General features: G+C 43.8%; 1 protein-coding gene across 2 annotated transcripts; it reads right to left on the minus strand.

Annotated features, from left to right (window-relative positions):
• Positions 1-46,358: 46,358 nt before the first annotated feature.
• DUSP13 (dual specificity phosphatase 13) lies at positions 46,359-105,708 on the minus strand. Of its 2 annotated transcripts, none has more exons than XM_040436074.1 (3): positions 105,519-105,708; positions 48,120-48,337; positions 46,359-46,756 (listed from the first exon to the last, which is right to left on the minus strand). In XM_040436074.1, the coding sequence occupies exons 1-3, from the start codon at positions 105,671-105,673 to the stop codon at positions 46,608-46,610; spliced, it is 522 nt and encodes a 173-aa protein (XP_040292008.1). In that variant the 5' UTR covers positions 105,674-105,708; the 3' UTR covers positions 46,359-46,607. The 2 variants fall into 2 exon arrangements, with proteins under 2 accessions (XP_040292008.1, XP_040292007.1); XM_040436073.1 differs by having other exon boundaries at positions 46,359-46,852.
• Between the last annotated feature and the right edge of the window lie 38,471 nt (positions 105,709-144,179).

Here is a 144,179-nt window from a genome sequence, read left to right on the forward strand (position 1 = left end):
TTCTGTGATTAAACCTATACCTGTCACACAGCGCAAAAAAAAAACAGGTCTCACATCTCTATTCAACCAAATCTGCACTGTTTTAGCTGGTCAAGTTATTTGTAGTGACCGTAAAAGCACACTTTTTGTTCTGGGTTGAAAAAGCATTCCCAAATTTGCCATTCTCAAAATAACTAGTTTCTGGTATTTGAGGCCTACTTGAAATCTATCCCAAAAAGAAAATCTTACATTGAAGGTATTGATAGTGTCATTCAGAAAAACCTAAGACACACGCTAGCGTGCTGATAGAAGTGTGATTCTGTGATTAAACCTATACCTGTCACACAGCGCAAAAAAAAACAGGTCTCACATCTCTATTCAACCAAATCTGCACTGTTTTAGCTGGTCAAGTTATTTGTAGTGACCGTAAAAGCAGACTTTTTGTTCTGGGTTGAAAAAGCATTCCCAAATTTGCCATTCTCAAAATAACTAGTTTCTGGTATTTGAGGCCTACTTGAAATCTATCCCAAAAAGAAAATCTTACATTGAAGGTATTGATAGTGTCATTCAGAAAAACCTAAGACACACGCTAGCGTGCTGATAGAAGTGTGATTCTGTGATTAAACCTATACCTGTCACACAGCGCAAAAAAAAACAGGTCTCACATCTCTATTCAACCAAATCTGCACTGTTTTAGCTGGTCAAGTTATTTGTAGTGACCGTAAAAGCAGACTTTTTGTTCTGGGTTGAAAAAGCATTCCCAAATTTGCCATTCTCAAAATAACTAGTTTCTGGTATTTGAGGCCTACTTGAAATCTATCCCAAAAAGAAAATCTTACATTGAAGGTATTGATAGTGTCATTCAGAAAAACCTAAGACACACGCTAGCGTGCTGATAGAAGTGTGATTCTGTGATTAAACCTATACCTGTCACACAGCGCAAAAAAAAAACAGGTCTCACATCTCTATTCAACCAAATCTGCACTGTTTTAGCTGGTCAAGTTATTTGTAGTGACCGTAAAAGCAGACTTTTTGTTCTGGGTTGAAAAAGCATTCCCAAATTTGCCATTCTCAAAATAACTAGTTTCTGGTATTTGAGGCCTACTTGAAATCTATCCCAAAAAGAAAATCTTACATTGAAGGTATTGATAGTGTCATTCAGAAAAACCTAAGACACACGCTAGCGTGCTGATAGAAGTGTGATTCTGTGATTAAACCTATACCTGTCACACAGCGCAAAAAAAAAACAGGTCTCACATCTCTATTCAACCAAATCTGCACTGTTTTAGCTGGTCAAGTTATTTGTAGTGACCGTAAAAGCACACTTTTTGTTCTGGGTTGAAAAAGCATTCCCAAATTTGCCATTCTCAAAATAACTAGTTTCTGGTATTTGAGGCCTACTTGAAATCTATCCCAAAAAGAAAATCTTACATTGAAGGTATTGATAGTGTCATTCAGAAAAACCTAAGACACACGCTAGCGTGCTGATAGAAGTGTGATTCTGTGATTAAACCTATACCTGTCACACAGCGCAAAAAAAAACAGGTCTCACATCTCTATTCAACCAAATCTGCACTGTTTTAGCTGGTCAAGTTATTTGTAGTGACCGTAAAAGCAGACTTTTTGTTCTGGGTTGAAAAAGCATTCCCAAATTTGCCATTCTCAAAATAACTAGTTTCTGGTATTTGAGGCCTACTTGAAATCTATCCCAAAAAGAAAATCTTACATTGAAGGTATTGATAGTGTCATTCAGAAAAACCTAAGACACACGCTAGCGTGCTGATAGAAGTGTGATTCTGTGATTAAACCTATACCTGTCACACAGCGCAAAAAAAAAACAGGTCTCACATCTCTATTCAACCAAATCTGCACTGTTTTAGCTGGTCAAGTTATTTGTAGTGACCGTAAAAGCACACTTTTTGTTCTGGGTTGAAAAAGCATTCCCAAATTTGCCATTCTCAAAATAACTAGTTTCTGGTATTTGAGGCCTACTTGAAATCTATCCCAAAAAGAAAATCTTACATTGAAGGTATTGATAGTGTCATTCAGAAAAACCTAAGACACACGCTAGCGTGCTGATAGAAGTGTGATTCTGTGATTAAACCTATACCTGTCACACAGCGCAAAAAAAAAACAGGTCTCACATCTCTATTCAACCAAATCTGCACTGTTTTAGCTGGTCAAGTTATTTGTAGTGACCGTAAAAGCACACTTTTTGTTCTGGGTTGAAAAAGCATTCCCCAATTTGCCATTCTCAAAATAACTAGTTTCTGGTATTTGAGGCCTACTTGAAATCTATCCCAAAAAGAAAATCTTACATTGAAGGTATTGATAGTGTCATTCAGAAAAACCTAAGACACACGCTAGCGTGCTGATAGAAGTGTGATTCTGTGATTAAACCTATACCTGTCACACAGCGCAAAAAAAAACAGGTCTCACATCTCTATTCAACCAAATCTGCACTGTTTTAGCTGGTCAAGTTATTTGTAGTGACCGTAAAAGCAGACTTTTTGTTCTGGGTTGAAAAAGCATTCCCAAATTTGCCATTCTCAAAATAACTAGTTTCTGGTATTTGAGGCCTACTTGAAATCTATCCCAAAAAGAAAATCTTACATTGAAGGTATTGATAGTGTCATTCAGAAAAACCTAAGACACACGCTAGCGTGCTGATAGAAGTGTGATTCTGTGATTAAACCTATACCTGTCACACAGCGCAAAAAAAAAACAGGTCTCACATCTCTATTCAACCAAATCTGCACTGTTTTAGTTGGTCAAGTTATTTGTAGTGACCGTAAAAGCAGACTTTTTGTTCTGGGTTAAAAAAGCATTCCCAAATTTGCCATTCTCAAAATAACTAGTTTCTGGTATTTGAGGCCTACTTGAAATCTATCCCAAAAAGAAAATCTTACATTGAAGGTATTGATAGTGTCATTCAGAAAAACCTAAGACACACGCTAGCGTGCTGATAGAAGTGTGATTCTGTGATTAAACCTATACCTGTCACACAGCGCAAAAAAAAACAGGTCTCACATCTCTATTCAACCAAATCTGCACTGTTTTAGCTGGTCAAGTTATTTGTAGTGACCGTAAAAGCAGACTTTTTGTTCTGGGTTGAAAAAGCATTCCCAAATTTGCCATTCTCAAAATAACTAGTTTCTGGTATTTGAGGCCTGATAGGAATCTCTGACTGATAGGAATCTCTTAGTCCCACTTGGTACCCCTGGCACCAAAACTTCTAGTATCGGCTTGGTTTGAGTCCTTTCTGACGTCAGGAGAGCGCTTCACTCAGTAAGTAACGAAAGACACAACAGTGATGTACTGAATGAACACTCTGAGGTTTATTTTTAACGCACACAGGTTATATAGAGGGGGCTTTACCCTCTTTATTAGCATCATCGTATGTTATGTATTTAACCTATCATATTAACACGTTTCATTCTACGCTCAGAGAAATAGAAACAAAAACGGAACTTCCATATTAGGAATATTGTCCGGGAGTAGTGCCAAAGAGATAAGATTCAGGGTTACAGAGAATAGAAACCTTACAGTATATTAGTTTCACAGCAATCAGAGTTAGTACCTAACAGAGAAACAAAACTTCAGCAAAAAGCAGAATTGATTTTGACATAATAAAGAACATGGATTCCTTTCAAATCCCCTCTTAAGAACCTTTAGTGGATCACACTACATGGTTCTTTCCTTCCTTGTCCTTTTTCTCTCTATACGATATTAGGTAATTCTTATACCCATCTGGGCTTCGATCCTCCTGGGGTACAGTAGTCTGATATAATGACATATTAGAGAGCCCTTTTTCTAGCATTCGTCTCACACAGGGAATAACACATAATGCTACTACACCTATTACTACAATTACTATTAGTATGACAATCCCTAGTTGCATGAGACCTTGTTTCCAACTTGTGAACCATCCAAAGTATTGATCCCATGGATCATTTATACCTGAGTTCTTTTTCAGTTCTACTGACAGATCTTCAAGCTTCTTTATAGCTATTGTGACCTTACCAGTGGGGCCAGTATTATTTGGTATGTATGTGCAGCAGGAGGTTGGATCAGTCAATACTCGGCACACTCCGCCCTTCTCTGCGAGAATCATATCCAACACCATTCGATTCTGGAATGTCATGATTGAGTCTGCTTGTAGTTCTTCTGCTACCCCTAGAAATGCATCTCTGGTATAGTTTACAAACCTTTGCTGATTGTAGTATATGTCATTTATCCAATCCACATTTCTATTCACAGTAATGATGGGAAATATTGATTCAGATCCGGCGGCTACTTGATCTCTAGCTTTGAACTCATCTGGAACCCCTCTTGGAACACCTATTGCATCTATATACACATGGGGATCAAAACTTGAAAGGGGGCTGCTTCTTTTGTTTCTCTTTAGCACCCCTTTGTCTATAATATCTGATTCAGTGAAGATGTGCATGTTCATTATAGCTTTGGCAAGCGCACATTCACCTTTCCAGGCACCTTCCAATCTGGATCTTATCTTTCCATCTCCACAGATCCAGTACACATCTCCTATGGAGTACACTTGGTTCTGAGTGAGGGATATGTTCAGATTGCTGTATTTGTGACAATAACCTTTGGTGAAATTCTGTACATTCCTCCCATGTGTGCTCCCCTTGTAACATGTGTAGTTACCTGGATATACCTGGATACCTGCCCCTGGGCGAGGATTTTTTAACAAAAGAGGGTATTTTGATTTCCATTCTGTACATGCACTGTGGTTATAAGACATACTAACAAAAAGAGTCAAAAAACATTCTTCAACACTTTCTGGTAACACTAGGGGTATGGTACCCAGGTGTACACTTTCTGGTAACACTAGGGGTACGGTACCCAGGTGTACACTTTCTGGTAACACTAGGGGTACGGTACCTAGGTGTACACTTTCTGGTAACACTAGGGGTACGGTACCCAGGTGTACACTTTCTGGTAACACTAGGGGTACGGTACCTAGGTGTGGCTTGGCAGCACCGCATATGTAACAGTTACTTTTATTCACAGAGGCTGCACTATACTTCATCCACTCCAGCCACAAATTAACATCAGAAAAACCCGTCCCCATGGCCAAAGTATCCTCATATGTGGGATTAGATATGGCCCTTAGGTTTTTTAGAGAAACTATATGCGGGGCTAGTGGGTTTTTGGGGACACCTGTGATGGGCTGGTATTCCTTAGACTTATACATATCTCTAAGTTTGAACATTTGTGTTACCTGAGAAGTCTCAGCTCCCCACATGTTATGGAAGTACCATCCTAATACATAATCTCCTTCATCATATTTACCAGGGTTGTCTATTGTCAATACAATCTTCATTTCCGCTGACCTTTTTTTGCAATGATACACTGAAGAGGTGTCCACATAACACGTCCCTCTCTCAAGGAGTGTCATTCTAGTCAAAAGGGACTTAGAATTTTTATCCCTCCTTTTGAGGGCGCTTTCTGGCTTGTATCCCCATTCTGTCCCTGTATTCCATCCCACTGATCCCCAGTATCCACAACCTTTTCCCCAGTATGAGTCTGGTACACATATATAGGCCTGTCCTTCTACATAGTCGTTGGAACAATAGTTATAATATGAACATGTTTTCAATATATCACAAAGGCAAAAGGTGTAGGTAGCTACGTGAGTGTTAGATGAATTATACCAAAAGGTGATGACGCCGCCCTTGCTAGTTGCGGCTACTTCTCCCTTACTACTAATTGGTAAAATCAACAAGATTATTGAAGCAATCTTAGTCAGTACATTCAACCATTTCCCAGAAAGGGGTGAGGAGCTCATCATGTTGGAGGTCAGGGCTGTCTGCCCCCGTTAGTACCTCTGGGCCTTGTTGGAGGTCAGGGCTGTCTGCCCCCGTTAGTACCTCTTGTCCTTCTTCAAGGCCAAGGCTGTCTGCCTCCGTTCCTGCCTCCTCTCTTGTTCTCACAAGCTTCACTCGGGTGGCGTGGATCCAAGTTGGAGACTGTTCAGTCAGCACGGCTGTTCTGGTTACTGCAACCACGGTAGTGGGTTGGCCATATGCGAAGTCACCTTGGGATTTTCCTTTCTTCAGTGTTTTGATCATCCTCATCCCCCACCCTGTATGGGTGGGTGGGTTCCTGTGGAAGAGAGGGAGACTTACAAGCAACTTTTTCCTCAGTTTTATTAAGAACCTGTATCAATTTGGTGACATATTCTTCCCTTATTAAATCAAGATAACCTTCCTGCACTATCATTGGGCGTCTTGCCCAGGGGGTGGGGAAAGGCCTTCCCATGAGTATCTGTAAGGATTCTCAATACTGTTATATCCTACCCCCTCTTTGCAGACTAATCCCTTTCTTAGGATTTTTCTGCAATACTGGACAACACCAGTCTTGCTGTTCCTGTTCAGTGGAATATCTTTGAAGATCAGTAAGCATTTGTGACATCTCAGGGGTTGGAGGTGCCAAACATGGCATCTCCCAATGGTTACATGGACCTGTGGGGTTGCATTTGGGCACTCGTTTCGCCACCTTATCTGCCAACGCATTGCCCTGTGAGACATGATCCTTACCATCTGCTGCCGTGGATCCTCTCCTCAAATCATACCATGGTCCCACACTACCCCATGTGCGTACCTACTATCAGTATAAATGGTGACAGATCTATCAGTATGTAGAATACATGTCCTAGTGAGTGCAATAAGCTCAGCTGCCTGCTGTGTTGAGTGCGGATGTCCTTGAGTAGGCCTACAACATCATGTGTAGTGTGCAAAAATGGTGTAACGTCACATTGTGAAAGGAGTTGCCAACTCTACCATCATAGCACAGGCTGCAAGAGAACACAGACATGCCGGCATCCCTTGGACAGGGGTGGGCATTACCTTTGAGAAAAATACACAAGGACGCAACTTGCCTCCGTGTTCTTGTGTCAGTACACCCGCCATGGTTTTACAATTTTGTCGTGCAAACATGTGGAAGTTTGTAGTCAGGGAGGCCTAATCCTGGACTTGACATTAATGAACATTTCAGATAATCAAATGCATTGTACATTTCTGAAGACCATCTTATTAAATCAGGTTTGTCCTGCAGTGTTGCCTCAAGATATTATCATGGTAGGAACAGTCTGGGATCCATTGTCTGCAGTAGTTTATCATTCCAAGGAAGGATAGCATTTCCTTCTTGGAGTGCGGGGTGACCAATCCCGCTACAGACTGAACTCTCCCTGGACTGATCCTCCTTTCCCCCTTTTTCAGGACAAACCCCAAGTATTCGACTTGCTGTTTACACCATTGCATTTTCCCTAATGACACTTTGTGTCCACATTCAAACAACCATTGTAACAGTGATATACCATCCTCAATGTTGGCCTCCACTGACATACTGCACAACAGTAAATCATCCACGTATTGCAACAACACGGAACCTTGGGGGGGGTGCCATGGTTTTAACGTGGCTTGGAGGACTATGCTGTACACTACAGGTGAATCAGCACATCCCTAGGGCATTTCTGCCCCAGGTCAGTTGACATCTGTCAAAGGAAAAAGCAAAAAGTAGTCTGGTCTTCTTGTCAACTGGGATAGAAAAGAATGCATTTTTCAGATCTATCACACTGAACCAAACAGCGTCTGCTGGAATGGCAGATAGTAATTGAGTGATGTCAGGTACAACAGGGGCTATAGGCACAATGATGTTGTTGATGGCCCTTAAATCCTGTACAAAGCGGGCAGCACCATCTGCCTTTGTCACTGGATTCACGGGCGTGCTGTAGGGTGAAATCACCTCTTCCAGGATTCCCTTTTGTAGGAATTCTTTTATCATTGGCCTAAGTCCATTGAGTTTCTCTTTTGGCAGTAGGTATTGTTTCTGGAACACTGAAATGACACCTGGTTTTACAGTAGCTTTGTAGGGTGTGCAATCTATGAATCCTGTGTCATATTCATTTGAGGACCATAATGCAGGGTTAATGTTGTTAAGTTCTGGGTGGTTCTGTATGTTTGCAAGAATCTGTGGCACTGGTGTAGAGACTGGAATGAGATCTGAGTGTACTCTTATGCCCTGATTTTTGGCTGACACTTGTAAGTCAAGCTTAATGAACAAATCTTTACTTAACACACTTGAGGTTGCACTGCTATCTACCATGAATCCTACTCTCAGTCATCTAAGTCCACCCCTTTTAGTCGGACGCTGTGGTCCACCTTCTGTCCGTGAGAACAGAGCTCTGATGTGAAGCACAACACTTAACATGTAACACATAACTTCAAACATTGAAACAAACAGATCTGACAATACAGACATAAACGCACAAAAGGCCCATAAAAACTTTTCATTGACTTCAATAATAAAAAAAAATGTACAGCTTGATCAATGCTGTTGGCACCAATAAAAACCAAAAACTTCCAAGAAAAATAAAATAAAATTCTCAATGCGCATATTATATGAAAACAAATATCGTACTCCATACACATTCATATACATTTCATGTACTCATCTTCACAAAACAGCTCATAACCACGCTCTCCTAAAGCATCCAACTGAATTGCACACACAGCTCTCCTAAAGCATCCATTAGGGCTCTTTCACACTTTCAACTCCACTACAACTCAGAGCCATTCACATTCACATTCCACTGAATCATTTGTCTTCCATCCTAATCACACAATTGTCTTTGTTTCATCCCAAAACTTGCAGCACAGACAAACACAGCTTTCCGGGAAACACCACACACAGAATTGCTGATGGTCTGTCGCTGTAAGACAATAAACATGTTATAATCATAAAGTCATTTTGTTAAACCCAAATCATTTTATATGCCAGGTGTTCTTAGTTAATGTTGTACATATATAATAATTCTTGTTAAAAGCTGGATTCTCACATTACACTGCTGGGGAAAGAAAATTATTGAACAATTTTTGTCTTCTATAATAATATTACACATATAACATCACTTACTCTGCAGGATTCTCTACTCCTTTGTATCATGTAATCCATATCCTAGGACGGGTCATGGTCAAAATGTGGCCATGCTTCTTTGTCTCCCAGACAAAGACCCTTTATCATGTCCATGTGGTACGGGCTATTATCGCCGTCCCTGGGAAAAGGGGCTAGCAGCTTGCATGAACTCAGTCCATCCAGCTAAGTTATCCACCCATGGGTTAAATAGGAAGTAATTTGTGGGACTACACCGTGCAACATAAACTTTGCATGTTTCTCCCGTCTCAGGTTTGGGATGATTTCTTTTAGACCCTTGTGACCCCATTCCATCTGATATTTTAATGATGCTACTTTCCTAGGACTAGCTGTACTGAAGCGTTAAGGATTCGACAAATTAATGCTGTCAACTAGGCAAAGGACTCAGGTCTGATCAGAAAATATCAGAGTGTCTCATCAAACATATAATTTGTTGCTTTGGTCTGCCGCTTGTGTTCACCTATCTGCGGGTTAATGGATTGCTCCCAGCCGGGGGTGGGGCATATTGCAGACCTCCGCAACACAGTAAAACAACAATGCAATGTCCTTAAAACTCTATGCAAATAGTGAACTTCAGTCCATACACTTACCACCCGGACATCAGTATCCTTATATCAACTCTAATAATCTTATACTTTAAAACAACGTTAAAAGAGTCAAACCAAGCTCCATCCTTGTCTCCCTGAGACAATATTATGTAGTGCGCACTATATTTTCTCTGAGTGATCCTCACGGCGGACTCCCGGAGTCCCCGGGTCACTCCCCCAGACTCCCGGAGTCTGTACCCTGTATCCCTGATACAGTAATTATACTAGAAGTTGTAGGTTCCACTTACTAGATCGAGACGTGGTTCTCGGATCGGCTAGAGGACAATAACAGATGCCTTCCTTACCGAACACGAGGAAAACCTTCCCGATCCCGGAAACGAGCCCCCAACTGATAGGAATCTCTGACTGATAGGAATCTCTTAGTCCCACTTGGTACCCCTGGCACCAAAACTTCTAGTATCGGCTTGGTTTGAGTCCTTTCTGACGTCAGGAGAGCGCTTCACTCAGTAAGTAACGAAAGACACAACAGTGATGTACTGAATGAACACTCTGAGGTTTATTTTTAACGCACACAGGTTATATAGAGGGGGCTTTACCCTCTTTATTAGCATCATCGTATGTTATGTATTTAACCTATCATATTAACACGTTTCATTCTACGCTCAGAGAAATAGAAACAAAAACGGAACTTCCATATTAGGAATATTGTCCGGGAGTAGTGCCAAAGAGATAAGATTCAGGGTTACAGAGAATAGAAACCTTACAGTATATTAGTTTCACAGCAATCAGAGTTAGTACCTAACAGAGAAACAAAACTTCAGCAAAAAGCAGAATTGATTTTGACATAATAAAGAACATGGATTCCTTTCAAGGCCTACTTGAAATCTATCCCAAAAAGAAAATCTTACATTGAAGGTATTGATAGTGTCATTCAGAAAAACCTAAGACACACGCTAGCGTGCTGATAGAAGTGTGATTCTGTGATTAAACCTATACCTGTCACACAGCGCAAAAAAAAAACAGGTCTCACATCTCTATTCAACCAAATCTGCACTGTTTTAGCTGGTCAAGTTATTTGTAGTGACCGTAAAAGCACACTTTTTGTTCTGGGTTGAAAAAGCATTCCCAAATTTGCCATTCTCAAAATAACTAGTTTCTGGTATTTGAGGCCTACTTGAAATCTATCCCAAAAAGAAAATCTTACATTGAAGGTATTGATAGTGTCATTCAAAAAAACCTAAGACACACGCTAGCGTGCTGATAGAAGTGTGATTCTGTGATTAAACCTATACCTGTCACACAGCGCAAAAAAAAACAGGTCTCACATCTCTATTCAACCAAATCTGCACTGTTTTAGCTGGTCAAGTTATTTGTAGTGACCGTAAAAGCACACTTTTTGTTCTGGGTTGAAAAAGCATTCCCAAATTTGCCATTCTCAAAATAACTAGTTTCTGGTATTTGAGGCCTACTTGAAATCTATCCCAAAAAGAAAATTTTACATTGAAGGTATTGATAGTGTCATTCAAAAAAACCTAAGACACACGCTAGCGTGCTGATAGAAGTGTGATTCTGTGATTAAACCTATACCTGTCACACAGCGCAAAAAAAAACAGGTCTCACATCTCTATTCAACCAAATCTGCACTGTTTTAGCTGGTCAAGTTATTTGTAGTGACCGTAAAAGCACACTTTTTGTTCTGGGTTGAAAAAGCATTCCCAAATTTGCCATTCTCAAAATAACTAGTTTCTGGTATTTGAGGCCTACTTGAAATCTATCCCAAAAAGAAAATCTTACATTGAAGGTATTGATAGTGTCATTCAGAAAAACCTAAGACACACGCTAGCGTGCTGATAGAAGTGTGATTCTGTGATTAAACCTATACCTGTCACACAGCGCAAAAAAAAACAGGTCTCACATCTCTATTCAACCAAATCTGCACTGTTTTAGCTGGTCAAGTTATTTGTAGTGACCGTAAAAGCAGACTTTTTGTTCTGGGTTGAAAAAGCATTCCCAAATTTGCCATTCTCAAAATAACTAGTTTCTGGTATTTGAGGCCTACTTGAAATCTATCCCAAAAAGAAAATCTTACATTGAAGGTATTGATAGTGTCATTCAGAAAAACCTAAGACACACGCTAGCGTGCTGATAGAAGTGTGATTCTGTGATTAAACCTATACCTGTCACACAGCGCAAAAAAAAAACAGGTCTCACATCTCTATTCAACCAAATCTGCACTGTTTTAGCTGGTCAAGTTATTTGTAGTGACCGTAAAAGCACACTTTTTGTTCTGGGTTGAAAAAGCATTCCCAAATTTGCCATTCTCAAAATAACTAGTTTCTGGTATTTGAGGCCTACTTGAAATCTATCCCAAAAAGAAAATCTTACATTGAAGGTATTGATAGTGTCATTCAAAAAAACCTAAGACACACGCTAGCGTGCTGATAGAAGTGTGATTCTGTGATTAAACCTATACCTGTCACACAGCGCAAAAAAAAACAGGTCTCACATCTCTATTCAACCAAATCTGCACTGTTTTAGCTGGTCAAGTTATTTGTAGTGACCGTAAAAGCACACTTTTTGTTCTGGGTTGAAAAAGCATTCCCAAATTTGCCATTCTCAAAATAACTAGTTTCTGGTATTTGAGGCCTACTTGAAATCTATCCCAAAAAGAAAATCATACATTGAAGGTATTGATAGTGTCATTCAGAAAAACCTAAGACACACGCTAGCGTGCTGATAGAAGTGTGATTCTGTGATTAAACCTATACCTGTCACACAGCGCAAAAAAAAACAGGTCTCACATCTCTATTCAACCAAATCTGCACTGTTTTAGCTGGTCAAGTTATTTGTAGTGACCGTAAAAGCAGACTTTTTATTCTGGGTTGAAAAAGCATTCCCCAATTTGCCATTCTCAAAATAACTAGTTTCTGGTATTTGAGGCCTACTTGAAATCTATCCCAAAAAGAAAATCTTACATTGAAGGTATTGATAGTGTCATTCAGAAAAACCTAAGACACACGCTAGCGTGCTGATAGAAGTGTGATTCTGTGATTAAACCTATACCTGTCACACAGCGCAAAAAAAAACAGGTCTCACATCTCTATTCAACCAAATCTGCACTGTTTTAGCTGGTCAAGTTATTTGTAGTGACCGTAAAAGCAGACTTTTTGTTCTGGGTTGAAAAAGCATTCCCAAATTTGCCATTCTCAAAATAACTAGTTTCTGGTATTTGAGGCCTACTTGAAATCTATCCCAAAAAGAAAATCTTACATTGAAGGTATTGATAGTGTCATTCAGAAAAACCTAAGACACACGCTAGCGTGCTGATAGAAGTGTGATTCTGTGATTAAACCTATACCTGTCACACAGCGCAAAAAAAAAACAGGTCTCACATCTCTATTCAACCAAATCTGCACTGTTTTAGCTGGTCAAGTTATTTGTAGTGACCGTAAAAGCAGACTTTTTGTTCTGGGTTAAAAAAGCATTCCCAAATTTGCCATTCTCAAAATAACTAGTTTCTGGTATTTGAGGCCTACTTGAAATCTATCCCAAAAAGAAAATCTTACATTGAAGGTATTGATAGTGTCATTCAGAAAAACCTAAGACACACGCTAGCGTGCTGATAGAAGTGTGATTCTGTGATTAAACCTATACCTGTCACACAGCGCAAAAAAAAACAGGTCTCACATCTCTATTCAACCAAATCTGCACTGTTTTAGCTGGTCAAGTTATTTGTAGTGACCGTAAAAGCAGACTTTTTGTTCTGGGTTGAAAAAGCATTCCCAAATTTGCCATTCTCAAAATAACTAGTTTCTGGTATTTGAGGCCTACTTGAAATCTATCCCAAAAAGAAAATCTTACATTGAAGGTATTGATAGTGTCATTCAGAAAAACCTAAGACACACGCTAGCGTGCTGATAGAAGTGTGATTCTGTGATTAAACCTATACCTGTCACACAGCGCAAAAAAAAAACAGGTCTCACATCTCTATTCAACCAAATCTGCACTGTTTTAGCTGGTCAAGTTATTTGTAGTGACCGTAAAAGCACACTTTTTGTTCTGGGTTGAAAAAGCATTCCCAAATTTGCCATTCTCAAAATAACTAGTTTCTGGTATTTGAGGCCTACTTGAAATCTATCCCAAAAAGAAAATCTTACATTGAAGGTATTGATAGTGTCATTCAAAAAAACCTAAGACACACGCTAGCGTGCTGATAGAAGTGTGATTCTGTGATTAAACCTATACCTGTCACACAGCGCAAAAAAAAACAGGTCTCACATCTCTATTCAACCAAATCTGCACTGTTTTAGCTGGTCAAGTTATTTGTAGTGACCGTAAAAGCACACTTTTTGTTCTGGGTTGAAAAAGCATTCCCAAATTTGCCATTCTCAAAATAACTAGTTTCTGGTATTTGAGGCCTACTTGAAATCTATCCCAAAAATAAAATCTTACATTGAAGGTATTTATAGTGTCATTCAGAAAAACCTAAGACACACGCTAGCGTGCTGATAGAAGTGTGATTCTGTGATTAAACCTATACCTGTCACACAGCGCAAAAAAAAACAGGTCTCACATCTCTATTCAACCAAATCTGCACTGTTTTAGCTGGTCAAGTTATTTGTAGTGACCGTAAAAGCAGACTTTTTGTTCTGGGTTGAAAAAGCATTCCCAAATTTGCCATTCTCAAAATAACTAGTTTCTGGTATTTGAGGCCTACTTGAAATCTATCCCAAAAAGAAAATCTTACATTGAAGGTATTGATAGTGTCATTCAGAAAAACCTAAGACACACGCTAGCGTGCTGATAGAAGTGTGATTCTGTGATTAAACCTATACCTGTCACACAGCGCAAAAAAAAACAGGTCTCACATCTCTATTCAACCAAATCTGCACTGTTTTAGCTGGTCAAGTTATTTGTAGTGACCGTAAAAGCAGACTTTTTGTTCTGGGTTAAAAAAGCATTCCCAAATTTGCCATTCTCAAAATAACTAGTTTCTGGTATTTGAGGCCTACTTGAAATCTATCCCAAAAAGAAAATCTTACATTGAAGGTATTGATAGTGTCTTTCAGAAAAACCTAAGACACACGCTAGTGTGCTGATAGAAGTGTGATTCTGTGATTAAACCTATACCTGTCACACAGCGCAAAAAAAAACAGGTCTCACATCTCTATTCAACCAAATCTGCACTGTTTTAGCTGGTCAAGTTATTTGTAGTGACCGTAAAAGCACACTTTTTGTTCTGGGTTGAAAAAGCATTCCCAAATTTGCCATTCTCAAAATAACTAGTTTCTGGTATTTGAGGCCTACTTGAAATCTATCCCAAAAAGAAAATCTTACATTGAAGGTATTGATAGTGTCATTCAGAAAAACCTAAGACACACGCTAGCGTGCTGATAGAAGTGTGATTCTGTGATTAAACCTATACCTGTCACACAGCGCAAAAAAAAACAGGTCTCACATCTCTATTCAACCAAATCTGCACTGTTTTAGCTGGTCAAGTTATTTGTAGTGACCGTAAAAGCACACTTTTTGTTCTGGGTTGAAAAAGCATTCCCAAATTTGCCATTCTCAAAATAACTAGTTTCTGGTATTTGAGGCCTACTTGAAATCTATCCCAAAAAGAAAATCTTACATTGAAGGTATTGATAGTGTCATTCAGAAAAACCTAAGACACACGCTAGCGTGCTGATAGAAGTGTGATTCTGTGATTAAACCTATACCTGTCACACAGCGCAAAAAAAAACAGGTCTCACATCTCTATTCAACCAAATCTGCACTGTTTTAGCTGGTCAAGTTATTTGTAGTGACCGTAAAAGCACACTTTTTGTTCTGGGTTGAAAAAGCATTCCCAAATTTGCCATTCTCAAAATAACTAGTTTCTGGTATTTGAGGCCTACTTGAAATCTATCCCAAAAAGAAAATCTTACATTGAAGGTATTGATAGTGTCATTCAGAAAAACCTAAGACACACGCTAGCGTGCTGATAGAAGTGTGATTCTGTGATTAAACCTATACCTGTCACACAGCGCAAAAAAAAACAGGTCTCACATCTCTATTCAACCAAATCTGCACTGTTTTAGCTGGTCAAGTTATTTGTAGTGACCGTAAAAAGCACACTTTTTGTTCTGGGTTGAAAAAGCATTCCCAAATTTGCCATTCTCAAAATAACTAGTTTCTGGTATTTGAGGCCTACTTGAAATCTATCCCAAAAAGAAAATCTTACATTGAAGGTATTGATAGTGTCATTCAGAAAAACCTAAGACACACGCTAGCGTGCTGATAGAAGTGTGATTCTGTGATTAAACCTATACCTGTCACACAGCGCAAAAAAAAAACAGGTCTCACATCTCTATTCAACCAAATCTGCACTGTTTTAGCTGGTCAAGTTATTTGTAGTGACCGTAAAAGCAGACTTTTTGTTCTGGGTTAAAAAAGCATTCCCAAATTTGCCATTCTCAAAATAACTAGTTTCTGGTATTTGAGGCCTACTTGAAATCTATCCCAAAAAGAAAATCTTACATTGAAGGTATTGATAGTGTCATTCAGAAAAACCTAAGACACACGCTAGTGTGCTGATAGAAGTGTGATTCTGTGATTAAACCTATACCTGTCACACAGCGCAAAAAAAAAACAGGTCTCACATCTCTATTCAACCAAATCTGCACTGTTTTAGCTGGTCAAGTTATTTGTAGTGACCGTAAAAGCACACTTTTTGTTCTGGGTTGAAAAAGCATTCCCAAATTTGCCATTCTCAAAATAACTAGTTTCTGGTATTTGAGGCCTACTTGAAATCTATCCCAAAAAGAAAATCTTACATTGAAGGTATTGATAGTGTCATTCAGAAAAACCTAAGACACACGCTAGCGTGCTGATAGAAGTGTGATTCTGTGATTAAACCTATACCTGTCACACAGCGCAAAAAAAAACAGGTCTCACATCTCTATTCAACCAAATCTGCACTGTTTTAGCTGGTCAAGTTATTTGTAGTGACCGTAAAAGCACACTTTTTGTTCTGGGTTGAAAAAGCATTCCCAAATTTGCCATTCTCAAAATAACTAGTTTCTGGTATTTGAGGCCTACTTGAAATCTATCCCAAAAAGAAAATCTTACATTGAAGGTATTGATAGTGTCATTCAGAAAAACCTAAGACACACGCTAGCGTGCTGATAGAAGTGTGATTCTGTGATTAAACCTATACCTGTCACACAGCGCAAAAAAAAAACAGGTCTCACATCTCTATTCAACCAAATCTGCACTGTTTTAGCTGGTCAAGTTATTTGTAGTGACCGTAAAAGCACACTTTTTGTTCTGGGTTGAAAAAGCATTCCCAAATTTGCCATTCTCAAAATAACTAGTTTCTGGTATTGAGGCCTACTTGAAATCTATCCCAAAAAGAAAATCTTACATTGAAGGTATTGATAGTGTCATTCAGAAAAAACCTAAGACACACGCTAGCGTGCTGATAGAAGTGTGATTCTGTGATTAAACCTATACCTGTCACACAGCGCAAAAAAAAAACAGGTCTCACATCTCTATTCAACCAAATCTGCACTGTTTTAGCTGGTCAAGTTATTTGTAGTGACCGTAAAAGCAGACTTTTTGTTCTGGGTTGAAAAAGCATTCCCCAATTTGCCATTCTCAAAATAACTAGTTTCTGGTATTTGAGGCCTACTTGAAATCTATCCCAAAAAGAAAATCTTACATTGAAGGTATTGATAGTGTCATTCAGAAAAACCTAAGACACACGCTAGCGTGCTGATAGAAGTGTGATTCTGTGATTAAACCTATACCTGTCACACAGCGCAAAAAAAAAACAGGTCTCACATCTCTATTCAACCAAATCTGCACTGTTTTAGCTGGTCAAGTTATTTGTAGTGACCGTAAAAGCAGACTTTTTGTTCTGGGTTAAAAAGCATTCCCAAATTTGCCATTCTCAAAATAACTAGTTTCTGGTATTTGAGGCCTACTTGAAATCTATCCCAAAAAGAAAATCTTACATTGAAGGTATTGATAGTGTCATTCAGAAAAACCTAAGACACACGCTAGTGTGCTGATAGAAGTGTGATTCTGTGATTAAACCTATACCTGTCACACAGCGCAAAAAAAAACAGGTCTCACATCTCTATTCAACCAAATCTGCACTGTTTTAGCTGGTCAAGTTATTTGTAGTGACCGTAAAAGCACACTTTTTGTTCTGGGTTGAAAAAGCATTCCCAAATTTGCCATTCTCAAAATAACTAGTTTCTGGTATTTGAGGCCTACTTGAAATCTATCCCAAAAAGAAAATCTTACATTGAAGGTATTGATAGTGTCATTCAGAAAAACCTAAGACACACGCTAGCGTGCTGATAGAAGTGTGATTCTGTGATTAAACCTATACCTGTCACACAGCGCAAAAAAAAACAGGTCTCACATCTCTATTCAACCAAATCTGCACTGTTTTAGCTGGTCAAGTTATTTGTAGTGACCGTAAAAGCAGACTTTTTGTTCTGGGTTGAAAAAGCATTCCCAAATTTGCCATTCTCAAAATAACTAGTTTCTGGTATTTGAGGCCTACTTGAAATCTATCCCAAAAAGAAAATCTTACATTGAAGGTATTGATAGTGTCATTCAGAAAAACCTAAGACACACGCTAGCGTGCTGATAGAAGTGTGATTCTGTGATTAAACCTATACCTGTCACACAGCGCAAAAAAAAAAACAGGTCTCACATCTCTATTCAACCAAATCTGCACTGTTTTAGCTGGTCAAGTTATTTGTAGTGACCGTAAAAGCACACTTTTTGTTCTGGGTTGAAAAAGCATTCCGAAATTTGCCATTCTCAAAATAACTAGTTTCTGGTATTTGAGGCCTACTTGAAATCTATCCCAAAAAGAAAATCTTACATTGAAGGTATTGATAGTGTCATTCAAAAAAACCTAAGACACACGCTAGCGTGCTGATAGAAGTGTGATTCTGTGATTAAACCTATACCTGTCACACAGCGCAAAAAAAAACAGGTCTCACATCTCTATTCAACCAAATCTGCACTGTTTTAGCTGGTCAAGTTATTTGTAGTGACCGTAAAAGCACACTTTTTGTTCTGGGTTGAAAAAGCATTCCTAAATTTGCCATTCTCAAAATAACTAGTTTCTGGTATTTGAGGCCTACTTGAAATCTATCCCAAAAAGAAAATCTTACATTGAAGGTATTGATAGTGTCATTCAGAAAAACCTAAGACACACGCTAGCGTGCTGATAGAAGTGTGATTCTGTGATTAAACCTATACCTGTCACACAGCGCAAAAAAAAACAGGTCTCACATCTCTATTCAACCAAATCTGCACTGTTTTAGCTGGTCAAGTTATTTGTAGTGACCGTAAAAGCAGACTTTTTGTTCTGGGTTAAAAAAGCATTCCCAAATTTGCCATTCTGAAAATAACTAGTTTCTGGTATTTGAGGCCTACTTGAAATCTATCCCAAAAAGAAAATCTTACATTGAAGGTATTGATAGTGTCATTCAGAAAAACCTAAGACACACGCTAGTGTGCTGATAGAAGTGTGATTCTGTGATTAAACCTATACCTGTCACACAGCGCAAAAAAAAACAGGTCTCACATCTCTATTCAACCAAATCTGCACTGTTTTAGCTGGTCAAGTTATTTGTAGTGACCGTAAAAGCAGACTTTTTGTTCTGGGTTGAAAAAGCATTCCCAAATTTGCCATTCTCAAAATAACTAGTTTCTGGTATTTGAGGCCTACTTGAAATCTATCCCAAAAAGAAAATCTTACATTGAAGGTATTGATAGTGTCATTCAGAAAAACCTAAGACACACGCTAGCATGCTGATAGAAGTGTGATTCTGTGATTAAACCTATACCTGTCACACAGCGCAAAAAAAAACAGGTCTCACATCTCTATTCAACCAAATCTGCACTGTTTTAGCTGGTCAAGTTATTTGTAGTGACCGTAAAAGCAGACTTTTTGTTCTGGGTTGAAAAAGCATTCCCAAATTTGCCATTCTCAAAATAACTAGTTTCTGGTATTTGAGGCCTACTTGAAATCTATCCCAAAAAGAAAATCTTACATTGAAGGTATTGATAGTGTCATTCAGAAAAACCTAAGACACACGCTAGCGTGCTGATAGAAGTGTGATTCTGTGATTAAACCTATACCTGTCACACAGCGCAAAAAAAAAACAGGTCTCACATCTCTATTCAACCAAATCTGCACTGTTTTAGCTGGTCAAGTTATTTGTAGTGACCGTAAAAGCACACTTTTTGTTCTGGGTTGAAAAAGCATTCCCAAATTTGCCATTCTCAAAATAACTAGTTTCTGGTATTTGAGGCCTACTTGAAATCTATCCCAAAAAGAAAATCTTACATTGAAGGTATTGATAGTGTCATTCAAAAAAACCTAAGACACACGCTAGCGTGCTGATAGAAGTGTGATTCTGTGATTAAACCTATACCTGTCACACAGCGCAAAAAAAAACAGGTTTCACATCTCTATTCAACCAAATCTGCACTGTTTTAGCTGGTCAAGTTATTTGTAGTGACCGTAAAAGCACACTTTTTGTTCTGGGTTGAAAAAGCATTCCCAAATTTGCCATTCTCAAAATAACTAGTTTCTGGTATTTGAGGCCTACTTGAAATCTATCCCAAAAAGAAAATGTTACATTGAACGTATTGATAGTGTCATTCAGAAAAACCTAAGACACACGCTAGCGTGCTGATAGAAGTGTGATTCTGTGATTAAACCTATACCTGTCACACAGCGCAAAAAAAAACAGGTCTCACATCTCTATTCAACCAAATCTGCACTGTTTTAGCTGGTCAAGTTATTTGTAGTGACCGTAAAAGCACACTTTTTGTTCTGGGTTGAAAAAGCATTCCCAAATTTGCCATTCTCAAAATAACTAGTTTCTGGTATTTGAGGCCTACTTGAAATCTATCCCAAAAAGAAAATCTTACATTGAAGGTATTGATAGTGTCATTCAGAAAAACCTAAGACACACGCTAGCGTGCTGATAGAAGTGTGATTCTGTGATTAAACCTATACCTGTCACACAGTGCAAAAAAAAAACAGGTCTCACATCTCTATTCAACCAAATCTGCACTGTTTTAGCTGGTCAAGTTATTTGTAGTGACCGTAAAAGCACACTTTTTGTTCTGGGTTGAAAAAGCATTCCCAAATTTGCCATTCTCAAAATAACTAGTTTCTGGTATTTGAGGCCTACTTGAAATCTATCCCAAAAAGAAAATCTTACATTGAAGGTATTGATAGTGTCATTCAGAAAAACCTAAGACACACGCTAGCGTGCTGATAGAAATGTGATTCTGTGATTAAACCTATACCTGTCACACAGCGCAAAAAAAAACAGGTCTCACATCTCTATTCAACCAAATCTGCACTGTTTTAGCTGGTCAAGTTATTTGTAGTGACCGTAAAAGCACACTTTTTGTTCTGGGTTGAAAAAGCATTCCCAAATTTGCCATTCTCAAAATAACTAGTTTCTGGTATTTGAGGCCTACTTGAAATCTATCCCAAAAAGAAAATCTTACATTGAAGGTATTGATAGTGTCATTCAGAAAAACCTAAGACACACGCTAGCGTGCTGATAGAAGTGTGATTCTGTGATTAAACCTATACCTGTCACACAGCGCAAAAAAAAACAGGTCTCACATCTCTATTCAACTAAATCTGCACTGTTTTAGCTGGTCAAGTTATTTGTAGTGACCGTAAAAGCACACTTTTTGTTCTGGGTTGAAAAAGCATTCCCAAATTTGCCATTCTCAAAATAACTAGTTTCTGGTATTTGAGGCCTACTTGAAATCTATCCCAAAAAGAAAATCTTACATTGAAGGTATTGATAGTGTCATTCAGAAAAACCTAAGACACACGCTAGCGTGCTGATAGAAGTGTGATTCTGTGATTAAACCTATACCTGTCACACAGCGCAAAAAAAAACAGGTCTCACATCTCTATTCAACCAAATCTGCACTGTTTTAGCTGGTCAAGTTATTTGCAGTGACTGTAAAAGCACACTTTTTTTTCTGGGTTGAAAAAGCATTCCCAAATTTGCCATTCTCAAAATTGTGGTGAACGGGAACAATGAGGAAAACATCTAATAAGGGACGCGGACGTGGACATGGTCGTGGTGGTGTTAGTGGACCCTCTGGTGCTGGGAGAGGACGTGGCCGTTCTGCCACAGCCACACGTCCTAGTGAACCAACTACCTCAGGTCCCAGTAGCCAGCAGAATTTACAGCGATATTTGGTGGGGCCCAATGCCGTTCTAAGGATGGTAAGGCCTGAGCAGGTACAGGCATTAGTCAATTGGGTGGCCGACAGTGGATCCAGCACGTTCACATTATCTCCCACCCAGTCTTCTGCAGAAAGCGCACAGATGGCGCATGAAAACCAAGCCCATCGGTCTGTCACATCACCCCCATGCATATCAGGGAAACTGTCTGAGCCTCAAGTTATGCAGCAGTCTCTTATGCTGTTTGAAGATTCTGCTGCCAGGGTTTCCCAAGGGCATCAACCTAGCCCTTCCCCAGGGGTGGAAGAGATAGAATGCACTAACGCACAACCACTTATTTTTCCTGATGATGAGGACATGGGAATACCACCTCAGCACGTCTCTGATGATGACGAAACACAGGTGCCAACTGCTGCGTCTTTCTGCAGTGTGCAGACTGAACAGGAGGTCAGGGATCAAGACTGGGTGGAAGACGATGCAGGGGACGATGAGGTCCTAGACCCCACATGGAATGAAGGTCGTGCCACTGACTTTCACAGTTCGGAGGAAGAGGCAGTGGTGAGACCGAGCCAACAGCGTAGCAAAAGAGGGAGCAGTGGGCAAAATCAGAACACCCGCCGCCAAGAGACTCCGCCTGCTACTGACCGCCGCCATCTGGGACCGAGCACCCCAAAGGCAGCTTCAAGGAGTTCCCTGGCATGGCACTTCTTCAAACAATGTGCTGACGACAAGACCCGAGTGGTTTGCACGCTGTGCCATCAGAGCCTGAAGCGAGGCATTAACGTTCTGAACCTTAGCACAACCTGCATGACCAGGCACCTGCATGCAAAGCATGAACTGCAGTGGAGTAAACACCTTAAAAACAAGGAAGTCACTCAGGCTCCCCCTGCTACCTCTTCTGCTGCTGCCACCTCGGCCTCTTCTGCTGCTGCCGCCTCGGCCTCTTCTGCTGCTGCTGCTGCCTCGGCCTCTTCCTCCTTCTCTGGAGGAACGTTGGCACCTGCCGCCCAGCAAACATGGGATGTACCACCAACACCACCACCTGCGTCACCAAGCATCTCAACCATGTCACACGGCAGCGTTCAGCTCTCCATCTCATCAACATTTGAGAGAAAGCGTAAATTCCCACCTAGCCACCCTCGATCCCTGGCCCTGAATGCCAGCATTTCTAAACTACTGGCCTATGAAATGCTGTCATTTAGGCTGGTGGACACACACAGCTTCAAACAGCTCATGTCACTTGCTGTCCCACAGTATGTTGTTCCCAGCCGCCACTACTTCTCCAAAAGAGCCGTGCCTTCCCTGCATAAACAAGTGTCCGATAAAATCAAGTGTGCACTGCGCAACACCATCTGTGGCAAGGTCCACCTAACCACAGATACGTGGACCAGTAAGCACGGCCAGGGACGCTATATCTCCCTAACTGCACACTGGGTAAATGTAGTGGCGGCTGGGCCCCAGGCAGAGAGCTGTTTGGCGCACGTCCTTCCGCCGCCAAGGATCGCAGGGCAACATTCTTTGCCTCCTGTCTCCTCCTCCTCCTACTCAGCTTCCTCCTCCTCTTCTTCCACCTGCTCATCCAGTCAGCCACACACCTTTACCACAAACTTCAGCACAGCACGGGGTAAACGTCAGCAGGCCATTCTGAAACTCATATGTTTGGGGGACAGGCCCCACACCGCACAGGAGTTGTGGCGGGGTATAGAACAACAGACCGACGAGTGGTTGCTGCCGGTGAGCCTCAAGCCCGGCCTGGTGGTGTGCGATAATGGGCGAAATCTGGTTGCAGCTCTGGGACTAGCCGGTTTGACGCACATCCCTTGCCTGGCGCATGTGCTGAATTTGGTGGTGCAGAAGTTCATTCGCAACTACCCCGACATGTCAGAGCTGCTGCATAAAGTGCAGGCCGTCTGTTCGCGCTTCCGGCGTTCACACCCTGCCGCTGCTCGCCTGTCTGCGCTACAGCGTAACTTCGGCCTTCCCGCTCACCGCCTCATATGCAACGTGCCCACCAGGTGGAACTCCACCTTGCATATGCTGGACAGACTGTGCGAGCAGCAGCAGGCCATAGTGGAGTTTCAGCTGCAGCACGCACGGGTCAGTCGCACTGTGGATCAGACCCACTTCACCACCAATGACTGGGCCTCCATGCGAGACCTGTGTGCCCTGTTGCGCTGTTTCGAGTACTCCACCAACATGGCCAGTGGCGATGACGCCGTTATCAGCGTTACAATACCACTTCTATGTCTCCTTGAGAAAACACTTAGGGCGATGATGGAAGAGGAGGTGGCCCAGGAGGAAGAGGAGGAAGAGGGGTCATTTTTAGCACTTTCAGGCCAGTCTCTTCGAAGTGACTCAGAGGGAGGTTTTTTGCAACACCAGAGGCCAGGTACATATGTGGCCAGACAGGGCCCACTACTGGAGGACGAGGAGGACGAGGATGAGGAGGAGGTGGAGGAGGATGAGGATGAAGCATGTTCACAGCGGGGTGGCACCCAAAGCAGCTCGGGCCCATCACTGGTGCGTGGCTGGGGGGAAACACAGGACGATGACGATACGCCTCCCACAGAGGACAGCTTGTCCTTACCTCTGGGCAGCCTGGCACACATGAGCGACTACATGCTGCAGTGCCTGCGCAACGACAGCAGAGTTGCCCACATTTTAACGTGTGCGGACTACTGGGTTGCCACCCTGCTGGATCCCCGGTACAAAGACAATGTGCCCACCTTACTTCCTACACTGGAGCGTGATAGGAAGATGCGCGAGTACAAGCGCACGTTGGTAGACGCGCTACTGAGAGCATTCCCAAATGTCACAGGGGAACCAGTGGAAGCCCAAGGCGAAGGCAGAGGAGGAGCAAGAGGTCGCCAACGCAGCTGTGTCACGCCCAGCTCCTCTGAGGGCAGGGTTAGCATGGCAGAGATGTGGAAAAGTTTTGTCCACACTCCACAGCTAAGTGCACCACCACCTGATACGGAACGTGTTAGCAGGAGGCAACATTTCACTAACATGGTGGAACAGTACCTGTGCACACCCCTCCACGTACTGACTGATGGTTCGGCCCCATTCAACTTCTGGGTCTCCAAATTGTCCACGTGGCCAGAGCTAGCCTTTTATGCCTTGGAGGTGCTGGCCTGCCCGGCGGCCAGCGTTTTGTCTGAACGTGTATTCAGCACGGCAGGGGGCGTCATTACAGACAAACGCAGCCGCCTGTCTACAGCCAATGTGGACAAGCTGACGTTCATAAAAATGAACCAGGCATGGATCCCACAGGACCTGTCCATCCCTTGTGCAGATTAGATATTAACTACCTCCCCTTAACAATATATTATTCTACTCCAGGGCACTTCCTCATTCAATACTATTTTTAATTTCATTTTACCATTATATTGCGGGGCAACCCAAAGTTGAATGAACCTCTCCTCTGTCTGGGTGCCGGGGCCTAAATATGTGACAGTGGCCTGTTCCAGTGGTGGGTGACGTGAAGCCTGATTCTCTGCTATGACATGAAGACAGATTCTGCGCTGACATAAGGCCAGATTCTCTGTTACGGGACCTCTCTCCTCTGCCTGGGTGCCTGGGCCTAAATGTGTGACAGTGGCCTGTTCCAGTGGTGGGTGACGTGAAGCCTGATTCTCTGCTATGACATGAATACAGATTCTGCGCTGACATAAGGCCAGATTCTCTGTTACGGGACCTCTCTCCTCTGCCTGGGCCTAAATGTGTGACAGTGGCCTGTTCCAGTGGTGGGTGACGTAAAGCCTGATTCTCTGCTATGACATGAATACAGATTCTGCGCTGACATAAGGCCAGATTCTCTGTTACGGGACCTCTCTCCTCTGCCTGGGTGCCTGGGCCTAAATGTGTGACAGTGGCCTGTTCCAGTGGTGGGTGACGTGAAGCCTGATTCTCTGCTATGACATGAATACAGATTCTGCGCTGACATAAGGCCAGATTCTCTGTTACGGGACCTCTCTCCTCTGCCTGGGTGCCGGGGCCTAAATGTGTGACAGTGGCCTGTTCCAGTGGTGGGTGACGTGAAGCCTGATTCTCTGCTATGACATGAATACAGATTCTGCGCTGACATAAGGCCAGATTCTCTGTTACAGGACCTCTCTCCTCTGCCTGGGTGCCTGGGCCTAAATGTGTGACAGTGGCCTGTTCCAGTGGTGGGTGACGTGAAGCCTGATTCTCTGCTATGACATGAATACAGATTCTGCGCTGACATAAGGCCAGATTCTCTGTTACGGGACCTCTCTCCTCTGCCTGGGTGCCGGGGCCTAAATGTGTGACAGTGGCCTGTTCCAGTGGTGGGTGACGTGAAGCCTGATTCTCTGCTATGACATGAAGACAGATTCTGCGCTGACATAAGGCCAGATTCTCTGTTACGGGACCTCTCTCCTCTGCCTGGGTGCCTGGGCCTAAATGTCTGACAGTGGCCTGTTCTAGTGGTGGGTGACGTGAAGCCTGATTCTCTGCTATGACATGAAGACAGATTCTGCGCTGACATAAGGCCAGATTCTCTGTTACGGGACCGCTCTCCTCTGTCTGGGTGCCGGGGCCTAAATGTGTGACAGTGGCCTGGTCCAGTGGTGGGTGACGTGAAGCCTGATTCTCTGCTATGACATGAAGACAGATTCTGCGCTGACATAAGGCCAGATTCTCTGTTACGGGACCGCTCTCCTCTGTCTGGGTGCCGGGGCCTAAATGTGTGACAGTGGCCTGTTCCAGTGGTGGGTGACGTGAAGCCTGATTCTCTGCTATGACATGAATACAGATTCTGCGCTGACATAAGGCCAGATTCTCTGTTACGGGACCTCTCTCCTCTGCCTGGGTGCCTGGGCCTAAATGTGTGACAGTGGCCTGTTCCAGTGGTGGGTGACGTGAAGCCTGATTCTCTGCTATGACATGAAGACAGATTCAGCGCTGACATAAGGCCAGATTCTCTGTTACGGGACCGCTCTCCTCTGTCTGGGTGCCGGGGCCTAAATGTGTGACAGTGGCCTGTTCCAGTGGTGGGTGACGTGAAGCCTGATTCTCTGCTATGACATGAATACAGATTCTGCGCTGACATAAGGCCAGATTCTCTGTTACGGGACCTCTCTCCTCTGCCTGGGTGCCTGGGCCTAAATATGTGACAGTGGCCTGTTCCAGTGGTGGGTGACGTGAAGCCTGATTCTCTGCTATGACATGAATACAGATTCTGCGCTGATATAAGGCCAGATTCTCTGTTACGGGACCTCTCTCCTCTGCCTGGGTGCCTGGGCCTAAATATGTGACAGTGGCCTGTTCCAGTGGTGGGTGACGTGAAGCCTGATTCTCTGCTATGACATGAATACAGATTCTGCGCTGACATAAGGCCAGATTCTCTGTTACAGGACTTCTCTCCTCTGCCTGGGTGCCGGGGCCTAAATGTGTGACAGTGGCCTGTTCCAGTGGTGGGTGACGTGAAGCCTGATTCTCTGCTATGACATGAAGACAGATTCTGCACTGACATAAGGCCAGATTCTCTGTTACGGGACCTCTCTCCTCTGCCTGGGTGCCGGGGCCTAAATGTGTGACAGTGGCCTGTTCCAGTGGTGGGTGACGTGAAGCCTGATTCTCTGCTATGACATGAAGACAGATTCTGCGCTGACATAAGGCCAGATTCTCTGTTACGGGACCGCTCTCCTCTGTCTGGGTGCCGGGGCCTAAATGTGTGACAGTGGCCTGTTCCAGTGGTGGGTGACGTGAAGCCTGATTCTCTGCTATGACATGAAGACAGATTCTGCGCTGACATAAGGCCAGATTCTCTGTTACGGGACCTCTCCTCTGCCTGGGTGCCTGGGCCTAAATGTGTGACAGTGGCCTGTTCCAGTGGTGGGTGACGTGAAGCCTGATTATCTGCTATGACATGAAGACTGATTCTGCGCTGACATGAAGCCAGATTCTCTGCTATGGCATGAAGAGACTGATTCTCTGCTGACATGAAGCCAGATTCTTTGCTATGGCATGAAGAGACTGATTCTCTGCTGACGTGAAGCCAGATTCTCTGCTATGGGACCTCTGTCCTCTGCCTGGGTGCCTGGGCCTAAATATGTGACAGTGGCCTGTTCCAGTGGTGGGTGACGTGAAGCCTGATTCTCTGCTATGACATGAATACAGATTCTGCGCTGACATAAGGCCAGATTCTCTGTTACAGGACTTCTCTCCTCTGCCTGGGTGCCGGGGCCTAAATGTGTGACAGTGGCCTGTTCCAGTGGTGGGTGACGTGAAGCCTGATTCTCTGCTATGACATGAAGACAGATTCTGCGCTGACATAAGGCCAGATTCTCTGTTACGGGACTTCTCTCCTCTGCCTGGGTGCCGGGGCCTAAATGTGTGACAGTGGCCTGTTCCAGTGGTGGGTGACGTGAAGCCTGATTCTCTGCTATGACATGAAGACAGATTCTGCGCTGACATAAGGCCAGATTCTCTGTTACGGGACCTCTCTCCTCTGCCTGGGTGCCGGGGCCTAAATGTGTGACAGTGGCCTGTTCCAGTGGTGGGTGACGTGAAGCCTGATTCTCTGCTATGACATGAAGACAGATTCTGCGCTGACATAAGGCCAGATTCTCTGTTACGGGACTGCTCTCCTCTGTCTGGGTGCCGGGGCCTAAATGTGTGACAGTGGCCTGTTCCAGTGGTGGGTGACGTGAAGCCTGATTCTCTGCTATGACATGAAGACAGATTCTGCGCTGACATAAGGCCAGATTCTCTGTTACGGGACCTCTCCTCTGCCTGGGTGCCTGGGCCTAAATGTGTGACAGTGGCCTGTTCCAGTGGTGGGTGACGTGAAGCCTGATTATCTGCTATGACATGAAGACTGATTCTGCGCTGACATGAAGCCAGATTCTCTGCTATGGCATGAAGAGACTGATTCTCTGCTGACATGAAGCCAGATTCTTTGCTATGGCATGAAGAGACTGATTCTCTGCTGACGTGAAGCCAGATTCTCTGCTATGGGACCTCTGTCCAATTGATATTGGTTAATTTTTATTTTTTTAATTTTAATTTTAATTCATTTTCCTATCCACATTTGTTTGCAGGGGATTTACCTACATGTTGCTGCCTTTTGCAGCCCTCTAGCTCTTTCCTGGGCTGTTTTACAGCCTTTTTAGTGCCCAAAAGTTCGGGTCCCCATTGACTTCAATGGGGTTCGGGACGAAGTTCGGATCGGGTTCGGATCCCGAACCCGAACATTTACGGGAAGTTCGGCCGAACTTCTCGAACCCGAACATCCAGGTGTTCGCTCAACTCTAGTTTTAACCTATAGTATGAATACACATGAGCTCTGCTCATAGTAACAGCATTTGACCACTCAGGTATAGACACATACAGTATGTGCTTAGTATCGTTGAGCCAAGATGACCATATAAGGTAAGACTGTTCAAACTACAAACTAAGGAATGTATGGGTATCTTGAAACCACACAGGAAGTTTCTCACATTCCAAAGGGGGGAAGGGGGATCTTGGAACAGTGCATTGGCCAGATGTAATCGTAATACACGTTGCTGGAACAGACAAAATGGAGTTACTTATACCCCATCAGGTATATGTAAAAAGACACCCCAAAAAACATTGCCCAACTTCTCCTGAGTACGGCGATACCACATGTGTGACACTTTTTTTGCAGCCTAGGTGTGCAAAGGTGCCCAAATTCCAATGAGTATCTTTTAGGAGGGCATTTGGATTACAGACTTCTTCTCACGCTTTAGGGCCCCTAAAATGCCAGGGCAGTATAAATACCCCACATGTGACCCCATTTTGGAAAGAAGACACCCCAAGGTATTCCGTGAGGGGCATTTTGAGTTCATCGAATTTTTTTTTGTGGCACAAGTTAGCGGAAATTTATATTTTTTTTGTTTTTTCACACAGTCTCCCTTTCCGCTAACTTGTGACAAAAAAATAAAATTTTACATGTACTCGCCATGCCCCTCACAAAATACCTTGAGGTGTCTTCTTTACAAAATGGGGTCACATGTGGGGTATTTATACTGCCCTGGCATTTTAGGGGCCCTAAAGCGTGAGAAGAAGTATGGAATATAAATGTCTAAAAAATTTTACGCATTTGGATTCCGTGAGGGGTATGGTGAGTTCATGTGAGATTTTATTTTTTGTCACAAATTAGTGGAATATGAGACTTTGTAAGAAAAAATAAAAAAATATCAATTTCCGCTAACTTGTGCCCAAAAAAATTCTGAATGGAGCCTTACAGGGGGTGATCAATGACAGGGGGGTGATCAGGGAGTCTATATGGGGTGATCACCACCCTGTCATTGATCACCCCCCTGTCATTGATCACCCCCCTGTAAGGCTCCATTCAGAGGTCCGTATGTGTTTTGCGGATCCACGGATCCATGGATCAGATCCGCAAAACACAGACGGACGTCTGAATGGAGCCTTACAGGGGGGTGATCACCCCCCTGTCATTGATCACCCCCCTGTAAGGCTCCATTCAGATGTCCGTATGTGTTTTGCGGATATGGACCTCTGAATGGAGCCAGCCTTACAAGGGGGTGATCAATGACAGGGGGTGATCAGGGAGTCTATATGGGGTGATCACCCCCCTGTAAGGCTCCATTCAGACGTCCGTATGTGTTTTGCAGATCCGATCCATGGATCCGTAGATCCGCAAAACACATACGGACCTCTGAATGGAGCCAGCCTTACAGGGGGGTGATCAATGACAGGGGGGTGATGAGGGAGTCTATATGGGGTGATCACCACCCTGTCATTGATCACCCCCCTGTCATTGATCACCCCCCTGTAAGGCTCCATTCAGAGGTCTGTATGTGTTTTGCGGATCCGCGGATCCATGGATCGGATCCGCAAAACACATATGGCCGTCTGAATGGAGCCTTACAGGGGGGTGATCAATGACAGGGGGGTGATCAGGGAGTCTAATATGGGGTGATCAGGGGTTAATAAGGGGTTAATAAGTGACAGGGGGGGTGTAGTGTAGTGGTGTTTGGTGCTACTTATTACAGAGCTGCCTGTGTCCTCTGGTGGTCGATCCAAGCAAAAGGGACCACCAGAGGACCAGGTAGCAGGTATATTAGACGCTGTTATCAAAACCGCGTCTAATATACCTTTTAGGGGTTAAAAAAATCGCATCTACAGCCTGCCAGCGAACGATCGCCGCTGGCAGGCTGTAGATCAGCTAGTTTACCTCCGATTCCTGTGAACGCGCGCGCCTGCGTCCACCCAGAATAACAGGGCCGCCGCAAAGACGCAATCCTGCGTACGGCGGTCCTGTAGTTTTAAAGGGGTTCTGCAGTTTTTTTAAACTGATGATCTATCCTCTGGATAGATCATCAGCATCTGATCAGCGGGGGTCCGACACCCGAGACCCCTGCCGATCAGCTGTTTGAGAAGACAGCGGCGCTGGCAGTAGTGCCGCGGCCTTCTCGCTGTTTACCACAGGCCAAGTGACGTCGCGACTAGTATCAACTGGCCTGGGCGCAGCTAAGCTCTGTTCACTTGAATGGAGCTTAGCCCCGCCCAGGCCAGTTGATACTAGTCGCGACGTCACTGGGCCTGCCGTAAACAGCCATTGTTGTCAGAGGGAGTAGCTGCTGCTGTTCATTCAGCCATGCATGATTTATGTGTGGATTTCCAAGACATCCCTTCTTGGCATGGTATTTCTGTGTGCCCTCTAACGAAACCACACCTCTTGCTTTTCTCAGATAACAGAGTCTCCTTTTGCATGTTTTTCAATACTAATTCCAGTGGTCCTCCTTGTTTTTTTCTCATGCCATTATTTTTGATAAATTCAATTTAGAGGTGAGCGAACCACTCATGATTCATTTCAGGTCTGTTTTGCCAATTTTTTTTAAATGTTTGGGTCGGGACCAGTGGCGTAGCTAGAAATGACTGGGCCCCACAGCATATTTTTGAATGGGGGCCCCCTCCCCCAGTAATCTTTTCACAACCCCTTCCTTTCATGCCGCCCCCATTCCTGTAGCTAGTAAAGATCGCTCTCTCAGACCAGGCCCGGCAGCTGTTCCATCAGTTTCCTACACTGTCTATACTGTCACTGTATATCATTCCATTGTGTAATACTGTTGAGGGGGCCCTAACAAAATCTTTTAGTCCTCCTCCTCCTGGATGGGCCCCTTTGGGGTCAGGGCCCCAAAGCAGCCGCTTCCCCTGCTTCCCCTATAGTTACGCCCCTGGTCGGGACTCAATTGTTTCAGGCCAAACCGAAGTTGCTCCAGTTGCCCTGAAAGTTTGTATATAACCCCCTCTAGCCTCCTAGGACTCTGAATTTCTAGGAAAACTTGATATCTCTTTCTGTTTATTTTTTATGAAGTTTTTTCCTCCCCCTTTCTCCCACCTCCCCAATCTCTGGAAAGCAATGACAGCAATACAAAATGATGTCTGATTGACACTGACAATACATATCTGAAAATGCACATTTGATGGCATTAACTAGAGATGACGAAGTTTTCAAAAATTCGATTTGCGGCTTTGCTGAATTTCTCCAAGAAATTTTCTAAATTACAAATTAATTAATCACATAAAAAATTACAATTAAATTCATCACACAAATTATTAATCCATCACATTAATTCAGGTGTATGCCGGCCTTCAGTTAAACTGCAGGGAGAGTGTACATCACTGTGCATTGCAGTAACATGTATAGCTAGTCCTTTCTGGTAGAGAAACAGTTACTATGACAAGCGGGTCTCATATATGGAAGTGCGCATCATCGTGCAGGCCATCAAATGTCCTAGCTAATCCCAGGCTAAACCAAAGCAAAAGCATACAGCAGCCATCAGTAAAGCAAAAAATATATTTAAAAAATGCTGCATGCCCCTGCAGGAGCTGTGTCCCAATGACTCTTTAGTGGAACAAAAATAAGGACAATAAGGAGGGTTACTCACTTTAGAAAAAAGACAACTAAGGGGAGATCTAATAACTATGTATAAATACTTCAGGGGTCAGCACAGAGATCTCTCCCATCATCTATTTATCCCCAGGACTGTGACTGTGATGAGGGGACACTCTCTGCATCTAGAGGAAAGAAGGTTTATACACAAACATAGAAGAGGAATTTTTATGTTAAGAGCAGTGGAACTCTCTGCCTGAGGAGGTGGTGATGGTGAATTCAATAAAAGAGTTCAAGAGGGGCCTGGATGTATTTCTAGAGTGTAATAATATTACAGGTTATAGCTGCTAGATTTCTGGAGAAGGGCCGTGTGTAAGGAAAATTGGATTCTACCACACAGTTTTTTTTGCCTTCCTCTGAATCAACTTCTGGTCAGCTTCTGCACCGTTAGATGAATGCACCTATACTGTTAACTCTTTGCAATTGCCTCGGTGATCGATTGCTGGTGAAAAAAGGGACGAGGAGTAGGAGAAGCACCAGGAGCAATAGACGAAGGGAAGGAACGACAGGTTCCTTCTACTGAGGTTGAAGAGCCCTAACTGCTGGAGAAGGGGTGCGGTCTGCTGGAAGATGCAGCAGTTGCTGCATCAGGCTGTACCACTACATTAGTGCCTCGGTTTTCCCAGGCCACTTTATGGCGACGCTCCATGTGTTGACTCAGAGCAGTGGTGCCAACATTTGCATCCTGACTCTGCTTTACCTTCTGCCCACATATCCTGCATTCCGCCATGCTAATGTCTTTCAGAAAATTGATTCCTACACTGCCAAGTATTGTATTTTACCACCAACACTCCGTGCTGTCTGCCGTTGCCTTTATAAACCTGTGAACCACTAGTAGTTTCCTGACAGGTAGACTCCTGAATAGCAAACGGTCTACCCTGGGCGCGGTTGGCTTTAGATTTCCCACTGCTTCCACCCTGCTGGCTCATCGGCCCGCTGCCACCCTGCTGCTGTCTCACAGGCCTGCTGATGATAATGCCCCCTCTCCACCCGGCTCCCACATGCGATTGGCTACATCATCATCCACTACTGTCTGGTCGTCACTTATGTCAACCTCACCAGTCTCATGGCCACATACCTGAACACTTGCAACAGGTGCTCCCAGCCGACTGTCATCATCACTAGTTGCACGCCTAAAGGAGGACGCCACGGACCTCTCCACCAAGTCTGTCCTGGTCTGTAGCTGCTGACTCTCCTCACTAAGCTTGTCTTCGCTAAAAAGAGCAGAGCCGGCAGTATAAAAAAATTTCCCGAGCAGAAGAAGCAGCAAAAGAAAGACGCATTTACCAGACAGGTGACGGCACAGCCGATCAGGAAGGAGGGGTAGTGCGAGAGACCCTATGTCCTGCTGCTTTTGGGGATGGGAACACATCCATGGAGGAAGCGGATAAGTGCCTGGTGTGGGAGCCAGGTCGACACAATCATGGAGGGGTCAAAAGGACCTGGCCTTATTGTCGGGGTGCTGCCTTGCTGCTGTCGGAAAACATTGACCCAGTGGGCCATGAAAGACATGTAATGTCCCTGCCCATAAGAGCTGCCCCAGGTTTCCACTGTGGTGTGAACCTTGCCTCACAGTGAGAATTACAGGGAGCAGCCCACGTTGTCCGCCATGTAAGAGTACAAGGCAGGGATGGCTTTTTGAGAGAATAATGCCAACTAGGAATCTTCCAGTGAGGCTCAGCGCACACCATTAGCTCCCTAAAGGCAAAAGACCAGTAATAGCAGCAACTGCACCACCAGTAACTTTGCCAGGTAACATAGTAACATAGTAACATAGTACATAAGGCCGAAAAAAGACATTTGTCCATCTAGTTCGGCCTGTCATCCTGCAAGTTGATCCAGAGGAAGGCAAAAAAAAACTGTGAGGTAGAAGCCAATTTTCCTCACTTTAGGGGAATAAAAAATTCCTTCCCGACTCCAATCAGGCAATCAGAATAACTCCCTGGATCAACGACCCCTCTCTAGTAGCTATATCCTGTAATATTATTACGCTCCAGAAACACATCCAGGCCCCTCTTGAATTCCTTTATTGTACTCACCATCACCACCTCCTCAGGCAGAGAGTTCCATAGTCTCACTCCTCTTACCGTAAAGAATCCTTTTCTATGTTTGTGTACAAACCTTCTTTCCTCCAAACGCAGATGATGTCCCCTCGTCACAGTCACAGTCCTGGGGATAAATAGATGATGGGATAGATCTCTGTACTGCCCCCTGATATATTTATACATAGTAATTAGATCTCCCCTCAGTCGTCTTTTTTCTAACGTGAATAACCCTAATTTTGATAATCTTTCAGGGTACTGTAGTTGCCCCATTCCAGTTATTACTTTAGTTGCCCTCCTCTGGACCCTCTCCAGCTCTGCTATGTCTGCCTTGTTCACTGGAGCCCAGAACTGTACACAGTACTCCATGTGTGGTCTGACTAATGATTTGTAAAGTAGTAGGAATATGTTCTCATCACGGGCATCTATGCCCCTTTTGATGTAACCCATTATCTTATTGGCCTTGGCAGCAGCTGCCTGACACTGTTTTTTGCAGCTTAGTTTGCTGTTTATTAAAATTCCTAGATCCTTTTCCATGTCAGTGTTACCGAGTGTTTTACCATTTAGTATGTACGGGTGACTTGCATTATTCCTTCCCATGTGCATAACTTTACATTTGTCAGTGTTAAACCTCATCTGCCACTTATCTGCCCAAGCCTCCAATCTATCCAGATCCAGGTGGGAATTAAGCTTGAGCACCTATGGATTGCTGGTCGCGTACAGTTGTTTTCTGGCCATGTATAACACCCCAGAGTTACTACACACCTCTACCCCGCTACTGTCTTCTAAGAGCCTTTACCTTGTTATCTAATATGATTTTGCTCATGTTTTCACAACTGTGCATTTAGAACTATGTTAAATGTAAATTTCCTTTAGTTTAGTGTATCTAGGCTGTAATGGTTCATTCCAGCTTAACTCCCCCTCTGTGGAGGTGTGGACTGTTCCCATATCCTGCACCTTGGGTGGAGAAGTAAGTTAGGTTCAGTGTAGCCCACCCTCTGCTAGGGGTAGGGTGTGTGTAAGGAGATCCCCTGCATAGGGAAGAAAGCCAGAATCTTGTCACGGCTGAGGCATTGATCAAATTCCCAGTCTGAGCCCTGCAGCTCAACTTGATGAAAAGAAAGCAGAAAGTTACAGACAACCTCCAGTTCCAGGAAGAAAGCATCCCCTGAGAATATATCTGTGAGTCAAGTCCAGAGACCTAGGAGAAGCCATTCCTCCTCAGCTAGTCAGTCCCCACAAAGCAGAAGATAGAGAGAAGCGCAGAAGATAAATTCCTGCCACAGTTACAGAGCTACTAAGCAGCTCCTGCAAGCTCCAGATTTATAGTGCAGAAGATTTATTCCTGACAACCATTGCCAAAACCTGCTGTGACCAAAGACCAAAGCTGTATTCAGTTTGGATTCAAGTTATCATCAGTAAAGAAAAGTTTGAACTTCATCTAAAAAACCTTTAGATGAAGTTCAAACTTTTCTGTTGCAAATTTCCTCTATTACTCCTACTCCTACTATCACTACACTCAATTTATTGCAAGTGAGCCAGGAGTCCAGCCATACCCAGGTAGGAGACACTATTGACACAAATATCACCACCTATAGAGACATTATATGCCATTACACCACTCTGGCATTCCTAACCTGGCACGTGCGTTATAACACCTTGGGAGGGCCCTGTGATAGTACCCTGCGCATGCTGCAATTGGCGTCATGAACAAACTATAGACTATTAACCACCCATATCCTGACCTACTGCATAAGTTGCGTCAGCGTTCCCCGTTCCTGTTCACTGCACATGCATTCCATTATCGATGGCTGACAATGGGGCGGAGGAAGAGGAGTCTGAGCGGGAGAAGCTGAAAGGGATGATGATGTGAAAGACATCGTAGTGTCCATGGATGCGCCTGGCTGGCACAAGGGGGCCCGGGAGAAGGCGGGAACTATAGTCAATGGGGACGAAGCGGCAGTCCGGCGGCACAGCGAAATAGCGGCAGGACGGATCCGACAGGGTGAACAGCCTGTCGGATCCGTCCTGCCGCTAGTGTGAAAGTAGCCTTAGACTGAAATAAAGGGAAACGGATATAGGCCTAAATTTATCACTCCCAGATACTTTTGTGTACTACCTTGTCTATTGGTGTAGTAATCACATATATATGCTGGTTTGAATATAATCAACAATCCCAATAAAAAAAAAAAAATGTGTGAACACAGAAATATAAAAAAAAAAACATTTAGGCATAAATCACTCACAGATACTTTTGTGTGCTGGCCTGTGTATTGGTGTACTGATCACCTATATGCTGGTTTAATTAAATTGAATAAGTCCCAGAAAACTTAAAATTTCAACCGTGCAGAGAAATAAATTAATGTAAAGGGCCAGGCCTGACACTCGAATTCACATTAACACTCACAGGTAGATTACTGGACAACCCTGTGTTTCGCTGTAATAATCGCATAAGCTGGTTTAATTAAATTGAACAATCCCCCCCAAAAAAATATTAAAATAATTACATTCCAACCATGTTATAAAATAAACGGAAATGAAAAATTGATGCCTAACACTCAAATTCAGGTTGATACTCACAGGTAAATTGCTGCCCTAGGCTGTGTATTGTTGTAGTAATCACATATACTGTATATGCTAGTTTAATTAAATTACACAATCCCCCAAAAAATAAAAAATTCCAACAATGCAGAAATGGAATTCACGGAAACGGACGCTTGAGGCCTGGCGCTCACAGGTAGATTGCTGCACTACCGTGTGTTTTGCTGTAGTAATTATATATATATCTATATATATATATATATATATATATATATATACATACAAAGGAAAAATGGCGGCACTGGCTATAAATAAATAAAAAATAGGGTGCACGATCCTAGGGTATAGACTTCTCACCCCACAAATAGAATCCAGAAGAAGGACGGCACTCCAGGAGGGTGAAAAAAATTATGATGCCTTTATTCAACCATCCGGTGCAATGTTTCGGCTCTAAATGAACCTTTTTCAAGCAGCAACCTCGTGGAAAGTGAATATATGGAAACGGACTATTGAGGCCTGACCCTTAATATCGCTTTAACACTCACAAATAAATATTTAACCTATTGTGTAGTGGTGTACTGATAACTTTTATGCTGGTTTCATTAAATTCAATGTCCCCTGCCCCTAAAAAAAAAAAAAGAATTTGAACTGAACTGTGGGTATGTGTGTAGACAATAAGCGGATTTCGTTCTCAACCACTGATGTATACATTTTTTCAAACTAAAAATAAAAATCCTATTAAATACGTGTCACGGACCCACCTGTGAGAGAGGTGAGAAGATCGGATAGACTTGCTGCTCGTGAGGCTATCTGACAGGTCTCTCTGTTTTACTCTATGTATGTTGTTGTTTGGCAGGATCTCACCTCTCCTTAGGTGCTGCTCGTTATCAGTGATGAGGCTCTATTTAGGTCCGCCTTACACAGCTAACCATGCGGTTGATACTTTCTGCTTGGACTTGCTAGAGCTTGGTTGTATTGGATTTCCTGCTTCTCCATACTCCTCTAAGCTAAGTACTTGTTGCCTTCACTGTTTGTTATTCTCTGTTGTATGTTGTTTTTAGGCCTAAGGGAGACGCGGGTTCCTTCATCTGGGGAGGAACCAGCAGTCTTGTCTGCCTTAGTTTTAAAGGCCTAAATAGTTGTCCATACGTTGTGTGTATTTGGTGTTTTCCCCTCCCCATTACCGTGACAATATGTGAGATGACCTGACAGAGAGCTATCACTAGTATTCTATATGCTATGCTAGACTGATGGTAGAACACGTGTTGTACAGTTTTCACTTATTCCACCTCACCCCCCCCCCAAAAAATAAATAAATAAGAATTTCTGTGAAAATGGGGGTAAAAAATGAAATGATTTCCTTGTAGGTAGCTACTTTTGAGGTTTGCAGCAGCTAAAGTTCTGCTAGGAGGCACAGCAGCCACAGCTCCTCTGTTCTAACTCCTTGGCTGTCAGCTTCCCTGCTTGTTCCTATTCTGCACACACCATTCTTCTTCTTTTTTGTATTTCTAGCCTTTCCCTTCACCCTCCCTGGCAGTAGAATACAAGCTTAATTACAAACCGGATTCCAAAAAAGTTGGGACACTATACAAATCGTGAATAAAAACTGAATGCAATGTTGTGGAGGTGCCAACTTCTAATATTTTATTCAGAATAGAACATAAATCACGGAACAAAAGTTTAAACTGAGAAAATGTACCATTTTAAGGGAAAAATATGTTGAATCAGAATTTCATGGTGTCAACAAATCCCCCAAAAGTTGGGACAAGGCCATTTTTACCACTGTGGCATCTCCCCTTCTTCTTACAACACTCAACAGACGTCTGGGGACCGAGGAGACCAGTTTCTCAAGTTTAGAAATAGGAATGCTCTCCCATTCTTGTCTAATACAGGCCTCTAACTGTTCAATCGTCTTGGGCCTTCTTTGTTGCACCTTCCTCTTTATGATGCGCCAAATGTTCTCTATAGGTGAAAGATCTGGACTGCAGACTGGCCATTTCAGTACCCGGATCCTTCTCCTACGCAGCCATGATGTTGTGATTGATGCAGAATGTGGTCTGGCATTATCTTGTTGAAAAATGCAGGGTCTTCCCTGAAAGAGATGACGTCTGGATGGGAGCATATGTTGTTCTAGAACCTGAATATATTTTTCTGCATTGATGGTGCCTTTCCAGACATGCAAGCTGTCCATGCCACACGCACTCATGCAACCCCATACCATCAGAGATGCAGGCTTCTGAACTGAGCTTTGATAACAACTTGGGTTGTCCTTGTCCTCTTTGGTCCGGATGACATGGCGTCCCAGATTTCCAAAAAGAACTTCGAATCGTGACTCGTCTGACCACAGAACAGTCTTCCATTTTGCCACACTCCATTTTAAATGATCCCTGGCCCAGTCAAAACGCCTGAGCTTGTGGATCTTGCTTAGAAATGGCTTCTTCTTTGCACTGTAGAGTTTCAGCTGGCAACGGCGGATGGCACGGTGGATTGTGTTTACTGACAATGGTTTCTGGAAGTATTCCTGAGCCCATTCTGTGATTTCCTTTACAGTAGCATTACTGTTTGTGGTGCAGTGTCGTTTAAGGGTCCGGAGATCACGGGCATCCAGTATGGTTTTACGGCCTTGACCCTTACGCACAGAGATTGTTCCAGATTTTCTGAATCTTCGGATGATGTTATGCACAGTTGATGATGATAGATGCAAAGTCTTTGCAATTTTTCACTGGGTAACACCTTTCTGATATTGCTCCACTATCTTTCTGCGCAACATTGTGGGAATTGGTCATCCTCTACCCATCTTGGCTTCTGAGAGACACTGCCATTCTGAGAAGCTCTTTTTATACCCAATCATGTTGCCAATTGACGTAATTAGTGTTAATTGGTCTTCCAGCTCTTCGTTATGCTCAAATTTACTTTTTCCAGCCTCTTATTGCTACTTGCTCCAACTTTTTTGGGATTTGTTGACACTGTGAAATTTTGAATCAACGTATTTTTCCTTTAAAATGATACATTTACTCGGATTAAACGTTTGATCTGTCATCTACGTTCTATTATAAATAAAATATTGACATTTGCCATCTCCACATCATTGCATTCAGTTTTTATTCACAATTTGTTTAGTGTCCCAACTTTTTTGGAATCCGGTTTGTACTTTCTGAATGTCCCTGATTGTTTTTTCTCTCTCCCTTACTCCTTAAGGCCTCATGCACACGACCGTATTTTTTTGCGGTCCGCAAAAACGGGTTCCGTTTTTCCGTGATCCGTGACCGTTTTTTCATCCGTGGGTCTTTGGAGGATCCACGGACATGAAAAAAAGTCATTTTGGTGTCCGCCTGGCCGTGCGGAGCCAAGCGGATCCGTCCTGAATTACAATGCAAGTCAATGGGGACGGATCCGTTTGACATTGACACAATATGGTGCAATTTCAAACGGATCCGTCCCCAATTGAATTTCAATGTAAAGTCAGGAGTTAATATACCATAGGATCGGAGTTTTAACTTGAAGCGTCCCCATCACCATGGGAACGCCTCTATTTTAGAATATACCGTCGGATTTGAGTTACATTGTGAAACTCAAATCCGACAGTATATTCTAACACAGAGGCGTTCCCATGGTGATGGTGACGCTTCAGGTTAGAATATACTAAAAGAACTGTGTACATGACTGCCCCCTGCTGCCTGGCAGGTGCTGCCAGGCAGCAGGGGGCAGCCCCCCCCCCTGTAGTTAACACATTGGTGGCCAGTGCGGCCCCCCCTCCCCTGTAGTTAACTCATTGGTGGCCAGTGGGCCCCCCTCCCTCCCCTGTAGTTAACTCGTTCGTGGCCAGTGGCCCCCCCTCCCTCCCCTGTAGTTAACTCGTTGGTGGCCAGTGGCCCCCCCTCCCTCCCCTGTAGTTAACTCATTGGTGGCCAGTGGGCCCCCCTCCCTCCCCTGTAGTTAACTCGTTGGTGGCCAGTGGGCCCCCCCTCCCTCCCCCTCCTAATTAAAATCTCCCCCCCCCCCTATCATTGGTGGCAGCGGAGAGTACTGATCAGAGTCCCAGTTTAATCGCTGGGGCTCCGATCGGTAACCATGGCAACCAGGACGCTACTGCTGTCCCGGTTGCCATGGTTACTTAGCAATTTGTAGCAGCATTATACTTACCTGCGAGCTGCGATGTTTGCGTCCGGCCGGGAGCTCCTCCTACTGGTAAGTGACAGGTCTGTGCGGCGCATTGCTTAATGACCTGTCACTTACCAGTAGGAGGAGCTCCCGGCCGGACGCAGACATCGCAGCTCGCAGGTAAGTATAATGCTGCTACAAATTGCTAAGTACCCATGGCAACCGGGACAGCAGTAGCGTCCTGGTTGCCATGGTTACCGATCGGAGCCCCAGCGATTAAACTGGGACTCCGATCGGTACTCTCCGCTGCCACCAATGATAGGAGGGGGAGATTTTAATTAGGAGGGGGAGGGAGGGAAGAGGGCCCACTGGCCACCAACGAGTTAACTACATTGGAGGGAGGGGGGGGGGCCCACTGGCCACCAACGAGTTAACTACAGGGGAGGGAGGGGGGGCCCACTGGCCACCAACGAGTTAACTACAGGGGAGGGAGGGGGGGCCCACTGGCCACCAACGAGTTAACTACAGGAGAGGGAGCGGGGGGGCCCACTGGCCACCAACGAGTTAACTACAGGGGAGGGAGGGGGGGCCCACTGGCCACCAACGAGTTAACTACAGGGGAGGGAGGGGGGGCCCACTGGCCACCAACGAGTTAACTACAGGGGAGGGAGGGGGGCCCACTGGCCACCAATGAGTTAACTACAGGGGGGGGGCGGCCGCACTGGCCACCAATGTGTTAACTACAGGGGGGGGGCTGCCCCCTAGCACCTGCCAGGCAGCAGGGGGCAGTCATGTACACAGTTCTTTTAGTATACAGGGAGTGACGAATTATTAGGCAAGTTGTATTTTTAAGGATTAATTTTATTATTGAACAACAACCATGTTCTCAATGAACCCAAAAAACTCATTAATATCAAAGCTGAATATTTTTGGAAGTAGTTTTTAGTTTGTTTTTAGTTTTAGCTATTTTAGGGGGATATCTGTGTGTGCAGGTGACTATTACTGTGCATAATTATTAGGCAACTTAACAAAAAACAAATATATACCCATTTCAATTATTTATTTTTACCAGTGAAACCAATATAACATCTCAACATTCACAAATATACATTTCTGACATTCAAAAACAAAACAAAAACAAATCAGTGACCAATATAGCCACCTTTCTTTGCAAGGACACTCAAAAGCCTGCCATCCATGGATTCTGTCAGTGTTTTGATCTGTTCACCATCAACATTGCGTGCATCAGCAACCACAGCCTCCCAGACACTGTTCAGAGAGGTGTACTGTTTTCCCTCCTTGTAAATCTCACATTTGATGATGGACCACAGGTTCTCAATGGGGTTCAGATCAGGTGAACAAGGAGGCCATGTCATTAGATTTTCTTCTTTTATACCCTTTCTTGCCAGCCACGCTGTGGAGTACTTGGACGCGTGTGATGGAGCATTGTCCTGCATGAAAATCATGTTTTTCTTGAAGGATGCAGACTTCTTCCTGTACCACTGCTTGAAGAAGGTGTCTTCCAGAAACTGGCAGTAGGACTGGGAGTTGAGCTTGACTCCATCCTCAACCCGAAAAGGCCCCACAAGCTCATCTTTGATGATACCAGCCCAAACCAGTACTCCACCTCCACCTTGCTGGCGTCTGAGTCGGACTGGAGCTCTCTGCCCTTTACCAATCCAGCCACGGGCCCATCCATCTGGCCCATCAAGACTCACTCTCATTTCATCAGTCCATAAAACCTTAGAAAAATCAGTCTTGAGATATTTCTTGGCCCAGTCTTGACGTTTCAGCTTGTGTGTCTTGTTCAGTGGTGGTCGTCTTTCAGCCTTTCTTACCTTGGCCATGTCTCTGAGTATTGCACACCTTGTGCTTTTGGGCACTCCAGTGATGTTGCAGCTCTGAAATATGGCCAAACTGGTGGCAAGTGGCATCTTGGCAGCTGCACGCTTGACTTTTCTCAGTTCATGGGCAGTTATTTTGCGCCTTGGTTTTTCCACACGCTTCTTGCGACCCTGTTGACTATTTTGAATGAAACGCTTGATTGTTCGATGATCACGCTTCAAAAGCTTTGCAATTTTAAGAGTGCTGCATCCCTCTGCAAGATATCTCACTATTTTTGACTTTTCTGAGCCTGTCAAGTCCTTCTTTTGACCCATTTTGCCAAAGGAAAGGAAGTTGCCTAATAATTATGCACACCTAATATAGGGTGTTGATGTCATTAGACCACACCCCTTCTCATTACAGAGATGCACATCACCTAATATGCTTAATTGGTAGTAGGCTTTCGAGCCTATACAGCTTGGAGTAAGACAACATGCATAAAGAGGATGATGTGGTCAAAATACTCATTTGCCTAATAATTCTGCACTCCCTGTATTCTAACCTGAAGCGTCCCCATCACCATGGGAACGCCTCTGTGTTAGAATATACTGTCAGATCTGAGTTTTCACAAAGTGAAAACTCAGCTCTGAAAAAGCTTTTATGCAGACGGATCTTCGGATCCGTCTGTATTAAAGTAACCTACGGCCACGGATCACGGACACAGATGCCAATCTTGTGTGCATCCGTGTTCTTTCACGGACCCATTGACTTGAATGGGTCCGTGAACCGTTGTCCGTCAAAAAAATAGGACAGGTCATATTTTTTGGACGGACAGGATACACGGATCACGGTCTCGGCTGCAAAACGGTGCATTTTCAGATTTTTCCACGGACCCATTGAAAGTCAATGGGTCCGCGAAAAAAAAACGGAAAACGGCACAACGGCCGACATGTGCTATGTGCCATTTTGGATTCATCCAAAACCAACCTGAAAAGATTCGAGTTTGTCTGCTGTCCGAAAAATAGCCAAGTTCGGAACGAAGCTGAACTGGTTTGCTCATCCTTAATGCAAGTGGTTGTTAAATGCCATATACATTTTACCATAGGCCACATTGTAATTTCTTAATATGTATTATAGTTGGAAAAGTGATAGAAGTTTTTTTTTACACAAGTTGAAACATACTTATTGCAAGCAAATGTAAATAATGACATATAACAGCCATGGTCAACAATTAAAGGCTATGGACAGCTTTTGGAGCATTTTTTTTTTATTGTTAAATTCTAATAATCAGGTTACAAATTTTAAATTTCCAATTGGTCTGTGTTAAAAAAACATTCAACTGTTTGTCTTCTACAGACTTAAAGTGGTTGTCCCACAAATAATATTCTGCAGTTTTCAAACCAGGATCTGAATATTTCTGTAATAGCCTGTCATTAAACATTTAGTATAGCCAGTGGTTTAATTCAATAAAATGTATCTGTTTTGCATCATTTGCTGTTTTTTCTTTCTTATTTCTCTGTTCATCTCACTGAGGTGGACACTCATGCTCAGTTCCATCAGTTCCACCATGTGATAGGGAGACAGCTGCAGCAGAAAAGATAAACCCTCCTGAGCGGGACATGCCCCCTAAACTGCCAACTTGATATAAATCTACCATAGCAACTGGAACAATGAATGTGGAGAATTCTAAGTCCATGTGAGGTGAAGGGCTGGGTTTAGCTTTGTTAGAAACAGATTGTCATGTACTGTATAATGTCTGATTTTCTGACTCTGTAGCACTCATCTGTACTTTCCTAAGAGCCCATAAACTCTCATTTAAGCCACATTCAATTCAGTGTTAATGATGTGTCAGGTAATTAGAGATAAGATATGCAAATCTTGCCCTTACAGAAATTCTCTGATAGATCTGTGTTGTGAGGTATCACCCTTTGAAAAAGAAGCATCTTAATGGTGCCACCTTTTGAAAATGGCTTCCTATGAATCAAAGTCCAACTTTTTTAACAAGCCTGGAGGCATAACAAGGAAAATATCTACCCTTAGGCCCCTTTCACACGGGCGAGTTTTCCACGCGGGTGCAATGCGTGAGGTGAACGCATTGCACCCGCACTGAATCCGGACCCATACATTTCTATGGGGCTGTGCACACGAGTGGTGATTTTCACGCATCACTTGTGCGTTGCGGGAAAATCGCTGCAAGCTCTATTTTGTGTGTTTTTCACGCAACGCAGGCCCTATAGAAGTGAATGGGGCTGCGTGAAAATCGCAAGCATCCGCAAGCAAGTGCGGATGCGGTGCAAATTTATCGCACGGTTGCTAGGAGACGATCGGGATGGGGACCCGATCATTATTATTTTCCCTTATAACATGGTTATAAGGGAAAAATATAGCATTCTTAATACAGAAGGCATAGTACAATAGGGCTGGAGGGGTTAAAAAATAATTAAAATAATTTAACTCACCTTAATCCACTTGTTCGTGCAGCCCGGCTTCTCTTCTGCCTTCATCTGTGAGGAAAAGGACCTGTGGTGACGTCACTGCGCTCATCACATGGTCCATCACATGATCTGTGAAGAAGTTTGGGTTTGGGTACCAAACATGCCGATTTTTCTCACGATCGTGCAAAACGCATTAAAATGTTTTGCACTCGCGTGGAAAAATCACACGTTTTCCTGCGACGCATCCGCATCTTATCCGGGCCAAAAACATGACTCCCGTGTGAAAGAGGCCTTAGACATCTGTGCTTTACTATGTTCAGTACAGAGTAGGATTCTGGCTGGCCTAGTGCAATGCCTTGGATGCAACTTAGGCTACTTTTACATCAGTGTTTTTCCTTTCCGATATTAAGATCGGTCATAGGATCTCAATACCGGTGGAAAATGCATTCGTTTTGTCCCCATTCATTGTCAATGGGGACAAAACTTAAGTGAATGGATTGCACCAGAATGCATTCCGTTCCATTTGGTTGCGTTCCCATGCCAGACAGAAAAACGCTGCAAGCAACGTTTTTGAGTGTGTCATGGGATGCAGAGCAAAACAGATCTGGCATGAAACACAATGTAAGTTTTCTCGGAAACAAAAGAAAATGGATCCGGCACCTATTGACTTACAATGGTTTTAGTGCCAGATCCGGCATGGCTATTTTAGAGATAATACACCTACAACCAGATCCGTTCATTCGTATTATCCTAATGGAAGCATTTTTGCTGATCCATGACGGATCCAGCAAAAATGCAGGACAGGATACTGAATATAGATTTCAGTAAAAAGCGGTATGTAAAGGCAGTGAAAAATGAAAATTGTAGAAGACCAACGGTCACAAAAATAATAAGCACTAATTTGGAAAATAATTTTTTATCCACAAAAAAGTAGAATGTAATAATAAAAAAGCCCCTAAAGCTGTCCAGCATTTGAATAGAATAAATGTAATCATGCTAAAAAATGTAGGTTATGCTCTCTTCTGTTCACTTCTTCCCCTCCTCTTCATGCTGGTTTGTCTCTAATCTACTCTGGTTTTGTCTAATCTGACAGAGTTCTTCATCCAGGTGTAGAAGCTGCCGAAGAAAACCTTTGTTGGGGGATATCCAGCGGTTCTCCTGTACTGTGCGAATGGCTTCAACAAGGGAGAGATGATGATGGATCATTAGGTAAGCCAGAACCAGAGTTGCAGATCTACTGATACCAACAACACAATGTACCAGAAGCCTGGCTGCAAAAGAGTACATGTTATGGTTAAAAAGAGATTGTTTGTTTGTTTGTTTTTACTTTTAACAAAAATAAATTTTTCACTGTTACAAACTTTAGCCCGCTTCCTGACAGCCATTTTTTACCTTCCTGACAGAGCCTATCTGACATGTCATTTTATGTGCTAGTAATGTTGAAATGCTTTTACCTATCCAACCGATTCTGAGATTGTTTTCTCATGACAGATCAAACTTCATGTTAATGGTAAATTTGAGTCAATATGTTACCTTTATTTATAAAGAAAACCCCAAATCTACTGAAAATTTGTAAAAATGTACAATTTTTCGAAATCTGAATGTCTCTGCTTTTAAGATTGACAGTGACACTTCATAAAATGGGTATTACTTGTTATTTACCATATATCTACTTTATGTTGGCAATATTTAGTTTAGTTTTGGAATGTTAGAAAGCTTAGAATTTTGGAAGCAGTTTTACGAAAAGTTTTGAAATCACTTTGAGTCGCTCACATAATAGAAACCACACATAAATGACCACATTTCAGAATCCACACCCTCAAATTATTCAAAACTGATTTCACTCAATAAAAGCATTTAAAAAAAAAATCATGTTTTTGTGCTGCAATTTTCTGAGTTTTATTTTTCTGGCAACAGTTGTGTGAGGGTTTGCTTTTTTTTGTGGGAAAAGTTGATGATTTTCTTGGTACAATTTCAGGGTACATAGTACTCTTTTATTGCTCAATATTACTCTTTTTGTGAGGTGAGGTGACCAAAAAATGGCTTTGGCACTGTTAATTATTTATTTTTTACTTTTTAATTTTGTCCCACTATGGGACTTCAACATTTCAGGGTCTGTTCCCTGTTTTAATACTGTTAAACTGTCAGTATTACATTATGGGCCTCATGGGCTTACATAGCTGGTACACCCAGAAGCTTTTCTAAGGCTTCTGAGAGCCATATCAACAATCAGCACCCTGCCATCGCAGTGCTGGGTGCCACTTCCCTCTGCAAACCCGATAGATGCATTGACCCCAGCATCTGAGAGGTTAATCCACCAACAACTGTGTTTTCAGTGACGTTGGCAGATACAGCAGGGGCCTTGTACTGATCAGCAGATTGTACATATATGACACTTTGCTGGAAGTCACTTCCCTCTAGGCCGTACATGTCATTTGTCTAGACAGTAGCTGTATACACAAAACTATGAGATAATTTTCTTATAGGTGCATTGGAGAAATAAAATCAAAATTTAAAAAAATAGCTTTTTTTTTTTACCTCCTGGTGTGCTCAATGCTTTGTGAATGAATTCTGATGCCGAATAGAAATATTTACTCATATCAAACTCGGGAACATCATTAGCTGGCACACCATGATATATGATGCTTGCCCCATAAAAGTCAGAATTGCCTTCAGAATACCTTCGTCCATGAGCTGCATTTAGCACATGAGTGATGCCTAGCTTCCACAGTTCATACCTGTTATTGGCAGTGTTTCTGTGGATGCAAAGATTAAATAGATTATAATCAGACATTAAACAGGTTTTATAAGAGCTATATTTTACAGGTCAGCATTTCGGATGACCATAAAGGGATTGTCCGAGTTATGAAAAAAAATATATATAGCACTGTAAATCTGATGTGCAGCAATATACAACTAAGCTAAACAAGTTTTACGTAAAAAATATATATATTTCCTCATTTCCCTGGTTGTCTTCTGGCCCTTTGTTTACCTGCAATAACAATTTCTGCCCCTCCCCCTGCACTCCAAAAGATGTGAATACAAGTGCTGCCCTGAGTGACATGTCTGCCTGCTGGGATACTCAGCAGCATGTTATATGTGTAGGACTGCAAGTTCCAGCTCTACAATGACACTGCTAATAAACACAGTATCTTCCCCCTACCTGTTCTTGGGCAATGCTCTGCAGAACTCCTCTAGTCTGTCAGCTCCTGTGCCCAGCATTTGTCTCCTTACTGCCTGTAGCTACTCAGTAAAGCCTTCAGCCTTGAATCTGTGTTGCTGAAGGGGTTTATCTTTCCTGAATAATCCAATGAGAGGGAGACACAGGGCAGACAGCAGCAGCCAGCAGTGCAGGGGGCATCGATAGCACAGTGACGTCGTGTACAGGCACATATCTGCTCTCTCAGGCTTGTTCACGAAACATTATCAGAGCAGGAAGAGAAGCTGACATCACAGGTCATGTGACCCTCAGTGAAATCTCAGAAACCAGCAACTGGAGATGCAGTAAGTGCATGGTAAAGCTGTTACATTTGATTAGTTAGAAACATACAAAGAACAAAAAAAATAACTCGGACAACCCCTTTAAAGTCTATAGTGCATCATCAAATGCATTTTTGGAAGTTTTTCTTACAAAATGGAGCATGCTCTAGATGTCTATATAGCTGTTTGTGAGACTTTATTTTTAAAATAACGACATACAGAAACTTTTTTTTAATCAACAAAAAGAACAAAACACACAAAAAAAACATCTGTGTTAGGGTACTTTCACACTAACATTATTCTTTTCCGCTATTGAAATGCGGTAAATGGTCTCAATACCGGAAAAAAAAAACGCTTCAGTTTTGTCCCAATGCATTATGAAAGGAAAGCAATCCGTTCAGTATGCATCAGAATGTCTTACGTTCCGTTCCTTGTACGGAATTTGACCGGACAAAATACCGCAGCTTGCTGTAGTTTGCTAGTCTAAACAGATGAAAATAAGTCATACTTAAATCTTGGCTAATTAATTGACATATTGCAACAAATGTATACCTCCATATACCTTTCTTGATAAATTAATCATAACATATAAAGATGAATCAATAAATTAGAGTATAATAAAAAAACTTAATTTATTTCAGTAATTCAGTTCAAAAAATAAAACTCATATATGATATAGATTCATTACACACAGAGTGATCTATTTCAAGGGTTTATTTCTTTAAATGTTGATAATTATGGCTTACAGTTTATAAAAGCCCAAAAGTCAGTATCTTAGAAAATCTAAATATTACACTGAACAAAAATATAAATGCAACACTTTCGGTTTTGCTCCCATTTTGCATGAGCTGAACTCAAAGATCTGAAACCTTTTCTACATACACAAAAGACCCATCACTATCAAATATTGTTCACAAATCTGTCTAAATATGTGTTAGTGAGCACTTCTCCTTTGCCGAGAAAATCCATCCCACCTCATAGGTGTGGCATATCAAGGTGCTGATTAGACAGCATGAATATTGCACAGGTGTGCCTTAGACTGGCCTCAATAAAAGGCCACTCTGAAATGTGCACAGTTTTGCCTTACTGGCGGGGGGGGGGGGGGGGGGGGGTCAGAAAACCAGTCAGTATCTGGTGTGGCTACCATTTGCCTCACGCAGTGCAACACATCTCCGTCGCATAGAGTTGATCAGGTTGTTCATTGTGGCCTCTGGAATGTTCAATAGCTGTGAGAAGTTGCAGAATATTGGCAGGAACTGGAACACGCTGTCGTATACGCCGATCCAGAGCATCCCAAACATGCTCAATGGGTGACATGTCCGGTGAGTATGCTGGCCATGCAAGAACTGGCATGTTTTCAGCTTCCAGAAATTGTGTACAGATCCTTGCAATATGGGGCCGTGCATTATCATGCTGCAACATGAGGTGATAGTCGTTGATGAATGGCACAACAATGGGCCTCAGGATCTCGTCACGGTATCTCTGTGCATTCAAAATGCTATCAATAAAATGCACCTGTGTTCGTTGTCCATAACAGATGCCTGCATATACCATAAACCCACCACCACCATGGGCCAGTCGATCCACAACGTTGACGTCAGCAGAACGCTCAGCCACACTATGCCACACTACGTTCAGTGCCATCTGCCCTGAACAGTGCAAACTGGGACTCATCCGTGAACAGAACGCCTCTCCAACGTGCCAGACACCATCGAAAGTGAGCCTTTGTCCACTCAAGTCGGTTACGACGACAAACTGCAGTCAGGTCCAGACCCCGATGAGGATGACGAGCATGCAGATGAGCTTCCCTGAGACGGTTTCTGACAGTTTATGGAGAAATTCTTTGGTTATGCAAACCGATTGTTGCTGCAGCTGTCCGGGTGGCTGGTCTCAGACGATCATGGAGGTGATCATGCTGGATGTGGAGGTCCTGGGCTGGTGTAGTTACACATGGTCTGCGGTTGTGAGGCCGGTTGGATGTACTGCCAAATTCTCTGAAATGCCTTTGGAGACGGCTTATGGTAGAGAAATGAACATTCGTTGCATGGGCAACAGCTCTGGTAGACATTCCTGCAGTCAGCATGCTTATTGCACGCTCCCTCAAACGTTGTGACATCTGTGGCATTGTGCTGTGTGACCAAACTGCACATTTCAGAGTGGACTTTTATTGTGGGCAGTCTAAGGCACACCTGTGAGGTGGGATGGATTATCTCGGCAAAGGAGAAGTGCTCACTAACACAGATTTACACAGATTTGTGAGCAATATTTGAGAGTAATGGGTCTTTTGTGTATGTAGAAAATGAGATCTTTGAGTTCAGCTCATGCAAAATGGGAGCAAAACCAAAAGTGTTGCGTTTATATTATTGTTCAGTTTATATAGGACCAATCAAAAAATTATTTTTAATACAGAAATGTTGGCCAACTTAAAAGAATGTACAGTACTGTATATGCACTCAATACTTGGTCAGGGTTCCTTTTGCATGAATTACTGGATCAATTCAGCGTGCCATGGAGGCAATCACTATGTGTCACTGCTGAGGTGTTATGGAATCTCAGGTTGCTTTGATAGCAGCCTTCAATTATTCTGCATTGTTGGGTCTGGTGTCTCTCATCTCCCTTTTGACAATACTGCATAGTTTCTTTATGGGGTTTAGGTCAGGCGAGTTTCCTGGCCAATCAAGAACAGTGATAAACAGTTTTTAAACCAGCTATTAGTACATTTGGCAGTGTGGGCAGGTACCAAGTCCTGCTGGAACATGAAATCAGCATCTCCATAAAGCTGTTCAGCAGAGGGAAACATGAAATGCTCTAAAATTTCCTAGTAGACGCCTGCGCTTCATATAAGGCTACTTTCACCCTGGCGTTTTGGTTTTCGTTTGTGAGATCCGTTTCAGGGCTCTCACAAGCGGTCCAAAACAGATCAGTTTTGCACTAATGCATTCTGAATGGATAAGGATCCGTTCAGAATGCATCAGTTTGCTTCTGTTCTGCTCTGGAGGCGGACACCAAGGATAGGTCATCAGTATCTGATGGGTGGGGGTCTGACCCCCTGGACCCCCGCCAATCAGCTGTTCAAGAAAGCAGTGAGCGCTGCAGCCTCATGGCTTTTTCTAGGCCAGAGACGACACGTCAATTGATCACGTGGCCTAGGAGCAGCTCTGCCCCATAGAAGTGAATTGGACTGAGCTGCAATGCCTAGTACAGCCACTATACAATGTATGGAACTGTGCTTGGTGAGCGCTGCTGCCTTCTCAAAATAGCTGATCGGTGGGGGTCCCAGGTGTCGGACCCCCACCAATCAGATACTGATAACCTATCCAGAGGATAGGTCATCAGTATAAAAATCTCAGAAAACCCTTTTAACCCTATCCGTACCAGTGCCGTATATGAATGGCGCTGGAGCAATGTGTAAGCATGGCGCCAACTCACGCGTGCAGTGTAGGCCATGGCTAGCGGGTCTCTGCTGTTTCAAACAGCAGAGGCCTGCGCCTAATGAGCCGATTGTGGTCATCAAAGCCTTTAGATGCTTTAGTGTGATCACGGCATCTAAACAGTGAAATACCACTTATTACCAGCATCCCCATGCGGCCAAAAGGGATGCCGGCAATTCACTTTAATAAGTTGGGTCTCAGGTTGCAGGCCAACATAAGAAATCAGCAATTAACATATTACTATGCTCCTGTAGGGAGTATGGTAATATTGAATTTAAAAAAAATTGTGAATGTTTTAGCCTCCTACATTGGCTACAAAAACATATTTATTTAAAAAGGTTAAAAAATGTAAACAAATATATAAAAAAAAATTAAAGTATAAAAATTTTAATCAATTTCCTTAGAATAAAAAAATAAATACAAAAATATAAACATAATGGGCATCACCGCGTCCGAACATGCCCGTACTACATTTTTTTTTTCAAAACGGCGAATGACGTAAAGGAAAAAAATATCAAAATGGCTAATTTGCCAATTTTTCATCGCTTCTCTTACTCAAAAGTCAAACACACTTCAAAATGGTATCGTCCCGCAAAAAATGAGCCCGCACACAGCTCAGTAGACATAACTATAAAAAAGTATTTTTTTTTTTTAAGTTTTAATTTATTTTTACAGTATTAAGACCTATAAAACCTATATATATATATTGGTATTGTTGTAATAATACTGACCCAGAGAATAGAGGGCACAGGTCAGTTTTGGGGACAAAACCTGTAAAACGGTGCGTTTTTTTTCCAATTCCACCCCATTTGGAGTTATTCTCCTGTTTCCCACTACATTGTATGCCGTATTAAATGGTGGCATTAGAAAGTACAACTTGTCCAGGAAAAAACAAGCCCTTAAATCGATATGTGAATGGAAAAATAAAAAAGTTATGGCCCCAGGAATATAGGGAAGGAAAATAAAAAGCAAAAATAAACTATGGTATCCAAAGTAAGGTTCCAAAGTTTTTAGTTCATTTTTTTTTATCTGCGTATTTCAAAAGCTATATTTTTTTGGTTTTTCCATTGAAATAGCCCTGTAATGGCTTCTTTTTTTTTTGCAGAATGTGTATTTAAAAAAAAATAAAATGTAATGGCATAATTTTGGGGTACATCTAATGCAGAGGTAGGCAACCACCTACACTCCAGTGAGACTACAACTTCGAGCATGCATTCTTCTTCTGCACTTCTAAGAACTCTCACAGAAATGAATTGAGCATGCTGGGAATTGTAGTTAACAGCCGCCAAAATTCCCCCACCTGGAGGCAGAAGGTTGAGCAGATCCCGAGGACGGAACATGACTCACAATAAAGTGCTGACTGCGGCCGAGAAACTTTGAGAGTTTGCCTGCTCGGAATCCCAAGAACCTTACCATGCTCCCAATTTCACCATATCAATCGCATAGTTTCAGATCCACAAAGCCAACAGACACAACTCCAAACCATGGTCAGTAAACTCCTAATCAAAGAAATGTAAAATATCTCCCACTCCACTGAAAAGAACAAGGAAACAATGGAACGGGTCTCCTTTGTCCACACTTACCGTCCTCTCATGCCAAAAATTCAACAGACATTTAAGAAACTTTGGCCACTTCTAAAAAAACGCTTACCCAACTATCTAATCCTTTCAAGCCCCACCCCTCATATGTTTGAAAAGAGCAACTAACCTTAAAAACAAACTTGTCAAGGCTGACGTGGAAAGACACACATCAGCAGAGACAAACCTTCCTCAGGACAGAACGTCATGGCACCTTCTCTTGCCTCCACTGTTGTTGCTGCTCCAACATTATCAAAGGTGATCACATTACACATCCCCACACAGGCAAATCCTTTCCAGGAAGACTTCTTCACTTGCGACTCTTCATTTTTCATATATCTGATTAAATATCCATGTGGCCTTGTATATGTGGGCAAAACCACACAATGTGACTGCATAATCAGCCACAATTCAACCATCAGATGTAAAAAGAACTGGCTTCCAATTCCCGATCATTTCACCAAAGCTCAACACAACATTACCCAACTCAAATTCCAGGTCATCGAACGGGTACAACGCCCACGGAGCAGTGGCAACCATTCACTTTTGAAGGAACGTGAAGTGTATTAAAGGCCTTAACTGGGACTTTAATCCATATATTTAACTATTTAATGTCATATGTAGAGATGAGCGAATTTCTCAAAAATTTGATTCTGCTGGTTCGCCGAATTTTCAGAAAAAATTTGCTTCGATCAGAATATATTCGTGACGAATCGCAATAAAAAAACGTCTATTTCTGGGTTGCATAGAGCCTTTATATACAGTAAGTGTAGAACACTGTGCCTTGCAATAACACACATAGGGAGTTTTCTGGGGTAGTGAAATAATACTGTCAGTCAGACAGGAGTCGCTATTAGAATAACTGCACACTTCACTTATTTGGGCAGTCACAGGGCCAAAGCTGACCAAATAACTCAAGTATTAACTCAAGTATTAACTACAGAACTTGTTCTATCAAACGCTTATACAAGTAGAGCCCCCCCGACACAGTGGAGAGGGTGTCAGCAGTAAATTTGTGTTGAAGTCACTGATTATTTTTCCCTTCCTCTAATACGTCAGAACAATAACCCACAAAAAACTGATCCTGTCTGGGGGAGCATACGCCTTTACTCGGTCAACATTTGCTCAGTAATCCATGATTATTGGTAATGCCAAAAAAAACTGGAGTGGATCTAAAACAGAGATGACATGAATTCTGTGTTTTGTACCCACTCCTGCTTTTGGCTACCAAATCATAAGCCAATTCTGATGCAACCATACGGCTGCTACACAGACAGGATCCGTTGTGCATGTCATTTTTCCTTCTTTCTGACCGATCAGAAGAAACGTCAAATAAATGGTGATTTGCAGAAAGCTAAACAAGGACAATAGAGACCCCGTCATAGAGTGGAGAGGGTGGTAACAGCATGAGAAGTCCACAGAGTGGCCCTATGACATAGTGGTGAGGTGGAAGCAGCATGAGGAGACCACCAAGTGGCACAATGACAGGGTCTGGAGGTGGCGGCAGCATCAGGAGGCCACAGAGTGGCACAATGACAAAGTGTGGAGTGGAGGTGACAGCAGCAGTATGATTAGGTCACAGAGTGGCACGGTGACATAGTGTGGAGATGGCAGCAACAGCAGAAGCATGATACCACAGAGTGGCATGGTGACATAGTGTGGACATGGCTGCATCAGGAGGCCACAGAATGGCAAGGTGACATAGTGTGGAGATGGCAGCAACAGCAGCATGATACCACAGAGTGGCAAGGTGACATAGTGTGGACATGGCAGCATCAGGAGGCCACAAAGTGGCACAGTGACATAGTGTGGAAATGGCAGGAACAGCAGCAGCATGATACCACGGAGTGGCAAGGTGACATAGTGTGGACATGGCAGCATCAGGAGGCCACAAAGTGGCAGGGTGACATAGTGGGGAGATGGCAACAACAGCAGCAGCATGATACCATGAAGTGGCAAGGTGACATAGTGTGGACATGGCAGCATCAGGAGGCCACAAAGTGGCACGGTGACATAGTGTGGAGATGGCAGCATCAGGAGGCCACAGAGTGGCATGGTGACATAGTGTGGACATGGCAGCAACAGCAGCATGATACCACAGAGTGGCACGGTGACATAGTGTGGAGATGGATAATCTAATCTGATGCATCAGGCATTGGTGAGTGGAAATCCTGGCTGATCCACGCCTGATTCATCTTGACAAAAGTAAGTCTCTACACATTTTGGGTGGACAGGCGAGTTCTTCTTGGGGTAACTATGGCCCCCGCCGCACTGAACACCCACTCTGATGCCACACTACTGGCTGGGCAGGACAGCTTTTTCAGGGCAAACTCAGCCAGTTGCGGCCACAAATCCAGTTTGGCTGCCCAGTATTCCAGCGGATCTTCTATGATGGCTGGCAGGGTGTTGTCAAAGTATGCCACCACCTGCTGGTTCAGGTCCTGCTCCAGGTCTACCTGATGCTGCTGGTGAGTAGTTTCTTCACTATGCGGGTGAAGAAAGCTGCTCATCAGTGACTCTAGACTCAGGCTGCTGGTGCTGCTGTCAATTGCAATAAAGTCGAAGATCCAGTCAACCAATCAAGAACCGCTGGGTTGCTGCTGAAGACACAACCGCTAGCTGACATGTGGACCTGAGGCCTCGGGAAGTAACCCCTGCTGCCACGCCCCCTTATTCTGCTGCGACCTGTGCCTGCGGCAGAATCATTTACGCCTCTGACACTCCCCTGTGCAGGGCCTGGCACTTCTCTGTCGGACATACTTTTAGCTGAACTACGGTAAATAAATTAAAAGCTAATTAAAACACCCCTAAAAGCGCCAAATATATTTTTCTTTTTAAACTGAGATAGGCAACTAAAGGATTTAAAATTGGCAACTAAACTATTTCAGCGTAAATAACAGCAAAAGTGAACTGTGTATGTATTTCTCGTTTTTTTTAACTAAAATAGGCCACTAAACGATTTCTAAGTAAATAACTGAAAAAATGAACTACGAATATTTTTCTCTTTTTCTTGAGAAATATCACAATAAATGCTTTCAGCGCAAATAATACCAAATGTGAACTGCGTCTATTTTTCTCGTATTGTAGTGAAATATGACAATAAACGCTTTTAGTGCAAATAACACCAAATGTGAACTGCGTCTATTTTTCTCGTATTGTACTGAAATATGACAAGAAAAGCTTTCAGCGCAAATAACACCAAATGTGAACTGCACCTTTTTTTCTCTATTTCTGCATCTATTTTTCTCTTGAAATATGGTAATAAACGCTATTACTGCAAATAACACCAAATGTGAACTGCGTCTATTTTTCTCGTATTGTACTGAAATATGACAAGAAAAGCTTTCACCGCAAATAACACCAAATGTTAACTGTGTCTATTTTTCTCGTATTGTAGAGAAATATGACAAGAAAAGCTGTTAGCGTAAATAACAGAAAATACGAACTTTCTAAAAACGTCTATTTTTCTCAATTTCTGTAGAAATATGGCAATAAATGCTTTTAGCGCAAATAACAACAAAAGTGACCTGCGTAAATATTTCTCGTATTGTAAATATTATCAGTGCATTTAACAGCAAAAGTGACCTGCGTATATATTTATCTTTTTCCACAGATAAAAGCCACTAACGGCTTTTCAACATAGCACTTGCACCCCAATAACTAATTGCTGGAATGACAGAGCTGTATTATGAGACTATCTGGATCCCCAAGTAATGTTTCCCTGCACTTGTAAATCACTTTTTTTCACAATGAGGATTTTCCTATGACTCTCCCTATGCATACAACATATTCCACTTGCTCTCCATCACCCACATTTTTCATCAGCCCTTTATGCAATTTCTTCACACACAACCATTTGCATATACTATCTCAACACCAATACTCGTCGCATATGCACACTTTCACTCCCTCCTTATCTTACTACTCTTCCATCATCACAGTTCATTTTCATGTCACATTTCATTTTTACTTTTTTCATGCCTCATTTACTTCCTCTTCACCTTTGCTTTCCATCCTACACATTACTAGCCCAAACCCGATCGAAATTTCGCTCATGCGCTCGGATTTTTCATACAAGTCACCAGTATTCATTTCTGTCACGCCTGTTCATGCACAATTTGTTCACAACCGTACCACCATTCCGGTCAACAGCTCTGCAGCAGGCGGCCAATGGTTCCTGGGTTAATCCCCCATTTCTGTTTGTTCATCTCATACACGCTGCACCAATGTCACGCCTTTCTCGCATCAATCACCGGCATCTCATTTCTCTCATGTCTATTCTGGCGTCTTCCCACAGTACCAACACTCCGGTCAGCACCCTGGTGGTTCCGGGCTCATTCCCCATTTCTGGGTTAGTTCATATCACCCCACATCATCCACATTCATGCCCCCCCCCCTCCTCATGTTCATGTGCACGGCTACAGGTGCCAGCTTCGGTGCACCCGGTACACCCCCATTCATGTCCGCCTCCACTGGGCATACCGCTGCCACAAGCATCCCCTCCCCACCGCCTCCGGCCTGTTCCGCCGCTCCTCCTGCCGCGCGGCCGATGGCGCCCGGTCGCGTCCCGGTGCCTGGTCTGCGCATGCGCGGCCGGGGTACTGCGCATGCGCGGCGATTCGTCGGCGCATGCGCGGCGTCCCGGCGGCCGTTCGCGCCGCATCTGATGCGGGGGGGCCGCCGTCGGGCGGTCCGGCTCGGCTGGTCGGCGGAGCTCCGGGGGCGCCGGTCACACAGCAGGCCCCTCCTGCACAGGCTGCAGGGGGGCTTCCAGCACGCCCCACTAAAGCACCCTGCAGTTAAACATTACCCCAGCAGCCCCACACAAAAAAAAAGGAAAAAAAAAAAAAAGGGGGAAGAGATATCAACTGGTTGCTAATAAGAAAAAAAAAAAAAGGCGGGAAGAGATATCAACTGGTTGCTAATAAAGAAAAAAAAAAAAAGGCAGGAAGAGATATCAACTGGTTGCTAATAAAAAAATAAAAAAAAGACACAAACCAATACATACCATTGGATTGCAAACCGCACGTTCCCACTTGTGCATAGGCATGCGGCACGCGCTGGTCTCTTTTCACACCAGGCGCAAACTGTCATTTCATCAACAACCGTCATGATCCTCCGGGTCATGCATATGTACCATATACATTTCACATTTCATCACACTATTTTATGTCTACCCTCCCCCTTTTTCAGGCGGTCAACCTATATTGTATTTTGCACTACAGTGTATCCAGAGAATTTTTTCTTACTACCAGGTACGTTCACCTGCTCATTAACAAAGTCTTCCTTACATTTCAGATGGTCCCGTTAGGGTCAGCGTGCTGGCTTTAGGGGCACCATCATCCCACTAGGTTACCCCCTTCTTGGCTTCGCCAGCAGTTAGTGGTCCCGCGAGGCCGACACCCCGCCTCAAACGTACAGAGGCAACCGCCCAACGCGCCACCTCGTTAGTAAGCCGCCTCGCGTGTTGCATAGAGAGGGCCTCACCTGTCACTCCCTTCCCCTAGTCCTGTCTTACAGTCACCGAGAGGCCAACGCTCCTGCCACTACCACGAGTGGCCTCATTAACCCCTCGCGCCAAATCATAGGTAGAGCCTCTCAAGCCGCTTGGCAAATTAGCAGGGCCTCATCTGTCACCATGCAAGTGTAATTTTTTCGCCGTACGGCCTAGCTAGCTTGCCAGCACGATCCCGTGTGTCCTCAAGCTAATCAACTATTCTATTTTTAGTGTGTCTCTGGATGGGTTAGAAAACTTCTCCCTGCCTGGCACCCCTGCTAGATCCGTCACTGCTACCCTGGGAGACGATCTAGCCAGTCCAGCATCCATCCGGTCCTGGACAATTCCGCGCATCACGGCGGAGTTGAGGAAACGGCATGTTCCCTTCCCCGCCACGGCAAGGAAAGCGGAACTGTTTGGCTGCTGCGCGCATCAACCGATAATAGGGATGCGGGGGAAGGACCCAGCCAGTCCAGCACCGGGGAAATCCATGCCATGCTGGCCTCTCTGATGACATCCATGTCGACAGTCAACGCCAGGTTGGAGAGGCTAGAATCGGTCACCACGACCCTTTCCTTGGCAGGTCCGCCACCGGCGGCATCACTGGCACCGGCTGGATTACCGGTGATCACGCCGTCCATTAGTGTGGAGGACCAGGAAGTCAACCCGGCGCATATGATACCAGAGCACTTAAAACGGGATATCCTGGTAGGTAAGGATGTAAACCTGGCCTCCCTTCTGATTGCCTCCCAGGATGTGGTCGAGAACACGACTTATGCCTATGACGAGGTTTCAGTTGTGGTTAAGTCCAGGGATGCCCGGCTCAATAGGAAATTGACCATTCCCGAATTAATTTTGGCTTTCGGAATCTATAGAGAGGTCATCTGTGCGGTCTACCCCAACAGAAGGGAGGAATTTGACCTCTACATGCACAAACTGGTGGACCTGGGCAACAAATACGGAGGATCAGCATTTTACGACTATCACAGGTCTTTTTCGGCGAAAGTGGCGGGGGCTTTCTCCCAGTACGGAGTCCGCTCCAACTGGGCGAGGATCGACACGGTCATATTCTGTCGCCACTTCGCAGGCCTTAGGACCCCAGCCTGTGCGCACTGCTCCTCCACGGCCCACACCACCAATTTCTGCCCGAACACGTCGGACAGACAGGCCCTCTCACAAGCAGCTGGTCCCTCCGGGGTCCCGGAAAGGTTGGCCCGGGACAAGCTGGGTCGGCCGATCAAATTTCTAGGCAGATCCATGATTTGCAATAATTTCAATGAGGGGTCCTGTAATTACAGCGGGTGCAAGTTGCTACATATATGCACCAAATGTTTCCGGGCGCATGCCAAATCCATGTGTCCAAATAAAATGTTTGCAAAACCGTATCTAACAACCATCAACATGCCAGTTTTTACCGCGTTGATGTCACAACACCCATCCAGGCATCTCTCAGATTTCCTCGTTTCGGGGTTGACAGAAGGCTTCCACACGGGCATCCTGTATATGCCAACTGGCACCCTGGAATGTCCCAATCTTTTATCCGCTCTACACAACCCCACCGCCATTGACGCCCTCATAGCCCAAGAAGTAACAGAGGGCTTTGTGCTAGGTCCTTTCAAAACTCCCCCATTCGCCACCTGGCGCACCAACCCCATTGGCATCGTCACTGGAAAATCTTCCCAGAAACAGAGGCTCATCATCGACCTATCAGCGCCTCACGGGTCAGGCAACCCCAGTCTCAACTCCCTCATTCCCTCGGAGGAATTCTCTCTGCAATACACCACCATAGATCACGCCATCACAGCCATCATACAAGCAGGGGTGGGGGCATGGCTCAGCAATACCGACATCACCAACGCCTTCAAATTGCTACCGATTCACCCTACACTGTGGCACCTGCACGGCATCAAGTGGTCCGGGGATTATTATTTTTTCTCCCGGTTGACCTTCGGGTCCAAAAGTAGCCCGGCCATCTTCGACATATTTGCAGAAGCATTATGCTGGTTGCTTTTGAATGTAGCAAGGTGCCCGTTGGTATTACATTACCTTGATGATTTCCTATTGGTGGAAGAAAACACTTCCCCCCCTTCCAGCCTCAGAGCCACCATCGAGCTGTTCAAGGAACTGGGGGTACCCCTCTCCACCAAGAAGACAGAGGGGCCGGACACGATCATCACCTTCCTGGGTATCTAGTTGGATTCAGCCTCAATGCAAGCCAGTTTGCCATCCGGGAAGATCCAGGATATTCTCACCCACATAGACGGCTATCTTCAACTCGGCACCTGCAACCGCAAAGAACTACAGTCCCTGCTGGGCTCCCTGAACTTTGCCATGCGCATCATACCCCAGGGTCGCTCATTCATGTCACGGCTTCTGCACCTCTTCCCCTTGTTCCTACACGACTCGCACAGATTGTCCCTGGATGCCCACGCTGCGGCGGATCTGGGCATGTGGAGGAGATTTCTGTCCACCTGGAATGGCAGGAGCTTGTTTCTCCCTCAGCTGTCGGACTTTTCCCCCTCTATCTGGTCAGATGCGGCATATACCACAGGCTTTGCGGCCATATTTGGGAACGATTGGCTGTGGGGCAGCTGGCCTCCTGCGGTCCAGGGTCTGGAAGGATTCTCCACTACCTCAGCGCTGTTTGAGATCTATCCCATCGTAGCGGCTGCCGTGGCGTGGGGTCATTTATGGGCAAACATGTCGGTCCGGTGCTACTCAGACAACCAAGCAACCTGCCAGATCATCAACAAAGGTCGTTCTAAATCCCTCACAATCATGAGGTTCATGCAAAGACTTACTTGGATGGCCGCCTGCAATAATTTCTTCTTGCATTGTTTCCATGTCCCGGGGGTGTGCAATTCGGCAGCTGACAATTTGTCTCGCTTCAAATTTCAGGCATTTCATCAGGCTCTCCCATCAGCATCACCCACGGCCTCCAGCACCCCGTCATTTCAACAACTCATTCTGGACTAGAGGTCATCATGCGGCATAGCCAGTCTTTGTCCCACTTAGCGCTGTCAGTCAATACACAGAACGTACAACAGAGCATTCACACTATTCAACAGGTTCCTGTTGGAACACATCACGCACCCTTTCGTCATGACGTCTCTTTTGGGGTTTGCTTCTTTCTGCCACCTCAAACTCAAAATGTCATACAACACCATCAAACTATATCTTACTGGCATTCAACATCATATGCTAATCTTGCATCCCAACAACATCAGCTTCATGGCCTCACACCAAATCAAAACAATACTCAAAGGCATTCAGAAGACGGAACCCGCACGTCCAGCCCAGAGGCTGCCCATCAACAGTCATGTCTTCAAAGCATTATCCGACTTGCTGGACGCCACGCCTTTTGATACAGATACCAACGCCGTCATCAAAACTGCAATTTACTTAGCCTTCTACGGGTTCCTGAGGCCCGGTGAATTCACTACAACCTCCACGTCCCAAACCTCACCTTGTCTTCTTGTCTCCCACCTGTCGAAACACCTGGATCACTACATCCTGACCATACCTCACTCCAAGAGTAGTCAGCATTCACCCGTCAACATCTCATATTACCCCACGCACAACAAATGGTGTCCAGTCAGGGTTCTGGACACCTACAATCAGCTTCACAAGTTTCTACCCTCTCAACCGCTACTTCAACTTCATGGGTCGGTACTCACCCCTACCACCTTCATGATCCATGTCAGGTCATTTCTCACCCAACTGGGCCTCAACGCGGCCAACTACTCAGGGCACTCCTTTTGCATCGGAGCTGCATCCACGGCCTCCAGTGCCAACATCCCTACTCATGTCATCAAGAAATTGGGGCGCTGGAAGTCATCCGCTTACGCGCGATACATTCCCAATCCAGCGCAAGAGTTGAGAGTGGCTTTCCAAAGCATGACGGGTTGAGCTATTCATGTATTTATTGGCTACAAATAAACGGGTTTATTTCCATTTTTGCCCTCTTCTTTCTTAGGCCTACCTCATCCTCGGTTTCGGCACACCACAACCGACTGCATTTCTTTCCCTGCATTCCAGGGCTCTTCACTGTACTACCGTAAGCACCTAACACAAGTATTAAGGCATTTGCCTGGATTTGTGGGAGGGGCTGAGGTCCGCCTCCAGCCTATTTAGGGCACCCCCCTTACCTGGCTCCTGCACCGTCTGAGGTCTGAGCTTTGTCCCTCCCACCACTCCACTCATTTACAACTCATTTCTTTTATGTCTTTTCCTTGGGTGGGTCCTCTTCTTTCTTAGGCCTACCTCATCCTCGGTTTCGGCACACCACAACCGACTGCATTTCTTTCCCTGCATTCCAGGGCTCTTCACTGTACTACCGTAAGCACCTAACACAAGTATTAAGGCATTTGCCTGGATTTGTGGGAGGGGCTGAGGTCCGCCTCCAGCCTATTTAGGGCACCCCCCTTACCTGGCTCCTGCACCGTCTGAGGTCTGAGCTTTGTCCCTCCCACCACTCCACTCATTTACAACTCATTTCTTTTATGTCTTTTCCTTGGGTGGGTCCTCTTCTTTCTTAGGCTTACCTCATCCTCGGTTTCGGCACACCACAACGGACTGCATTTCTTTCCCTGCATTCCAGGGCTCTTCACTGTACTACCGTAAGCACCTAACACAAGTACAGGCTGTAACCTAGAATCCCCCTCTCCATTACCTCTCCCTATCTCCTAGCTCATATATCATGCCATATATAACTATTTAGTTTATTCATATTTTGTTCTTTTTTTCTCACTGGTGACTCTGTGACCAAGGTCTTGGAATTGACCAAAATGTCAGATACAATAGTCACATATACATGAAGGCATCTTGTCTTAATTTGCACAGCTTAATGCCTTAGAGAAGAAGGTAGATTTTTGGCAGCAGAAATGCAATGATTACAAAAACCTCCTCAGGCATAATAATCTGCGGATTGTCAGCCTACCAGAGCGGGCTCAAGGGAACAATCCATGTGAATCTATGCTAAGATGGATTAAATCCACTTTCCCTGATGCAAGCTTCTCATCTGCGTTTGCAATTGAGCGAGTGCACCATGTTCCCACCAAACCACCGCCACTAGGTGCTCTGCCTTGCCCTATGCTTGCCCTCCTTCTCAACTCCACAGACCGGGATCATGTTCTACAGATAGCTCTTCACAAGCCGAAGCTTTGATTTGAAAACACAACCATTATGGTGCTTCCCCACTTTTCGGCTGAATTACAAAAGAGGAGAGTGACATTCACAGTGGTGAAGAGGAGTCTTCGGGAGTTGAACCTACCATACTCAATGGCTTACCCCGCCAGGCTGAGAGTGGTCGACGGTGAAACATCAAGATTCTTCCCCACACCATCTGAGGCGAACATGTGTAATGATGGCAGGGAGAGACCAGCCAGGACACCGAGATAAGTGTATTCCCATCAACTGAGTATTTGATTCAACTACCAGTACATTCTACTGATTTGCTACAGTACTATTTCTATGACTTCCTCTGTTTCTCCTGTGCTCTTCTCTTCCAGTTTTCTCCTTTAATTTATTTTTCTAATTGCCTTTTGATTCACAGTTACCCTAATCCTAGTCACATATCTGACTGAAATGTCTGACATCTATTGAAGCCTGTATCTTAGGGGATTGTTTATTAATGTTGTGCTGGTGGAATGTTCTCTAGTAGACCCCTTCCACGCCATGGCGGCTATCAGCCTCTCATGTGGATCCGAGATTGGGTCTGTCTGCTTAGCTGCTCTTCGCGGCCTGTAATGTGCAGGTGGCAAACTTCTGCCATTGGCACACCCAGTAATATTTGCCATGAAAAGCTGCTAGACCATAGGTTAGATGTACATAACCTGCTACTTGCAAGAAACATTTTCTTTTTCTTTTAAAAGTTTCTCATTGTTGTTTGACGTTAAGTTTGGTGCTGACTATACTATCTGCACTGTTGTTTTGCACTATAGTAGTCCTTATGCTATATCTCACTGTTGACACATCCCTGTCAGTATATGACTTATGTGGGTATGATTATGTTTCAGCACTGGGTCCGTTCTCCTTACTATTTGTCGTGGTCTCACTGCCTTATTATGTACACAGGCTGTTTAAATGGCGAACTTAAGAATGATATCATGGAATGTTAGGGGCTTAGGGACTCAGCGGAAACGGGCTATGGTGTTCTCCATGATAAGAGGATTCAAACCCCATATTCTCTGCCTATAGGAGACTCATTTAATTCCTGACTCTACCAGACGGTTGAATAATGGGCACATCATTATTGCCACACAACCTACTCTAGCGGAGTCTCCATATTGGTTCATAAATCACTAGGATGGGAGGTGGAGAAATTGGTAGTTGACCCGGAGGGTCAATATATATCTTTGTAGCTGCACCCTGTATACTATCATGGGTATATACATTCCAACACCCCCCGGGCTCATTGCCGATATTACATCTGGCAATCTCTTTTGCTACTGCATTTCCGCATGCCAGGGCCCTGTGTCTGGGGGACTGTAACATGCTCTTAGATCCTTTAGTGGACAAGTTTTATCCAGAGGATAATTCTCCAGCGCACTAACCAGTAGTGACCCCCTTTGCTAAATTATTATAGGAAGTGGGGTGGGTGGATCTAAGGAGACACACAAATACGGGTACTGCACTATACTCTTGTCACTCCGGTGGCCACAACTCTCTCTCTCACATATTGACTATGTTTTAGGCAATGTTGCTCTATGCTCCAATGTTCAATCTTTAACTTATGAACAGCAAAGAGTGTCTGATCACTCTCCTGTACAGCTAAATATCAATGGGGGGATATGTACTAGGACAGTACAAAACTGTGATACCTCTTGGTGCAAACATGACTTCAGTAGATATTTGCTAAATCTTTTTTTTTTATTAGGTAATGAGCAACAACACGTTTCGGAGTAAGTGTACTCCTTTCTCAAGTCTAAAAAACATAATATTTGGCAAAAGGTAATATATAGTGATAAAAAGTGTATTGATACCAAGGCCATAACAGAATAAAAGATTATTCGATGAGAATAAATAAAGTGAATTGATAAAAACATTACTTGAACAATTTTGAGCCGGATAAAAGTTACATAAAATGCATAAAATATCATAGGTGTACCGTAAATAGTACGTAGGTCGACTTGTCAGAGATATAAAGCCCTCCTTTACTTACTAATTTTGTGGGTCGCTAAGTAGTAAGGTGATAAATAGTACAAGGTTTAAGTTGCATATATTGGGGGGATTTGCAGCAAGAAGAAAGGTGGAAAGCACAGGGTTAAATTGGTACACTGAATAACCTGCGTGATAAGAGTGGGGAAGATTGGTGGAATTACCTGTGAAGTCCGTGCTAATGCAGATAACGTGGCTTCTTACATGTGGATGGTCCAAGCTGTAGGGATAATTGAATACATTCAGAAAATTTATATAAGGGGTATATTGGTCAAGGGAATAAACAAGTAGCTATTCCACAAAGGGGGACCAGGGGTATAACGTCATGGTCATAGTGCATAGATGGAGGCTGGGTTAGGCTGTCATGATAATCGCACAAAAGGGAGGTTAAGGGTGGAGTGTCATGATGAGAATACTACAAGTGCTATGTTATACTGTCATGATAATAATATTCAGCGAGAAGCTAGGGTGTATTGACATGGGATTGGTGCAAGATAAAGGACTGGCGTAAACTATAATGGTATTTAGTACAATTGAATGCGTAAAAATAAACATAAACATAAAGGATGCTGGGTCAAAGTGGGATGATAATTCAACAGATGGTATTCAGAAGGCAATTTTACCTGAAGGGGACTGGGAAGGATGATCGGGTAATGGGAGAGTAACAAGAGGAGTGGTACCTGTAAGATCCAAGCAGCTGCAGGCAGCGCGGCCTCTCACGTGTGTGAGAAAGCGTGCGTTCAAGAGCCGGGGGAAAGGGGGTGGGGTCTTGGATTGACAGCCGGCTGATCCAGAGCTGTCTGAAGTTGTGCGTGTGCGCTGTGTGTGCGCACTGGATGTCCGAGCGCAGCAGCTCCGTTCAGTGTGAAGGGATGGAGGGGAAGAGTGAATGAATGGATGGAAATATAAGGGGAACGGCTGCATGTAGTGTGACCTGGGGAAGGAGTTAATGTATGGATATGGGAGGGACAGGCTAATAAGAGGATGATGGATCGGATTGAGATAGGGAAAAAGGACTGGATGAGGAAACCTAGGTGATGATGGGAGAGAGGAGGGCTGTAAGGGATAGGGGGGCGTTGGTGGGAACGGAAAACTGACTGGATGATGTGAGGGGGAATACTGGGGTAGGGGGGAGGGTGAGTACTGGGATTGTTGGGTGGGTGAAGAAGTACAGAACTGAATGGATGGTGGAAGGGAAATGGAAATGATGAGGGGTAGGGGAGTGACTGACTAGTGGGAAAATGACAAGGGGAAAGGTAATGGGCGACCAAAAGAGCTGGTAGGACCCAGTGTGATGATTAGGATGAGTGGACCAACCGGGAAGGGGAGGGGAGGAAATGCAGGTGGGGGAGGGAACGGGGGGTCGATTGGAAGGATGGATGGACTCAGGGCACGGGGCGGTCAGTTGTGCAGTAATAACACAATGCTGGGTGGAATTGATAGTGGTTGGGATAATCCCCAGGGGAATAAACTGTTGCGAAGAGGCTTAATGGAGTGGAAGGTCCGGAGTTATTCAGAAGCAGTTGCTCTCAAGAGTTTCATTCAGGCCATAGGGTTCTAATGTTTGCAACTTGAAGATCCAAAACATTTCCTTACGTCTCCTTAAGTTTCTGGTAACGATTGGCATGAGTCGCAGGGATGTGTTCAATAGGTGTTATAAAAACATTTGTAGGGTCCTTATTGTGAATTTGGAAGAAATGTCTGGATACGCCATGTTTCATGAAACCATTCGTTATGTTCCAACGATGTTTGTTGATTCTTTCCCTTAGAGTCAGGGCAGTGCGGCCTATGTACTGTAGTCCACATGTGCATTCCAATAAATAAATTACATACGTGGAGGAACAGTTCAAGAAGTATTTGATCTCGAATTGTTCTCCAGTGGTATTACTTGAAAATTTGGTGACTCTGGAAGAAATGTTGGAACAACATTTGCACCGACGGTGTCCACACTTGTACCTCCCGAGGACTTGGGGAAATAAGGTGGTAGTATGTGATCTGTTCTGTTTCTTGTCCTGTAGCCTACAAGGAGCAATGAGGTTTGGGCCCTCATAAAGGTAATCTGGGGTCTTGGTCGGATGTGTTTTTTCAGAAATGGATCTGCTTGTAGAATGGGCTAGTGCTTACTGAGGATGTTCTGCAGAATGTTGTGATTGATGTTATATTTGGTGATGAAAGTAGATCTGAAATTCTCAGTGGCATTTGGATCCACTTGTTCAATTTTTCTTGAGGAAAGGCAATCTTCCTGAGTATGTCCCTGTGCCCGTTAATAGGCTGCTTCTATGATTTTACTAGGGTATCCCTTGTTCTGGAATCTCCTTTTCTATGATCTGGCTCTGATGTTTAAAATCCAGATCGTTCGTACAATTTCTCCGGATACGCTTGAATTGGCTGAATGGAATATTATTTTTCCATTTTTTGTAGTGGGCACTTTGATAATCTAGATAGCTGTTGCCATCTACTTTCTTGAAGATAGTTCTGGTTTCTATGGATTTACCTTTAGAACAGAGGACCAAATCTAAGTATTCTATGGCTACTCTGGAGTGGTTTGCCGTGTAGGTGAGGTTAAAGGTATTGTTATTCAGATGAGAGGTGAAGTTGTTAACATCGTCCAGGCTTCCGTCCCAGATTATTAGCAGATCATCAATATATCGCCTATAAAATATAAATTTGTCGTGCCATGGGTGTTCGTTGTAAATGAATTGTTCCTCAAATGCTCCCATATATAAATTTGCGAAGCTCAGCGCAAAACCAGTACCCATTGCGGTGCCTTTCGTCTGCTTGAATATTTTGTTTTCAAAGGTAAAGATGTTATGATTTTGAATAAAGTCTATTGCATCCAATATAAATTGGCTCTGTGAGGCAGGTAGGGTGCTATCTTGCTCCAGAAAGTGCTGTATGGCATTTATTCCTGCTGTGTGTGGAATATTTGAATATAATGCCGAGACATCTAATGTTGTCCAAACATAGGAGTCTTTCCATTCAATTTCCTTGAGGAGGGAAATTAAACTAGCTGTTTCCTTTAGATATGAAGGTAACTCGATTACATACTTCTGTAGCAAAATGTCTATATAATGGGACAAATTGCAAGTTAAGGAGGATATGCCGGAGATAATTGGTCTCCCTGGTGGGTTAGTTATAGATTTATGCACCTTAGGTAGGTGATAGAATAGTGCTAGGTTCGGGTGGTTCACCGTGATATACTCCTTTTCTTTTTTCGATAGAATTTGTTGGTTTTCGGCCGCTTCAAGCAGTTGTGCCAGTTTTTTTGCATCCTCTTTGAGTAGATTTTCAAGATTTCATGATATTCTTCATCTTTCAAAATGTTGTATGCTTCGGCTAGATAATCACTTCTATCCTGTATCACAATGCCACCTCCTTTGTCTGCACTTCTTATGACGATGGACTCGTTAGTCACCAGATTCTTTAGGGCATTCTTTTCCTTTTTACTGAGATTTTTGGGAATGTTCACATCTTTATTGATAGTCCTAAGGTCTTTGGTGATGAGGGTGGCGAATGTTTCTATGTGGCTGCCTCTGTGGTGTAAAGGGTTAAATGTGGATTTTGATTTGAGTCCCGTGTTGATGGCTTTTGGTGTCCCGTCAGGAAATGTTGGGACATTCTCTGATATGGTTTGTGGTGCAATTTTTGTTTTTTGTGCTTGGATTTCAAAATGTCGGTTTAGTGTTAGTTTCCGAATAAATGTTGTGAGTCCCAAGAGAAACAAGAAGACACCCTAGTGCGAATTTTCAACTTATCCTCACACTCAATAAGTGACGCAGAGACCAACCTATTACAAAAAGGACTCTCCTTTTGCCCCACAGGTAAATTCAATGAATTTGAGCTAGTTGTAGACCTAAATACATTTATTCGGAATCTAACGCTAAACCAAAATTTGGAAATCCAAGCACAAAAAACAGAAATTGCACCACAAACCATATCAGAGAATGTCCCAACACTTCCTGACGGGACACCAAAAGCCATCAACACGGGACTCAAATCAAAATCCATATTTAACCCTTTACACCACAGAGGCAGCAACATAGAAACATTCGCCGCCCTCGTCACCAAAGACCTTAGGACTATCAATAAAGATGTGAACATTCCCAGCAATCGTAGTAAAAAGTAAAAAAATGCCCTAAAGAATCTGGTGACTAACGAGTCCATCATCAGAAGTGCAGACAAAGGAAGTGGCATTGTGATACACGATAGAAGTGATTACCTAGCCGAAGCATACAACATTTTGAAAGATGAAGAATATTATGAAATCTTGAAAGAGAATCCAAAGAGGATGCAAAAAAACTGGCACAACTGCTGGAAGCAGCCGAAAACCAACAAATACATGGTTCAATGGGAGTAATGACTGGGATATAACAATACCAGGGTTCTCTCTATATAGGAAAGACAGAGAAGGCAAGAAAGGGGGAGGGGAGGCCCTGTATGTGAAAGATAGCATAAAATCGAATTTAATACAAGTTAGAGAGACCAATTTAGAGTCAGTTTGGGTTACCTTGCAGCTTGATAATCATAAGGTAACTCGTGTAGGTGTGATATATAGACCACCTAGCCAAGTCAAAGAATTAGATGATCTACTAGTTGAGGAAATAGCTAAAATGACATTGAAAGGGGAAGTTATCATTATGGGAGACTTTAATTTTCCTGATGTAAACTGGAAAACCAAAATAGCTAGTTCTGCCAGGAGTACAGATATTATAAATTCCCTACTGGGATTATCTCTACAGCAAGTAGTTGAGGAGCCAACCCGGAAGGAGGCCATTTTAGATTTAGTATTCACAAATGGGAATTTGGTATCTGATATTACTGTAGGGGAAAGCATGAGATCTAGTGATCACCAGTCAGTGTTGTTTACTATAAGTACAGCGACTGAGTCACACCACACAAAAACAAAAGTTTTAGATTTTAGAAAAACTGACTTTTCTAAAATTAGATTAGTGGTATACGAGTCCCTATCAGATTGAAACAGTTTCAATGGAGTCCAGGAGAAATGGGACTACTTAAAAGTGGCACTATTGAAGGCAACAGATAATTGCATTAGGCTTGTCAGTAAAAGCAAAAAAAGGAAGAGACCACTGTGGTACTCAGCAGAAGTGGCCAAAATCATTAAAAACAAAAAGATAGCATTTAGTAATTATAAAAATAAAACGAGGATGACAGGCAAATTTATAAGATTAGGCAGAGAGAGGCCAAACAAGTTATAAGAGCTTCTAAAGCACAGGCAGAAGAGAAATTAGCTCAGTCAGTGAAAAAAGGCGATAAGACATTCTTCAGATACATAAATGAAAAAAGGAAACTAAAACAAGGAATTAACAAATTAAAAACAAAAGAAGGAAGGTATATGGAAGAAGATAAAGAACTAGCTGACTGTCTCAATGAATACATCTGTTTAGTTTTTGCAAAAGAAAATGAAGGAAAAGGACCTCAGTTAGGAAGGAAGACTAATGAATCTTTTGATGCATGTGTCTTTACAGAGGAAGAGGTTCTAAATCAGCTGTCTAAAATTAATACAAATAAGTCACAGGGGCCTGATGGGATACACCCAAAGCTATTAAAAGAGCTTAGCGGTGAACTAGCAAAACCATTAACAGATTTATTAAACCAATCACTGGTAACAGGAGTCGTCCCAGAAGATTGGAAATTAGCAAATATTGTGCCCATTCACAAGAAAGGTAGTAGGGAGGAATCTGGCAACTATAAGCCAGTAAGGCTGACATCAATAGTGGGGAAATTAATGGAAACCATACTTAAGGAGAGGATTGTGGAACATCTAAAATCCCATGGATTGAAAGAGGAAAAACAGCATGGGTTTACTTCAGGAAGATCATGTCAAACTAATCTTATAGATTTTTTTGATTGGGTGACTAAAATAATAGATGGCGGAGGTGCAGTAGACATCGCTTATCTAGACTTTAGTAAGGCTTTTGATACTGTCCCACATAGAAGGCTAATCAATAAATTAGAGTCTTTGGGCTTGGACTCCCATATTGTTGAATGGATTAGGCAGTGGCTGAGGGACAGACAACAGAGGGTTGTAGTCAGGGCCGGTGCAAGGATTTTTGCCAACACAAGCAAAGCTACATTTTGGCGCCCCCCTTCCTCCCGCAGCTCACCTGGCCCTGGTCCCATCTGCATCAGCTGGCTTCTCCTCTGTGTGGTACTGGTATCTTCGCTCTGCTTCAGACAATCGCTGGTTAAAGGGCCGTATTTTTCGCCCTATAAGACGCACCGGCTTATATATTACACCTCAGGTCAGATCAGCAGTCAGACCCCTAATGTTAATCAGACCTCAGATCAGCCCCCCAATGCCTCAGATCAGCCCCCCCCCATGTCAGCCATCAGGCCCCCATGTCAGCCATCAGGCCCCCATGTCAGCCATCATGCACCCATGTCAGCCATCATGCCCCCCATGTCATCCATTAGCCCCCCATGTAATCCATCAGCCCCCCATGTCACATTTCTCCCCCTCAAGACCTCCATGTCATAGTTCTCCCCCTCCATGTCATATTTCACCCCCTCAATGTCACATTTCTCACCCCTCCATGTCTAATCACCTATGTCACATCAGCCCTCCATGTAACACTTCTCCCCCTCCATGTCACATTTATCTCCCTCCATGTCACATTTATCCCCCTTCATGTCAAATCACCTATGTCACATCAGCCCCAACATTTCTCCCCCCTCCATCCATGTTGTCACATTTCTCCCCCCTCCATCCATGTTGTCACATTTCTCCCCCCTCCATCCATGTTGTCACATTTCTCCCCCCTCCATCCATGTTGTCACATTTCTCCCCCCTCCATCCATGTTGTCACATTTCTCCCCCTCCATCCATGTTGTCACATTTCTCCCCCCTCCATCCATGTTGTCACATTTCTCCCCCCTCCATCCATGTTGTCACATTTCTCCCCCCTCCATCCATGTTGTCACATTTCTCCCCCCTCCATCCATGTTGTCACATTTCTCCCCCCTCCATCCATGTTGTCACATTTCTCCCCCCTCCATCCATGTTGTCACATTTCTCCCCCCTCCATCCATGTTGTCACATTTCTCCCCCCTCCATTCATGTTGTCACATTTCTCCCCCCTCCATCCATGTTGTCACATTTCTCCCCCCTCCATCATGTCCATTTTACCCTCCCCCCATGGCACACACATTTCTCCCTGCGGGCCACACAGACAGACTACTCAAATGAATTTTCTGCCCTGGCATCCCCCCCCCCCCCCCCTCTCCCTTCTCTGCACCCTCAAGCAGCCGCTTGGTCTGCCTTATTATAGAACCGACCCTGGTTGTAGTCAATGGAGTATATTCAGACCATGGTCTTGTTACCAGTGGGATACCTCAGGGATCTGTTCTGGGACCCATATTGTTTAATATCTTTATCAGCGAAATTGCAGAAGGCCTCGATGGTAAGGTGTGTCTATTTGCTGATGACACAAAGATTTGTAACATGGTTGATGTTCCTGGAGGGATACACCAAATGGAAAAGGATTTAGGAAAACTAGAGGAATGGTCAAAAATCTGGCAACTAAAATGTAATGTTGATAAGTGCAAGATAATGCACCTGGGGCGTAAAAACCTAAGAGCAGAATATAAAATCAGTGATACAGTCCTAACCTCAGTATCTGAGGAAAGGGATTTAGGGGTCATTATTTCAGAAGACTTAAAGGTAGGCAGACAATATCATAGAGCAGCAGGAAATGCTAGCAGAATGCTTGGGTGTATAGGGAGAGGCATTACCAGTAGAAAGAGGGAGGTGCTCATGCCGCTCTACAGAGCACTAGTGAGACCTCATTTGGAGTATTGTGCTCAGTACTGGAGACCATATCTCCAGAAGGATATTGATACTTTGGAGAGAGTTGAGAGAAGAGCTACTAAACTAGTACATGGATTGCAGGATAAAACGTACCAGGAAAGATTAAAGGACCTTAACATGTATAGTTTGGAAGAAAGACGAGACAGAGGGGATATGAGAGAATATTTAAAAGAAGAAAAACTGCTACAAGAGGACATAGTTTTAAATTAGAGGGGCAAAGGTTTAAAAGTAATATCAGGAAGTATTACTTTACTGAGAGAGTAGTGGATGCATGGAATAGCCTTCCTGCAGAAGTGGTAGCTGCAAATACAGTGAAGGAGTTTAAGCATCTATGGGATAGGCATAAGGCCATACTTCATATAAGATAGGGCCAAGGGCTATTCATAGTATTCAGTATATTGGGCAGACTAGATGGGCCAAATGGTTCTTATCTGCCGACACATGTTTCTATGTAATCCCATGTCAATACACCCTAGTCTCTCGCTGCATATTATTATCATCATGACAGTATAACATAGCACTTGTAGTATTCTCATCATGACACTCCACCCTCAGCCTCCCTTTTGTGCGATTATCATGACAGCCTAACCCAGCCTCCTTCTATGCACTATGACCATGATGTTATACCTCTGGTCTCCCTTTGTGGAAACTTGTTTATTCCCTTGACCCATATACCCCTTATATTATTATATATATATATATATATATATATATATGCGACTTAAACCTTGTACTGTTTATCACCTTACTACTCAGCGACCGACAAAATTAGTAAGTCAAGGAGGGCTTTATATCTTTGACAAGTCGACCTACGTACTATTTACTGTAAACTATGATATTTTATGCATTTTATGTAACGTTTATCCGGCTCAAAATTATTCAAGTAATGTTTTTTATCAATTCACTTTATTTATTCTCATCAAATAATCTTTTATTCTGTTATGGCCTTGGTATCAATACACTTTTTATCGCTATATATTACCTTTTACCAAATATTATGTTTTTTAGACTAGGAGTACACTTACTCATAAACGCTTTGTCGCTCATTACCTAATAATAAAAAAAGATTTTGCAAATATCTACTGAAGTCGTGTTTGCGCCAAGAGGTATCACAGTTTTGTACTGTCCTAGTACATATCCCCCCATTGAATCTCACATCACTCCTCTGGAAAAATGGACACTCCACTCGCGAGGATTGAGACATACCGGCAGCTCACTGATCTCACGAGTGTTGTGCCACTGATGCACAACACATACAGGTGACCACAACAATTGGCACCTTTGTGTCTGAATAAACTCACAATTTCATACTATCATATGAGCGCCAGTCCCCTTTTTTTTGCCACATATACCGTACAGCTGAATATGTGCATGTCAGATAGACCTATGAGCAACTCTATGCGAATACATTCCTTCTGGTTATCCCTACTTACCAATAATGATTGGGTCCCGGACCAACTGTCATTTTTCATGTCTGAACACGAGCCTATTGGTGACCCGCTTCTCACATGAGAAACTCTGAAGGCCTATTTAAGGGGGCACCTGAAATCATCTATCTCATATATTAAGTGCATCTCTGCTAGGCAAGAGTCTAAATTGGCCTCTGAATGTACCCGTCTAGAAGCGCTATATATAGCAATCCCCACAGATATGCATAAGGATGCCTGGCTGAGTAAGGGGCATCAGAACCTTACCCTTCTAAAAGAGAAAGCTGTTGTTTACTAAGCAGTCTTATTGTGAATTGGGCAATCAGTCTAGTAAGCTATTGGTGCATCTAGTACACCAAAACCTGTCATCTTCTAAAGTGCTGAGAATTTAAGCTGAAGATGGCACTGTTCTACTGGAGACCATGGCCATTTCCCAGAGATTCCAGGAGTTTTATGAAGTACTGTATCAGTCTCAGGGAGCACAAAACCCATGGAGCAGCGAGCAATAATAACTCTGGTGTATGTTACAGAGTTGAATTAACCAGATAATGCCCTTATGTTAGCCTCCCCAATTACAAACGAGGAGAGTTCCACTGCCATCGCTGGCTAATGGCAAGTCCCCAAGCCCGGATGGTATTCCTCTGGAAGTCTATGCTAGGTACTCAGAAGCCCTTGTGGACCCTCAGAGAAAGAGAATGTATGATGCGGCTTTTCCCACTGTTTCCCTACCCCCATCACTATATGACACCACCATAGTAGTTATCCTTAAATCAGATAAAAATCCTGCCCATCTTACGGTCCTATCTCCCTGTTAAATCTAGACTATAAGATACTAGCTGAAATATTAGCGACTAGATTGAACAAGTGTATTCTTAGCATTATATACCCTGATCAATCAGGATTTATGCCTGGGAAGTCCACATCCAAAAATATCAGGCGAGTGCAGGTAGTAATTCGGATTTCGGCAGCAGCAACCATGGGCCTTGGCTTCTCTTGATACCGCCAAGGCCTTTGACTCCGTGGAGTGGCTGTATCTGTTAGCTGTTTTTATATGTTTTGGATTTGGGCCTGATTTTCTTAAATGGGTCTCGATACTATACAACAGTCCCAGATCTAATCTATCAGTAAATGGGGTTTGTTCTCCATATGTCAGACTAGGCAGGGGCACAAGACAGGGATGTCCCTTATCCCTTCTGCTATTTGCATCGGCCATTGAACCCCAGGCCATACGCTTTCGGCAAGACCTCATGTACTGTGGCATCAAAGTGGGAGATATATATAATGCCACAAAGGGCTTATACACCATGAAATCATTTTATTATTATTTTGGGCAAAAAACACACACACATGCCGCTCTGGATGCCGCACCTCACACAGGAGGAACGCCGGCATCACTCAGGGTCACATGATCGCATTTCCGACCATGTGACCTGAGCAAGCCGTTACCAAGCAATTGTGACGCTCCCCGGCCGGCATGAGGAAACGCTCGGCACACGTGGCCACCCAGGGGCTGCCTGCAGCGCTACAGAATAGCGTGCAGGAAGACACTAAGCAAGAAAAGACAGTGGGCAAGAGTCCGACAGTACAATAAAGAGGGGGACACAAAACAATAAAACTCAAAAGAGGAATACAAATTACAACTTTGGAAAAATAGAAAAGGCAAATAAATAAATAAATAAATTGCACACAGATAAAGGAATATGATGTGTACTGCATACAGAAAATTATTACTATGCATTAATATATATATATATTAATTAATTAATAAAAAGCATAATGTACCCCAAAGATTGTATATGTAAAAAAATATATATATATTTCACAATATCAAAGTGAATATATAAAAATGATTATATATTTAAAAATAATTATTAAAAAATGTTTTATTTTAAAAATAGATAATTGGAAAAGAAAGAAAAAAAATATAATAATAATTTGAGAATACAATAAATAATTTATATCTAAAAAAATATATGTATTGCATGATGTATTAGTTCCTATATATTATGTATAAAACCAATGATATGCCTAAGGCCTAAAAATGTATTTCGAACGCTTCATTCAAGCCGTTCGGGTTAAGACAAAGAAGTTTAAAAATCCAAAACATTTCACATTTCCTGAGGATCTGAATAACATTTGACAGTCTTTATTTATCTGTTCAATGGGTGTAATCTTAAAACCCGAGAAGCCCCCATCATGTTGCTCTGCCGCATGACGTGAAACACTATGCTGTAGAAATTTCCTTTTCACATTAAACCTATGTTTGTTGAGCCTATTTCGTAGCGTCACTCTCTTAATGTAACCCCCATTCTAAATAATTGTAGAAATAAGTTCTGCACATGGGGAACCCTACCTCTATCGGTAGCAGGCAGTATCAACTTAATTAAGACACACTTTTCCCCAAGTGGTGGGAAAATGGCAGTGCGTGTTATAAAGCAAATACTAATAAGCACTTCCATTATGGTAGAGCTCACTAGTTTGCAGAAGGCACAGGGAGCAGTGGTTGAAGTGTTGCTAGCACTGGCTGTACTCACTGCTCCCTGGTCTTCTTCCAGGACCTGCACTGCACTGTGTCCTGACTGCATATAGCGTCAGGAAGTAGTGCACATATGCGTGCACTATGACCTGATGCTGTGCGTTGTCAGGTCACAGTGCAGCGTGGGGCCCAGAAGACCAGGGTGTGGCCTGGAGCAGAAGAGATAAGTTCATGTATTTATTTTATGTCTGATCTGAGGTCTAATGAGGATTGTGGATCTGACTGGGAGGGTCTGATCTGAGGTCTAATACCAATTGAGGGTCTGATTAGGGGTGTGATCTGAGGACTTATTCCGATTGGGGGTCTGATCTGAGGTCTCATAAAGATTGGAGGTATGCTTAGGGGTTCTGATCTGAGGTCTGATAAAGTTTGGGGGTCTGATTGGAGAGTCTGATGCAGATTGGGGGTCTGATCTGAGGTCTAATAAAGATTGGGGTATGAGTAAGAAGTCTGATCTAAGGTCTGATAAAGTTTGGAGTTCTGATTAGGGATTCTGAAACAGATTGGGGGTCTGATTGGGGGGATCTGATAAAGATTATGGGAGATCTGATCTGAGGTCTTATGAAGATTGGGGGTCTTATGGGGGGTCTGATCTGAGATCTGATAAAGTTTGGTGGTCTGATTAAAAACTGGGGCTCTGATTTGGAGGTCTGATAAAGATTGGGAGGTCTGCAGGTGGTCTGATGAAGACTAGTGGTCTGATTTGGGAGTCTGATGAAGATTGAGAGGTCTGATCTGGGATCTGATGAAGACAGGGGGTCTGATCTGAGGTCTGATGAAAACTGGGAGTCGGATCTGAAGTCTGATGGAAAATATTTTTCAGATTTTCTCCTCTGCAACTTAGGTGCATCTTATAATCAAGTGCATCTTATAAAACAAAAAATATGGTAACACAAATGTGTTTAAAACAAATATATTTATATTTTTTCCAACACTATATTTTACGTTTTAAATGTTTTTTCCTCTGTATCTATGAGACATGAACATGTGATCCTCTGATTACTCATACTACTGTACTGCTGTGTATTATGTATCTTACAGTAAAACTGACATAATGCCTATTTGGCCCATACATGGAAGACATAGAGGCCATTGTTAGTCTCTGCCTGCCATAGCAAGCCTTCGGCACCCCACAATCGCATTGCAGGGGGGCAAAAGAGCAGTAACCTGTGCTAAAATAGATTATTTTTTTTTTATGAAAACATGACAGTTATGCTTTAATAGTACATTGCTGAAGCCTAACTACCCATTTGCTGTGACATGCTATTACAGTTCATTGACTTAAGGGGGTAAGGCCTCTGCTGATAACATCAGACAGTGTAGGGTATACCCACACAGGGTGTCGATATGCTGCAGATTCTCTGCAGTGGAATTGCAGGTGGAAAACCCAAACATTTTACAGTAGCAACAAAGTGAACATGATTTTAAAATATATAATCCCCACACTGCGTGAAAAATCATGGAATCCGCATAGAAATTGATACACAGTGCAGATTTTAAATCTGCAGCATTTAAATATAATGCATTGGGTGAAATCTGCAACAGATTCACAGCAAAATCCAAGATAAATCTGTATGTAACTTGGATTTGTGTTCGGCTCGGCTATCAGAAAGTACCTATACTGCAATCCCTAACTATAAACAAAAAGTAGTGTTGTGCCATAACTGCTGTAGGAAGGGAAGCCTAAAGGGGGCCTCCCTATTAGGAATGTCTGCTTAATTGGTGCGGGTTGGTGGGTGAAGCAGTCGCGGTATCAGAGGTGACCAGAGGGAGGGGAGAATAAATAGTCTGGTAACAAGCTTCCCCTCCCACAAATCCGGCAAATGATTATTTGCCTGTCACTTGTGTTCGGCTCGGCTATCAGAAAGTACCTATACCGCAATCCCTATCTATAAACAAGCAGTAGTGTTGTGCCATAACTGCTGTAGGAAGGGAAGCCTAAAGGGGCCAAAAACCAGAACCTAACAGGTTGGAAAATATCAGTTTTATTAGTATTCACAAAACCAACTTTTTAAATGCTACCGACATCTCGTGATACATATTCGGAATATAACGTACATAACAGGAAGATTTCCATCTACCCAATCTCTTGATGACATGTACCGGTACACCGTTACTAGAAGCCGCCGAGGCTGCGCCCATCCTGAAGGAGTGACCCGTGATAGACATGGGATTAACCCCTAAGTTAGTAAGTAGAGTACGTACATACTTCAGGAAAACATGAATACTAAGGGGTTTCCTATCTACCAATAACAAGGCTGAATTAGCTGGCGCATCCTTCATGAATTCTAACCATTCACGGATAATGCTAACAGGACACCATTTGTTCCCAGTAGGAAAGTATTTTACTTCTACTAACTCTCCAGTTTTGGATCGGCTCAAGGTAAGGACATAACAGTTCCCATCCCAAATCAATTGCTTCTTCTGCAGGTACACTGTGGATGAGGCTCCACAAGTAAATTCCCCTGGTCTGAGGAACCCATAGAAACTAAGATATAGAGCTGTTTTAATTGCCAGGCTAATACTGTGACCACATGGTTTCCTATCCAATATTTCAGATAATGACTTGAACGTCTGACCTGACAATGTTTGTCTCGTCACATGGTTTGTAGCTGTCACCTTTTGAATGCCTTTCAATAGACCTTTAATAGGGTGTGCTGCAAACAAAGATGGTTGATCCGGATAGTGCAAATAATAAAAGTGCTGAATACCGGCAAGATATAGCTTGATGGTATTGTGAGCTAGGTTCAGGTGAGAGAAGCAAAAAGCTACAAACGCCATAAGATAGGGGATACGACCTGTGCCTGCTGATGGGTATGTCTCTGTGAACTTAATAAATAAGGCCCATGCCGTATTATACACTCTACGTGTATTGCTGGATAAGGACTGGCAAATAAGACCTCGGGCTGCATTCAGATGGAGAGCTAGTACATCACCAGTTCTGAGTAAAGAGGAGTTGCCGATGGCATTGGGTCTGCCTCTGGAAAAACCTGGAAGAAAAACGGAGTGTTAAGTCGAGACAGAGCATCTGCCGCTATGTTTACTTGACCACTAATGTGGGAACACACAAAGTTGAATTGATTGAATTGATATTGCAAGGCCAGCCATACGAATCTTCTAACAAAATAGATTATTTCCAAGGAAGCAGATCTGCCTTTAGCTAAAATTTCCACCACAACTGCGTTATCCGTCAAAAATTGGACTGTTTTGTTTCTCCACAATTTCCCCCATACCTGTGCAGCAGCTACAATAGGATAGATCTCCATGAGTGGAGAAGACTGCCTAAAGATTGGAATATCAATAACCTCTGAAGACCAGGAGTCTGCTATCCAGTGTGTGCCATGTATGGTGGCGAACCCTGTTGATGCAGCTGCGTCGGTGTAGACTACCGGTGATTGGTTTGACACTGACGGAAAAAATAAGGAGACCCCATTACACTGAGACAGAAACTTGTCCCACATCAATAAATCTGCTATCGCTTGTTGATCCAGATGGATTAAACTGTCTTGGTCGGGCGCTAGAGGAATAAATCTATAGCCTTGATATAAAAGACCTGCCCTGAGGGATGATTCGCATAGTGAAATTTAAAATACCAAGGAGGGATTGTAGATCTGACCGAGTGATAACCCTAACACGGGTGATCCTTGATACAACCTCCTTTATTCTCTTCAATTTGTCCTCGGGTAGGCTAGCTTGCATTCTTTGTGTGTCTAATCGGATGCCTAAGAAAGTAATGCTAGTACTGGGGCCTTCTACTTTATTAGCCGCTGTCTGAAGAGTATTCAGATCTTGTGGAACCTGCCACGGGGGCTCGATAAATAAGAAATCATCTAGATAGTGTATGACATGATTGACCCGAAATCTATCAGTCAAAACCCAGTGCAAGGCCTTCGCAAATTGGTCAAACAACCAAGGGCTGGACTTTGAACTGAAAGTCAATTTATTTGAAAAGTAATATTGTTCTTGCCATTTAATGCCATGCCATCGCCATAACTGGGGCTGTAATGGAAGCAATTTGAAGGCGTCTGTGATATCTGCCTTTGATAGCCATGTCTTACTCCCTAATGAAAGGATCACCTGGATGGCCTCGTCGATGGAAGAATATTTCATGGAAAATTCCTCTGATGGTATCAAGGAATTCAAGCTAGGAATCGGCAATGAATGAGGCGCTGACAAATCATAAATCAATAAATCAATCTTTTTTTATTATGATTGAATTTGCCAGATACTACCCCCACTGGATTGACTCTCCAGCAATCGAATGGTGGATGCCTTAGAGGACCTATAAGGTAACCCTTATCGAGTTCCTGCTGGATCAATTCTGACACTATCTGTGGATTATTGTCAGCTGAGCGCAAGTTCTTGCATTCATATGAAGATTGTGGGAGAGCCACAAACCCTGTATGGAACCCGTTAGCTAGGCCTTCTAATACAAACTGAACCCATTCAGGTTCTGGATGGTCTGTTAAGTAGATACTCAGGAGATCTACACTAACTACGCCTAGTCATGCTGAATTTGTATCCTTTTGTGGGCAAGAAACTCGTGGGTGGGCCCTGAAGCAAATGGAACACAGATGCAACAATCTGCATTGGCTGTAGTAGCAGGCTGAAAAATTAAAATTGTTACATATCTGGGACTTACCCAGGTATCTAATAGGTCGTCCCAATTTATCAACTCCTGCCGTCATCTTGCTTGTTGATGGAACCGGAAAGTTCTTTGCCTGCTGAGATTCTGCCGATATATTGCTGCTGGAGCACCACACAGCGGTATGGGAATAGGAGTTACATAATGAACATGCTGGGGCCTTCAGACTCACAAAGTGACGGCAGAATAACTCCGTGTCTATCTTTGACCAATCAATCCTCTGATGAAATTGAGACAATGCAGCAGCTGCTTTAGCTGAGAAAGACCTATAGTACTCATAAAAGGCTGAACCTCCGTACTTATGCCCCAAGTCCACAATCTTGTATAAATACAAATCTAATTCTTCCCTTCTTTGAGGGCTAACTGAGCAGATTACGTCTCGGAATAAGCTAAAGGCAAGAACAAACTCTGGAATACTGAGCTTCCTATGGAGCCTGACGTCCTTAGATCTTAAGACTACCGAGAGCTCCCCACAGGCTATGGTCTTATTATCTGGGACCTCGTGTGTGGCAATGAGGAGTGTAGCTAAGTTGATGTCCTTACCCTCGAGGATGTCTTGACGTACGTTATTCGGAATGAAGTGAGATGGTGCGATGTCGGGAATATTAACGGCTTTGACCAGCGGGTCTATCTGGACTACTGGAGCTACTGAGGGGCTAGGAACTACTGGAGAGTGGATGTCATAACCTTGTTCTCTACCGATTCAAGCCTGGCTTGTACGTCGGATATTGACGTAGTCATGGAATTAATCATGGTATGCAGCTGTGTCAGGGACATCTGAATCATAATTATTGACACTACATCCAGACTAGGCCCTGCCGAGTCCGAACAGAGGAGCCAATAAAGTTCTGCCTTTCTGGCTGATATGCTGGGAATGGAATCCCTCTCTTAGATAACTCAGCCGTCAGTTTAGGCACAGTCCATGACCTCAAAGATGGAACACTTCCTCTCTCCATATAGAATAAGAGAGCACACATAAAATATATGTAGCTTATTAACCGCCTAACGCAGGATCGCGTTCCGGAGGCGGCAGTCCCAGGCGCAGTCACGCATATATGCGTCATCTCGCGAGACGCGAGATGACACGCTTAGCCGGCCCGCGCATGCGCATCGCGGGCCGGCAAAAGTTAGAGGGGGGTCACGTCATCAGTTTGCCAGCCAATGATCGTGGCTGGCAAGCTGATGATTTTAAAAAAAACAAATCAGAAGCCAGTTAACACATTATATTTGTAAATATGATGTGTTAAATGGCTTCTCTGTTCCTCTGCTGGTCCTTTTCGTCGGTTGGATCCAGCAGAGGAGCAGAAATCACTGTGAGTACCCACCAACACTACACTTAGCCCCAGATCACCCCCCATCCCCCCAATTAACCCCTTGATCACCCCTTGATCGCCCCTGTCAATCACCTAGTGAAAGGAAAAAAGTGATCAGTGTAAACTGTCACTTTTTTTTCCCACTGGTATTGACTGATAGGTTTTAGGATAGTTTAGGCCCCTTGGTTAGGTAGTTTAGCGATTGTTTAGCGCCCAGCCCACCGCACCGCAGTCACTGATTCGCTGATTAGCGTATCGCTAATCAGCATTGGTACTTTTATAGTATCTGTAAGTGATCAAAACTGATCACAGTCAGATCTATAATAGTTTTAGTGTCACCTTAGCTCGCCCTCCACCCAAAACGTAGTGTTTGCCCGATCAGGCCTGATCGGTCGCCCACACGTGCGTTCACCCACGCCCGCCCCGCCGCAGTGACAAAAAATATATATTTTTTTGATCACTGCACAATCACTTTCCAAGCGCTGCAGCGATAAAAAAATCAGTTTTGATATTTTTTATCAATCGCAGCGGCCTCCGGTACTTCGCTAGCCTCCCATTTGTAAGACAGGCTTGCTTTTTTTCTTGGGTAGTCTCAGGGAATACCCCTAAATTTAGTAGTCCAAATGTCAAACAGGGCGTATTCTTCTGAAGAGGCCTACAGGCTTCTGACCCAGTCGGATGAGGAATGGGAACCCTCATCTGACGAATCTAGCGGGTCAGAATATGAACCTGTAGAAACCAGTGGCAGTCTGACCCAAAGTTCGGACGAGGAGGTTGAGGTCCCTGATAGCACCAGGCGTACCCGGCCCCGTGTCGCTAGACCACAGGTTGCGCAGGATCCGCTTCAAGGGCAGCAGAGTGGGGCTGGCGCTGTCGGATCACGTGGTGAGGCATACACCAGCAGCGCAGCCCTCCCTGGACCTAGTACCAGCACTGTTGTACAACATGGTGAAGTGGCGAGCACCAGAAGGGCAGTTGAAGCTGGCACGGTGGCACGGGCAATAGTTACCCCGTCGCAGCCACCGCACAGACAGGCCCGTAGACCCCCTAGAGTCCCTGAGGTGCTGGCAAATCCTGATTGGCAGTCCCCAACTTCAGCCGCACCATTAGTTCCCCCTTTCACCGCCCAGTCTGGAGTTCGGGTTGAGACAGCTCAGATCAGATTTTTTAAGCTGTTCTTGACTGCGGAGCTCTTGGACTTAGTCGTGGCAGAAACAAATCGGTATGCCACTCAATTTATACCTGCCAACCCGGGAAGCTTTTATGCCCAGCCTTTCCGGTGGAAACCAGTCCAAGTTTCCGAATTAAAAAAATTTATGGGCCTTCTCCTCAACATGGGTCTAACCAAAAAGCATGAATTGCGGTCATATTGGTCCACGAACCCGATTCATCACATGCCCATGTTCTCTGCTGCTATGTCCAGGGCACGATTTGAGGCCATCCTGCGTTTCCTGCACTTTAGCGACAACACCACCTCCCGTCCCAGAGGCCACCCAGCTTTTGAGAAGATTTGTATACCCCTGAGCAAAACATCTGCGTAGACGAGTCCCTAATACATTTTACCGGGCGCCTTGGGTTCAAACAATACATCCCAAGCAAGCGCGCCCGGTATGGGGTCAAATTGTATAAGCTCTGTGAAAGGGCCACAGGCTATACCCACAAATTTCGGATCTATGAGGGTAAAGATCAGACCCTGGAGCCGGGCGGTTGCCCTGACTACCTGGGGAGCAGTGGGAAGACAGTCTGGGACTTGGTGTCACCCTTATTTGGCAAGGGGTACCATCTTTATGTGGACAATTTCTACACAAGTGTGGTCCTCTTCAGGCATTTATTCCTAGAAGAGATTGGCTGCTGTGGCACCGCGCGAACTAGTCGCGCGGGCTTCCCCCAACAGCTCGTTACCACCCGTCTTGCAAGGGGGGAGAGGGCTGCCTTGTGTAACGAAGAACTGCTCGCGGTGAAATGGAGAGACAAGCGTGACGTTTACATGCTCTCCTCCATTCACGCAGACACGACAATACAAATTGAGCGAGCAACCAGTGTCATTGAAAAGCCCCTCTGTGTCCACGACTATAATTTGCTCATGGGAGGGGTGGACTTCAATGTCCAGATGTTGTCTCCGTATTTAGTTTCCCGCAGGACCAGACGCTGGTATAAGAAGGTGTCTGTATATTTAATTCAATTGGCTGCATATAATAGTTTTGTTCTCTACAGTAAGGCTCGGAGAACACGATCCTTCCTCAAATTTCAGGAAGAGATCATCGAGAACCTCCTGTATCCAGGAGGTTCCGTGGCCCCATCCACCAGTGTAGTTAGCCGTCTACACGAGCGACATTTCCCCAGTGTCGTTGCCGGTACCACAACCCAACCGTCACCCCGAAAAAGATGTCGTGTCTGTAGCAGGAGTGGAATAAGGCGTGACACCCGCTATTTCTGTCCTGACTGTGCTGACCACCCTGCCCTATGCTTTGGACAGTGTTTCCGGAAGTACCACACACAGGTACACTTAGCATAGGGATTGCATCTCACAGGACAGGTACACAGGGCTATTAGGGCCCTTTCACTCACAGCTGCTGCAAACCTCTCCTTTCACCTGGGATAAAGTGCATAATGTACTTCGCCACATCTTTGGGCGATTTGCGCTTTGCACATTGTCCCATGGGGAAGGAGAGGTTTGTCCTATAAAAGGTAAAAAAAACAAAAACAAAAAAACAACAGTAAGCAAAAAAGTTAACGTTCAGTTCAAAAAGTTAAATAAAGTTTATATGTTCTGTTCAAAAGTTATTATAAAGTTAATAAAATTTATCGCGTTGCGGCCTGGTTTTTTCTTTTTTGTTTAGTTTTTTTTACCTTCCAGGTGGACCAACCGATCGACTAGCTGCAGCACTGATGTGCATTCTGACAGAAGCATTGCGCAAAAGTCGGTGTATGCGGCGCTGCAAGACGAGATTTCTCCTCTGCAGTAAAAGATACGTTTGCCGAGGCATATGAGCTGAGTAGGCGGCGGTGTTCATATGCTTTGGCAAACACTTTGTATATATAAAAAATAAATAAAAATCCCGGCAATGATTTATTCATCCACATCGATTGATGTGAATGGAGAAATCGGGTTTGCCAGGGCATACGAGCTAAGTGGGTATGGATGTTGGGCGGAGCTCCTATGTCCTGGCAGATGCCTTTCCCCTCCTTTTTTTTTTTTGGCAGAGATTTTTTCATCCACATTGATCGATGCGAATGAAGAAATCTGTGCCGTTCATTTTTTCTTTCAGCCCAGAGGCTGAACGGAAAAAAAAATCTCATTACCCATATGCTCAATATAAGGAGAATAGCAGAAACTCCTAATGCTGGCCATACATGTAATGATTGCGGAGACCCTCAAATGCCAGGGCAGTACAAACACCCGACAAATAACACCATTTTGGAAAGAAGACACCCCAAGGTATTCGCTGAGGGCCATATTGAGTCCATGAAAGATTGAAATTTTTGTCTCAAGTTAGCGGAAAGGGAGACTTTGTGAGAAAAAACTAAAAAAAATCAATTTCCGCTAACTTGTGGGAATTTTTTTTTTTTTTCTATGAACTCGGCATGCCCCTCATTGAATGCCTTGGGGTGTCTTCTTTCCAAAATGGGGTCACATGTGGGGTATTTATACTGCCCTGACTTTTTAGGGGCCCTAAAGCGTGAGAAGAAGTCTGGGATCCAAATGTCTAAAAATGCCCCCCTAAAAGGAATTTGGGCACCTTTGCGCATCTAGGCTGCAAAAAAGTGTCACACATGTGGTATCGCCGTACTCAGGAGAAGTTGGGCAATGTGTTTTGGGGTGTCATTTTACATATACCCATGCTGGGTGAGATAAATATCTTGGTCAAATGCCAACTTTGTATAAAAAAAATGGGAAAAGTTGTCTTTTGCCGAGATATTTCTCTCACCCAGCATGGGTATATGTAAAATGACACCCCAAAACACATTGCCCAACTTCTCCTGAGTACGGCGATACCACATGTGTGACACTTTTTTGCAGCCTAGGTGGGCAAAGGGGCCCACATTCCAAAGAGCACCTTTCGGATTTCACAGGGCATTTTTTACAGATTTTGATTTCAAACTACTTCTCACGCATCTGGGCCCCTAAAATGCCAGGGCAGTATAACTACCCCACAAGTGACCCCATTTTGGAAAGAGGACACCCCAAGTTATTCCGTGAGGGGCATGGCGAGTTCCTAGAATTTTTTATTTTTTGTCACAAGTTAGCGGAAAATGATGATTTTTAAATATTTTTTTTTTCTTACAAAGTCTCATATTCCACTAACTTGTGACAAAAAATAAAAACTTCCATGAACTCACTATGCCCATCACGAAATACCTTGGGATGTCTTCTTTCCAAAATGGGGTTACTTGTGGGGTAGTTATAGTGCCCTGGCATTCTAGGGGCCCTAATGTGTGGTAAGTAGTTTGAAATCAAAATGTGTAAAAAATGACCTGTGAAATCCTAAAGGTGCTCTTTGGAATGTGGGCCCCTTTGCCCACCTAGGCTGCAAAAAAGTGTAACACATCTGGTATCGCCGTACTCAGGAGAAGTTGGGCAATGTGTTTTGGGGTGTCATTTTACATATACCCATTCTGGGTGAGATAAATATCTTGGTCAAATGCCAACTTTGTATAAAAAAATTGGAAAAGTTGTCTTTTGCCGAGATATTTATCTTACCCAGCATGGGTATATGTAAAATGACACCCCAAAACACATTGCCCAACTTCTCCTGAGTACGGCGATACCAGATGTGTGACACTTTTTTGCAGCCTAGGTGGGCAAAGGGGCCCACATTCCAAAGAGCACCTTTAGGATTTCACAGGTCATTTTTTACACATTTTGATTTCAAACTACTTACTACACATTATGGCCCCTAGAATGCCAGGGCAGTATAACTACCCCATAAGTGACCCCATTTTGGAAAGAAGACACCCCAAGGTATTCCGTGAGGGGCATGGCGAGTTCGTAGAATTCTTTATTTTTTGTCACAAGTTAGCGGAAAATTATGATTTTATTTTTTTCTTTTTTTCTTACAAAGTCTTATATTCCACTAACTTGTGACAAAAAATAAAAACTTCCATGAACTCACTATGCCCATCACGAAATACCTTGGGATGTCTTCTTTACAAAATGGGGTCACTTGTGGGCTAGTTATACTGCCCTGGCATTCTAGGGGCCCTAATGTGTGGTAAGTAGTTTGAAATCAAAATCTGTAAAAAATGGCCGGTGAAATCCTAAAGGTGCTCTTTGGAATGTGGGCCCCTTTGCCCACCTAGGCTGCAAAAGGAGAAGTTGGGCAATGCGTTTTGGGGTGTCTTTTTACATATACCTATGCTGGGTGAGAGAAATATCGTGGCAAAAGACAACTTTTCCCATTTTTTTTATACAAAGTTGGCATTTGACCGAGATATTTATCTCACCCAGCATGGGTATATGTAAAATGACACCCCAAAACACATTGCCCAACTTCTCCTGAGTACGGCAATACCAGATGTGTGACACTTTTTTGCAGCCTAGGTGGGCAAAGGGGCCCACATTCCAAAGAGCACCTTTCGGACTTCACCGGCCATTTTTTACAGATTTTGATTTCAAACTACTTCTCACGCATTCGGGCCCCTAAAATGCCAGGGCAGTATAACTACCCCACAAGTGACCCCATTTTGGAAAGAAGACACCCCCAGGTATTTCGTGATGGGCATAGTGAGTTCATGGAACTTTTTATTTTTTGTCACAAGTTTGTGGAATATGAGACTTTGTAAGAAAAAAAAAATATAAAATCATCATTTTCCGCTAACTTGTGACAAAAAATAAAAAGTTCTATGAACTCACTATGCCCATTAGCGAATACCTTAGGGTGTCTACTTTCCGAAATGGGGTAATTTGTGGGGGTTTTCTACTGTCTGGGCATTGTAGAACCTCAGGAAACATTACAGGTGCTCAGAAAGTCAGAGCTGCTTCAAAAAACAGAAATTCACATTTTTGTACCATAGTTTGTAAACGCTATAACTTTTACCCAAACCATTTTTTTTTTACCCAAACATTTTTTTTTTATCAAAAACATGTAGAACAATAAATTTAGAGAAAAATTTATATATGGATGTCGTTTTTTTGGAAAAATTTTACAACTGAAATTGAAAAATATATACGTATATAGGTGAACAGGGCACTCAAGGATAGCTGCGACCGTGTATTTAAGGCAAAGATGAGCTTTATTGATAATATAAATATATTTGATGCATAAAACAATCAAGAATGCAGTAGAATAAATAGGTTATTAACAAATAAATATAATGAATATTCGACAGAGCAAAGGCTATTATTCGATTAATCAGCAAATATTCAATAGTCCAATATTGTAAATCTTGGATCCAATGATTGTGAACATCCAAAGACTTGTTTGCAATAAGTCTATTCGTTTTTTACTTTCATATTGAGACAACAGTCATATGCTTTGCAGTTATTCAAATAGTCGCGGCGGCGTCCCGCCAAAGCGACGTGAATGGCAGCAACTCACTGCTGAAAAGCTTGCAAGCGAATTAAGTCCATTACCTTTGTATCGACCAAGTGTTCGTCCGAAATAATCACAAGAGCCTTCAAGTGTACTTACTCCCAGGATCTGCCTTTAGATATTTGTAGCAGTATTCAATCAGGAGATTAAAGCCGGCTCTCTGTTCGGTTATGGTCGATTTAATGGTAAGGTAGGTTTTTCAGTACAAAGATGGGGTCGCAGCTATCCTTGAGTGCCCTGTTCACCTATATACGTATATGCTTTTCTAAATTGAGTGAGTGGCCTCAATTTACAGGAGCACCTGGTGTCGTTTGAGTGTTCTTAGTGCGACATCTTACTCAATTTTACTGAAATTGAAAAATGTCATTTTTTTGCAAAAAAATCTGTAAATTTCGATTAATAACAAAAAAAGTAAAAATGTCAGCAGCAATGAAATACCACCAAATGAAAGCTCTATTAGTGAGAAGAAAAGGAGGTAAAATTCATTTGGGTGGTAAGTTGCATGACCGAGCAATAAACTGTGAAAGTAGTGTAGTGAAGAAGTGTAAAAAGTGGCCTGGTCATTAAGGGTGTTTAAGCTAAGGGGGCTGAGGTGGTTAAAGACACATAAATGACAATAAATATAACATAAAGGCACAGAGTAAAGGGGGTGGTGGTGCGCCCCATGTGGTGGGACCAAAATCAACCTCCCTCACATATACCGGACTAACAGGGAAAAGGGGGTCACAGACATTGGGTATAAAGCTGCATACTAATGGGAGAGCTGTAAGTTCACCCAAAGTAACCTATAACCATGTGTATGCTACATACAATAATACAAAAAAGTAAATGTGGTCACACACAGCACACCTACCCCCCAATGGTAACATAGATGGCAATCCAATAAATGCGGATTACAAAATATTAACACAATCAAGGGCAGAGCAGGAATGCTGTGTGTAAGCAGTAAATCATACTGAATTAACAAAGTAACAATGCATGAAACAAAAACACAAATTACCCATGGTATGCCGGAACCCAAGGTCTGTGACCAGAGCTGCACCTCGACGCGCGTTTCGCCTTTTTTTTGGTTGGCTCAGTATATCATACTAGACCCCAGTGTATCTATATACCCAATTTGAGTTTTTTTCTTATAGGTTGGTCTAACGCTTCCTCTCTCCGACTGAAGATCCCTAATTCCTTGGCAGCTTGGAGTGCCCTCGATTTCTGAATTATTTGACATCTTGCTCTAAAATGGCAAAGGAAAAGCCCTTATATGTCTTACATTTGACTGCCCAAAGTCACCCTTACCTCACCGCGTGCTGCATGCTATTAAAATATATAGAACCTAACCAACACCCCCAATCACTCCATGCTTAGTGAACTGCTAGCCATAATCTTACCATCACTTAATTGCTAATCTGAAGATAAGCCTAACTTGAAACCAACCTACTAAATGCTCCTGAATTATGTATAGCTATTAGCTGACCTTGTGCTAGTGATCGTGTTTGTAGTACGAGCCTGACAACGAAGCCTACTGGCTAAACTGAGTTAGTGATCGTGTTGTACTGAAACGTGCCTGAAGTCGTGACAGGACTTAACTCGAGTCTGTAGTCGTGACAGACTCTAGCGTTGCCTGAAGTCGTGACAGGACTTATCGTCTGAATCGTGACTGACCGTAACCCATGTGCCTGAAGTCGTGACGGGACTTACGTTGAGTCTGAGGACATGACAGACTTGCTCTGATCTTCGGTATCGAGAGATGTGGACAATAACGAGCCGGTATAGACCTGTAACATGATAAATTAGTATAGCCAAATATACACCTATGCTAATGCCCAAATTCGTACCTTAGTTTACTACTACCGCCCTTACAAGATATGAATTTTTTGAGTGAGACAAAAAAAATGGTTCCTAGGGTCGATGAACCTCTGGCCTATAGAAATGAAAACGGAATCAGTCATACATATTGATATGTCCTATTGCACCTACCCTGGTGATAACGAACAGTAACCTTGTGCCACGGTTTGCAAACGAATATATATAGCAGCGAATCGCATGTCTGTACCTATAGGCATAATAGCAACCCTTCTCCTAGCAACCTCTTTCTTGAATATCTGTAACACTATTCCCCCTACTATTTTAGTATCCTAACTAGAATATAATTATGTGTATAAATATTTGCTCCCCTTTTTTTAAATTTTTTATAAATGAACAAAACAAAAGAAAATTTCCTTTAACATTCTGTTTTATCCACTACTAAGTCCCTCCTGCTCCATGTAATCTACTATCCTTTTGACCTATCATGCCCCTCTGCGCATGCGCTCTGCTTGCCGAGCCTATCCTGCTACTACGTGTTATGCGAACACTGAACTACTACTATGGGATCGACCGAGATCCCGCGATATTTAGCCCTGACAGACAGATGCTGCCCCTGCATGAGGGAAGTGAGAGAGCCAGCGTTTAACCCCAGTACCGGACCACCTCCCCCCTGCAGTATGTCCCGATCTTACCGCTGGAAGCGTCCCGAAGGTAGAAGGCGCTGAACACGATTCGAGGTGATGCCGGAAATGACGTGAATGACGCAGCCTGAAGCAGTCGTGGCGTCAGAGGTGACCGGAGGGAGGGGAGAATAAATAGTCTGGTAACAAGCCTCCCCTCCCACAAATCCGGCAAATGATTATTTGCCTGTCACTTGCCTGTCAGCATATTTTTCTACATCAATTTACATTTGGACATTTCCTAACAGCAATCTGATGAAGTACAAATTAAATGGTTATTCTCATGTGGACATTTATAGCATATTCAGTGGATATGCCAAAAATGTCCATTATGTGTGGGTGCGACCTCTGGGGTCCCATCTGGTGGCCACTCTGGGAGTTTTGAAATAGCTGAGTGAGCATCCTCAGTCAGTTTCAGAACTCCCACAGAAGTGAATGGAGAGAGACGTGCATATATGACCAATGCTTAGTTCTAAATGACTGTGAGACAGGGCCCGTTCTTGAGATTGGTGTGGATCTCATATCCTCCGGATATACCATAAATGTTGAGATGGGAATAACCTTTTAACATTATCGGACATTAGAGTTGAGCGAACCTGCCTTTTGGCAGGTTCGAGTTCAGGTTCGGGGTTTAAGTGAATTATGTAATGGATTCCGTTTGGCATGCCAGCATTGAATTCCAGAATCCATTACGTAATTCACTTAAACCCCGAACCTGCCAAAAGCCAGGTTCATTCAACTCTATCGGACATATTCGATTTTTGGGTATGCCCACATGGGATGAAAAGCTGCAGATTTCCCATTATGGGTTTGTGCGCCAAGCATGTAGTGGTTTACAGTGCCAGCAGAGTGGATACGATTGTAAGAACTCTCATCTACACACTGCAGAACAAAATGTGAATAATTGACCTGTCTAGATTTTTAAATCCACTGCATATTAATTTATTTTTGTACAACATTTGTTCCTGATTATTGGCCTGATAATTTGCACATGTAAATGGACCCTTAGACTATGCAGTCTAAAGATGTGCCAGATTTATCACAGTAGCTGATGCTAAATTTGGTGCATTCACAGACTGTCTTTCTTTTTTTTTGCAATTTTCGCACACATTGTCACATCTTAAAGGAGTTTTCTGAGATTCTGATATTGGTGACCTATCCTCAGGATAGGCCATCAATATCAGATCGGCGGGGGTCCAAAACCTGGCATCCCCACACAATTGGCTGTTTGAGTTGGTTGCGGGGCTCCAGTGAGTGCTATGGCCTCCATGTAACTTATCAAGCACAGCACCGTCCAGAGGTGTAGCTAGGCTTTCCTGCACCCAGGGCAAGGATTCAAAATGGTGCCCCTCCACCCGCTCTTAGCTGTGAACTTTATGAACTTTAGCAAATTAGAAAGAGGGACAATATCAGCGGTTGTATATTTTTTTTTATACTAAGCCACGCCTCGAACTCTGCCCAATGAATAACTATACTCACCCAATCCCACCCAGTCGCCTTAGGGTTATGGGTGAATAGCTTTAAAATGTAACTTTTAATAATATCGTTATGGATAATTTTATACCTCTTTTAGTCGCAAGCCTCCTTTTTTGCAACTATTTAGGAGTGACAAGTGGGTAACAGTGGCTGGGACTCCGGCCTCAACACAGTTAGGCTACTTTCACACTAGCGTTCAGAGCGGATCCGTCTGATGTTTCATCAGACGGATCTGCTCCGATAATGCAGACGTTCGCATCCGTTCAGAACGGATGCGTCTGCATTAAAACGTAGAAAATTTTCTAAGTGTGAAAGTTGTCTGAGCGGATCCGTTCAGACTTTACATTGAAAGTCAATGGGGAACGGATCCGCTTGAAGATTGAGCCATATTGTGTCATCTTCAAGCGGATCCGTCCCCATTGACTTCCATTATAAGTCTGGACGGATCCGCTCGCCTCCGCACGGCCAGGCGGACACCTGAACGCTGCAAGCAGCGTTCAGGTGTCCGCTCACTGAGCGGAGCGGAGGTTGAATGCTGGCAGGCAGATGCATTCTCAGTGGATCCGCCTCCACTGAGAATGCATTGGGGCCAGACGGATGCGTTCGGGGCCGCTCGTGAGCCCCTTCAAACGGTGCGCACGAGCGGACACCCGAACGCTAGTGTGCAAGTAGCCTTACTATGTTTTACGCCTGAAATGAGTAAAAATTATTCCAATCAGGGGCCCGAGTATTTTTTATTCCAGGTGCACAAATCCTCCATTTATACTCCATTCATAAATTAGGCCAATCCTCTGACACAAAGATCAGCGTAAATAGCCAGTTTTTGTAAATGACCTCCAATATGTACACCTGATAAAATCTATCATAGGGTACACAGCGGCACCAATCTATATATGTAAAGAAGGACGTATATACAGTACAGACCAAAAGTTTGGACACACCTTCTCATTCAAAGAGTTTTCTTTTTTTTCATGACTATGAAGGCATCAAAACTATGAATTAACACATGTGGAATTATATACATAACAAACAAGTGTGAAACAACTGAAAATATGTCATATTCTAGGTTCTTCAAAGTAGCCACCTTTTGCTTTGATTACTGCTTTGCACACTCTTGGCATTCTCTTGATGAGCTTCAAGAGGTAGTCCCCTGAAATGGTCTTATAGAAACATAGAAACATAGAATGTGTCGGCAGATAAGAACCATTTGGCCCATCTAGTCTGCCCAATATACTGAGTACTATGGATAGCCCCTGGCCCTATCTTATATGAAGGATGGCCTTATGCCTATCCCATGCATGCTTAAACTCCTTCACTGTATTTGCAGCTACCACTTCTGCAGGAAGGCTATTCCATGCATCCACTACTCTCTCAGTAAAGTAATACTTCCTGATATTACTTTTAAACCTTTGCCCCTCTAATTCAAAACTATGTCCTCTTGTAGCAGTTTTTCTTCTTTTAAATATTCTCTCCTCTTTTACCTTGTTGATTCCCTTTATGTATTTAAAAGTTTCTATCATATCCCCTCTGTCTTCCAACAGTCTTGAAGGAGTTCCCAGAGATGCTTAGCACTTGTTGGCCCTTTTGCCTTCACTCTGCGGTCCAGCTCACCCCAAACCATCTCGATTGGGTTCAGGTCCGGTGACTGTGGAGGCCAGGTCATCTGGCGCAGCACCCCATCACTCTCCTTCATGGTCAAATAGCCCTTACTTTCAAAGTTTTCCCAATTTTTCGGCTGACTGACTGACCTTCATTTCTTAAAGTAATGATGGCCACTCGTTTTTCTTTACTTACCTGCTTTTTCATTGCCATAATACCAATTCTAACAGTCTATTCAGTAGGACTATCAGCTGTGTATCCACCTGACTTCTCCTCAACGCAACTGATGGTCCCAACCCCATTTATAAGGCAAGAAATCCCACTTATTAAACCTGACAGGGCACACCTGTGAAGTGAAAACCATTTCAGGGGTCTACCTCTTGAAGCTCATCAAGAGAATGCCAAGAGTGTGCAAAGCAGTAATCAAAGCAAAAAGTGGCTACTTTGAAGAACCTAGAATATTACATATTTTCAGTTGTTTCACACTTGTTTGTTATGTATATAATTCCACATGTGTTAATTCATAGTTTTGATGCCTTCATAGTCATGAAAATAAAGAAAACTCTTTGAATGAGAAGGTGTGTCCAAACTTTTGGTCTGTACTGTATGTATGTACAGTATCTAACAAAAGTGAGTACACCCCTCACATTTTTGTAAATATTTTATTATATCTTTTCATGGGACAACACTGAAGATATGACACTTTGATACAATGTAAAGTAGTCAGTGTACAGCTTGTATAACAGTGTCAATTTGGTGTGCCCCCAAAATAACTCAGGCAGCCATTAATGTCTAAACCTCTGGCAACAAAAGTGAGTACACCCCCAAGTTAAAATGGCCAAATTGTGCCCAATTAACCATTTTCCCTCCCAGTGTCATGTGACTCATTAGTGTTACAAGGTCTCAGGTATGATTAGGGAGCAGGTGTATTAAATGTGTTGTTATCACTTGCACACTCTCTCATACTGGTCACTGGAAGTTTAACATGGCACCTCATGGCAAAGAACTCTATGCGGATCTCGAAAAAAGAATTTTTGCTCTATATAAAGATGGCCTAGCCTATAAGAAGATTGCAAACACCCCGAAACTGAGCTGCAGCACAGTGGCCAAGAACATACAGTGGTTTAACAAGACAGGTTCCACTCAGAACAAGCCTCGCCATGGTCGAAGAAAGAAGTTGAAGTTGAGTGTACATGCTCAGCGTCATATCCAGAGGTTGTCCTTTAAAAATAGACATATGAGTGCTGCCAACATTGCTGCAGAGGTTAAAGGGGTGGGGGGTCAGCCTGTCAGTGCTCAAACGCCGCACAATGCATCAAATTGGTCTGCATGGCTGTCACCCCAGAAGGAATCCTATTCTAAAGATGATGCACAAGAAAGCCGGAAAACAGTTTGCTGAAGACAAGCAGACTAAGGACATGGATTACTAGAACCATGTCCTGTGGTCTGATGAGACCAAGATAAACTTATTTGGTTCAGATGGTGTCAAGCATGTGTGGCGGCAACCAGGTGAGGAGTACATAGACAAGTGTGTCTTGCCTACAGTCAAGCATGGTGGTGGGAGTGTCATTGTTTGGGGCTGCCTGAGTGCTGCCGGCTGTGGGGAGCTACAGTTCATTGAGGGAACCATGAATGCCAACATGTATTGTGACATTCTGAAGCAGTGCATGATCCCCCATCCTTCGGAAACTAGGCCACAGGGAAGTATTCCAACATGATAACGACCCCACACACCTCCAAGATGACCACTGCCTTGGTAAAGAAACTGAGGGTAAAGGTGCTGGACTGGCCAAGTATGTCTCCAGACCTAAAACCTATTGAGCATCTGTGGGGCATCCTCAAACAGAAAGTGGAGGAGCGCAAGGTCTCTAAAATCCACCATCTCCGTGTTGTCGTCATGGAGGGGTGGAAGAGGATTCCAGTGGCAACCTGTGAAGCTCTAGTGAACTCCATGCCCAAGAGAGTTAAGGTAGTGCTGGAAAATAATGGTGGCCACACAAAATACTGACACTTTGGGCACAATTTGGTCATTTTCACTTAGGTATGTACTCACGTTTGTTGCCAGTGGTTTAGACATTAATGGCTGTGTGTTGAGTTACTTTGAGGACACACCACATTTACACTGTTATACAAGCTGTACACTTGCTGTACATTGCATCAAAGTGTCATATCACCAGTGTTGTCCCATGAAAAGATATAATTAAGTATTTACAAAAGTGTGAGGGGTGTACTAACTTTCGTGAGATACTGTATATACACTCACCTAAAGAATTATTAGGAACACCATACTAATACGGTGTTGGACCCCCTTTTGCCTTCAGAACTGCCTTAATTCTACGTGGCATTGATTCAACAAGGTGCTGATAGCATTCTTTAGAAATGTTGGCCCATATTGATAGGACAGCATCTTGCAGTTGATGGAGATTTGAGGGATGCACATCCAGGGCACGAAGCTCCCGTTCCACCACATCCCAAAGATGCTCTATTGGGTTGAGATCTGGTGACTGTGGGGGCCATTTTAGTACAGTGAACTCATTGCCATGTTCAAGAAACCAATTTGAAATGATTCAAGCTTTGTGACATGGTGCATTATCCTGCTGGAAGTAGCCATCAGAGGATGAATACATGTTCTCATTCTGTTTACGCCAAATTCGGACTCTACCATTTGAATGTCTCAACAGAAAACGAGACTCATCAGACCAGGCAACATTTTTCCAGTCTTCAACAGTCCAATTTTGGTGAGCTCGTGCAAATTGTAGACTCTTTTTCCTATTTGTAGTGGAGATGAGTGGTACCCGGTGGGGTCTTCTTCTGTTGTAGCCCATCCGCCTCAAGGTTGTGCGTGTTGTGGCTTCACAAATGCTTTGCTGCATACCTCGGTTGTAACGAGTGTTTTTTTCAGTCAACTGATGCCTTCTATCAGCTTCAAAGCTGATGCCTTCTATCAGCTTGAATCAGTCAGCCCATTCTCCTCTGACCTCTAGCATCCACAAGGCATTTTTGCCCACAGGACTGCCGCATACTGGATGTTTTTCCCTTTTCACACCATTCTTTGTAAACCCTAGAAATGATTGTGCGTGAATATCCCAGTAACTGAGCAGATTGTGAAATACTCAGACCGGCCCGTCTGGCACCAACAACCATGCCACGCTCAAAATTGCTTAAATCACCTTTCCTTCCCATTCTGACATTCAGTTTGGAGTTCAGGAGATTGTCTTGACCAGGACCACACCCATAAATGCATTGAAGCAACTTCCATGTGATTGGTAAACTAGATAATTGCATTAATGAGAAATAGAACAGGTGTTCCTAATAATTCTTTAGGTGAGTGTATGTATGTATGTATGTATGTATGTGTGTTCCGCGATCACTCAAAAACGCAACCATCGATTTCAACTAAACTTGGTATACATACAGTTGCAAGAAAAAGTATGTGAACCCTCTGGAATTATATGGATTTCTGCACAAATTGTTCATAAAATGTGATCTGATCTTCATCTAAGTCACAACAATAGACAATCACAGTCTGCTTAAACTAATAACACACAAAGAATTAAATGTTACCATGTTTTTATTGAACACACCATGTAAACATTCACAGTGCAGGTGGAAAAAGTATGAACTCTTGGATTTAATAACTGGTTGAACCTCCTTTGGCAGCAATAACTTCAACCAAACGTTTCCTGTAGTTGCAGATCAGACGTGCACAACGGTCAGGAGTAATTCTTGACCATTCCTCTTTACAGAACTGTTTCAGTTCAGCAATATTCTTGGGATGTCTGGTGTGAATCGCTTTCTTGAGGTCATGCCACAGCATCTCAATCGGGTTGAGGTCAGGACTCTGACTGGGCCACTCCAGAAGGCGCATTTTCTTCTGTTTAAGCCATTCTGTTGTTGATTTACTTCTATGCTTTGGGTTGTTGTCCTGTTGCAACACCCATCTTTTGTTGAGCTTCAGCTGGTGGACAGATGGCCTTAAGTTCTCCTGCAAAATGTCTTGATAAACTTGGGAATTCATTTTTCCTTCGATGATAGCAATCCGTCCAGGCCCTGACGCAGCAAAGCAGCCCCAAACCACCATACTTCACAGTTGGGATGAGGTTTTGATGTTGGTGTGCTGTGCCTCTTTTTCTCCACACATAGTGTTGTGTGTTTCTTCCAAACAACTCAACTTTGGTTTTATCTGTCCACAGAATATTTTGCCAGTACTGCTGTGGAACATCCAGGCGCTCTTGTGCAAACTGTAAATGTGCAGCAATGTTTTTTTTGGACAGCAGTGGCTTCCTCTGTGGTATCCTCCCATGAAATCCATTTTTGTTTAGTGTTTTACGTATCATAGATTTGCTAACAGGGATGTTAGCATATGCCAGAGACTTTTGTAAGTCTTTAGCTGACACTCTAGGATTCTTCTTCACCTCATTGAGAAGTCTGCGCTGTGCTCTTGCAGTCATCTTTACAGGACGGACACTCCTAGGGAGAGTAGCAGCAGTGCTGAACTTTCTTCATTTATAGACAATTTGTCTTACCGTCGACTGATGAACAGCAAGGCTTTTGGAGATACTTTTATAACCCTTTCCAGCTTTATGCAAGTCAACAATTCTTAATCGTAGTTCTTCTGAGAGCTCTTTTGTGCGAGGCATCATTAACATCAGGCAATGCTTCTTGTGAAAAGCAAACCCAGAACTGGTGTGTGTTTTTTATAGGGCAGGGCAGCTGTAAACAACACCTCCAATCTCATCTCATTGATTGGACTCCAGTTGGCTGACACCTCACTCCAATTAGCTCTTGGAGATGTCATTAGTCTAGGGATTCATATACTTTTTCCACCTGCACTGTGAATGTTTACATGGTGTGTTCAATAAAAACATGGTAACATTTAATTATTTGTGTGTTATTAGTTTAAGCAGACTGTGATTGTCTATTGTTGTGACTTAGATGAAGATCAGATCACATTTTATGACCAATTTGTGCAGAAATCCATATAATTCCAAAGGGTTCACATACTTTTTCTTGCAACTGTATCCCTTGCTACCTGGAAATAAATCTTATGGGGGTCACAGCTCTCTAGCACGTACCGTTCTTGAGATATTCCCCAAAAAATGCAAATATTGCGCATCACATGACCTACATTAGCCAATAGAAGCCTTCAGGTCTTTCTATTCATATCCCAACTGCCATACACACAGTTACATGTCCCTTATTAGCCAATAGAAGCTCGCAGGTCCTTAGTCTCCACATACACACAGTTTTACTTAAGGGAACGGAGAGCTGTGGAGGTGACAGTTCAGGGGGCAGGACCCACTAAGCCACAACCCAATCCGATTAGGCCACTCCCACTCCGCAGCCGACAGGGATTGCAAAAATGAAGGCAAAAATCAACTTCTGTCAGCTTCAGGGGTGGGAGGGACAGTGACTTTCTCCCTGCAGCCGACACTCAGACAGCACAGTGCTGATGTCTGAGAGTGAGCTGTTCAAAAGGACATCCCTGTGTGAGATATTCCCCAAAAATGTATTAGCCGATAGAAGCCTGGTCACATGACCCTTATCAGCCAATAGAAACTCGCAGGCCCTTAGACTCCACATACACACAGTTTTACACCAGGTTTCCATAACAACCCTGCGATTTTTCTTCACTGCTGTAGGTCAGCTTTAAAGGGGCGGGGTACTGTAGATGTCACTGTTATGGTGAATACTGTCGATATCTTTTAATGACATACACAAACATTAAATGAAATAGATTAAATATACCCGCGCAAAGCCGGGTCCTTCTGCTAGTACACTATAAATGAAAGAACCAACTGGTCCTACTGAATCCAGGGTTTTGCTAGTGTGTTGGCGTGATGTCCACTGCAACCAGAACAGATCACTGTGGTGAAAGAACAAAAAGAATAACCACATAAACAAAGGATGGTTATCGGTCACTTTTAAATACCCAGCAGGGAGCACTGTGCTGGCAACGTAAGACCTAGCCATCCCAATGGCACAACAGGGTAATCTAGGGCATTGCTTTCCCTTAGTGCTACCACACATTAGTTATGCTGTGCCCCTTCACAGTAGTAAGGCCCACATTCTGCCTCCTCCCAGTAGTTATGTCCACATTATGCCCCATCAAAGTAGTTATATCCACATTGTGCCCCCATACAGTACTTATGGCCACATTGTGTCCCGTTACAGTTGTTATGTCCACACTGTGACCTCACAGTAGTAATAGCCACATTGTGACCTCTCATTAGTTATGCCCACGTTTTGCCCCCTCACAATAGTAATGCTCACATTGTGCCCCATCACAGTAATGTCCATATTGTGTCCCCTCACAGTACTTTTGTCCACATTGTGCCCCGCCACAGTAGTTATGTCAATATTGTGCACCATCAAAGTAGTAATGCCCACATTGTGCCCTCTGACAGTAGTAATAGTAACATTATGCCCCCCTCAGAGAAGTAACGCCCACATTGTACCCCCTTACTATAGTAATGCCCACATCATACCCATCACAGTAGTAATGCCCAAATTGGGCCACCTTAATAGAAGTAATGCCCAAATTGTGCATGTCACAGTGGTTATGCTCACATTGTGTTCCCCTCACTGTAGTTAGCGCACATTGTGCCCCCTGACAGTAGTAATGCCCACATTCTACAGGAGATAGCTTCAAAAAAAGTTTAGATTACTTTTTTTAATTCAAAATAACATTGAGGCTTATGACAATGTATAGAAATCTTGTTCTACGCACCCTTTCCCTTTGGTCCAACTCCTTTTTAAAAGGAAGATGGACATTCATCCAGGGATTTGTTCTGTGGATCAATATAGCATGATTACAGGTTGGACTTCATGGACTTTTGTATTTTTCCAACCTTAACAACTATGTAACTAATTCTGCCCCTTTCAATAGTGTTCCCTCCAGCTCCATTAATAACGTTCAAAAAATACAAAAACACTGAATACTCATCCGTTTCCCCAATGATCGCGTACATCCAGCATTCTGTGTAGGAAGAGACTGATTCCCAGGCCTGCACGCTCCTCCTACACATACCAGCATCGTAGTGTGTGGACTGCTGAGGAGTGCCAGAGCTCAGCTGAATGATGAAGCTGGGAGCAGACAGCTCCCTGCTTTATAATGTAAATCACCTGGCCTGGCACACCCTCAACACTCTATGCCTGGGGCATGTGGCCTGCTTGCCCCCCCCCCCCCCCAACTATGCCCCTGGTCCTTCCGTTGGATAGCAGCCACATGTTTGGTATTGCAGCTCAGCCCCATTCACTTGATTGGGACTGAGCTGAGCCTATACCATGTGACTGATGAAGTCGACATCACAGGCCTAGGAAGATGCAAAGGCAGTTACCGGAGCAGCATGGCCTACTCAAACAACTAATTGGCAGGGTTGCCTGGAGTGGGACCCACTACAATCTGATATTGAAGACCTATTCTGATCATAGGTCATCAATATCAAAATCTCGGAAAACCCCTTTAAGCCATGTCCCCTTTACAGCAATTCACATGTCCTTTTCCAGTACATCATGCACATGTCAAAAAAGCCAAATACCGTATATTTTGCTTTATAAGACGCACCCGATGATACAACGCACCCCAGATTTTAGAGGAGGAAAATAAGAAAAAAATATTTTTCATCAGACTTCATATCAGATCCTCAGATCAGACCCCCATAAATATCAGGGCATCACATCAGACCTCCATATTAGCCCTCCATGTCAGACCCCCAACAGACCTCTGAACAGTCCTTTTCTTTTAGACCTCCATCAGACCTCAGATCAGCCCTTTTCTTTTAGACCCCCATCAGCCCTTTTCTTTCAGACCCCATCAGACCTCAGAGCAGCCCTATTCTTTCAGGCCCTCATCAGACCTCAGATCAGCCCTTTTCTTTTAGACCCCCATCAGCCCTTTTCTTTCAGACTCCCATCAGACCTGATATCAGACCTATTCTTTCAGACCCCCATCACACCTCAGGTCATCCCTGTTCTTTCAGACCCCCATCAGACCTCATATCAGCCCTTTTCTTTCAGACTCCCATCAGACAAAAAAAAAAAAAACTTCTCTTACAGTACCTCTCCTGCACCGCAGCTCCGCTCTGGGTCTGGCAGTCTCTTTAGAAGTCGCACTCCCCTGTCTTCTCCGGCCCCTGCTGCACTGTCACCTGAATGTGTGCAGCGTCAGGTCATAGTGTGCGCACTACGTCCTGACACTGTACGAGGTCAGAACAGTGCAGCGCCGGCCCCAGAGACTGAGAGGGTGAGTATTACAAGCGCTTGCAGCGCTTCACTCCCTACTCGCGGCACATAAAGCATACTAGTGAGTGCTTCAATAATGGAAGCGCTCACTAGTATTTGCTTCATAAGACGCACGGCCATTTCCCCCCTACTTTTGGGGGGGGGGAGTGCGTCTTATAAAGCGTAAAATACGGTACGTTGTCTGAAACACTTAATTAATATAGTGCACAGCATGTGTGCCAGTTTGTGGCATAATTCTGCTTCATTTTGATAAGTAAATCTCCCTCATAACCAAGATTGTTGACTGTTTCCAATGTTTGTATTTGTTGATGGCGATAATTTCTAACCTTCTCTTCTATGATAGAATAATGATACTGAAAACTCTGCCTCTGTGCTGCTGACATGTCCAGGAGAGCAGCCTTGGGCATTGTTATATCTCAGTGACTGCTCATTGCTATTACCAAAATCAAACCACTTATATGTGAGACTGAGGTAATATATTAGAGAATACTGTACACAGAAGCAGACATTCAGCTAAAATTAACTTTGCTTGAAAAAGGTTATATATATATATATATATATACCTGAATTATAACTCAAGCTAAAAATAGAAAAATTCTATAACTAGCTTATTAGGTCTCTTGTCATAATATGATTTAGATGAATGAACAATAGCTTTATAAGGTGTATTATGGATTAGCATATTCTCTGCTTCAGGTCAAGCCATTACTTACAAATCTCCTAAGAAGAGGTTTGGCCACACTTCATCCACACGGTGAGTGGAAGAGGTTCGTCTGCTGTCCAAGAGACTTTGAAGCTGTGCTATAGTAGGATATACATTTGCTTCAGATTCTTCAGCTCTGGAGTTGTTCTCGGTGTTCTCCGCCATAACATCACAGGCAGGAAATGAAATAGCCGAGTGAGTAGAAGCTGTGACAGTTGAACTGTGATTACATGTGACAGGTGACAAGTATGGTTTTCTCTGAAGTAAAGGTGGCACACCAGTAAAGCCATTAAAGGGAACCTGTCACCTCTACTATGCTACCCTCACTGAGCGTTTCTAAAAGTTCATTGTGTTACCCTAAAGATATAAAGTACACTTTTTATTTCATTTGCAGACGAATTCAATAAGTATTATGCATTTTTGTACTTCCTGACTTTTATGCAAATTACCATAAGAGTCATATCTTACTTGTGTGACCAGAGAAGAGTCATATTTTCAAGCTCTGACTCATCTCAGGTTAATTTACATATGTATCAAATCAGTTTTTTTACACAATAAAAGCACACAGAGCTATGGGGACTGGGTATTGCGGATGTGCTAGCGGCAATCTAGCAACCCATGTCCTCAGCTCTATACCCAAAATCCAGGTGACAGGTTCCCTTTAACGTCTTTAATTTTCTATTCAGTAAGAAAACAGTATAAAAAACAATTAATTTAATTTACGCGTGTTTAAAAAATATTTTTAAGAAATCTTAACACTAGAAATGCAAAGAATAAACCTTTTCTAGTTTTCCTAAAAGAACTGGTCTTTAGACAGGACTAACATCCATTCTCTCCTGCATAAGATTTTCACAAGTCTTTGAAAGGATGGCCAGAATCACATTGTGCTGTTTCTGCAGAGCTTACACAGCATTTACATATATGTGTGTATGTGTGTGTGTGTATATATATATATATATATATATTGTAAGAAAGAACAAGGAGCCGTCATTGACGGAAGATACGTGTCACCGAGGTTCCTGGCCTCGGTGAGGTAAGAACCGGATTTTCCCTGAAGTGTCAGTTTTGCAATTGCAGGCTGACACTTCAGCTGTTAGTATGGCTGTAAAGCCAATCTGGGACGGTTATTATTGGGAGCAGCCAAAGAGCAGGGTGGGTGGCTGTTCCCCACTGTTCCAGGCCGGGTTTTGGGCTGGGATATAAAAACCCAGCCAGCATGTTCAGCTGTGTGGATTATCCTCCATCTGACAGTGGAGCTCTGTCAGTCTCGGTGTTGGAGTCTGAGAGTCTGGGCTGGAATTAAGGCATGCTACATTGTTTGCGGACAAAAGCACGTGGACTACTGCTTCATTCAATGACTTATGTGCTGCAGCCTGGTGTGAACAAACACCAAACTCAAGGTGACTGCTTTTCCTTGAACTTGTTATTTTGTCACTTTACGTCTGTGTAAATAAAACACTGCACAATTTAAGTTAAAGACGTTGTCATTGCCTCTTTACTGCGTCCGCAAGCCTGTCTACCAGAGCAAATCCCCACAATTTTTATATATATATATATATATATATATATATACAGTACAGACCAAAAGTTTGGACACACCTTCTCATTCAAAGAGTTTTCTTTATTTTCATGACTATGAAAATTACAGATTCACACTGAAGGCATCAAAACTATGAATTAACACATGTGGAATTATATACATAACAAACAAGTGTGAAACAACTGAAAATATGTCATATTCTAGGTTCTTCAAAGTAGCCACCGTTTGCTTTGATTACTGCTTTGCACACTCTTGGCATTCTCTTGATAAACTTCAAGAGGTAGTCCCCTGAAATGGTTTTCACATCACAGGTGTGCCCTGTCAGGTTTAATAAGTGGGATTTCTTGCCTTATAAATGGGGTTGGGACCATCAGTTGCGTTGAGGAGAAGTCAGGTGGATACACAGCTGATAGTCCTACTGAATAGACTGTTAGAATTTGTATTATGGCAAGAAAAAAGCAGCTAAGTAAAGAAAAACGAGTGGCCATCATTTCTTTAAGAAATGAAGGTCAGTCAGTCAGCCGAAAAATTGGGAAAACTTTGAATTTGACCATGAAGGAGAGTGATGGGGTGCTGCGCCAGATGACCTGGCCTCCACAGTCACCGGACCTGAACCCAATCGAGATGGTTTGGGGTGAGCTGGACCGCAGAGTGAAGGCAAAAGGGCCAACAAGTGCTAAGCATCTCTGGGAACTCCTTCAAGACTGTTGGAAGACCATTTCAGGGGACTACATCTTGAAGCTCATCAAGAGAATGCCAAGAGTGTGCAAAGCAGTAATCAAAGCAAAAGGTGGCTACTTTGAAGAACCTAGAATATGACATATTTTCAGTTGTTTCACACTTGTTTGTTATGTATATAATTCCACATGTGTTACATAGAAACATAGAAACATAGAATGTGTCGGCAGATAAGAACCATTTGGCCCATCTAGTCTGCCCAATATACTGAATACTATGGATAGCCCCCGGCCCTATCTTATATGAAGGATGGCCTTATGCCTATCCCATGCATGCTTAAACCCCTTCACTGTATTTGCAGCTACCGCTTCTGCAGGAAGGCTATTCCATGCATCCACTACTCTCTCAGTAAAGTAATACTTCCTTATATTACTTTTAAACATTTGCCCCTCTAATTTAAAACTGTGTCCTCTTGTGGTAGTTTTTCTTCTTTTAAATATGCTCTCTTCCTTTACCGAGTTGATTCCCTTTATGTATTTAAAAGTTTCTATCATATCCCCTCTGTCTCTTCTTTCTTCCAAGCTATACATATTAAGGTCCTTTAACCTTTCCTGGTAAGTTTTATCCTGCAATCCATGTACTAGTTTAGTAGCTCTTCTCTGAACTCTCTCTAGAGTATCTATATCCTTCTGGAGATATGGCCTCCAGTACTGCGCACAATACTCCAAGTGAGGTCTCACCAGTGTTCTGTACAGCGGCATAAGCACTTCACTCTTTCTACTGCTTATACCTCTCCCTATACATCCAAGCATTCTGCTGGCATTTCGTGCTGCTCTATTACATTGTCTTCCCACCTTTAAGTCTTCTGAAATAATTACTCCTAAATCCCTTTCCTCAGATACTGAGGTCAGGACTGTGTCAAATATTCTATATTCTGCCCTTGGGTTTTTACGCCCCAGGTGCATTATCTTGCACTTATCCACATTAAATTTCAGTTTCCAGAGTTCTGACCATTCTTCTAGTTTTCCTAAATCCTTTTCCATTTGGCATTTCCCTCCAGGAACATCAACCCTGTTACATATCTTTGTGTCATCAGCAAAAAGACAAACCTTACCAGCGAGGCCTTTTGCAATATCACTTATGAAGATATTAAACAAAATCGGTCCCAGTACAGATCCCTGTGGAACCCCACTGGTAACATTACCTTGTTTTGAATGTTCTCCATTGACTACAACCCTCTGCTGTCTGTCACTCAGCCACTGCCTAATCCACTCAACAATATGGGAGTCCATGCTCAATGACTGCAGTTTATTGATAAGTCTTCTATGTGGGACAGTGTCAAAAGCCTTACTAAAATCTAGATTTGCGATGTCTACTGCACCTCCACCGTCTATTATTTTATTCACCCAGTCAAAAAAATCTATAAGATTTGTTTGACATGATCTCCCTGAAGTAAACCCATGTTGTTTTTCATCTTGCAATCCATGGGATTTTAGATGTTCCACAATCCTATCCTTTAATAGGGTTTCCATTAATTTGCCTACTATTGATGTCAGACTCACTGGTCTATAGTTGCTCGATTCCTCCCTACTACCTTTCTTGTGAATGGGCACGACATTTGCCAATTTCCAATCTTCCGGGACGACTCCTGTTACTAATGATTGGTTAAATAAATCTGTTAACGGTTTTGCCAGCTCACCACTAAGCTCTTTTAATAATTTTGGGTGTATCTCATCAGGCCCCTGTGACTTATCTGTCTTCACCTTAGACAGCAAACTTAGAACATCTTCCTCTGTAAAGATACATGCATCAAACGATTTAATAGTCATTCTTTCTAGTGGAGGTCCTTCTCCTTTTTCTTTTGTAAAAACTGAACAGAAGTATTCATTAAGGCAGTCGGCTAGCCCTTTATTCTCTTCTACATACCTTCCGTCCTTTGTTTTTAATTTAGTTATTCCTTGTTTTAATTTCCTTTTTTCATTTATATATCTGAAGAATGTCTTATCCCCTTTTTTCATAGACTGAGCTAGTTTTTCTTCTGCCTGCGCTTTAGAAGTTCTTATAACTTGCTTGGCCTCTCTCTGCCTAATCTTGTAGATTTCCTTATCTTCATTGCTCTGGGTTTTTTTATAATTACAAAATGCTAGCTTTTTATTTTTAATGATTTGGGCCACTTCTGCTGAGTACCACATTGGTCTCCTCTTTTTTTTGCTTTTACTGACAAGTCTAATGCAATTTTCTGTTGCCTTCAATAATGCACCTTTTAAGTAGTCCCATTTCTCCTGGACTCCATGTAATCCGTTCCAGTCTGATAAGGACTCATTTATGACTAATTTAATTTTTGAAAAGTCTGTTTTTCTAAAATCTAAAACTTTTGTTTTTGTGTGGTGGGACTCTTTCACAGTTCTTATATTAAACCACACTGACTGGTGATCACTAGATCCCAAGGTTTCGCCTACAATGACATCATATACCGAATCCCCGTTTGTGAATACGAAATCCAAAATGGCCTCCCTCCGGGTTGGCTCCTCAACCACTTGTTGTAGAGATAACCCCAGTAGGGAATTTAGAATATCTGTACTCCTGGTAGAACTTGCTATTTTGGTTTTCCAGTTTATATCTGGAAGATTGAAATCTCCCATAATGATAACTTCTCCTTTCATTGTCATTTTAGCTATTTCTTCAACTAGTAGATCATCTAGTTCTTTAACTTGACCAGGTGGTCTATATATCACACCTACACGAGTTACTGCATGGTTAGTTTTGATGCCTTCATAGTCATGAAAATAAAGAAAACTCTTTGAATGAGAAGGTGTGTCCAAACTTTTGGTCTGTACTGTATATATATAATGTTTATTAGTTTATGTATACGCATTGAAAAGTTCGCCAAATAGAATGGGAAACAAAGGCATCACTAATTCTTCTCCCATCCTGCTTCATTTACTTCTGGCTTTGCAATATTACCGTATTTACATTCTATACAGATGATTTTGTAAAATCTCATTCACTTTGCTATCATTGTAAATGCTGTGGGTTTGCCACCCTCAATTCTGTGGCAGAAAACCCCCACATATTTGTATAACCAGCAATGTTTGGCTGCACACAGCAGATTTTGCCACAATTCCAGGATGCATGCTGCAGATATACAAAGATTTTACCCTATGTATTGCAAAGAGAGAAATCAGTGGTGAAAATCTGCAGCGTAAGTGAAATATGGTGGATTTACAGTCTACACATAAGGACAATTTACAGTGATAATGTGGATAAGATTGCTGTTATTGTAAAACAGCAACATTTTGTCACGGAACCATGAACCAGACGTACAACAAGGGATAAGTGAAAATAAGAAGGCTTTATTGAAAATAAAGCTGTAAAGCAAAAGTCCAAACGGATGGCGAAACCGAAGCAGAGTCTTTGCGAAGCCAGAGGTCAGGAACCAGAAGGGTAGTCAGACGAAGCCAGGATCAGGAACCAGCAGGGTAGTCAGATGAAGCCAGGATCAGGAACCAGCAGGGTAGTCGGACGAAACCAGGATCAGGAACCAGCAGGGTAGTCGGACGAAACCAGGATCAGGAACCAGAAGCAGCAGCAGTCTAGAAGCATGTGAACACAGGAGGACCAAGCAAGGAACTGAAGCCACAGACCTCCTATATATATGAGCTGGGCATCCAGCTCCTCCCAGTGGGAAGGAGGAGCCGCAGGGTGGGAGGCTACAAGAAACCCAGAAACCAAGATGGCCGCCAGCACATGTCAAACGAAGGAGAACAGCAAGAAGGTAAGACCATGACAGTACCTCCCCCTCAAGGGCCCCTCCTCCGCGGAGTAAAGAACGGTTTCTGAGGGAAGCGTGCGTGGAAGGCTCGGAGCAAGGCAGGAGCATGGACATCTGCGGAGGGAACCCAGGAACGCTCCTCTGGACCATAACCACGCCAATGGACCAAAAACTGCACCCGACCGCGGACCAGGCGTGAGTCCAGGATATTGCTCACCTCATACTCCTCACGATTACCCACTTGGACCGGACGAGGCCGAGGAACCGAGGAAGTGAAACGATTACACACCAGTGGCTTCAACAGGGAGACATGAAACACGTTGGAGATCCGCATGCCAGGAGGAAGCGCAAGGGCATAGGCTACCGGGTTTACCCTGTGAAGCACTCGGAAGGGACCAACAAAGCGAGGCGCCAGCTTGGGAGTGGGCACTCGAAGGTTGAGGTTGCGGGTGGACAACCATACACGGTCTCCGACCTGGTAGGAAGGAGCAGGCGCTCGTCTGCGATCAGCCTGGAGTCTCTGGCGCTGCGCAGAGACCTCAAGGGACTTCTGGATCAGTACCCAAGAAGCACGTAGGACGGAAAGGTGATCCTCCACAGCCGGAATATCCTGGGGAGAGAATACCTCCGGTAACACGGCAGGTTGGAACCCATAATTGGCCATGAAGGGAGACGTCCCAGAGGAAGAGTTCACCGCCGTGTTCCTGGCAAACTCAGCCCAAGGCAGGAGGTCAACCCAATTGTCTTGGTGATCGGAGACATAGCAACGAAGGAATTGCTCCAAGGCCTGATTGGATCGTTCTGCGGCCACATTGGACTGAGGGTGGTAGGCCGAGGAGAAGGAGAGATGAATCCCCAACTGGGAGCAAAAGGCGCGCCAGAACCTGGACACAAACTGACTCCCCCGATCCGACACAATCTCCTTGGGCAAACCGTGCAACCGGAAGACCTCCCTGGCAAAAATCGTGGCCAACTCTTGTGCAGAGGGTAACTTCTTGAGAGGAACACAGTGGCACATTTTGGAAAACCGATCCACAATCATGAGAATGACCGTATGGCCTCGGGATGCAGGGAGGTCCACAATGAAATCCATCCCCAGGTGTGACCATGGGCGCTCCCCGGTGGCTATGGGTTGCAGAAGGCCCAACGGAAGGTGCCGAGGGGACTTACTCTGGGCACAAACAGAGCATGCCGCTACATATGCGGCGATGTCGGAACGTAGGGAAGGCCACCAGAACAGACGTGAAACAGCCCAGGACAGCTGATTCTTTCCAGGATGCCCCGCGGTCTTGGAGTTATGGTAGGTTCGCAACAACCGAGTGCGCAACTCCTCAGGCACAAAACATCTGCCGTTGGGTCTCCCAGAGGGAGCACCAGATTGAGCCGCCAAAATCTGCTCACCCAGGGGAGAGGTCAGGCTGGTGCGAATGGCGGCCAAGATCTGATTCGGAGGTATGACCGAAGTCGGAATCGACTCCTCCCTGGACAGCTCGGAGTACTGCCGTGATAAGACATCCGCCCTGATGTTCTTGGAACCGGGTAGGTAGGAGACCACGTAATTAAAACATGACAAGAACAGAGCCCATCTGGCCTGACGTGGTGACAATCTCTTGGCCTCAGAAAGGTAGGTCAGATTCTTGTGGTCCGTCAGGATGAGGACCGGAACCACCGAACCCTCGAGCAAGTGCCTCCATTCTTTAAAGGCCTGCACGATGGCCAATAACTCCCTGTCACCAATCTGATAGTTGCACTCCGCGGAAGACAGTTTCCGGGAGTAAAACCCACAAGGAAGCAGAGGACCCTCTGGTGTTCTACGCTGAGACAGAAGGGCGCCTACTCCCGTCTCAGACGCGTCCACCTCGAGGACAAAGGGCAACCCAGGGTTGGGATGCGACAGAATCGGAGCCGACACAAAGGCGGACTTTAGAGCCTCAAAAGCTCGGATGGCCTCGAGCGGCCAGACCTGGGAATTACTGCCCTTCCTGGTCAGATCCGTGAGAGGCTTGGCTAGCATGGAAAAGTCCCTGATGAACTTCCGATAATAATTGGCGAAGCCCAAAAAGCGCTGCAGGGAACGAAGACCACTGGGCTGGGGCCACTGTAAGACAGCCGAAACCTTCTCAGGATCCATGGAGAACCCCTCAGCGGAAATGATGTAACCTAAGAAGGTTACCTGGGATCGGTGAAATTCGCATTTCTCAAGCTTACCGAACAGCTTGTTCTCTCGTAACCGTTGCAACACTCGTCTGACATCCAGAATGTGGGCCTCCATGGATTCAGAATATACCAAGATGTCATCCAAATAGACCACCACACACTGCTGCAACAGGTCACGGAAAACATCGTTGATGAATTCCTGAAAGACTGCGGGCGCATTGCACAACCCAAAGGGCATAACCAAGGATTCATAATGACCGGTCCTGGTGTTAAACGCGGTCTTCCACTCATCGCCCGCCTTGATCCTTACCAGGTTATATGCCGCCCTCAGGTCGAGTTTGGTAAAGACCGTGGCCCCTTTAAGGCGATCGAACAGCTCGGAAATCAAGGGTATCGGGTAAGCGTTCTTGATCGTGATGCGATTGAGACCCCTGTAATCGATGCAAGGCCTCAACTCACCGCCATTCTTTTTCACAAAGAAAAATCCAGCCCCTGCCGGGGACGAGGATTTGCGAATGTGTCCGCGTGAAAGCGCCTCCCTCACGTACTCCTCCATGGCCTCATTCTCCGCTACCGACAGTGGATAGACTTTGCCACGAGGAGGAACGGCACCAGATTGTAACTCTATGGCACAATCGTATGGGCGGTGCGGAGGTAGGGCAACCGCGCGCACCTTATCGAATACATCCCGGTACTCCTCGTATTCAGGAGGCAACAGAGAGTCCGAGGAAGTACACAGCAACTTGACAGGCCCATGGATGCAACTAGCCCCACACTGCGGTGACCACGAGAGGATCTCGGCCGATCTCCAATCGAAAGTCGGATTATGCTTCCGGAGCCAGGGGTACCCCAAGACCACCGAGTAGTGTGGAGACGAAATATCCTGGAGGCAGACCGACTCTCTGTGAACGGCACCAATGGCTATCCCCACTGGAAGGGTCTCATGAGTCACGTGTGGCGGCAGAAGGGGTCTGCCGTCTATCGCCTCAAGAGCCAGTGGGGAACCTCGAGCCTGCAGAGGAATGGAATTGGCGGCAGCGAACACATTATCAATGAACAAACCACCAGCACCAGAGTCCACCAACGCCTGGGTCGTCACCGAGCCCCCGACCCAGGAGAGGACAACAGTGATCAGTGGTTTGTCAACACGGGAAACCGGGGACGAGGAGACTCCACCCAAGATCTGCCCCCGACAGGATCTCAGGTGCGAGCGTTTCCCGGACGGTTCGGACATGCCAACCGAAAATGCCCACCGAGACCACAGTACATGCATCGGCCCTCGCGTCTCCGGAGTACCCTCTCCCCCTCGGACAGGCGAGCAAACCCCAGCTGCATGGGTTCACCCCCAGACAAGTCATCCCCAGGAGGCGTGGGAGGAGAGGGAGGCACGGGTGGGACAGCAAACGTAGGTGCCAATCTGTTAGAAAACCTCCGCAGGCTCTCCTTAAAGGAAGGTCTCTCCCTGAGTCTGGTGTCAATCAAAATCAGGAAAGAAATAAGAGACTCGAGCTCCACTGGTAGGTCCTTAGCTGCAACCTCTTCCTTCAAGGCATCCGAGAGACCATGAGAGAAAGCAGCGACCAGAGCCTCATTATTCCAGCCCACCTCTGCTGCCAGGGTACGAAACTCAATGGCGTATTCAGCTACGGATCGTGAACCCTGTCTGATGGACATAAGGAGCTTCGCAGCAGAGGCAGCACGAGCCGGCACATCGAATACCTTCCGAAGAGAAGCAACAAAACCGGAAAACTCGGCAACCACCGGATTGTTGTTCTCCCATAATGGGCTGGCCCAGGCCAAGGCCTTGTCCGAGAGCAGCGAGATCAAGAAGCCCACCTTTGATCTCTCAGTGGGAAAGGCATGTGGCAGCAACTCGAAATAAATGCCCACCTGGTTAAGGAAACCTCGGCACTGAGTTGGCTCTCCCCCAAAGCGCTGTGGAAGAGGGGCAGAACCGGTCATACCCCGAAACACCGCAGGTGCAACAACAGGTGTCGGGGTAGACTCTGGCGCAACAACCGGAGCGGCAGTAGGAGCGGGCCCAGGAGCGACAACCGACCCATCGGCAACGGGAGCGAAATGAGCCGTGCGTTCAAGCAGGGTTTGCAACGCCACAGCAAACCGACCCAACAGGTGATCCTGCTGATCAAGTCTGGCAACCAGCGTGGGTAGCGAGGATGGCCCTGTACCGTCAGAATTCATGGCTTGGTCCTAATGTCACGGAACCATGAACCAGACGTACAACAAGGGATAAGTGAAAATAAGAAGGCTTTATTGAAAATAAAGCTGTAAAGCAAAAGTCCAAACGGATGGCGAAACCGAAGCAGAGTCTTTGCGAAGCCAGAGGTCAGGAACCAGAAGGGTAGTCAGACGAAGCCAGGATCAGGAACCAGCAGGGTAGTCAGACGAAGCCAGGATCAGGAACCAGCAGGGTAGTCGGACGAAACCAGGATCAGGAACCAGCAGGGTAGTCGGACGAAACGAGGATCAGGAACCAGAAGCAGCAGCAGTCTAGAAGCATGTGAACACAGGAGGACCAAGCAAGGAACTGAAGCCACAGACCTCCTATATATATGAGCTAGGCATCCAGCTCCTCCCAGTGGGAAGGAGGAGCCGCAGGGTGGGAGGCTACAAGAAACCCAGAAACCAAGATGGCCGCCAGCACATGTCAAACGAAGGAGAACAGCAAGAAGGTAAGACCATGACACATTTACATTTTGTGTAGTGCAGATAGCAGATATGGTGTATGTGAGTGGAGAAGGCTGAGTGATGTGTTGGGAGCTATTTTTGCCTGGTAACATGACCCCTCATCAGCGGCCATCTTTTGGACAGGTATCCTGTGTGGACAGCACAGAATATTTGCCCAACAAGGGGACATGATTTATGAAATAAACCAAAAGGTCCAGAATATCAACAAAGGTATTAGTGTCATGTAGTCATCTTACATACACATTGGTCAAAAGTAGCCAGAAAGTGCTGTATCTACGTATGTTGTGAACATGGTTCTGCTGCTGTTTTTGTGTTTTGAGCACAGTTCTGGTGCTGTATTCAATGTACCGTATTTTTCGCCCTATAAGACGTACCGGCCCATAAGACGCACCTAGGTTTTTGAGGAGGAAAATAAGAAAACAAATATTTTTTACCAAAAGGTGTGCTTTTGATGGGTTTTGAACTAATGGTGGTCTGTGCATGATACTATTAAGGGGAATCTGTGGATGGCACTGTTATGGGGGGATCTGTGGAGTGCACTGTTATGGAGGATCTGTGGATGGCGCTGTTATGTGGGGGATCTGTGGAGTGCAATTGGGGGATCTGTCGATGGCAATTTTATGGGGAGGGGCATCTGTGGATGGCACTGTTATGGGGTGGGGGATCTGTGGATGGCACTGTTATGGGGTGGGGGATCTGTGGATGGCACTGTTATGGGGTGGGGGATCTGTGGATGGCACTATTATGGGGTGGAGGATCTGTGGATGACACTGTTATGGGGGAGATCTCTGGATGACACTGCTATATATGTGTCATCCACAGATCTCCCCCATAACAGTGCCCCCCCCCCCCCCCCGCCGCCGCTCACAACAGTATTTCTAGTAATCACTACTCTAGTAACAGTAATCCTTAACCTCTTAATAAATGTAACTAAAGTTGCGCTCTCCCCTGTATCAGCACTTTCTAACAAGCATCCGAAGCAGGCAGAGCGGCTGGCAGCGTTACATCACTCACTGACGTCGCGCGCCTGCTCCGCCTGCTTCATTCATAAAGTGGGAGGAGCAGGTGCGCAACATCAGTGAGTGACGTAACGCTGCCAGCCGTTCTGCCTGCTCCGGATGCTTGTTAGTAAGTGCTGATACAGGGGAGAGCGCAACTTTAGTTAAATTTATTAAGAGGTTAAGGATTACTGTTACTAGAGTAGTGATTTACTAGAAATACTTCTGTGAGCAGCGGGGCCCGGTGTAAGAGTACAGTGACTGCATCGGGCCCCGCCGCAGGTTCCCGAACTCCAGCCCCTCCTCCCTCCCTGCAGATACATCTCATTTAGCGATGCTGCAGCATCGCAGACTGTGATGTAAAATGGAAGCATTCGCCCCATAAGACATTCCCCCCCCCCACACTTTTATGGTATATGCTGTATTTGACTTATAGGCTTGGTTCTGGTGCTAAATTATGTATTATTCAGATTACCACCATTAAAATATAGCCTTTATTTTAAATCACATTAAAATGAGATAACCCCCAAAATTTTAAAGAAAGAAAAAAATAAACAAAAGTCAAAAAACAATCCTAATAATATACGGTAGTAAAATTATGGATGAAGACTGGTTTCTTGTTGGGACACAGTCAATTCAGTCTTACCAAAATGATGCTCTTATAGGTATAGACAAATTTATTTTCTGGGACTGTGTCCCTGAGTCTCACCCTATTCTCAACGCCCTACTTACAAAACGGAATGGAAAGCTGATCTTAGATGACTATAATTGTTGTTGTTATCATACATTGTTTTTGTATTTCTCAACTCCAGTTATGATTATTTGAAGTGGAGATACAAAAATCTAGATGAATATAAGGTATCATAATATTAGATGTCCCCTGAGGAGCCCTGTGATTGAAGGGGCAAAACGCTTTGGGACAGGGTCATCATGAGTTACAAATAAATAAGGGGCACCAACTGAGGCCTGATTTATAGGTCTGATTATAGGAGTTGATAATTATTGGTGGCGGTTGCTATATTCATGGTTGTACTATACACAGTGTTTATTATTTTTTGTGTCTTTGGTAGTTAGCTAGCCCATTTATATTACTAGTCCTTCCACTTCCCCATCAGGACCAGCCCAGGGTAATACAGGAGGTTCCTGATACGGGATCGGCCCTATTGGGGCGGCCATTCCGTTTTGTAGGAAGGGCGTTGAATAGGGTGAGACTCAGGGACACAGTCCGAATTGACTGTGTCCCAACAAGAAACAAGTCTACATACATAATTTTACTATATTATTAGGATTGTTTTTTGACTTTTGTTTATTTTTTTTTCTTTCTTTGATATTTTGGGGGTTATCTCATTTTAATGTGATTAAAATAAAGGCTATATTTTAATGGTGGTAATCTGTGAATAATACTTGTCCTTTATACCACTCTTGTGGATCATACTTTTTGGCAGGTTATTGTCTTAGCTGTGAATTGCTAAATGATATAGTTGATTCTGGTGCTGTATTTGACTTATGGGTTTGGTTCTGGTGCTGTATTTATGTAGTGAACTTGGTTCTGGTATATTTATGTAGTGAACATGGTTCTTATGCTGTTTTTGTGTTTTTAGCATGGTTCTGGTGCTGTACTCATGCAGTGAACTTTATTCTGGTGCTGTATTTGACTTATAGGCTTGGTTCTGGTGCTGTATTCATGCAGTGAACTTGGTTCTGATGCTGTATTCATGCAGTGAACTGGGTTCTGCTGTTCTGGTGCTGTATTTGACTTATAGTCTTGGTTCTGGTGCTGTATTTTACTCATGGGTGTGGTTCTGGTGCTATATTTATGTAGTTGATTCTGGTGCTATATTTGACTTATAGGCTTGATTCTGGTGCTGTGTTTGACTTATGGATTTGGTCCTGGTGCTATATTTATATAGTTGATTCTGGAGCTGTATTTGACTTATGGGATTGGTTCTGGTGCTGTATTTATGTAGTGAACTTGGTTCTGGTGCTGTATTCATGCAGTAAACTTGGTTCTGGTGCTGTATTTGTGTGTTAAACGTGCATCTGATGGTATAGTTTGATCTAATAATATCCATTCACATCTGCGTTCGGACCACTGTCACAGATTCTGCCCTGCAAAGAAGCAGCATCCCGAGCAGACCTCATTATAGTTAATGGAGTCTCTTTAGCTCAGGAGTTGGTAAATCTGGTCCTTCTAATGACCACGCTGCATGTACTGTTTCTGGGATTGCACATGTGTTTGCCATACCAATATGAAGACACAACCAGCTGCCGCCTTTTAACGATTTAAAGCCCATTAACCTATACCGCCTTTATATGGTAGGCAAAGTTAAACAGGTTAAGGTGGGCCGCTGCACATGAGCCAGTGCTGTGTGCTTGCCCCCCCCCAGGCTAAAACTTGGCAGCCAGCCCCTGGACTAAACCCTGCCTCTGCTTACTGATAGGGCTGTGAAGCATTGCTTCCTGGGAAAACCTTACCTCCAAGCGCCATTACGAGGGTATCTGCATATTTCTTATACTAAGGGTGAGCGTTCATTATGTATTTAGTCTGATGTCTCCGGTTTTGATTGGTCTACACTTATTTAAAAGGTGTGCATGTATGCTTGTTGCATTAACCCCCGGAATAAGCCTCTGGGCAAAACGGCATCAGGAGGAGGGTGCTCTACATTTGGTTGTTATTATTATTGTCTGCCATAGTACTATTATTTTTGTTTTCTATGCCTGTTTCAGCATTGCTTTTTTATGTAACTTTGACCATTTTATAGGCTTATCTCATAATTTATGCAGTCCTGAACTGATGTTTACTGTGACCACCTAATGCTATGGCACCCTCTAGGGCAGATGTCTGCTGCACTGTATATTTTTTGCTAGGCTACTTTCACACTAGCGTTTTTTGTGGATCCATCATGGAACTGCATAAACGCTTCCGTTACAATAATACCTGCAGCTCAAATGAAGGTGACTTGATTTACTTGTATCCCGCATTCAAGACGGATCCGTCATGAATACCATTGAAAGTCAATAGGGGACGAATCCGTTTTCTATTGTATCAGAGAAAATGGATCCGTCCCCATTGTCTTACATTGTGTGTCAGGATGAATCCGTCTTGCTCCGCACCACATCGCAAACAGAAAAACTCTGCTTGCATCGTTATTCTGTCCGCGATGGGAGCGCAACCAAACAGAACGGAATGCATTTTTGTTCAGTTCAGTTTTGTCCCCTTTCACAATGAATGGGGACAAAACTGAAGCGTTTTCATCTGCTATTGAGATCCTATGATGGATCTCAATAGCGGAATTGAAACCTCTAGTGTGAAAGTAGCCTTACTTTTATGAATCGATTATAGTAATAAAGATGTGTTTATATTATTACCTTTTGCAAGGCGTATTTATTATTTACTTGGGTGTTTCTAGCATTGGCTTCACACCGTTCCCTACTTTTAATGACAATGAGCCCGGTTTATTTGGTGTTCCTCCCCCAGACCGTAAAATTCCTCTTTGTACCAGTAGAATGCCCTCTTATAACAGTGAATTTATATTTTTAATTAAATTAAAAAGAACAACACCGACCTCGCCCTGTACCACCCCCTGTGAATGACGCACATGCTGCTCTCCACAAAGTACTGTAGGATATTATCTGTGGTTCCAACATGTTGTTTTAGTCAGATATCTTATTTCTACCTTAAAGCTTAGCTAAAGAGTTAACTGGAATACTGATATACTGTTGCTAAGAAAATAGAGGTCCTTAGGTGACCAATTAAAGCATATGTTTGCTGATTAGGACTAACTATTTATGATGTTATGGAGTCTTAGGCTACTTTCCACTTGCGGCAGAGTGATCCGGCAAGCAGTTCCGTCGCAAAACGTATGCCAACTGGTGACATTTGTAAGATTGTTCAGGATCCTGATCAGTCTTAAAAATGCCTGATCAGTCATAAAAATGCATTGAAATGCCGGATCCGTCTTTCCAGTGTCATTCGGCAAAACGGATCCAGCATTTATTTTTTTCACCTTTTTTTCGGTCTGCAAATGCGCAGAGTTGAAGGACGGATCCGGCATTACAGTATTTTGAATGCCGGATCTGGCACTAATACATTCATACGGAAAAAAATGCTGGATCCGGCGTTCAGGCAAGTCTTCAGTTTTTTTTCGCTGGAGATAAAACCGTAGCATGCTGCGGTTCTATCTTTTGCCTGATCAGTCAAAAAGACTGAACTGAAGACATCCTGATGCATCCTAAACGGAATGCTCTCCATTCAGAATGCTTGGGGATATAACTGATCAGTTCTTTTCCGCCATTGAGCCCTTTTGACTGTACTTAGTGGCGGAAAAGAAAAACGCAAGTGTGAAATTACCCTTAGGCTACTTTCACACTAGCGGCACGGACCTCCGGCAGGCTGTTCCGTCGGGTGAACAGCCTGCTGAATAAATGTCGGACATGTCGTAGTTTTATTCCGGCAGCCTCTTGCCGTGCCTCACCGGAACTCCACCCCCGCCCCCATTATAGTCAATGGGGACGGACCGGCAGTCCGGAGGCACACAGTCACTAGCGGCAGGACGGATCCGGCAGGCTGTTCACCAGACGGAACAGCCTGCCGGAGGTCCGTGCCGCTAGTGTGAAAGTAGCCTTAGCAACATACTTATGTACTCTATAGCTTCTTTTACATACCTGATTATTGGACATATGTCAGCTTCTTTAGTTTATGGCGAACATTTTCAAGGATAATAGAATCAGAGGACGATAGATCAAAGGTTAAAAATGCATTATATATTTATTCTCATACATGTTAGAAAACTTTTAGCCAATTAACTATCATGAAGTATAAAGAGGTGCTAGTCTTCCTTATACATATTAATGTTGGAGGTGCAACTTATGTACATCAATGGTGATGAATAGTAAAGTATTTGTGAGGTCACATATTATGTGTAGTAATAATGTAATGATGTAACACTCCTATGGATTGCAGTATATTGAATAAGCTTCACCTTTTCTTTCTTTTTTTTTTTATTACTTTTTATTGAGTCAAGTAATCATATGACAATTCTATACAGAAATACATGTACCGTAAGTTAAGGTTACAAATTGTTTAAAAATGCGTTGACTCATATTTTATCTTTATTTTTTTTTGTACAGTGTAAAACATTTAATACAATAGGAATATTGTATAAAACATATGATGCATATAAGGTACAAACATCCTAGTACATTAAGTAAAGGCAGCATAAAAGAAAAAGAAAGGAAAACTCATGCGTATATGTATATACAGTTGCAAGAAAAAGTATGTAAACCCTTTGAAATGATATGGATTTCTGCACAAATTGGTCATAAAATGTGATCTGATCTTCATCTAAGTCACAACATTAGACAATCACAGTCTGCTTAAACTAATATCATGCAAAGAATTAAATGTTACCATGTTTTTATTGAACACACCATGTAAACATTCACAGTGCAGGTGGAAAAAGTATGTGAACCCCTAGACTAATGACATCCCCGAAGAGCTAATTGGAGTGAGGTGTCAGCCAACTGGAGTCCAATCAATGAGATGAGATTGGAGGTGTTGGTTACAGCTGCCCTGCTGTATAAAAAACACACACCAGTTCTGGGTTTGCTTTTCACAAGAAGCATTGCCTGATGGGAATTATGCCTCGCACAAAAGAGCTCTCAGAAGAACTATGATTAAGAATTGTTGACTTGCATAAAAATGGAAAGGGTTATAAAAGTATCTCCAAAAGCTTTGCTGTTCATCAGTCCACGGTAAGACAAATTTGTCTATAAATGGAGAAAGTTCAGCACTGCTGCTACTCTCCCTAGGAGTGGCCGTCCTGTAAAGATGACTGCAAGAGCACAGCGCAGACTGCTCAATGAGGTGAAGAAGAATCCTAGAGTGTCAGCTAAAGACTTACAAAAGTCTCTGGGATATGCTAACATCCCTGTTAGCGAATCTACAATACGTAAAACACTAAACAAGAATGGATTTCATGGGAGGATACCACAGAGGAAGCCACTGCTGTCCAAAAAAAACATTGCTGCACATTTACAGTTTGCACAAGAGCACCTGGATGTTCCACAGCAGTACTGGCAAAATATTCTGTGGACAGATGAAACCAAAGTTGAGTTGTTTGGAAGAAACACAGAACACTATGTGTGGAGAAAAAGAGGCACAGCACACCAACATCAAAACCTCATCCCAACTGTGAAGTATGGTGGTGGGGGCATCATGGTTTGGGGCTGCTTTGCTGCGTCAGGACCTGGACGGATTGCTATCATCAAAGGAAAAATGAATTCCCAAGTTTATCAAGACATTTTGCAGGAGAACTTAAAGCCATCTGTCTACCAGCTGAAGCTCAACAGAAGATGGGTGTTGCAACAGGACAATGACCCAAAGCATAGAAGTAAATCAACAACAGAATGGCTTAAACAGAGGGGACACCCTACAGAAATTCTAGAGTGGCCCAGTCAGAGTCCTGACCTCAACCCGATTGAGATGCTGTGGCATAACCTCAAGAAAGCAATTTACACCAAACATCCCAAGAATATTGCTGAACTGAAACAGTTCTGTAGAGAGAAATGGTCAAGAATTACTCCTGACCGTTGTGCACGTCTGATCTACAACTACAGGAAACGTTTGGTTGAAGTTATTGCTGCCAAAGGAGGTTCTACCAGTTATTAAATCCAAGGGTTCACATACTTTTTCCACCTGCACTGTGAATGTTTACATGGTGTGATCAATAAAAACATGGTAACATTTAAATATTTGTGTGTTATTAGTTTAAGCAGACTGTGATTGTCTATTGTTGTGACTTAGATGAAGATCAGATCACATTTTATGACCAATTTGTGCAGAAATCCATATCATTCCAAAGGGTTCAGTTACTTTTTCTTGCAACTGTACGTGTTGGACAGGACTGCCCCTTCTCGCTACTCCCTATTTCTATGCATAGGCATACTCTGTTTTGTATGCGTAAACTATATATTAGTTGGACTTACGCACAGTAACACAGTCTAAGGATTCTCTTTAAGTCTATATTTTCTGTCTCTCCCTTTTTCCTTTTCCATAGCCCCTCAGGATCCCTCTCCATCCAACCTGCAGCTCAAATGAAGGTGACTTGATTTACTTGTATCCCGCATTCCCAGTTCCTCTCGAATTTGTCTATTTGTTAATTTTTCAGTGCCATAATCCGTTCATACTGGGATGTCTTGTCTATTTGGGTTTTGATTTCCGCTAGACTGGGAATTATTGGTGGTTTCAAATGTTGTGCTATAGCAAATTTGGTTGCTAGGCATAAGTGGGCAGTTACCACTCTTCCTCCCCACGACACTATGTTTAAATCTATGAATAACAATGCCAAAGATGGAGAGGCCAGAGAGAATATATCTCGCCACACTGGAACAATGTATTGACAATTCCATAAAATATGAAAGAGGGTACCGCGACCCCCACAACCTCTCCAGCAATCTTCCGATACCCCTGGGAACATACGATGTAACCTTTCTGGAGGATAGTACCCTCTCAAAACAGTTTTAATTGCCGATTCATAGTGTGTTGAGCATTTAAAATAACCAGATATGCATTTAAATGCTGCACCCCATTGTGAAATAGTAAATGTGGATTTGAGGTCCAATTCCCGCGACAATAAAGGTTTAGTTTTGTGTAGTACATCCTTGTCACCAAGCATATTGTAAACATATCTAAGCCCCTTTATCTTGGATGCACTGTTCCCCCATAGTTGAAGTAGTTTGATGCATGCTCGAGCTTGTAATGGGTTGAACTCATTTAGTAAATGTCTGATTTGGAGGTATTTATAAAGGTCATGTTTATGTATATCATAGGTTTGAATAAGCGATAAGAAAGGTTTGAGTGTTTCTCCTTGGTAAAGTAAAGAAACTGAATTCAGACCTTTCTCTTCCCAAGCTTTCAGTCCTAAATTTGGGATAAGGTGTTCCAAGGTTCTCAAAAGCGCTAGATCAGATAAGTTGTGAGTTTGGCTAGTCATTTTAAGATGAAATTGTTGCCAATTTATGAGAGAAAATTTGACCATTGCTGGGGCATTTTTAGGGATCTGGTATTTGTATGTCAAGGAAGCTATTAATAGACCTTTCAAGGAGTTTGAAGATATAAGTGCCTGTTCTATCTGTACCCAGCTGAGAGATACGTCTTCTTTCCACCAGCTTTGTAGTGATGATACTTGATTAGCTAAGTAGTAGTCTTTTATATATAAGGCAATCCCTTCCCTCCTCTGTTTATGCAGAATTTTGGCTGCAATTCTATGTTTTTTGTCTTGGCAAATATACACTGCTCAAACAAATAAAGGGAACACAAAAATAACACATCCTAGATCTGAATTAATTAAATATTCTTCTGAAATACTTTGTTCTTTACATAGTTGAATGTGCTGACAACAAAATCACACAAAAATAAAAAAATGGAAATCAAATTTTTTAACCCATGGAGGTCTGGACTTTGATGTAATGTCCTTAAAACAAGTCAAAATGAGGCTCAGTAGTGTGTGTGGCCTCCACGTGCCTGTATGACCTCCCTACAACGCCTGTGCATGCTCCTGATGAGGTGGCGGACGGTCTCCTGAGGGATCTCCTCCCAGACCTGGACTAAAGCATCTGCCAACTCCTGGACAGTCTGTGGTGCAACGTGACGTTGGTGAATAGAGCGAGACATGATGTCCCAGATGTGCTCAATTGGATTCAGGTCTGGGGAACGGGCGGGCCAGTCCATAGCATCAATGCCTTCGTCTTGCAGGAACTGCTGACACACTCCTACGGCCTCCTCCACGTCTCCTGATGTACTGGCCTGTCTCCTGATAGCGCCTCCATGCTCTGGACACTACGCTGACAGACACAGCAAACCTTCTTGCCACAGCTCGCATTGATGTGCCATCCTGGATAAGCTGCACTACCTGAGCCACTTGTGTGGGTTGTAGACTCCATCTCATGCTACCACTAGAGTGAAAGCACCGCCAGCATTCAAAAGTGACCAAAACATCAGCCAGGAAGCATAGGAACTGAGAAGTGGTCTGTGATTACCACCTGCAGAACCACTCCTTTATTGGGGGTGTCTTGCTAATTGCCTATAATTTCCACCTGTTGTCTATTCCATTTGGACAACAGCATGTGAAATTGATTGTCACTCAGTGTTGCTTCCTAAGTGGACAGTTTGATTTCACAGAAGTGTGATTGACTTGGAGTTACATTGTGTTGTTTAAGTGTTCCCTTTATTTTTTTGAGCAGTGTATTTATTTTGTGGTTGTGAAGCCTTTTGGAAAAAGCTCTGAGGTGGTGTTATTGGCACTGTGCTGAATATGTAGAGGAGTTTTGGTAGAGTAGACATTTTCAAAGCTGCTATACGTCCTATCCAGGACAATTCTAGCGTGGAGTAGGTTTATAACTCTTGCTCCACTGATAGGGGCAGTGGTGTGTAGTTGTTTGAATAGCGTTTGTAATGAGGGTGTCACTTGAACCCCCAGATATTTGATATGTGATTTCTGCCAGTCAAGTGGATATTTTTGTTTAAGGGTCATATATGTTTGGAGTTAAATGTTAATAGGGAGTATTTGGGATGTGTCTATGTTCAATTTAAAATATGAGATCTTATCGAATTCTTGGAGGATGCTCAGAGAATGATGTAGGGAGGAATCTGGGTTTGTGATTGATAAAATATCATCCGCAAAAAAAGAAATCTTGTGCATTGTAGACCCCACCATTATCCCTTCAATATCTACATGCTGTCTGATCGCTTGTGCCAAGGGTTCTATAGTAAGTACGAATATTAGAGGGGATAATTGACACCCTTGCTGGGTACCATTGGTGATAATAAAGGGGTCAGACAGCATTCCATTCGCTAAAACTCTGGCTAAAGGGCCCCTATATAGTGTTTTGATGGTGTTTGCGATTTATACAGTAAAACCCAATCTCCCCAGTACCGAAAAGGCATATGACCAATTAATGCGTTCAAACGCCTTTTCGGCATCCAAGGCCACCAACAATGATGGACATTTAGACTTTTCTAAATGGTCTACAAGATTAAGAATGTGTCTGGTATTATCTGATGCTTGTCTATTTTTAATGAATCCAGCTTGATGAGGAAGTATGACACTAGGTAAGATTTTGGATATTCTGAATCTGATATTTGAAAAATGTTTAATGTCCGTATTAAGGAGGGATATTGGACGGAAATTTTGTGGAGACACCGGGTCCTTTACAGGTTTGGGAAGTGTCACTATAGTGGCTGTTAACATTTCTTTCTCAAATGCTCCTGTCGAGATAGCTTCCGAGAACAACCCGTGTATATGGGGGGCTAAGATATTTCCGTATGTTTTAAAGTACATGTTAGATAGGCCATCTGGACTGGGCGCCTTGTTCAAAGGTAGAGTTTTAATGGTTTGTAATATTTCTGCTTCTGATATGGGAGAATTCATAGCCTCTTATTGATCGGGAGTTAGTTTGGGGAGTGACAGTTTGTTTAGGAAGGAATTGATATCATCAAGAGGGGGGTATCCCATTTGCCTCTAGATTATAGAGGGACAAATAGTATTCCCGAAAGCGTTTGGCTATGTCTTTAGGGTTATATAACTTATGGGAACCTTGTGCGGAGAGCAAGTAGTGAATTCTAGATTTTTGAGTGCAATGTTTTAATTGTCTCGCCAATAGTTTGCCACTTTTATTTCTCTGGGAGTAGTATTGAGCATTTAATGATCTCAATTGTTTTTTATATGTATATAGTAGGCCGTCGTTTAATTGTATTCTGAGGTGGCGGATCTGGTCTTGTAAGTTAAGGGAAGGAGACTTTTTATTTAATGCTTCAAAATGTTGGAGTTTACTGTACATTTCCGTGAAGTGTTTCTCTCTCTCTCTCCTTTTTTATTTGGGCTCCCCTTTTAACCACCTCAGCCCCTATAGCTTAAACACCCTTAAAGACCAGGCCACTTTTTACACTTCTGACCTACCTTACTTTCACCGTTTATTGCTCGGTCATGCAACTTACCACCCAAATGAATTTTACCTCCTTTTCTTCTCACTAATAGAGCTTTCATTTGGTGGTATTTCATTGCTGCTGACATTTTTACTTTTTTTGTTATTAAAATCGAAATTTAACGATTTTTTTGCAAAAAAATTACATTTTTCACTTTCAGTTGTAAAATTTTGCAAAAAAAAACGACATCCATATATAAATTTTGCTCTAAATTTATTGTTCTACATGTCTTTGATAAAAAAAAAAATGTTTGGGTAAAAAAAAAAAAAATGGTTTGGGTAAAAGTTCTAGCGTTTACAAACTATGGTACAAAATTGTGAATTTCCGCTTTTTGAAGCAGCTCTGACTTTCTGAGCACCTGTCATGTTTCCTGAGGTTCTACAATGGCCAGACAGTACTAACACCCCACAAATGACCCCATTTCGGAAAGTAGACACCCTAAGGTATTCGCTGATGGGCATAGTGAGTTCATAGAACTTTTTATTTTTTGTCACAAGTTAGTGGAAAATGATGATTTTTTTTTTTCTTACAAAGTCTCATATTCCACTAACTTGTGACAAAAAATAAAAACTTCCATGAACTCACTATGCCCATCAGCGAATACCTTAGGGTGTCTTCTTTCCAAAATGGGGTCACTTGTGGGGTAGTTATACTGCCCTGGCATTCTAGGGGCCCAAATGTGTGGTAAGGAGTTTGAAATCAAATTCTGTAAAAAATGGCCGGTGAAATCCGAAAGGTGCTCTTTGGAATGTGGGCCCCTTTGCCCACCTAGGCTGTAAAAAAGTGTCACACATGTGGTATCTCCGTACTCAGGAGAAGTTGGGGAATGTGTTTTGGGGTGTCATTTTACATATACCCATGCTGGGTGAGATAAATATCTTGGTCAAATGCCAACTTTGTATAAAAATGGGAAAAGTTGTCTTTTGCCAAGATATTTCTCTCACAGAGCATGGGTATATGTAAAATGACACCCCAAAACCCATTCCCCAACTTCTCCTGAGTACGGAGATACCACATGTGTGACACTTTTTTGCAGCCTAGGTGGGCAATGGGGCCCACATTCCAAAGAGCACCTTTCGGATTTCACCGGCCATTTTTTACAGAATTTGATTTCAAACTCCTTACCACACATTTGGGCCCCTAGAATGCCAGGGCAGTATAACTACCCCACAAGTGACCCCATTTTGGAAAGAAGACACCCTAAGGTATTCGCTGATGGGCATAGTGAGTTCATGGAAGTTTTTATTTTTTGTCACTAGTTAGTGGAATATGAGACTTTGTAAGAAAAAAAAAAATCATCATTTTCCACTAACTTGTGACAAAAAATATAAAATTCTAGGAACTCTCCATGCCCCTCACGGAATACCTTGGGGTGTCTTCTTTCCAAAATGGGGTCACTTGAGGGGTAGTTATACTGCCCTGGCATTTTCCAGGGGCCCTAATGTGTGGTAAGTAGGTAAATGACCTGTGAAATCCTAAAGGTGCTCTTTGGAATGTGGGCCCCTTTGCCCACCTAGGCTGCAGAAAAGTGTCACACATGTGGTATCGCCGAATTCAGGAGAAGTTGGGAAATGTGTTTTGGGGTGTCTTTTTACATATACTCATGCTGGGTGAGAGAAATATCTCGAAAAAGACAACTTTTTCCATTTTTTTTATACAAAGTTGCATTTGACCAAGATATTTATCTCACCCAGCATGGGTATATGTAAAATGACACCCCAAAACACATTGCCCAACTTCTCCTGAGTACGGCGATACCAGATGTGTGACACTTTTTTGCAGCCTAGATGCGCAAAGGGGCCCACATTCCTTTTATGAGGGCATTTTTAGACATTTGGATCCCAGACTTCTTCTTACGCTTTAGGGCCCCTAAAATGCCAGGGCAGTATAAATACCCCACATGTGACCCCATTTTGGAAAGAAGACACCCCAAGGTATTCAATGAGGGGCATGGCGAGTTCATAGAAAAAATTTTTTTATGGCACAAGTTAGCGGAAATTGATTTTATTTTTATTTTTTCTCACAAAGTCTCCCTTTCCGCTAACTTGGGACAAAAATTTCAATCTTTCATGGACTCAATATGCCCCTCACGGAATACCTTGGGGTGTCTTCTTTCCGAAATGGGGTCACATGTGGGGTATTTATACTGCCCTGGCATTCTAGGGGCCCTAAAGCGTGAGAAGAAGTCTGGAATATAAATGTCTAAAAAATTTTACGCATTTGGATTCCGTGAGGGGTATGGTGAGTTCATGTGAGATTTTATTTTTTTACACAAGTTAGTGGAATATGAGACTTTGTAAGAAAAAAAATATATAATTTCCGCTAACTTGGGCCAAAAAAATGTCTGAATGGAGCCTTACAGGGGGGTGATCAATGACAGGGGGGTGATCAGGGAGTCTATATGGGGTGATCACCCCCCTGTCATTGATCACCCCCCTATAAGGCTCCATTCAGATGTCCGTATGTGTTTTGCGGATCCGATCCATGTATCCGTGGATCCGTAAAAATCATACGGACATCTGAATGCAGCCTTACAGGGGGGTGATCAATGACAGGGGGGTGATCAGGGAGTCTATATGGGGTGATCACCCCCCCTGTAAGGCTCCATTCAGACGCCTGTATGTGTTTTGCGGATCCGATCCATCTATCAGTGGATCCGTAAAAATCATGCGGACGTCTGAATGGAGCTTTACAGGGGGGTGATCAATGACAGGGGGGTGATCAGGGAGTCTATATGGGGTGATCACCACAGTCATTGATCACGCCCCTGTAAGGCTCCATTCAGACGTCCGTATGCGTTTTGCGGATCCGATCCATCTATCAGTGGATCCGTAAAAATCATGCGGACGTCTGAATGGAGCTTTACCCCCCTGTCATTGATCACCCCCCTGTAAAGCTCCATTCAGACGTCCGCATGATTTTTACGGATCCACTGATAGATGGATCGGATCCGCAAAACGCATACGGACGTCTGAATGGAGCCTTACAGGGGCGTGATCAATGACTGTGGTGATCACCCCATATAGACTCCCTGATCACCCCCCTGTCATTGATTACCCCCCTGTCATTTATCACCCCCCTGTAATCAATGACAGGGGGGTGATCAGGGAGTCTATATGGGGTGATCACCACAGTCATTGATCACGCCCCTGTAAGGCTCCATTCAGACGTCCGTATGCGTTTTGCGGATCCGATCCATCTATCAGTGGATCCGTAAAAATCATGCGGACGTCTGAATGGAGCTTTACAGGGGGTTGATCAATGACAGGGGGGTAATCAATGACAGGGGGGTGATCAGGGAGTCTATATGGGGTGATCAGGGGCTAATAAGGGGTTAATAAGTGACAGGGGGGGGGTGTAGTGTAGTGTGGTGCTTGGTGCTACATATTGCTGAGCTATCTGTGTCCTCTGGTGGTCGATCCAAACAAAAGGGACCACCAGAGGACCAGGTAGCAGGTATATTAGACGCTGTTATCAAAACAGCGTCTAATATACCTGTTAGGGGTTAAAAAAATCACATCTCCAGCCTGCCAGCGAACGATCGCCGCTGGCAGGCTGGAGATCCACTCGCTTACCTTCCGATCCTGTGAACGTGCGCGCGTTCACAGGAAATCTCGCGTCTCGCGAGAGGACGCGCGTCCAGGCGGAATGAATCAACCACCTCCAGGACGCGTCGCTGCGTTCGGCGGTCCGGAGGTGGTTAATGAATATTCCCCTTATAAACGCCTTATGGGCATTCCAGAGTGTGGTGTATTTAGAAACTGAGCCACAATTCAAGTTGAAGTAGTCTGTGATTGCGTGTTGAATTTCTGCTTTGTATGTGGAGTGTGCCATTATGAAGGCGTTGTCTCTCCACATGTATATGGCTGGTTTAACATGGGGGTCTAACAAGGTCATAGTGATGGCTGCGTGGTCAGACCATGTTATCGTTTCTATAGTGTAAGTTGGGATTGTCTGTAGGACAATTTTGTCTGCTAATAACATGTCTATTCTAGAGTATGAGTTAAAGGGGTGGGAGTAAAAAGTTAAATCCTTTTCTGAGACATATTGGATACACCAAATATCATATAACTGGTGTTGATGAATCCAAAGAGCCACAGTGTCTGTGCGCCACTTAGTGATTGGGGAGATATCCCATGTGGCGTCTGAGACGGTGTTAAAAGTCGCTACTTAATATTAAGTGATCCTTTTTGATTTTGTCCACCTTCCGAAATACTGTATTCAGGATGTGAATTTGCATATGGTTTGGGGCGTATATTGTAACCAATGTATATTCTATGTTATTAAAGAGCCCTGCTAGAATGATATATCTTCCCTTAGGATCAATCGTGAGAGAGCTTAACCTCTTTAGGACACAGGGCGTACAGGTACGCCCTGATGTCCTAGTACTTAAAGGGGTATTCTCATCTTAATGATCACTGTTAAATCTGTTAATGATTTGACAGTGATCATTTTTCTAAATACATGTTATTAGCCAATTCCCACTCTTTTTTAGAAAATAAGTCCCCTCTTACCTGATGTTGTCTTTAGTCTCCCCTGGTTACAGCCACCTCTCCTGTCGAATCCCGCCGGGCCGCGCTTGCACAGAAGACTGAAGATTCTCTCCCAGCCGGGCCACGCAATGTCCTGAACGCGCACGCCACCGCGCATGCGCCATGATGACTTTTTCCTGCCCAGTATAGTACAGAGCCGCGAACGCGCACGCCGGCTCTGTACTATACAGGCCAGGAATAAGTCACCATGGCGCATGCGCGGCGGCGTGCGCATTCAGGACATTGCCCGGCCGGGAGAAAATCTTCAGTCTTCTGCGCAAGGAAGGTAAGTATGAAAAGGGAAGATGAGAATACCCCTTTAAGGACACAGGGCGTACCCGCACGGCGGGCGGTGATCGAAACCCGGTGCCTGCTCAAATCATTGAGCAGGCACCCAGAGCAAATGCGCCCCCCCCCCCCCCCCCCCGTGTAGGCAATCGTAACAAACCGCAGGTCAATTCAGACCTGCGGTTTGTTGTGTTTCCGGGTTATTCGGGTCTCTGGAGGACCCGATAACCCGGAACAGGATGGTGACATCACCTCTCAGGATCGGCTCTGATTGGTAGGTGGGGGCGGGCGGCGGGAGGTTCAAATCCTAGCAGCGCTTCTCCTCCTTTTGTGTCCGGGGAGCAGAGGAGAGAGGAGCACTGCCGCTGCATGTGTCGGATCTCAGCCAGCACCCCCATCTCTCCAGGCATCACCCCATCTGTGCCCCAGCATCCCCCATCTGTATAATCAGGTACATAGGGAAAGGTTTAGTTAGGCAGGGATAATAAAGGGAAAGTTAGTGGAAGTCCAAAAAAATAAAAGTTTGTGACTGCATCACCCTAAATCGGGTGTCTGGGGTCAACTTCGGACGGTTGATCAACGGTTTTTATTTTTTATTTTATTTTTTTCACATTTTTTGCCCTTTTTTTAGTTAGTGTTTTTTTTTTTTTTGTCTGTTAGGTTTAGGGTGAGTTCGCGAACACCCGTGCCCCCACACACACGCACACCGAATAAAGATTTACACGCACGCACGCACGCATGCACACACACAGACACACACTCCCCTATGGCCCGCCCGATGTTCTCGGCCGAGGAGACATACGCCCAGCTTGCCTCCGAGTCCGAGAGTCCTAGTGAGGACGAGGATGACCCCACTTTCCTGTTGTCATCCGCGTCCTCATCATCTAGCAATGATGATGAGCCCTCAAGGCGGCGGAGACGCCGCCAGGCGGAGCAAGGGGACCGCCATGCAATATTATTTTTTGCACATTTCTTGCCCTATTTTTAGTTAGTCTTTTTATTTTTTTTGTCTGTTAGGTTTTCGGTAAGTTCGTGAACACCCGTGCCCCCACACACACGCACACCAAATAAAGTTTATCACGCACGCACACACACGCACACTCCCCTATGGCCCGCCGGATGTTCTCGGCCGAGGAGGCATACGCCCAGCTTGCCTCCGACTCCGAGAGTCCTAGTGAGGATGAGGATGACACCAACCACTTTCCTTTGGTCATCCGCATCCTCCTCATCATCTAGCGATGATAATGAGCCCCCAAGGCGGCAGAGACGCCGCCAGGTGGAGCAAGGGGACCGCCATGCTAGGGACCCTGTGGCCCACCCTAGTACGAGCAGCTCTGGGGCTTTCCACAGTGGGCTTCACTGAATATGACAATTTTAGTCTTTTTTTCAGGGACCACTTTGTAAATCTAATGGTGGAGCAAACAAACCTGTATGCCCAACAGTTTGTTGCTCAACACCCGGGCTCCTTTTTGGCTAGGCCCGGTGGCTGGACCCCAGTCAGTGCAGCCGAGATGAGGACATTTTGGGGCCTCGTGCTGCACATGGGCCTAGTCAAGAAACCTAGTGTCAGGCATTACTGGATCATCCGGGCCTCTGCATTGACGGTTGCTTCAGGGAGCACCACACTTCCATGGAGTACTAAATTTATATCCCAATTTAGCCACTGACAATCGGATAAAAAACTGGTTCTCAGACTTGAGACACTAAAACAAAAAAAATATGTTTTCAAAAATATTATTTAGTAAAACTAAAATAAATAAAAAAGTAGACATATTAGGTATCGCCGCATCTGTAATAATCTGCTCTATAAAAATACCCCCCCTAACCCCTCAGATGAACACTGTCAAAAAAATAAAAACGGTGCAAAAAAAAGTTTTGTTTTGTCACCTTACATCACAAAAATTGTAATAGCAAGCGATTAAAAAGTCATATGCCCCCCCAAATAGTGCCAATAAAACCGTCCTCTCACCCCGCAAAAAATGAGCCCCTACTTAAGATAATTGGCTAAAAAATAAAAATAAATGATTCTTAGACTATGGAGATACTAAAATGTTTTATTTTTTTTGTTTATGAAAAGATAATATAGTGTAAAACAAAAATAAATGAAAAAAAAGACATATTAGGTATCGCCGCGTCCGTAAGAATCTGCTCTATAAAAATACACCCCCCCTAACCCCTCAGATGAACACCGATAAAAAAAAAAAAACACGGTGCAAAAAAGCTATTTTTTGGCAAATTTTCCATTTTAATCTGTTTTTTTCCAATAACAAAGTAAGCGTTAACAGCCAAACAAAACTTAATATTTATTACCCTCATACCGCAGTTTACAGAAACACCCCATATGTGGTCGTAAACTGCTGTATGACCAAACAGAAGGGCGCAGAAGTAAAGGAACGCTGTATGGTTTCTGGAAGGCAGATTTTGATGACCTTTTGTTTTTTTGGCACCATGTCCCATTTGAAGCCCCCCTGATTCACCCCTAAAGTAAAAACTCCATAAAAGCGACCCCATCTAAGAAATTACACCCCTCACGGTATCCAAAACTGATTTTACAAACGTCGTTAAACCTTTAGGTGTTCCACAAGAGTTATTGGCAAATGGAGATGAAATTTCAGAATTTCTATTTCTGGTAACCTTGCCTCACAAAAATGTAATATAGATAAACCAAAAATAAAAATAGTCCCAACAAAACTGCCCCCTTATCCCGTAGTTTTCAAAATGGGGTCCCGTTTATGGAGTTTCTACTCTAGGGGTCCTTCAGGGGGGCTTCAAATGGGACATGGTGTAAATAAACCAGTCCAGCAAAATCTGCCTTCCAAAAACCATACGGTGCACCTTTCCCTCTACGCCATACCGTGTGCCCGTACAGTAGTTTACGGCCACATATGAGGTGTTCCTGCAAACTACAGAATCGGGGCAATAAATATAGCATTTTGTTTGGCTGTTAACCCTTGCTTTGTTACTGGAAAAAAATTGATTAAAATGAAATTTGAGAATTACATTTTTTTGGCAAATTTTCCATCTCTATTTGCCAATAACTCTTGTGCAACACCTAAAGGGTTAACAAAGTTTGTAAAAATCAGTTTTGAATACCTTGAGGGGTGTAGTTTCTAGAATGGGGTCATTTTTGGGTGGTTTCTATTATGTAAGCCTCACAAAGTGACTTCAGACCTGAACTGGTCCTTGAAAAGTGGGTTTTTGAACATTTCTGAAAAATTTCAATATTTGCTTCTAAACTTCTAAGCCTTGTAACATCACCAAAAAATGTAATGTCATTCCCAAAATGATCCAAACATTAAGTAGACATATGGGGAATGTAAAGTAATAACTATTTTTGTAGGTATTACTATGTATTATAGAAGTAGAGAAATTGAAACTTGTAAATTTGCTATTTTTAACTAATTTTTGGTAAATTTGGTATTTTTTTATAAATAAAAATGAATTTTTTTTACTTCATTTTACCAGTGTCATGAAGTACAATATGTGATGAAAAAACAATCTCCGATTGGCCTGGATAAGTCAAAGCGTTTTAAAGTTATCACCACTTAGGCCCCTTTCACACGGGCAAGTATTCCGCGTGGATGCGATGCGTGAGTTGAACGCATTGCACCCGCACTGAATCCTGACCCATTCATTTCTATGGGGCTGTGCACACGAGCGGTGATTTTCACGCATCACTTGTGCATTGCGTGAAAATCGCAGCATGCTCCTCTTTGTGCGTTTTTCACGTAACGCAGGCCCCATAGAAATGAATGGGGTTGCGTGAAAAATCGCAAGCATCCGCAAACAAGTGCGGATGCGGTGCGATTTTCACACACGGTTGCTAGGTGACGATCGGGATGGGGACCCGATCATTATTATTTCCCCTTATAACATGGTTTTAAGGGAAAATAATAGAATTCTGAATACAGAAAGAATAGTAAAATAGGGCTGGAGGGGTTCAAAAAAATAAAAAATTAAACTCACCTTAATCCACTTGCTCGCGCAGCCCGGCTTCTCTTCTGTCTTCTTTTTTGCTGTGTGCAGGAAAAGGACCTGTGGTTTCGTCACTCCGGTCATCACATGGTCCGTCACATGATCTTTTACCATGATGATGGATCATGTGATGACCGGAGTGACATCACCACAGGTCCTTTTCCTGCACACAGCAAAAAATTTTACAAACGTCGTTAAACCTTTAGGTGTTCCACAAGAGTTTTTGGCAAATGGAGATGAAATTTCAGAATTTCTATTTCTGGTAACCTTGCCTCACAAAAATGTAATATAGATAAACCAAAAATAGTCCCAACAAAACTGCCCCCTTATCCCGTAGTTTTCAAAATGGGGTCCCTTTTATGGAGTTTCTACTCTAGGGGTCACATGATCCATCACCATGGTAAAAGAAGCCGGGCTGCGCAAGCAAGTGGATTAAAGCGAGTTTAATTTTTTTTTTTAACCCCTCCAGCGCTATTGTATTATGCATTCTGTATTAAGAATGCTATTATTTTCCCTTATAACCATGTTATAAGGGAAAATAATGCAATCTACCCAGCACCTAACCCGAACTTCTGTGAAGAAGTTTGGGTTTGGGTACCAAACATGCCGATTTTTCTCACACGAGTGCAAAACGCATTACAATGTTTTGCACTCGCGCGGAAAAATCGCGCATGTTCCCGCAACGCACCCGCACCTTTTCCCGCAACGCCCGTGTGAAAGAGGCCTTAAAGTGACACTGGTCAGATTTGCAAAAAATGGCATGGTCCTTAAGGTGAAATAAGGCTGTGTCCTTAAGGATTTAATGAGAAAGTGATAGTTTTTGACGGCAATCAGAACTCCCCTCTGCTTCTTATCATAATGCGCCTGGAAGATTTGGGAGTATTGACGGTGTTTAATTCTGTGGGCATCTTGTTGTATGATATGTGTTTTTACCAGGGCTGAGACAAGGCCATTTGGTGCCCAGGGCGAAGATGGCAAACTGCGCCCCCCCCCCCCCCCCCCCCCCGTTTTTAAGAAAAAAATTAGTTTGTTATTTGTATTACATTATTTTCTTACTTTTTACAGTCTGTGTGTGAGTAGCAGCTAGTGAAGGCAGGCTCCTCGTGGCTTGTTCTTCACGCGCCGACACAGCTCCCTGTAGGCTGCGCGAGTCCTCCCTCTCTCACCTCACACCTCGCCTCCGGCGTGAGCCGCGTGACGTCACACGGCGCACGCCGGTGGTATCAACCAAATGAATCCTCCATGGGGGGGGGGGGGGGGGCGAGGAAACGCAGAGGAGGAAAGGGAGCCCGAGCCAGGAGCGCAGTCGGCACAAAATTCATAGGGGGAGAGAAGGAGCAGCGCTGACATGGCTGGTGTGGACGGTGTAGGCGGGTGCAGGAGCGCACTCAGCACAGCAAGCACAGCAAGTGGCGCTTGGCTAATGTGGTACAGTGAAGCTGTACACTGCTGGCACTTCACCTGCGCCCAGGGCCGCTGATAGAAATCATGGGGCCCCGTACAGCATACATGACGGGGCCCCATTCAGCACCACCCCCTGATCCCTCCTTCAGCCACACCCCTGGCCCCGCCCTTGGCCCCTCCCCAGACGCCGCCTTGAAACAACATGCAGATTTGTCTACAAGTGATATTTATGGCGCTGGGGGGTCGTCTGTGAATGGCGCTGTTATGGAGGGGATCTGTGAATGGCACTGTTATGGAGGGGATCTGTGAATGGCACTTTTATGGAGGGGATCTGTGGATGGCACTGTTATGGAGGGGATCTGTGGATGGCACTGTTATGGAGGGGATCTGTGGATGGCACTGTTATGGAGGGGATCTGTGGATGGCACTGTTATGGAGGGGATCTGTGGATGGCACTGTTATGGAGGGGATCTGTGGATGGCACTGTTATGGAGAGGATCTGTGGATCTGGCACTGTTATGGAGGGGATCTGTGGATGGCACTGTTATGGAGGGGATCTGTGGATGGCACTGTTATGGGGGGGATCTGTGGATGGCACTGTTATAGAGGGGGATCTGTGGATGACACATACCGACCTTACATTCAGCTCCTGCCTCCTCCCTCCACCCTCCAGTAACAAGTGCGGGCGGCAGCGCTCACTCACTGACGTCACGCGCCTGCGCCGCCTAGTGGGAGGAGAAGCGTGTGACGTCAGTGAGTGAGCGCCGCCCCCACACTGCCTGCTGTTACTGGAGATCGCCACTACGATATCAGCACATCAGCCTGATCCACCCCCTTTGATCTGCCGTTTCCAACTTGCGCTACCCCCGGAGCACCAGCCTGAGCGCTCGTTCGGCACAACAACACTGCAGCAGGAGGATCTCCCCGGCCTCCAGCGCACCAGCCGATTACAGCGCCGCCCAGAGAGGCTTCCCCCGTGACGTCACTGACTCAGTCCCCGCCCCTTTAACCTTTAGAAGCGCGCAGCAAAAAAATTAAAATGGCTCGGGAGTCGGCAGCCCGGGCCCCCCTGCCAGCCGGGCCCGGTACAACTGGGCCAGCTGTACTGGCCTATCAGCGGCCCTGCCTGCGCCCCCCTCCTGTCCGCAAATGGTAGCGCCCAGGGCACCCGCTCCTTCGGCCCCTGCCTTGTACCGGCCCTGGTTTTTACTGTGCACAAAAGATATCTGATTTAAGGGATATAGGCTCTTTCCACATTATAGATCGCTTATAGGGATTGTCATTGACATTTAATGAGGGTATTTTAATCACCATTTTGTAACATATACAAGCTTTACATTCACTGAAGGGATGCTATGATTAAAACTAATCTTTATTAAATATACCTTAAAGCAAAGGATTGACAAAAAAGAGAAACCCCCCAAATAAACACCCTTAAAAAATATAAATCTGCATGCGCCGCTCAGTGACCAATATTGGCGTGCATACTGGTCCGCTGTGACGCTATTAGACCCAGCTGCGCACTAGTCACCGTGGTGCAGATAGATTCATAAAACATTGATGGTTTCAGTGCAACCAGGTAGGTATTTAGGGACAATGAAAACACACTGCGTCCCTGTAACACTGCTACAGGTGATCCCCCACCTAACTCAAGTTGATAAACATCTGATCACATCAAACAGTCTGTCATCACACTGTGCGTCAAACCGGATCCAACGCACCCAGGCTGTACTGCAATACGAGCACGAATCAACTTGGAGAAACTAACTTATTGGGTACCTGCAGCTTAGGTTGATAAACATCTGTCCATATCAAGCAGCCTCAGGAGGAGGCCAGGGTCAAATACCAGGAGAGCAGCAAAGTACACAAGGAGCAGACAGAGGATCGTCAGGAATTCAGCAGGAGGTAAGTACGCCAGGAAAGACCAAATCACAGGTGGAACCTAAATTAACAGGCAACCTGTGGCCAGCAGGCTGCCTGTATTTATAGTGGGGAGTGAGGGTCATGTGACGTGGCCAGAGTCACATGACTGACAGACCAACCAGTCGAGCACCGAGTGATCAGCTCGGCGCTCAAGGCAGACTAGGAGCAGGGAGCCACCCAGCTAGTAAATCCGTCCTGGGAATGAGGTCAAACACAGATCCTCATTCCCAAAGCTAAGCAACAGTTCTGCGGGCAATGGGGGACCGAGTGCACCTTCAGAACCCCGTTACAGTACCCCCCCTTTCACAAGGGGCCACCGGACCCAAGACTTCAGGAGATGGCTTTTCAGGGTGTTCTAAATGAAATTTTCGAACAAGTCTAGGAGCATGAACCTCCCTGGCAGGTACCCAAGATCTCTCTTCAGGTCCATACCCCTTCCAGTGAATCAGGTACTGCAAGGAATTACGCACCTTCCTGACATCCACTATTTTAGACACCACATACTCGACAGCATCATTAACAAGAACCGGCGGAGGCGAGGCTTTTGATGGTACTACCGGTTCAAAATATTTTTTAAGTAGAGACTTATGGAACACATTATGAATGTGGAATGACTCGGGCAGCTCCAACCTAAAAGATACCGGGTTAATCACCTCCGTGATCTTATATGGTCCAATAAAATGAGGAGCAAACTTTTTAGAATCTACCTTAAGAGAGAGATACTTGGAGGACAACCATACCTGCACAGTTCAGAGGAGAGCCTATCCGCTTTAGGGTTAGAGGAGGAGACGGATGACCCAGAATGAAAACGGGGATGGAAACCATGGTTACAAAAGAAAGGTGAAACCCCAGCAGAAGAATTGACACGGTTATTCAAAGCAAATTCAGCCAATGGAAGAAATTTCACCCATAACTGCTGGTCATCAGCAACATACGACCTCAAGAATTGTTCGACAGACTGATTAAGGCGTTCAGTCTGCCCATTACTCTCAGGGTGGTAGGCAGAGGAAAAAGACAATGAAATGTTACATTTTTGACAGAAGGCCCTCCAGAATTTGGACACAAACTGCACACCACTGTCAGAAACAATATTTTCTGGGACACCATGCAATCGAACAATTTCTTTCACAAAAATAGACGCCAGGGTTTTGGCATTCGGGAGTTTAGACAGGGGAATGAAATGGACCATCTTGCTAAACCTATCGACCACTACCCAAACTACAGTCTTACCCTCCGCCGGCGGTAGGTCAGTTATAAAGTCCATCGAGATATGGGACCAGGGTCTACTGGGAATTGGTAGGGGTCGTAGGTTACCAGCAGGGCGAGTCCTAGGTGTCTTGGACCTGGCACAAACCTCACAGGCTGACACGTAGGACTTGACATCCCTAGTTAGAGTGGGCCACCAATAAGATCTAGAAACCAGATCCTTAGTGCCCTCAACACCCGGATGTCCACAAAAGGCAGAATCGTGACACTCACCCAACAGCTGGAGACGAAATTGTACGGGAACAAACAACTTATCTGTTGGGGTGGATACCAGTGCCAGATGTTGTTCAGACCTAATGCGAGCCGAGATATCCTGGGTAAGAGCTGCTAAGAAGATTTTTGCTGGTAGGATGGATTCAGGTGGTACCTCAGTAGGTTGAAAAGCCTGGAAGCTCCGAGATAATGCGTCCGCCTTCACATTTTTACTTCCCGGCCTGAACGTGATGGAAAAATCAAAACGAGTAAAAAACAGAGCCCATCTGGCTTGACGGGGATTCAACCTCTTAGCAGACTCGAGAAACATAAGGTTTTTATGGTCAGTGACAACAGTTACACAATGCCTTGCCCCCTCCAAAAAATGCCTCCACTCAAATGCCCATTTAATGGCCAGCAGCTCCCTATTCCCTATGTCATAGTTTCTCTCCGTGGGAGAGAATTTCCTGGAGAAGAAGGCACATGGTCTCAGATTAGTGAGGCTAGCAGGACCTTGTGAAAGGACTGCTCCTGCGCCGTCCTCAGACGCATCCACCTCCACAATAAAAGGTTTCTCCTGATCAGGCTGGATCAGAATGGGAGCGCTACTGAATGCCTTTTTTAATTTTTCAAATGAAGAAATGGCCTCAGTAGACCAATTCTCCAAATCCGCCCCTTTCTTAGTAAGGTCGGTCAACGGTTTAGCAATTACGGAAAAATTCATAATAAATTTACGATAGTAATTGGCGAAACCTAAGAACCGTTGTAAGGCCTTTAAGGATGAAAGTCTTACCCATTCCTTAATTGCTAGTACCTTACCAGGATCCATCTTGAGGCCGTGAGGAGTCAGAACATGCCCTAGAAACAGAATCTCCTGTACACCAAAGACACATTTCTCTTGTTTAGCGGATAGCTGATTCTCCCTCAACACCTCTAGTACTTGTTTAACATGAGACACATGGGATTCGAAGTCAGGAGAGAATATCAAAATGTTGTCAAGATAGACAATAACAAATTTACCTAAGATCTCCCTAAGAATGTCATTCATGAAGTTTTGGAACACAGCTGGGGCATTGCTGAGTCCAAAAGGCATCACCTGATATTCAAAGTGTCCTACCGGAGTATTGAACGCCGTCTTCCATTCGTCTCCCTCCTTGATTCGGATTAGATTGTATGCCCCTTTCAGGTCAATTTTGGAAAACCAGGTTGCCCCCAGAACCTGGTTAAATAAATCCGGAATCAATGGGAGGGAGTATCTATTCTGGACAGTGATTTTATTTAATCTCCGGTAATCGATACATGGCCTAAGACCACCATCTTTTTTCTTAACGAAGAAAAACCCTGCCCCCATAGGAGAGACAGAAGGTCTAATATGCCCTTTACCAAGGCTCTCCTTAATATAATCTTCCATGGCCTTGCGTTCGGGCATAGAAAGATTATAAATTCGTCCTTTAGGAAACTTGGCCCCCTCTACTAGCTCTATGGTACAATCAAACTAAATTAAAAACAAAGGACGGAAGGTATGTAGAAGAGAATAAAGGGCTAGCCGACTGCCTTAATGAATACTTCTGTTCAGTTTTTACAAAAGAAGGAGAAGGACCTCCACTAGAAAGGATGACTAATAAATCGTTTGATGCATGTGTCTTTACAGAGGAAGATGTTCTAAGTTTGCTGTCTAAAGTGAAGACAAATAAGTCACAGGGGCCTGATGAGATACACCCAAAATTATTAAAAGAGCTTAGTGGTGAGCTGGCAAAACCGTTAACAGATTTATTTAACCAATCATTAGTAACAGGAGTCATCCCGGAAGATTGGAAATTGGCAAATGTCGTGCCCATTCACAAGAAAGGTAGTAGGGAGGAATCGAGCAACTATAGACCAGTGAGTCTGACATCAATGGTAGGCAAATTAATGGAAACCCTATTAAAGGATAGGATTGTGGAACATCTAAAATCCCATGGATTGCAAGATGAAAAACAACATGGGTTTACTTCAGGGAGATCATGTCAAACAAATCTTATAGATTTTTTTGACTGGGTGACTAAAATAATAGACGGTGGAGGTGCAGTAGACATCGCATATCTAGATTTTAGTAAGGCTTTTGACACTGTCCCACATAGGAAACTTATCAATAAACTGCAGTCATTGAGCATGGACTCCCATATTGTTGAGTGGATTAGGCAGTGGCTGAGTGACAGACAGCAGAGGGTTGTAGTCAATGGAGAACATTCAAAACAAGGTCATGTTACCAGT

This window comes from Bufo bufo, chromosome 6, assembly GCF_905171765.1.
Source record: "Bufo bufo chromosome 6, aBufBuf1.1, whole genome shotgun sequence".
Classification (NCBI taxonomy): Eukaryota; Metazoa; Chordata; class Amphibia; order Anura; family Bufonidae; genus Bufo; species Bufo bufo.

Excerpts from the sequence above, each read along its gene's own strand:
- DUSP13 (XM_040436073.1), bottom strand. The coding sequence starts at position 105,673 with ATGGCGGAGAACACCGAGAACAACTCCAGAGCTGAAGAATCTGAAGCA. Across the intron at positions 48,338-105,518 it reads AACCTCTTCTTAGGAGATTT|AAACACTGCCAATAACAGGT; the intron begins GTAAGTAATGGC and ends TTGCATCCACAG. Across the intron at positions 46,853-48,119 it reads AGCATTGAGCACACCAGGAG|CCAGGCTTCTGGTACATTGT; the intron begins GTAAAAAAAAAA and ends ACTCTTTTGCAG.